The 144,179-nt window shown below is 39.6% G+C and overlaps 1 protein-coding gene across 1 annotated transcript; it reads right to left on the reverse strand.

The window, feature by feature from the left end:
- Positions 1–625: 625 nt before the first annotated feature.
- Maoa (monoamine oxidase A) lies at positions 626–98,865 on the reverse strand. Its single transcript, XM_074063766.1, has 15 exons — positions 98,626–98,865; positions 65,320–65,414; positions 57,788–57,925; positions 32,244–32,348; positions 31,396–31,487; positions 20,692–20,833; positions 18,310–18,459; positions 17,854–18,013; positions 16,932–17,028; positions 11,232–11,285; positions 7,142–7,199; positions 5,924–6,021; positions 4,081–4,192; positions 3,238–3,300; positions 626–3,046 (listed from the first exon to the last, which is right to left on the reverse strand). Exons 1-15 carry the CDS (start codon positions 98,696–98,698, stop codon positions 2,900–2,902), a joined length of 1,584 nt encoding a protein of 527 aa, XP_073919867.1. The 5' UTR covers positions 98,699–98,865; the 3' UTR covers positions 626–2,899.
- Between the last annotated feature and the right edge of the window lie 45,314 nt (positions 98,866–144,179).

The raw sequence follows: 144,179 nt of genomic DNA on the forward strand, positions 1-144,179 counted from the left end.
CCTGAGGTCTCAGTTGCAACTGCATTGCAGATTGGCTCTCGCTCTGCCCAATCCTGCCATCCTCACCCCCTTAAGTGCATTTCCTGAGTGCTGTCTCCAAAAACTTTCTACCCTTACTCTGCATCTCAGAGTCTGTTCTGAGGGAGCCCAATCTAAGACAAGAAGTGAACCAAGATACTAAGGCTGAATATCTTGCTCCTGCCTTATCAACAGGGGAAAATACAAATAGTACTAGAAATAAAATGTGCAAATCACACAATGCTTTCAAGAAGAGAATTCTTAGAAACCATCTAGTGTACCCTACCCTTTCCAAATGGGGATATTGAGGCACAGAACCAAAGTGATTTGCTCAAGGTATCACAAGCTAATTACATGAGAAACCTTGGCTCAGAATTTGTACCTGTGGCCTAGTCCAGCTCACTACAGAATTCCAGCATTTCATCCATTCCCAGGCAACCTTAATAACATGAGAGTTAAACCCAATGTTGAGAATTTGTAGTTTCAATAGTGCTTTTTGAAGCCTATCCTCCATAGACAATGCCTCATTGTGACCTCCTGCCATGAGAAGCCATTGAACCTTCTGAGTAGAACTAGCAGCTGAATGAATAGAGAAGCCAGGTCTGAATCAAGAGTGGTAGTGCACTTTATTAACAAACAAAACCGTACCATATAGGCAAAAATGTTACTTCGATGGCAAATCACACACATATGTATACTCCCACATGTAGAATGGGCAAATTTGGGACATGGAACATTAGGCACCAAGTTCACAAACAAAATGTGGTCACAATCCTCAATATTTTCTTCAGTGGAGTATAAGGCCTTATTAACAGTTAACTGTGACAAACAGATGAACTTTTAAAATCTAATTCTTGACCTTACTGTGGAATGAGGCCAACTCAGCCTTCAGAACTATGAAGGGGAGGCCTTAACAGAGTTAGGTTTTATCAACTTCTTAAACTGACTTTTGTTTCTCTGGTTCAGAGAAAGATCTATGGTGTCTTTGTGGTGGATGAGCTCACATATGGAGGGTGTTCTCAGCTCCAATTTCATATCTAAGCACATCTGGACTGCCATTCACTTTGATATCCAATCTGTAGCTTAATAGGGTTGATGTAAGTAGGATGAATTAATTGGTTTTCTAAAAAGCGAGAGAAGAGGCCTCTGGAGGCCTTCAACATTCACTACTTCAATATGTTAACAGTCTGATTACTGTTTAAACAATGTTGCCAGTTCATAAATTTAAACCCACATTTCCCAAGGTGTGTCAGGACTGAGTTAATCAGTAATTCAACAGAAACAACTGCAAGAGATTAGGAATGAAATTTCTCACAGTAGTTTGATGTAACAACGGGCAACGCCTTATGCACTGGAGTATAATCAAGACATTAAAAATTTTAAGTTAGTTAAAATGCTGTTGAATTGCAAAACAGAGTGGCATAAAAATCTAGCTCTTTGCTTTTAGGATGGGCAAAACTTTGGAAGACTTTAAGTCCTCCCATCAGGCTACAGAGACAAAAATTTGCATTTAGAGCAAGTTAATGTTGCAATAAATTTGGGTTGGCTTATTCCTCTGGCAATATTTTAATTCCTCTTAAATAAAAATATATTTATATTTTTAAAAAAGAAGTGTCTTATGGTTGAAACCTTTGGAAGATTTTAAAAAATCAGAGTTTTTCAAATGGGAAAGATAAGAAGTGGGCACTCCTAAGACAGAAAACTCAACCTTCATATATAAAAATAACTCAATTTTATGTCTGCTACAAAAACTTAATAACTAAAGAAAGTGAGGTTATCATATAGAGCCCTAATTTCCTTTCTGTATTTGATAGTTTCAATTAATAATAATCAGGAACTTCTGATGTGTATTTCAGTACTTATTTGAGAGAAATTGGCATGCTAATATTTAACCATGTTGAAGACATATGTAAGTTAAGAGATCTAACTCTATAGTAAGAAAAAAGAAAAACAAACAATATGCCCCTACTGTAAGGGCCTTCAGACAGCCAGGGACCACCTGATAAAAACAGAAAATGCTGCTTTCCTGAAATTGGCATAGAATGTTTTTACTGACAAGGTTCCATTCATCCCAGAAGAGAAGATGCCTATTGGAGTTGCTCTCACATGGAGCTAGTCAGGCAGGCCTCCTGGGGGACATTCCTGCCACTATTTTACTCTGCTCATCTGGAGAGCTGTATGAAAGACACCGCAAGTCAATTTAATCACTCAGTAAACACTCTCCCTTGTGAGAAATGGAAGAGGATATCATACAGATAAGCTAGTGCTGAGACTATATGTCTACAAAATGCACAGAAATTCCAAGTGCTCAGGAGATTTCTGTGGCAGAAGCCTATAAAATGTCCCCATCCTGGTTTGAGGGTCTGCATGTCCCTGCCCTCACACTGCTTTCATTTATTATTTCCTGAACCACAGTAGGAGCTGGTCACCCCAGGAAGCTGTGAACCTTTGGGCTCTGTAAGAACACTTTACAAGTCCCTAAGGACAGTCACAGGCTGGGCCTTAACCTACTTCACCTCTACAGAGAGAATGTCAAATGCTTTACTTCTGAAGTCAGCAGGTACTCTGCATTAAAAATAAGAAAAACAGGACACAAATTGTTTCTCAAGAACACTTCAACATTTTGAAATTAAGACACAATTACACAGTTCTGCTTTACCAATCAACACAAGCTAATCTACACAGAAAAGATGGAATTTGATCTTACTGAAATTAATTAGGTGATTCTTTGGGTTGTTTTTAACACACTGAGATTAATCTAAGGAGGGCTAAATCAAGTGCACTTAAATGGCCCAATGACACAGCTTGTAATTCGTCCACATTTTCTTTTTGTTGGTGATAGTGCTAAGGACGAGTAAGCAGGAAGACAGAGGGTAAAACTTTAGGATCGTGGGAGCAGCCTGAGTTTGTACAATATAATCCAGAGGGTAGTTATAGAGGTGGAAACACCAATGATTTTCAGCAGGCCAGGCACAGAAGGCAGATTTCTCTCCAAGAAGGTATGAGTGATTTCAATTGGTGGAACATCCTAGATGAATGAACACAGATCATTAGCAGAAGACTCTTGTGCTGACAAGGAGAAACAAAGCGTATGTGTAAAATCATGCATAGCTATCCCCTGAACAGTTGATTTCTATAATGAAATTATAGGCTAAAAGAAAGGAGATGTGAGTTTTATGTGCGATGACTAGTCTATGGAGATGGAGTAGCCAAACTTACCTTAGATTCAGGTTCTTGAATCCATATGTCTTTCTTGGCCACCTTCCCCAGAGCATTCAAGACCTTTTGAAAAGAAAGTAACCGTGGTATATGAAATAAAGTTGTATAATTTTGACAAACTCAAAGTCCTATTAGCCATAGGTAAGCCCCATGAGTGAAGGGCAAAGAAGTGTATATACAAATTCTATTAGTGCCAAGAACTAGACAGATGAATGGATAAAGAAAACATGGTACATATACAATGGAGTATTATTTAGCCTTAAAGAAGAATGACATCCTGTCATATGCAACAACATAGATAAGCTTAGAGGACATTGTGTTAAATGAAATAAGCCAGACCCAGAAAGACAAGTAGTACATGTTTTCGCTCATATGCAGAAGCTGAAAAGTGGATCTCATAGAAATAGAGAGTAGAACACAGGCCACCATGGGCTAAGAAGGTTAGCAGGAGTAGGGATAGTGAGAGAATGAATAATATACACCAAAACACAACTTGATAGAAGGAATAAATTTTAGTGTTTTATAGTATAGCAGGGTGAGTATAGATAACAACAATTTAGTGTATTTCAAAATAGCTAGAAGAGAGGATTTTCAATGTTCCAAAGAAACAATAAATGTTTGGTGTGAAGGAAATGCTAACTATCCTGATTCAATCATTATACATTAAATGCATGTGTCAAAATACACACTGAGTACTGATTATGTGTTGATGAAAACAGACACTAGTGTCCAGACTCATAAACATGGCATAAATCCATTTAAAGAAAGAAAGAAACAGAAAGACCAGATGTCAAAAATGTTCCCATGACTTAGGAGGAAGAGCACCTTGGCTTCCTTCCTTACCTCTCTAGCTGCCCGTTCTCCAGCCTCGACTGCTCCTTCCATGTAGCCACTCCATCGCGTGGCAGTCTCTGTGCCAGCAAAGTAAATCCTGCCCACTGGCTGTCGAATCACCCTTCAAGGGAACAAAAAGGTCACAAATACCTACCTGGGAAGGCACTGAAGGGAAATGAGCCAAACCTTGCTCTCATCTACTCCTGCAGAAGACAGGGAACTCAAATTATATAGAAAATGCCCATGAGATTGAGCCCAAAGTGAAAGGCTACTCTTTGCTTCCCAGGCCTGCACACAAGAATCTGAACTTTCAAACCAGGGAGAACCACACTGTCAGATCATTGAACACTAAAGGTGATGTTGACCTTTTCTAAACCAGCCAGAGTTGGCATATGAGAAATGCATTCAATCCACAGTCACATTTCATGGTGGTGTTTTCTGTTTGTAGTCCATTTTGCTCCCTGCATTGTCTCTCCTGGAGTATATTCTTCTTGGGATTATACACAGCCATGGAGTCCAGTCCCTGTATGTTGGGAGGGACTGTAGTGGCAAGGGAGGGAGATATAGAAGGTACTACTTAATATGAGGATATTAACTATCATTTCTGGCAGAAGGGATACCCAAGGGTTTTTATGGGTGTGTCTCCTGAAATGACAGTCTGTGTATAATTTCTCTGAACATTTCTGGGGGACCAGCTAAGGGCAAGGAAATGAGACTCTTTCTATAAAGAGGTCCTGTCAAAGAGAACCAAGGAAGGCCTGAACTAAATGGAGAACTGTTCCCTCCAGCCTTTTCATTGACTCCTGCCATATCTACAACCACTTCCATGAACTCTCCCAAGCTGCACATCCACCTACCCAAAGGCCTTCTCCTCAACCCAATAGTCCTCCTTTTTCCAATTTAGGAGACTTGCATTTCATCTCTTCCAGATTCTAGTCCCATTTTCCAGACTTCTATGATGACTCCAGAACTAATCCAGTTCACCAATCTTGTTATCACTAACAAAGGTTGTTTACTTCAGTTAAGAAAAATAGACAAAAAGCTCTGGAAAAGAACGGGTTCACAAGTGCTTCTTCTTTCTCAGTGGACAAATGTTACCCTTAACTTTCCAGCTCTCTCCTCTGGGAACCAGATGAAGGTACAATGCCACCTGTGTGACCAGACCATATTACTTACTTATGCTAAAAATGCCTCCCTTCCACCCCACCACCACATTGGTATAGTACACATAGGTGGGGAGGGCTGTGAATGAGTTCTAAATACCTGGTAGGAGACTGACACTTTGGGCTTCCTTGAATGTGGTATCTACTGTAACTGAACAAGTGGCCCTGGATACTATGCCTATGAGGCATAGACATCATGGCTACTAGAGATCAAGGGTTTTCAAAGTCAAGGTAGACCCTCAACTTTTGTGTGGACCTCATCTTCTCACACCTTAGCTGTATACAGTAAGGACTCCTCCCTCTGAAGAGAAGTATCTGATGCTCCTCTGTTGCCCACACAGATACATTGGATAAACACATCCAACGTCCTTCTATGTAGACTGGTACCAAGGAACCTTGGTGGTCATGTGAAACTAAATGTTAAGCTGAGCTCAAGAAGGCCCATTAGAGGACACAACAGTTTCTACATCTCACAAGTACTGCTCACATTTGGAGTCCTCCCCAGTGCTCTGCAATCATTCCACATGTTGATAGCCTTGTTTTTCAAGGAACATCCAGAAAGATACAAACTGACTATCTATCTGGGACTTGGAAACAGGAATGTCAACAATTTCTAGAATTCTCATTGAACGCAGTTGTCTTAAATGTGGTACAGGTCTTATAGTAATTGATGTAGTGATAGGCAGTACCTTCCATATTGAGTCATGATCCCAGGGGGGAAGTAGGCCGTGTAGCAGCCCCCCGAATACTGCTCCTCACACCAGTTCTTCTCTTCATAATGCACTGGCTGCAGTCCAGTGGGGGAGAAAACAAAGATGAAATGCTACCAGTCAACAATGAAGAATCTTATGCATTTCACTTTAAAATTAAAAAAATAAAAATGACCCTGCCTTTTAACTCTCCAAAGGGGAAACATGATGGTACCAAGTATCAAAACACTTTTATATTCCCAACCTCTTGACTAGGTAGTATTCCAATATGGGGGGGGGGCATCTTCATGCAGATTCTGAAGAAGTTTGAAGCTAAAAATTCAGGAAACCCCATCAACAACCAGATTATGGAAAGGTCTGCTTCAATCTCTAGAAATCTCTAAGCAATGTGCTTTACTTCCCCATCTACCCAGGCATTGCTTCTGAGGAGGGAGGAAGCAGGGGACAAGCACAGTGCCTGAGAAAGGCCTTTTCTGAGAATCTTTTTCCTAATCTGGAAATCGTTTCTATGATAGAAAAGTGTATGATGGAAATCCTGCTGAAAAGGAGACAATTAAGATGAAAAGAATTTCTTAGGGGACATAAGAGAACCTTCTCTGATTTCCCTAACACATTCTGAAAGTTTATTACTTGAACAGACATAATCCCTGGAAAGAGCTTCTGGCTACTGTGTGTTCTTCTGACATTCCTAAAGGAGTTGTGAATTGAGATTCCATGTGAGAAAATAAATTAGTATGACTTTGACTTGGGCAAAGAGTGTAGATTCAGTTTGGCTTGTGGACTATGTACTACTGTGCATTCAACAACACATGATCTGGAGTTTTATTTTACAGCAGGCATAGATGACACCAACAGGGGCACAGATGACACCAACAGAAGGGCGGGACCTCTGTTTGAGAACCAATCTTGCCCATCCTTGACATAATACCTGCAGCTCCAAGACTCTGATCACAACTGGTTCCAGTTATCCAGTGAACATTTAAACAACCCAAGGGAGCTGTAGCATCAGAAATTCCATGCACCTGATACCAGTTTTTAATGGCCTTTGGAATTGCTGAGATTAATCATACAAGTTAACAACTTCCCCTTCTATTCTCTTAAGACTATCTGGGAACTAGAAACTGCTTTACTTTACCACTTTGAGCAAGCAGAGCAGAGCTTGCTAGGGATTAAAGCTGTGTGTGGGGGGAATCTTACTTGTAAAGCTTCTTCAGATCCCAGAACTTTGGCATACAGCTCACAGATTTTCCTTTTCCTATTAAAAACAGCCAAAAAATTGTTAAGGAAGTAGTAACTGATGGGTATAGAATAAACACAGTGAGTTATAGGGTGCTTGGTCATGACTTTATAAAAGAAAAATGAAACTCAATGGTCTTCAGTAATCACACAAAACAAACAGTGCAATGAATCTCTGTACCCAGAATAACCTTCTGTGCCTCAGAACAGTCATTTGGTTTGGAGGGTCAACAGAATTTTTTTGAGGCAGGTCTATGGAGCTCAGGCTGGTTTAGAACTCACCCAGGCTGGCCTCAATCTCATCCCTCTGCCTCCTGAGTGCTAGTATTACAGGCATGTACCACCATGCCCTGCAGAATTTTCCTTCTTTCTTTTTTTTTTTTTTGGTATTGAGATTTAAACTCAAGGCCTACATCTTCAGCCACTCCACCAGCCCTTTTTTGTGGTGGATTTTTTCGAGATACAGTCTTTCGAACTATTTGCCTGGGCTGACTTCAAACCACTATCCTCTTGATCTCTGCTTCCTGAGTAGCTAGGATTATAGGCGTGAGCCACCAATTCTTGGCTTTTCTTTACTTTTTTGCCTCTGATTACCTACTATGATGTCTATTAGCGATAACAATGAGAAAAGAATAAATTCAATTTATATTTAGGAATTGATTCTATATTACTTTTTTGGTATGTGGATAATTCTAGAATTATCCCACTTATAAGTTTACAGCACATATGATGGTAAGTATCTTTTAACTATCCTCTTCTTATGTTTTAAATATCTACAAACATATAAAGCTCATACAATCTTTTTGGGAGGGGACAGTACTGGGGTTTGAACTCAGGACCTTATGCTTGATAGGCCGGCCTCCACCACTTGAGCCACAACCCCAGCGCTTTTTTGCTTTAGTTATTTTTTTGAATAGGTTCTAAAGTTTTTGCCTGGGGCCAGTCTTGAACCATGATCATCCTCCTACATCTCGCTTGTAGCTGAGGTTACAGATATGCATCACCACATCAGTTTATTTTTGAGATAGGGTCTTGCTAATTTTTTGCCTTGGATGACCTTGAACCATAATCTTCCTAATCTCTGCCTCCTGAGTAGCTGGGATTTCAGGCATGTGTTACTACACCAGCCTCATTTAATCTTTTAAGTATTCTGGAAGAGGCTTAGAGTTATTTCAGTCTAGAAATCTGTCACCTGAATTAAATGATCTGTGGACCAGGATACACTATATTCCAAAAGGTATCTGAGGGGTGGGCCCAATATGCTATGTGATGCTACCTGTCTATAGCTACCCTTATAATTCATTATATAAATGAATACTACAGAAAATGGCACATATTATGTCTGAAAAATCAGTAGTTATATTTATCTGAACTCTTCTCGAAAGAAGATACAATTTAAATTTACAACTACTCCTAGAGAAAAAAATTTTTTGAAGGCCTAATTTATTAAACTCATCCATTTTAGAAATGAATGGGTTTATTTCATGATTTAAATGAATAGGTTCACTCTTATCTAGTTATATATGTTCTGTATTTATGTTTTCCAGCCTTTATATAATTTTAAGCAAGTGAACGTGGCCTCAAAATATTTATTAAAGGGTAATAAGCAACTGGAAAAATATTTGTTAAAAATGAAGCAAAAGGTTTAATTCAAATTTGTAAAACAAGTATTAAAAGCTGGCAAGACAAATGGCCAAATTGTGTGTGTGGAAGGGGAGGGGTCAAGCTTACTGGTAATAAAAAGACACAGATTTAAAAATATATAATTTATGGGGGACGCGGAGGGGGTAGGTGGCCCAAACAATGTATACACATGTGAGTAAATGTAAAAACAATAAAAAATATACAATTTAATATCGTCAATTATGTTAGAAAATATTATTAAAATACAACCCCAATTTCCCTAAATAATGTGGGACAAAATCTAACCTGATAAGTCTTTGTAAATCCTCACCCTTATATCATTTATTTAACTCTCAGAACTTCTCTTGTATGAGTATAGAGGATTAGGTAAGGAAGAGGAGGTAGAATTATAAATGTTGCTAATTTCTATATCCTTTTCCCATGGAAGGTTTTAAGGGAGAGACACATGCCCTACTGAGATGAAGTCACAAGACATAGGTGGATATTTAAATTCCACGGAGAGTCAGGAAAAGTTTGGTTTCCTTCAAGGAGCTGTTCATATTATACATCAAAAAATCAAAGGAAAGGAAAAATGGGGAAAAGTCTCAGTACTGCAGTCCACCTCTCTGTTTTTTCTCTAATACAAACCTCATTTTAAGAGACAAGGAAGCTCAATGAGTTGCCAAGACTCCTTCAATATCACTCAGCTAATTAACGGCAAGGTAAGGTTCTATTCTTCTGAGTAGGTGCTCAATAAATATGTGTTGAATCAAAATCTATGCTCAGCCTATTTATGGTACCCTCTTTCCTAGGCTATGAAAAGGTGATGGACTCTTATTTACTTCATAAGAGTGTTAGAAGTAATAATTCAGACATTTTGAGTCAATAAGAAAATAAGAATATTGACAATTAGTATTCTAAAAAGCTTCAAAAACCTAACTTATTTTGTGGAAACAAAATAAAATCTCTATTAAAGTATAGTGGAACCTAAAATCCAATCAACCTGCACTGTAGTTAATATTTAAATCATGAATGATAAAATCAGTTACAATAGAAATATAAGGCTGGGCATGGTGGTGTATCTGTAAATCCAGCACTTGGTAGGTGAAGGCAGGTCATGAGTTTGAGGCCAGCCTGGACTACACAGCAAGATCTTGTCTTTAAATAAACAAATAAATAAATGAATAAATAAACAAATAAATAACAAAGGTTTCCCATCTGGATAAGACAGTACAGACCAGGGCTGGAGATAGCTCAGTGGAAGAACACTTGCTTAGTATGTACAAAGCCCAGGGTTCAATTCCCAGCACCCCCCCCACAGGAATATAAATCATTTACTATATTTCATATTATTACATGTGCCAAGGACAAGTTCACACAAGCACATCAAGAAATTATATCTGCCCCTCTCCTTCCTCCTACTAAAACTAATGTTTTCCAACAAATATATAAAGCAAGGATGTTGGACCAATGCATTTTCTTTTGATGCTGGGGATGGAACCAAGGGACTTGTACACACAAAACACATGTTCCATATTCTAAGCTGGAGCAATGCATTTATTGATTAGTTTGGCTCTAAAATTAATAGAATGTATTTTAAATGATGGCCCAAAGAGGTAATCATGCAAATCATCTTGTAGTTGAATTTATACAGTGGTTTCTAAATAAATCATAAATCACCTGAAAAGCTAGATAAAAAATACAAATACTCAGACTCCATCCACCTCAAGCCTACTGAATCATAATCTACAAGCCTAAGAAAATAGGCTTTGAGAGATTTCGATGCAGTCAGTTCTGGGAACCATTGCTCTTGTCAATGATATATTCAGTAAGGGTTTTGCTTTATAAGAACTTTAGAGAAGTTCAGCCAGTGTGTGGAATCAAAACCAAATGTCTAACTCTAGGCTGGTATTTATTTTATTATTAATAAGATGGGAAAGCAGTAAATCCAAAAGAAAAGGTCAAGCTTACTGTGATGTAATGAAAAAAATGTATGCGTTACCTGCTATTGCTGACTTTGTCACAGCTGCTATGGTTTGAATATATGTGTACTCCAAACTTCACATGTTGGAACTTAACCCCCAAGGTGATGGTGTTAAGAGATGGGACCTTTGGGGAAGTAATTAAGTCATGAAGGCTCTACCCAGCTTACACATTCTATGATTTTCTCTATCTATCTTACAGGAAAACACTACCTTTCAACCACTATAACATGAACACAAATATGTAAAATTTGATAATTTTCTATGCCCTTCACCCAAGTGCTGGCTTAAGGGAGCCATAGAAAAATACAGAAAAGTTGATTTTTGGGGATTGGAAATATTTGTGAAGTATTGTGCTTTTCCTGATGCTATTCTACTATTGCGAGTGCAACAAACAGAATATGTAAAGCTAACCTTTTATTGATTTCCAGATATTAATTCTTTACCTTATTTCTTTATGGAGCTTAGCAAGTCGATCAGCTTTCCGAGCAAGTATGAAGCTGGAGAAAGAAGGTACAACTGAATGATTAGTTAGTCATTTCTCTTGAGTTACCAACTACTCAACATTAATGAACTCTCCCAGACCTTCCCCCAAATTCCATACTGTCTTTGGGTTCCCTCTGTATCTTAAACCCTGCTAGGCTGGAACATGTTCTACAGACATTTTACTCCTAAAGTTTCACACAGTACTTGGTACACAGCAGGACATCAAATATTGGATGCATTAATGTTGCACTAAATGATTCTATTGACAATGACTATTGTCTTCTGCCAAATACTTGATAAGAGCTAGATAAATATTAACATGTATCTGTAGTGGATGCATGCCATGGTGGGTCCCTCAGACCCTACTTTAGGACCAGTAATCAGTGTCTTAGCTCACAGCTGAAACCTTCCCTGGAAATTATATTCGGTAGCAGAGAACTGCCTTGGTCAAGGTCCTGCCCCTCCCCAGAAGCAACTGTCACCCAATTGCCAGTTCTAGGGTGGAGCAGGTACCAAGGCCTACTGCCTTGGCTCAATTCAGGACAACTCCAAAGGGCATCCCAGCTTCAAACATTCCTATATGGGATGGCGAAGGCCATGGTTGGAATAACATTGAAGTTCAACTCTCGCTTGGCCTGATCCTGATTCCTCCCTTCCCCCATGGGTAGTAATTTCCAGAGCACTTCCCAATAAACCTTCTGCACCCAAATCTCCATGTCCAAAGTCAGCTTCCAGGAAAACTGACCAAATACAGTCCTCAAATAGAATAATTCATTAAAACTCAGTTACAATCTATCTGCTTCTATTTAGTCAAATAGATTCTACTTAGTATGCCAATATTAGTAATTACTTATATATTTTAAAGAACTAAATTGTGACATGAAATCCTTACTTATATTATTATGAGAAAGCTTTCAAAAATCCAAATGAGGGCTGGGGATGTAGCTCAGTGGTAAAGTGCTTGATTAACTTGCAAAAGGCCCTGGGTTCGATCTCCAGTACATCCCCCACCCCAAATCTAAATGAGCTAAAGGACAATGAAATTATTTCTCCATTTAAAAAAACTTAAAAACTTAAAAAAGTTTTAACCTGGGGATATAGCTCAAGTGGTAGAGTGCCTGCCTAGTAGGCACAAAGCCCTGGGTTTGAATCCCAGTACCAGGCTAGGTGCATGGTTCAAATAGGAGAGCATCTGCCTAACAAGTGCTAGGCCTTGAGTTCAAATCCTAGTACCAGCTATACAGGGAAGCACAAAGAGCATCATAGTGCAGGCCAGCCCAGGCATAAAGCAAGACCCTATCTCAAAAATAATCAATTCAAAAAGGGCTGGTGCAGCACAGCAACTAAGAGATAGCATAGATAAATGGGACCTCATAAAGCTAAAAAGCTTCTGTTCATCAAAAGAAATGGTCTCTAAACTGAAGAGAACACCCACAGAGTGGGAGAAAATATTTGCCAACTACACATCAGACAAAGGACTGATAACCAGAATATACAGGGAACTTAAAAAACTAAATTCTCCCAAAACTAATGAACCAATAATGAAATGGGCAGGTGAACTAAACAGAACTTTCTCAAAAGAAGAAATTCAAATGGCCAGAAAACACATGAAAAAATGCTCACCATCTCTAGCAATAAAGGAAATGCAAATTAAAACCACACTAAGATTCAACCTCACCCCTGTTAGAATAGCCATCATCAGCAACACCACCAACAATAGGTGTTGGCGAGAATGCGGGGAAAAAGGAACCCTCTTACACTGTTGGTGGGAATGTAAACTAGTACAACCACTCTGGAAAAAAATTTGGAGGCTACTTAAAAAGCTAAACATCGATCTACCATTTGATCCAGCAATACCACTCTTGGGGATATACCCCAAGATATACTTGGATATACTCCAGAGGCACTTGCACACCCATGTTTACTGCGGCACTATTCACAATAGCAAAGTTATGGAAACAGCCAAGATGCCCCACTACTGACGAATGGATTAAGAAAATGTGGTATCTATACACAATGGAATTTTATGCAGCCATGAAGAAGAACGAAATGTTATCATTCGCTGGTAAATGGATGGAACTGGAGAACATCATTCTGAGTGAGGTTAGCCTGGCCCAAAAGACCAAAAATCGTATGTTCTCCCTCATATGTGGACATTAGATCAAGGGCAAACACAACAATGGGATTGGACTATGAGCACATGATAAAAGCGAGAGCACACAAGGGAGGGGTGAGGATAGGTAAGACACCTAAAAAATTAGCTAGCATTTGTTGCCCTTAACGCAGAGAAACTAAAGCAGATACCTTAAAAGCAACTGAGGCCAATAGGAAAAGGGGAACAGGAACTAGAGAAAAGGTTAGATCAAAAATAATTAACCTAGAAGGAAATCAATGTGAGTCAATGCCTTGTATAGCTATCCTTATCTCAACCAGCAAAAACCCTTGTTCCTTCCTATTATTGCTTATACTCTCTCCACAACAAAATTAGAGATAAGGGCAAAATAGTTTCTGCTGGGTATTGAGGGGGTGGGGGGGGAGAGGGAGGGGGCGGAGTGGGTGGTAAGGGAGGGGGTGGGGGCAGGGGGGAGAAATGACCCAAGCCTTGTATGCACATATGAATAATAAAAGAAAAAAAAGGGCTGGTGGAATGGCTCAAGAGGCAGAGTACCTGCCTAGCAAGCAGCACACCTTGAGTTCAACATCCAGTACTGCCAATAAAAATAAAAAACCTAAACATACAAAAAAACCCAGTACCACTAAAACGTATTTTTCTCCTTCCCTTCCTTCTCTTCCTTGCCCTCCCTTCTCTCTCTCTCTCTCTCTACTCAGGACCTTATTTGAGTCATTCCTTTTTCTTTTAATTATTTTTCAGATAGGGTCTCACACTTTTTGTCCAGTCTGGCCTTAGACTGTAATCCTCCTACCTAGGCCTCCCACATTATAGATAGGTGTGTGCCACCATGCCTGGCTTGTTCTTTGAGATAGGGTCTTGCTCTTTGCCTGGGCAGGCCTCGAACCGAGAGCCTCCTTGCTAAGTAGTTAGGATTGCAGGCATGAACCACTAGTGCTCAGCTGTATGGCTTTTTTTTTAAAAGTCCTTTCCCAAATGACAGTTAGTGTTGGCTATTTCTGTCAAAGTTCAAGTTGTGGTTGAAATAGTCTCTTTAATCTTAAACTATGGACAAACATCCTTCAACTTTCTTTGGTGGTTATTGTGAAAATCAAACATGCTGGCTTTGTGTTGGGGACATTTTATAGTTCTAAAGTACAAGGTCTTTTCCAATTTCCAAAAGCTGATGGCTATTACAAACACAGTACTGAGAAATTATCACCTCTATCTTTGAAACTTTCATGGCTAAGTGCAAAGAGCAAAGTGGAGCTGATATATCTTAAAGGCTTTCATTATCAAGAACAAAGTTCAGGGTGCAGGCAAATGTCCTGATAAAGCAGGAGTAGCTGATCAACAGGTATGAAGGAGAAAATATAATTTCTCCTCAACTCATAAATTCAAAGTTGGGGCAGACTTACATAACAAAAGAAAAACAAGCAAATTTATTTTCACATGCGGTGCACATCAAAGTGGGAGACACTTTGGTGAAAAGTAACTCAAGGTAGTAGTTTATGAGTCTTGTTTATACTGTATATCTAACAAAGGCTAATAAATTTTAAAGGTTAAAAAAAAGCAGTTTTAGGCTTCCAAAGGTGGGAAACTGAGAAAGAAAATATATGGAAAGAGACACTAGTGGGGTAAAGTTGGCTTGCAGATTCCTATTACTGTCTGTGTCTCTGGGCTATTGAAGGGTTGTTGCCAGAAGAGGAGAATTTTCTTACCTCCTATCTTTAAGTGGGAAGGGAGAGTGGGAGGACAGAGAGACCTTGTGTCCTTGTAAATCTCTGTCCTGCTTTTAGGCAAACAAAGGCAAGACAGAGAGCTTTCGTGCATTAACTGTCCTCAGCTCAATGATTCTTCATATTTTGGAGAGATATATTCTAATCTCCCACAGGTACAAAGTTCCAGTTAGACTGGAGAAATAAGTTTTGTTGATCTTCTGTACAGTATGGTAACTATAGTTAATTAATAATGTATTGTATAGCTCAAAATAGTTAAAAGAGGATTTTAAATGTTCTTACCACAAAAAGGACAACTATTTTAGGTAATGAATATGCTAATGAGTCTGATCTGATCATACCGCAATGTAGATATGCATTGAAACATCACATTGTACCACACAAATATATACAATTATTTTTGTCAATAAAACAAATAAATAGATAAATAAAACAGATTAGAAAATCATTTTCTAGGAACTGCCTATATTACCACATTAATATCTTGAAGGGTCCTACTACACAGATCCCAGTTATAAAGCCAAAGCCACCCCAGAAGAGCAAATGTCACTATAATTCCCAAGGCAAGAAGAACATCAATCTTCTCCCATCTATATAATTGAACTGGTCTTAATTGATACTCTCCTGAAACCTATCCCATGATCTCCTGCTTTTCTCTAGCCTACAGAAGGTGATGTCAAGCTGCCAAAACTACCTGGATCCTTTCTTGCCCAGTGGGGCTAGAGATAAAGAGGATGTGTTGCTTCCATGGTCATTACATTGTAAGTATCTACACTTCTCAGGAAGTGTAGTGCTATTTTTTATGTTTTACAGCCAGTGAAGTGATTACAAAATGTATTGTTAGCAACCCAGTAACAGAGCCTGCTTCCAAAATCCCTTGGGACAGCTTCTTTTGTCTTTGTAATTTTCCTAAAATGACACTATGCACACTATCTCACTCTCCCTTCAGGCCCTGCCTGAAGGCATGCATTTCCCAAAGAGCAAAGGGAAAACCACCAGTCCCTAAAAGCCACGTGACTGCTCTTGAAGCTGTATTCTTTGCAGTGTGGGAGAACAGAGAGCTTTTAGTTTGTACATCAATTAAGGCCAAAGGGTAGGCAACTGGGAAGCTGTGATCCTTCTTAGCATTTCCTTTATGACAGTCCTAGTTCCTTCTCTGGGCCCCTAGTCCCCCAGCAGGAAGTTGCTACAGAAGAAGAAAGCTTTCCCCTTTCCCCCATCCTTGCACACAGCTCTCTTCTTCTGTGTACCATCTGTGTAATTCCAAGGGTAAAGGAAACACTGGTGGTAAAGGATAACTGTGGAGTGGCCAACCAGAGAAAGCAATATGCCATCCCCTCAAGGCCTGACCCAAAATTGAACCGTACCTCCTAATTGGTCAGTCATCTTGTATGTAACGTCTTACATTTGTTATGTATCAGGTGTTTGGAATGGAGAAAAAGATAAAACATAGAAACCCTTCATTTTTTATTGGATAAAACAGTTCTCTTTCCAGAATGATTGTTAGCATTCTACTTCTAGGCAAGATTCACCACCATACTGCTGATTTTTCCACTCCATCTGGAACATGTAAGTTTTATAAGAGAAGAAATATATGGGCACAAATTCAAAATGGTGTCAATTTTAGTAGTTTCCCAGTGTTCTTATGCCACCCCACATAAAATATTACTGTAAATCGTTTAACTAATGAAAACACAACAAGTTTTGTATGGTTATTTATCATTGTTTGAGCTGAATCACAAAATAATATACTTTGTCAGCATCTATAACAACACAATTTGGGAAATGCAGAACACCCAGCTCTAACTTACCCCATGATGGCAGGCACCGATCCATCTGGTTTGGTGTCATCCAGAGTGATTGCGATTGGAGCTTCTTCATCTTCAATGATCATGCAGCCACAATAATCTTAACGAGAAGAAAATCCACAGGGTATTGAGTTCAACCATACACACACACACACACACACACACACACAATGTATATAAACTATTTTAGTAAGAGGAAGGCAAATCTTACACTACTGGTCTTTGCCCCAACCCTAGAAGCAATTTCCTGTTAAATATACACACTATACAAGGATATCTATTCCTCCATGCATGTGGGAAATGACCCATCTCTATTACATTTATATAAAGGGCTCACAATCAGTACAAAGCAAAAATGGTGAGACAGCCCTGGATGCTTGGATACATGGGAAAAGAGAGGGATTTATTGGAAGGAGTCACCTCTATCAAGCCTGGAAATTCCTTGTGAGAAAGGATCCTGTTGAGTATGAACAGGAGATTATCAACAGCAGTCACCATATCTGGAGAGTCTATGAAGTGCCAAACCCTGCCTCATTTAATCCTCCCAACACCCTGACAGTAGGCATTACTGATGTTAGTAGGTAAATGAAGCCTAGGAATACCTGACTTCAAAGCAGCACTCTCCTCACAGGGCTCCTTGGCCTCATTCTGCTGATGAGGAGTGAGTGGTCTGGCAGGGAGCCAGGGCAATGGTGGCCCCACAACTCACTGGGGGTCTTCCTTTCCCTCCCATTGCCATCAAGTGCTCTTGGAGTCATTTTGTATTGCCAGAGGGTATAAAGAAATTGAAAGACAGATTTGCAATTCTTCCTCTACCAATTTGAAAGCATTTCCCCTTTTACAGTCAATGCCTCCTGTTCAATATTCCTAAAAGAATGTGTTTCCTTCACTTAATAAAGTTTAAACACAAATAAGAGCAGCCTACCCTTTTTCTTCCAGAAGGCTTCCCTGTAATACATCATGCACTTAATGATAGCCCCCATTGGAAGACGCTGAATTAACTGGTTTCTCTCTGGTGGAAGCTCTGGTTTGAAGTGGATCTTGGCAGTCAATGTCGGAGGGATGGCATTAATTACGTATTTGCACTAAAACACAAATATGCAAAATATCACCATAAAGATGAGCTACAATCTTTGCAGAGGATATGGAAAATGATCATTGATCGTTTTTGAATCACATGGAGCAGTAACAACATACAAAATGAGGCAACTGTGAGGCAACAAAACAGAATAAGGTAGGTCAACCAAGGCTAGTAATTTGGAAGACTGAAATAGATACATGCCAACATTAATCATACCACTGCTTGGATTATATTTGATTAGAAGCTGGAGGAGATGCAAGATCTATTTACTATAAGCAACTCTTTCCAAAAATTAATTACCTCATACAGTTCATGATTCAGTGTCTCTACAATGATGTTGTCACCTGACTGGTCAATATAGGTGACAGGACGGCTCAGCTTCACTCGATCCCCAAGGAGGTCCATAATCCGCTCACTCACTTGACCAGATCCACCTACAAACTTCCGTTCCTACAGGAGGAGGTAGACAGAAAAGGAAGATTATAAAAGCCTAAGGAAGGAAAGGAACAGTGGAATATTTGGTACACCAGAAAACCACAGCCAGACCTCCACCCTTGGCACACTTAACTGTTGGAAAAATTATTATGATAGAGGTAGAGTCTACCAAGGCACCTCACTTATCACCCTCTGCACAGTTTCTAACAAGGAAAAGCCATTAATTGTTTATAAAATCACAGACCAGAAAGAACTCTCTCCCTATGCCAGTGCTTCTCTGACCAAATGGAAATAGCAAGTCTGTGGACTTTAAATGCCCAAGAGTGTGGGTAGGAAGGGGAGGGAGCCGCACTTGTTCCAAGGGATGTGGTTTCTAACTTCTCATAGCTTCCTGAAGTTCCAGGTTAGGATTGTCTGGGCAGGAAAGAACATAGGTAGTGCCCATGCTATAGACAGCATGATCTAAGAGAATAGCCTCAGGATGCTCTTAGGGCTAGCCATGCCCATCAGTCATTACCAAATGAGGTTCCAGGGATCTGAATCTGCTCTTGAGTAACTTTTTGGAAAACTGTCTGAAGGTTTTGTAACAGAGGCAGAGGAGAAGGCTAAGTACCTGCTTATTCCTTTAGATGTTAAAAATAGCTCGATAGGATCAGAAGTGCTCTGCTCCCTGAGATCTGCTACATACACCATGGAAAGTTCTAGCTTAATCTAAGAAAGTAAGTCATCAACACAATGCATTTGGCAAGAATCAAGGAGAATACTGTTAAACTGTTAGAGAAGATTCTTTGAGTGGTTAGAAATACATGTTGGTAAACTGAGACATAGGTCACCACTGACAATGAGGTACTTCAATCATGAATAGCCATGCAGTAATTTTTGTACTTTTATAACTGGTTGCTGTTTTACTGACAATACCAAAGTTCTTCATAAAATGGCTCCCATAGTGGTTTAGACTTAATTTATTATTTGTCCTTCAAAAAACTGGTACCATTTAATGTATAACTTGACTTAGGTTTTCCAATTGCTTTAAATTTTAGTGTAGTGGAAAGACCACGAACTACTTCTATCTTCTTCACTATCATCCTTCCACCTTTAGTATTTGTTTAATTAAATTATAAAAGGAGAAACTTAAGTTCTTTATAGAGATATTGTGATAATGGCTTGAGATTCATAATTTGAACTTTACTTTTCAAGAGATCATGTAGGGTTTTCCTAGAAGTATTCTGGAACCTCTGAATGAAGGATATAAATAACAGACATGAGTCAAGATACCTCACAAAATAAATTATAGGTTAATAGGAGTAATACATGGTTTCTGCCTATAAGTAAAGACACTTAAAACGCATTTGCCAAAACTAGGGTTCCAACGAGCAGTAACTCTTAGTGTTACAAGAAAAAGTTGACTTCTGGTGATTTCTTAAGGAGAGGAATAGTTAACTTGGTGGAGATAGACAACACTTTATAAAATGCACTCAGAATTCTGGGATTCAGAGAACAGAAGTAAACAGCTACTAATTAAACTTCATCCTACCCAAGCATAATGTTCCTAAAAAAGAAACACTCATATTTTTTAGTTATAGGAGAACTTTGACATAAGTAATATTGGCATCTGAGGAATCAGGGAACTATAATTCTGGCTTTGCCACTGGTTTGTTGTGTGTCCAGCCAATGAATCAAGTGAGTTCACTCATTAGCAATGGAAGTAGTATGGACGCTTGACAAATGCAAGAGGACAGCAAAAATTTAGATCTGAACTATAGAATTTACTATGGAAAGAGTGGTCACAAATCATCAAATCACTTGTGTGAATTAGAAGAATAATCATTTCCATTCTATAATAGTTAACATAAAAGAATAACTGAGAAACAGATGTAGCAAAGCCCTGGTCTTATGTCTAGAAGAGAGATGATTTTAAGTATAATAATTCCACAAGTACTAGAATTTTTTGGAAATTAACTTCTTTTAGTAATTTAACTTCTCCTACATAAATAGCTTAATTTTTCCTACGTCCAAAAGGAAGGAACTTAATTCTCAAGACCTAATTAATTCAAAATGAAACATTCTTTGGCTGTCAACTTCTTTTCAGGAATGAAAAAAAGGAAACAAGATTTTTTCAGGCATGTTTTTTGAGATAATTTTACACTGCTAATTATTCATGATTGGAAATACTAAAGCAATTAAGACATTTCTCTGGGTGAGAGCAAAGTTACAAATAAAGTTTATTTCTGAACAGCTACACTGTACCTGGCCTCCATTGGTGATTGAGAATATCCGAGTAGTGCCACCACACTGCTTCACATACCACAAGAACCATAGTGCAGACACCTCATGGGGCTCAGAGGTCACATTGATGTTCACAAAAAGAGAAGCAAACTCCTTAGCAGTCCTATACAGGGAACAAGAGCAGAAGTTACGTGTTTCCAAAATGCAATGTAACACGATTAGAAAGTACTTCTATTGCTTTTGGAAAACAAAAAGGTCAGGTGCTCACTCCTATATTCCCAGCTACTTTAAAGGTAGAGCACAGGAACAGGCAAAAAGTTAGTGAGGCCAAACTCAAATAATAGGCTGGGACTGGTGGCACATATCTGCAATCCCAGCAAAGTGAGTGGTCATAGGTAGGAGGATCCTGGTCTCTGTAGAGAAAAACATGAGACCCTACATGAAGAATAGCTAAAGCAAAAAAGGGCCGGGAGTAGGCTCAAGTTGGTAGAGTGCCTGCCTAGCAAGCATGAAGCCCTGAGTTCAAACTCCAGTACCATCACAACAAACAGAAAACCTTGTGGGCTCAACTTCCTAAGGAACACATTTGTTAACTCCTGAGGAAAATAAATAGTATGGCGAGATGGTATCTTCCATGAAATGGGGGATTGCAATGAACAGCAGATGGTGTGGAAGGCATCTTCCAGGAACAGTCTAGATGGGTCATGGGGAGTGGCATGATAGAAAATGTCACCAAATTTCTAATTGCCAAGAAATTATGGGTTAGTTTCAAATGGCTTTGTCTAAAGGGTAAATATGCTTGCCAGGGATCACTGAGGACACTTCTTCTCAACTATTTTAATGAAGATCCTCACCACTTCATCTCCTTTGCTTCTACCCAGGTCCAGGGTACTGTACAGTCCTTCATCTAGACCATAAAAGTAGTAGCTCCTACCTAGTCATTCTACATCCCCTGTTGTACCTTTTGCCATCTTATACACAATGAGGACTTTTTAAAAAGTGCAAAACTCCAAAAACCTTTCTACTTAAAACCCTTCAGTGATAAACTGGGCGTGATGGTAAATGCCTGTAATCCCAACACTCTGGAAGTTGAGGCAGGCAGATCGCAAGTTCCAGGCCAATCTAAGCTACACAGCGAGACCCTGTCTCAAAAAAAAAACAAACCAAACAAATAAACAAATCCAAAACCAAACAAAACCTTCAATGGCCTAAAATGGAGAAAGGTTAAATCTTGAATGTAGCCAATATACATTGTACCACAGGGTGCTCAACCAGTACTCCAACCTTCCTTCCCTTACACAGCATGATCTTGCCATCTCTATGATCCAGGCACACTGACCATTCAGTTGCTAAACTTGCCAATCTCCTTCCCATCCTAGGGTGTTCACAAAAGCTGTTCCCCGTTCTCTCTGCCTTTCTAGGCAGATACCATCTCACACATCATTCACAGGTCTCCCTCTCCCACTCTATCCTGTGGGTCATTCATGGAAGATACCATCCCCTAACACAGTCTTCCCCATCTTCCCTCCCTGCTTTCCCTGCAGGTCATTCTTTAAAGATAGTATCCCCTTCACAACATCCCCTATGCCACCCAGTGGATCATTTCTGAAAGGTGATACTCCTCACTACCATCCACCCATGCTGTTTTCCCATGCTCTTTGTGCCATTCCTGGAAGATATCATCCCCCTACTCTATCCATCCTTGTTGACTCTTCTTGCATGTGACTCATCCCTGGAAGATAACATCCTGATCAAATCTACCTTTTCCTGAGTCCCAGAGGCCCCTGTGGCTTATTCCTGGAAGATATTACCACCTCCGTATTATTGAACATCAAGTTCCCCTGACCTCCTTGGGATGTATCTGGAAATACCATCCCACCAATACCATCAACATTTGTAGCCTCCTTCTCCACTGTGGATAGTCCCTGGAAAATGTCATCCCCCAAATCATCCAACTTTTCCTGCTTCTCCCAAGCCCCTTTGGGTAATCTACAACATGCCATTCCCAGCACATCTACCCTTTCCCATCACATCTACCTCCCCCCCCCAAGCCACTATGGTGTGCTCGTGGAAGACACTATCTCTACATCCAACCCCTCCTACCCACTCTCACATCTCTCTTGCCCCTGTGGATCATTCCTGGAATATAACATCCTGCCACACCAGGCATTGCTCTTGTTTCCTCCCTGACCCCATCTCTTTCCTAGAAGACATCATATTTCTCTATGCCAACAAACCTCCCTTCTTCCCCATGAACCTGGCACCTTCCCATCCACCCTCTCTAAACTAGTGGATCGTTCCTGGAAGATAACATTATTTCAACATCATTCATCCATCTTGTCTCTCCCTGTAGCTGTATATATACCTGGACTATACCATTCTGTACCAGCATACACCCTTTCTGAATTTCCCATAACTCTGTGGATAAGTTCCTAGAAAATACAATACACTAAAATCATTGTTCCTTCGCTGCCTTCCTCCAATCCTTTCCAGAAGATATCTACCCCAAACTATCCACACATCCTATCTTCACCTGTGCCTGTGGTTGTTCTCAGAAATTATCACCCACCAGACCCATATCTGTCTCCCCCCACACACCCCTAATGGTGCATTCCTAGAAGACACTGCACCTGCTACAATTCACCCTCCTGTTCTCCCCTGCCTTTGTGGATCATTCCTGGAAGACACCATCCACCCTTCTTCTATTCCACCTAGCCCCAGTGGCTCATTCCTAGTAGATACTATTCCACTTCACAATATCCAATCTATTGTGTTTCACTACAGCCTCTATGAGTAATTTCTGGAAGATACTAACCCCAACAACATCCACCCCTTCCTCCGCCCCCATCCCCAGTGGATCATTCCTGGAATATAGTAATGGCCAAATCATCTGTTCTCCCTACTTGCCACCAGGAGCTTGGCCCTTTCCTAGAAAATAACATTTCCCCATAAAATTCTCCTTCTGGTCTGCCTTATCACCCTGGCCGATTCCTGTAAGACACTACCAACCTCTAAAAGTTCTATGCTTTCCTATCTACCGCATTCACACAGTGGTTCATTCCAGGAAGATACCATTCTACCAACAATATACACCCTTACTGTCTCTCCCTACCCCTGTGGGATGTCATCCCATCTAAAACATCTACCCTTCCTGTCTCCCCTACACTATTCAGTGAATCATTCCCAGAATATATGATACCATCTTCCAACACCATTGAACTTTTCTTGTCTCCCTAGGTTACTATAGGTCCTTTTTAGAAGTTACCATCCCCACCACATCTACTCTTTCCTGCCTTTCTCCAGCCTCCTTGACTCATTCCTGGAAAATACTCCCCCTACCAACAGGTTCCTTTGTGTCCTCCCACACTTTGGATCACTCCTGGATGAAATCATACCTACAACACCAAACCACCCTTCTTATCTTCCCTTGGAACATACCATCATTCCTGGAACATACCATCTACTCTAAGACATCCACACATCTTTTCTCCCCTCCCTGAAACAATGGATTATTCCCAGAATATTTCTTCTCCTCAATGCAATCCATGGCATCCACTACCCCTGTGGACCATTCCTGGAAGATACCATCTTGAGTGCCTAAGCCCATATAAAGAATTCCTTGAATATACTTCTTTCCACCTCACATTTTCCACCATGTTACCCGCTCCTCCCATGGCACATTGGGACTATTCCTGGAAGATGCCATCCATACACACACACACCCACTTCCTGGAAGATAGATCTCTCTACAAGAATGCATGGTTCCTGACCATCCACTTTACAGGATCCTCATTCCTGACCTACACTATAACCCACACATCATCCAACTTTCCCTGACATACTGGCTTTATGATTCATTACTGGAAGATACTATCCCACCAACATCATCCACACTTTTAGTTTCTACCTGTGTCTACTCCTGGAAGATACCATCCCACTCACAACAATTTGTCTTGCCAAAGTTTCTTGGGATCCTTCCTAGAAGTCACAAACCTGCCCTACAATCATTTCTTCCTTTCTTGTCCCCTGACTCTAGTTCATTCAGGAAATATATCATCACCTTTCTTCATCCATATTTCATTATCTCCCCCCATTCTCTATGGATCATTCCTGGAAGATGCCATTCCAGGAGAACCATCCATCCTGTCTCCCCCTGTTCCTGTGGGACATTCCTGGAATATACCATTTTACCCATACAACCAACGCCCTTTCTATCTTCCTCAGGTCCCCTTTGATCATTCCTGGAAGATACCATCTTGCCACACTATCTACTCTTCCTGTTTCTCTCCTGACCCTGACTCTTTCCTGGAAAACACCATCTCCTCAGGCTATCTACCTTCCCTTCTCCCCCATAACCCTGGCTCATTCCAAGATGATACCATCAGTAAACTCTATATAACTTCATACTTCCTGTCTCCCTTTCTGAACCAGTGGATCATTCCTGGAAGATACCATTGTCCCACACCTGTCTTCTCCTGCAACTGGGGGTCATTCCTGCCCAGCATCCACCATTATAAATACAGAAAGGGTGTAACAGGATGGTATCTTCCAGGAATGATCCACAGGGGCGGGGGAGATTAGCGGGTAGATGGTGGAGTGAGGTGTGTTATAGGAATGTACCACAGGGTCTAGGAAAAGACAGGGGGCATGGTGGATGATACCTTCCAGAAACAACCAATGGTGAAGGGGGACACATTATGTTTAGATGGTTTTGAGTGGTTGTTTTCCAGGAAGTATGGATAGAGGCTGAGGAAATATGGATAGAGGCAACAGGAAAACTATAACAATTTTGAGGATATTTTCCAGGCATCTACCTGTGGGGGCACAGTAAAGTCAGGAAAGGTCCCCCACTCTGTGGGTCATTCCTGGAAGATACCATACACTCTATCTCTCACTCTGCCCCAGTGACTCAACATGGAAGATACACACCCCTCCCCACAATCGAATACCTTCACCACATCTATCCTTCCCTCTGTTCCCTTCATCCCCTGTGGCAAACTACTAGAAGATACTATCCCCACAACCCACTACCCACCCTCCTGTCTCTCCTGCCCCTGGAATATATCATTCTGCCACACCATGTACTGCTCCTGTCACCTCCCTGACCTTACCTCTTTCCTAGAAGATACTACATTTTCCCATGCCAACCACCCTCCCTTCTCCCTCATGGCCCTGGCACCTTGCTGAAAGATATAATACCTACTCACAACTACCAACTTTCTTGCCAAACTTTCCCCAAACTAATGGATCATTCCTGGAAGATACCATTGTCTCAACTTCATCCATTCTGTGTCCCCCTGCAGCTGTGGGCCATTCCTAGAATATACCATTTGCCCCAGAAGCCATAATTTCTTATAATTCCTGAATTTCCCATAATTCCATGAATCAATTTGTAGAAAATACAATTTGCTAAAATCATTCTACCTTCATGTCTCCCCCTAGTCTGGGATGGTCCTTCATAGAAGATCTCTTCCGCTCAAAACAATCCACACATCCTATCTCTCCCTGCAGTTATAGTTCCTTCTTGGAAGCTACCATCTTGTCAAAACATCCACCCTTCCTAATTGCCCCTGGACTGGCTCTGACCTGGAATACAGCATACCCCAATACCATTCCTTCTCCCCATCCTTCCCCATCCTACCTGATTTCTGAGACACTGTTATTCCCCCAAATTTCCATGCTTTCTACCTATCTCACCTACCATTAAGTAGATCATTCCCACAACATTCAGTTCTTCCTGTCTCCCCCTTCCCCTGTGGGACATTCTTGGAAGGTACCATCCCACCTTCAATATCTACCCTTTCTGTCACCCTGTACTGTAAAGTGGATCTTTCCTGAAAGATAACACCCCTTCAACAGCATACAAGCATCCTGTTTCATCAAGCTCCTTGGGTCATTCCTGAGGATGCCATAGCTTATGACATCCAACATTTTCTGTCTCTGTCAATGTATCTCTTTCCTGGAATATACTATCCCCAATATATCTACCTTTCCTCTTCTCCTTCTAGATCCTGTGCTCATTCCTGGAAGACAATCCCATACACAAACTCAGGACCCAGTCTCTCCCCTCAAGCCCTTTGGATCGTTCCTGGAAGATATATTCGGAACACCATCCACCCTAATTACATACCCTTGTTGCTTTGGGTCATTCCTGGCACATGCCATCTACTCCAAAACACCCCCACCTCTTGCTTTCCTTCCCTGAAATGATGGATCATTCCTGGAATGTACCATCTCCTCTATACAAGTTACCTATCCTGTCTACCCCTACTCTTGTAGATCATTCTTGGAAGATACCATCCTGATCACCTGCTGGAGTCCTCAAAGCCCCTGATGACCATTCTGTGAAGATACTACTCCCCTTCCTCCCACCCCACATTTTTCACCATGCTATCTCCCCTTGGCCCCTTTGAGCTATTCCTTGAAGATGCCATCCTTCAATCTCATCTGCTCTTTTGCATCCTCTCCCCTTTCCTGAAGATACTATCTCCCCACATTATCCATGCCAACTAATGGAGAATACTATTCATTCACACTATATTTTCTGTCTACCCCTGGCTCTGTGACTCATTCCTGACCTATGCTATAACTTACAAATCATCTAACTTTCCTAAAGGCTCTATGGGTCATTCCTGTAGAATACTATTCTTCTTTTCCAATATACATATTTCCTGTCAACACTCCAGTCCCTTTGAGTCATTCCTGGAAGATACCATCTTGTCACACTTCCTGGAATATACCATCTTGCCACACTACTTACTCTTCAGTTTTCCTCTTGACCCTGACTCTTCTGGAAGATCATCAGATCTCCAACTTTCATGCTTCCTGCCCCTGCTTATTATAATGGATCATTCCTGGAAGATACCATTCTTCCAACACCAATCCTATTTTTCCCTGTTCCTGTGGGTAATTTCCTGGATATCTATTCCAACTGGATCCCTTATATTCATGCTTCATTCCTGGAGTTACCACACATAATTCTTGTCTCTCTCCTGCTCCTTTGAGTCATTCCTAAAACATACCATCCCACACTGTCTATTCTCTCTGACCCAACGGTCATTCCTAGAAGATATCACCTCCCAACACAATTTACTCACCCTGCCCCTGTGGGTCAACTCTTGAAGATAGCATCCTATTCACTTCTACATTTTTTCCTGAATCTTGAAGTCTCTTTGCCTCATTTCTGGGAGATAACACACCCCTCCCCATTATCCAACATCAAGTTTCCCCTTGCTCACTTTAGGCTATACCTGAAAGATACCATCCCACCAATATCATTCACTCTTGATATCTTCCCCTTTCCCTGTAGTTAATTCCAGGAATGTACCATCCTTCTAAATGACCCAACTTTCCCTGCTTTTCCCAGGACCCTTTGGGTCATTCCTGGAATATACCATCTTTATGACATCTATCTTCCCTCTCTCTCCCTTAGCACCTGTGAACCATTATAGGTAGAAGCCTTACCTATAAACCACTCCCTCCTACCCACCCCCATCATTCCTGGAACACACTATCTTACCATAACCACACTGTTCCTTTCTCTTCCCTGACCCTGGCTCTTTCCTAGAAGATAATCACATTTTTCCATGCCAACCATCCTCCCTTCTCCTCTGTGACCCTGGCACCTTGCTGAAAGATATATCTCCTTCACAGCTTCCATCCTTTCTCTTCCTCCTCCTCTACCCAGTGAGTCATTCTTGGAATATACCATCCTGCCCTAGCATTTACCCTTCCTTTTTCATACACCCATAGGCAAATTTCTGGAAAATACATTTTCCTCCCTTCTCTGTCTCCCCCCAGTCCCTACTGGATATTCCTGGAAGATATCATGCACCCCATACCATACACCCTCCCTGTCTGCTACCTAGACCCAGTGGGCCATTCCTGAAACATACCATCACCACACTCCTATCTGTCCCTCACCAGCCTCTGTGGTGCATTCCTGGAAGATACCACACCTAACAGGATCCACCCTTTAGTCTCCCCCACCACTTCGGTGGGTCATCCCCAGGAGATACCAGTCTGCTGTACCCTTTTCTGTTATCTGACTCTGTGAGTTATTACTGGAAGATACCATCCATCCTTCCTCTCTCCCACCTTGTTACAGTGGCTCATTCCTGGAAGATACTATCCCACCATACAATATCCACCCTATCATGTCTCACCTCATCCCTGTGGGTAATTCCTAAAAGATACCATCCCCCTTTCCCACCACCATCCACTCATTTCTTTCTCTCCACAGTGCCCATTCCCAGTGGGTCACTCCAAGAAGATATCTTGCCATATCATCTACTCTTCATGGCTCTTTCATGGAAAATACCATATCCTCAGGCCATCTAGCTTCCTTTCTCCCCCATAACCCCAGCTCATTCCATTGCCATCATCCTCCTCCACAACTTTCCTTTGTCTTTTTTGCCACTCTTCCACTCAGTTTATCATTTCCAAAAGATAACATTGTCCTAATACCACCAATCCATCCTTCTTGTCTCACCTGTTTCTGTGGTTCATTCTTGGAAAATACAATTCCCTGCTCCCCAACATCCAAGCTCTCTCTCTTCTCCCAAGCCCATAAGCACATGCCTGGAAGAAACTATTATCACTGCCACAATCCATCCTCCATCTCACTCTGCCTCTGTGGGTAATTCCTGGAAGATACTACCCTACAACACCATCCATTCACTCTTCCTGGATAGAATCTCTGACCCTACCTCCAAAATGCCAACCCCTCAAACAATACCCACCCTTCCTGTCTTCCAGACCCCATCCAGTGGATGATTTCCAAAAGATATTCTCACCCCAACATGATCCTTCCATCTGTCTCCATCTGTTTCTATGGGCCATTCCTGGAAGATACCACCCCCCCCACCTCAGCCTCCTCTATCTCCCCAACCCCAGCAACTTGAGTTATTCCTGGAATATACATCCCTACCTTATCTACCCTTCTCTGTCTTCCCCAAGCTCCCTGGTTCATTCCTGGAAGAGAGCTTCTTGCCATACATCCACCAATCCTGTTCTCCCTGCCCTTGTGGGTCATTCCTGAAAGTTGCCATCCACCCTACACCACTCACCTTTTCTGTCTCCCACCCTAACTCTGTGGGTCATTCCTAGAAGATATCATACCACCCCCCAACATACATCATCCACCCTTTCCAGTCTCCTCCAAGCTCTGCTGCTCATTAATGGAAGACACTATTTTCCATACCCTCCACTATTTTCCCCTTCCCAGCCTTGTGGCTCGTTCCCAAAAGATACCACCCCCCATCCATAACATTCATCATTCCCTGTCACCCTGAAGCCTCTTTGGGTCATTCCTAAACATGATCTATCCTCCAGTTTCTCTCCTGCCCTTGGATTATTCCTGGATAAAAACATCTCTCCAAGCCATACATCCTTCCTGTCTCCCTTTTGCCTCTGTGGCTCATTCTTAGTTGATGTACTAACTCCTTAGTGTAAAGACTGCTACATCAAGGAATTCTTTCTTTTACCCTCAGACCAGATATGGTTCCCCTTGTTGAAGGAATTCTCTTAGTATTATGTAATTATGTACTCAATGTCTATCTTGCCTGCAAGAACAATATAAACTCTATGATGATAGGAGTTAAATCCTAACAAGTTTACTACTGTTGTTCCTCAGTCAGTCCTGCACAGTGCCTTTACACAGTAGGCACAAAATAAATGCATTCTAATAAGTACAAAAATGCTATATGTGCTAATTAATTAAAAATACATGCAGAGTCACATGGCATATAACAACATTTTAGAGCAGAGCACTGGTGGCTTATGCCTGTAATCCTAGCTACTCAGGAGGCAGAGATCAGGAGGATCATTGTTTGAAGATAGGTTTGGGCAATAGTTTTGAGATCTTATCTCAAAAAAAAAAACCAATCACAAAAAAAGGGCAGGTGGAGTGGCTCAACTGGTTAAGACCACCTGCCTAGCAAGCATAAGGCCCTGAGTTAAAACTTCAGTGCCACCAAAAAAAATCTGGGGGGACAGGGGTCCATGATGGATGCATATATAGTTATGGTTCCACAAAATTATATGGCCTAGTGTGGTAGTAGCCATGTTAGTTTAAATACTCTCTAGGTTATTAATACAACCATGAAATCACCTAACAACACATTTCTCAAAAGGTTTTCCTGCATTAAGTCAGTAAGTTATGACTACACTAGTGAACCATAAGTTACTAAACTAATAACACAGATCCTAACTAGCCAAGTCTTTTTATTTTGGTGGTACTGGGTTTGAATTCAGGACCTCACACTTGCTAGGCAAGCACTCTACCACTTGAGCCACTCCACCAGCACACAGATCCTAACTGAAACCATTATATAGTTTATAGTTTTCATTTATATAGACTAGTTTCCCTCCATTTTCCTATTATTCTATATCTATATGGAATTACTTTTTAAATATATTTGCAAACTGCTTTTACAGGCAACCTCTATATAATATAAAAACATAATTACTGGGTTTATTGCAAATCATATGACCCTTTCAGTAAAAAATGCTCTACTTCATGCATCTACTTTATTCGATTCATTTTTTGTTCAAACATGCTCTGAAGTGTTAAAAGTGTCCTCAAAGTTCCTACTGACTGAATAATTGTTAGATTTCGTCTTAACTTTTTTCCTATAAGTTACTAAGAAAAACATTGCAGTTTAAGACAGAATATAAAGGATCAGAAGGGAAGATAAAATGTAGATTTTAAATAGTCAGGTATACTTTGTCCAGCAGATTTTATCAATGAGATCTTTCATGGTCATCTTGTCCCATTCTTCAGCATGAGGGGCCTGCCACGGTGCATCAGCTGGAATCTGTAAGGAAAGGAGGTCCCACACCTCAGGTATAAAGGTAACTGCTACTACCACCCCACCCCTCAGAGAGTCCTAAATGAAACCTTTAAAACTGGTTTCTTGGTCTCTATTAGAATGTGTAATTGAGTTGGAGTTCTATGTAGATGTGAGGGAACTCTTTGGATTCCATGCCTTAATATTATTGCCAAGATAATAATAAAAATGACCATAATTACATATAAAATCATGTATATAAATGTATCTGTAATTATGAGTAAAATGATGATGATTATCATTATTAATATTATTATTATTGAAAGCTAATACTCAGTTTAGGTCCCCAATTTAAGTTTGAGAGAGTGATTTTACAGAGCCTGAGAGTAAATAAACAAACTTTGGGGCTGAAAATCCTCCCCTCGTTTACTATTTGAAGTAGCATTACTGATGGATAACTGGAAATAGAGATACTTGGTAAAAATATGTCATATAAATGCTCAATGGCACAGAATTGAAGGCACACAAAAATTAGAATCAGCAAAAGTGGGTCTGAAACTGCGTTCCACTGCTGCGTGGTCTTGGGTAAATAACAAAATCTCTTGGTACTCATTTTTCCATTTGTCAAGTAGAAATCATACCAGCTTTGCAGAGTTGTTGGGTGTATTGGAAATGATACACATCAATGTCCAAAGCAATGTTCTCTGTACCTTGAAAGGATGTCAAAAAGTTGCCACTATTGTTTCAGTAATAGATTATGTGCAAACTGAACACACATTTTACCTCCTTTCCCATGTTATCCATTGTTCGCCACAGGTTGTTGTAATCCAGATATGCGATGGGGTTCCACACAGGTGGAAATGCTCCCCGAAATGGATAAGTTTTCCCCTGGAACATAAAAGCAAAGAGAACCAAGTGTAAAGGATAATCCCTTGAGTTAGGATGACATTCTAAAAACATAAGAAAGAATCAAACAACCTAAGTCATTTTTAAAGCAACATGATCCTCTTCTATGTCAGAAGCATTCCCTTTGATGGAAAGTAAATATATTTTACCCAAACAGGGCCATTTAAGATTAGCAAAATTTCCCCAGTGCTGTGTAAGCTGTTTTTAATTTATAGAAAATCATAGTTTTTTATTCATTTCTAGTTATTTGAACAAATAAGTAAGTAAAGGTAACTCATCCTAGTATCTAATGCTGAGGCCACAATATTCTTAACCCCCAAGTGAGTTCTTATCTAATCTCTTTGGAAGGAAGATCCTACTCAGATGAGAGCAGAATGAGGACATGGAGGGCTGTCTTCATACCACATATAGGACCTGAATGGCAAAGGAGAATATCTCAGACCATGTTTTAAGGTTTACACAGGCTAAATAAAGATTGGCTAGACTACAGACTATGTCTGATGCCAAAAATCAAAATATTAGCACTATGGAACAATGGGCATTTGTCCAGCATCCATTCTCCTTTCTTGGCAGTACTCTGCTTTCCTTTTTGGGAAATTTCCTCTCCTCCTCTGTGTATATCTAGGTAGGGATACCATCTACCATTATAGAAGGTGATGGGTAGAATCCTCCCTCTCTACCACCACCTTCTGATGGATCCCAGCTGTAAGCCTGTGATCTGACCTTGGCCAATCACATACTCTCAGAGGACTCTGACCCTGGGGGCCATCACCCGAGTATAGAAGAAAGTAGAATGTGGGTTCTTTTTCCCTGGAACAGCATGTCGAGCAGATGCTTCCTGGTACAAACACCATGACTATCATTCCTGCCCCTAACTTGCCAGAGCTCTCCTGCTCTCTGCAGATTATCAAGTTAGTCCTCTTGTTGATTCTGTGAGCCTTCTCATTTCTTTCAGTTAATTTCCTGTTAGCCCAAGTTGGTTTCTATGGCTTGGTGCCATGACCTCTAACATGAAGACAGCTTGTTATTAGTGACCATTTATTTCATTATGTGAAGCACACTATGCTAAGCAAAAGCAAGGGTAAGTAGAGGGTGAACCCTTAGGAAAAGAGACCAGTACTAGGTAGTTTCTAAGATCTCATTTGCAAATTTAATTCCTTTTATAGTCACTCCTCTGTATCCTCAGATTTGGCATCAGCAGATCCAACCAACTGAAGATGGGAAGTATTTAAAAAAATGATCTCTACTGAACATGTACATACTTTTGTTTTGTCATTATTCCCTAAACAAAACAGTATAACAATTATTTACATAGCATTTACATTGCACTAGGTATTATAAACTGTCTGGAGATGACTTAAAGCGTATGGGAGGATATGCATAGGTTATATGCAAATACGACACCATTTTATATGAAAGACTTGACCATCCTTGGATCTTAGTTTCCACAGGCGTTCCTAGAACCAATCCCCTACTACAGATACCGAGGGACAATTATATTTTAAAAATAAATGTCTTCTCAACATTCATAAAGTCAAAATCTTTTCTGCAAGTACAATTTTGCATGAGAATTTGATTTTAATTAAATAAATATTTGTAGAAAACCTACTGCATGTACTGTACAACATCAAAAGTTGTATTAACAATTTGTCAAAAAGTTTCAAGGAAAACTCCTGACCATCAAGGCACAGGCACAAGACATAAAAGTAAGTGCATGTACCCCGCCCTCTACTCTGCAACTAAGAATATATAGCATCCATTAAGTGACAAAGAAGTAAATTTCCTTTCCACATAGCAAATTCAAATAACCCTGGTAGATTATGTGATCTGATTTCTTATCTGATAATGCTATACTGCAATGCTGTAATACACTTTTTGAGACTCCAAATCCTTTATCACCATCACCACCATCATCACTAATGCTTATTGAGCTCCTTCTCCAGGGCTGGCACTGGCCAAAGATCTTCATATGCGTTATCTCATGTAGTGCTCCCTCCACCCTTGTGGAGCCAAGCACTATTAATATTTCCATTTTATAAATGAGGAAACTAAAGCCCAGTGACAGTAGCTAGTAAACAGTAGAGAAGAAATTTCCTGCTCCCAAAGCCTTTGCTTATAAAATGTGCTTTCCTGCCTCTAAATGGGTGATTGAATGTGAAGATAGGTTTGTTCTAGAGACATTTTTAAACTTCACCACTAAAAGAAAGAAAACTCTGAAATGTGGAACTTATAAATCTTCCACATACATCTTTTTTTTGTTTCTAAAGAGTAAAAAATAGAGAGTAAAACTCCCTGGGGTATAAAATGACTGCCAAGGAAACATGGCCATCTTTGGAAAATGCTACGTGTTCTGAGAGAAACGAGCAGACATTTTACACAGAACACAAAAATAACTAGAGAGAGGAGACAGGCTGGGGTTAAGTAGTAGCTTGGAAAGCCTTCCGAACAGCTGGCTCTTGTTATACATCTTCCGCAAATTGAAATCTAGAAAAATCTATATTTTCTCTGTAAAATGCATTTATAGTCAAGGAATAGTTTCATACAAAATGAATCTCTGGTTTGAAAAAATATTTTATTTAAAATTTAAATTTTCTCAATCATCTGGGGAGATTAAGCAAAATATTATAAACATAATTCAACAAAATGTGTTCCATACTCCTAATGAAGTTCTTTACAGAATGATGCCAACTTGAGTGTGCTTACACAAGGTTCTAAGGATGCTGTGATCTAAGCCTTCATAAACATACAAAGGAGCCAGGAGAAGTGAAGGGTTCAGGGAGAGAGGAGAATCTGGCTTCACAGTCTCCTCAGGAATGGAAGCCATGAAATATTCTAAAAGAAGATAATAAATGCCCTCTATAATATAAACTTTTATTCTATTGACAAAGGCACCAAGTTGAAAGGATTTCATTAAATACTTTCATTTTATCAGTTTCTGGCTTCTCTGTCCTCATTTTACAGAAAACCTAAACTTGCTAAAGAAATGCACATATGTGGGGAACTGGCAACTACAAGACATTCCTCCTTTCTCACAAGTGCTTGGAAGGGCTATTTCCTCCACAGCCCACTTCTAGATTAGACAATTACAGATTACTTTTGTGTGCATGAATCCCTAAAGTAACACAGTAGGAGGGCCTGGAGAGGTCTTGTGACTAAGGGCAAAGACCTTCTCAGTCTCCTAAATGTTTCTCACCAAGGTGCCAGCAGTTTCTCTCTCAGTCCTAAACCACTTCTCAGCAAGAAATGCCTTCATGACCAAAGAGTGAGGCAGGGGGTGTGCTTCCAAATGACTACTGCTCTTTAAAAATAAAGGGAAATAAAAAATCTAGAGTAGCAATCAAGTTCATTTTGTGTCTATGCTCTGAAATTTCACTACTTTTCCAAAATGGCCTTTAATTTCTAAAGGACTAACAGCAGAAATTATTGATGTTGGGTAGAACACATTGTCCCTGGAGCTGTACCCCAAATACTTAAGTTCCTTTGAGTAACCACATCTTTAATCTACCAATGTTCATAATAGCAGGAGGCTATTGACAAAAAGATGACAATTTATAGCTCCCATATCAGATCTTCATTGTTGGTTCTATAAGCTAAGCCAAGTCTATAGTAAGTAAGTAGCACTTACTGATTGTCACGTTGAAGTGTTTCATCTCTCTATTTTTTGAATTTTAGTTAAGCAAAAGGAAGTAAGTGCTATTATAGTATCATAAGTTGCTGGGGAAGCTGCCAAATATTTTTTTAATCACCTTAAAAATAAACATATACCTTCTGGATTGGTTTAGGAACATGCCTTCCCAACCCATATGAATTCTTTGGGACTTGTGTAGTCCGTTTTGTGACAAAGTCTGTAAGAAAAAAAAATTTTACATGGAACCAGGGCCTGTACATGTTAGGCAACTGTTCTACCACTCAGCTATATCCACAGTGAGAGAAATCTTTTGATGGTTTCTTTTCTATAGTTCATAATACTGCTTTAAATAAAGAAATAATCTAAAAAAAGACCCATTAAATAGGATGACAGTATTATGCTGTTAAAAGTTTACAAAATCATTTTCTAATCCTTTCTGAATGCAAGTAGCCAAGTTCTCTTCAAACATAAATGACTTCCACTCTATCTAGAAAAAGCCTTCATACTCTACATGGAAACATTGGAAACATTTATCTTTTTCAATTGTCATTCTTTTTATATTCTTCTTCCTTTTTTATTTTCTTCTTGGTGTTGAAAATAAAAAACAAGGCCTTGTGTGTGTTAAGTTCATGCTCTATACCCCCAGCCCTACATTCTTTTTTAAACAGTCATACTCAAATGAAGTTTGTTTCTTTCATACCCTTTTATTTACAAAATGTATTCGTCCCCGCCCCCCCCAAGGAAAACTTCACAGGGGCCCTTTCTCTAAAGTCACTAATGAGATCCTTATAGCCATATTTGAAGGGAAGTACCCATCCTGTTAGCACTTGGCAGCATGTGATCCACCCTATCAGATGTACTGCTTTTCCCAAATCTCCACCTAGTTCTCCAAGACCCTCCCCTCTCAGATCCACTGAATCTCCTAGGGTCCCATCCTCAGTCTTTTGCTTTTCCTCTGCCCACCCATTTCCTATTTCCCTAGGGAACTCATCCACCATCTGGTTTTGTTATTATTATATTTGCACAGTGTTATGGTTTGCATTTTTATGTATCTTCTCCCTCTGTTTATGAGTACAAAATTGTTATCTACAATCTCTCACACAACTTCAAGGTCTTGGCAGTACTTTCCTACATGTTTACACACAAACTGATATTTCATCATATTCTTAGCCCCTGTCTCAAGGCTTGCACAGCGACTGGCTAACATAGTAGGTGCCTGAGTTATACAGTCCTATCTCCAGAAAAAGAATTATACTCAAGTATAAATGATACCCTAGCATCAAGAGTGAAGGGTTTTAAATGAATAATAATACCATCTTTCAAACAGGATTTTAGTTACACACAGAAATTTAAAACAAAGCAATTAAGATAGAAACAACACAGGTTCTTCTGGAGGCACTTGGGTAATTAAAGATCACTAGCAGAGCAGGTTTGAAAATATTTTTCCTCTTTCACAAATTCCATTAATTCAGGAGAAAAACACAGTTAGAAAAAAAGATGAAAATGTTAACATTCTGAATAGCTGTTTAACAGCCTATTAACATATCATTCAAATACACTATAACTCATCCATTTAAAGTTACAATTCAATGGTTGTTGGTATATTTGCAGAGTGTGCAACCACTGTCACATTTAATTTTAGAACATTTTCATAACCCCAAAAAGAAACTTACTTATTAGTAGTCACTCTCCCATTCTTTCACACCCCATTTTAAATAATTGCCAGACTATTTTACAAACTGGTCAAACTATTCTACTTTCCCTCCAACAATCTATGTTCCAATCTCTCCCTATCCTACAAAACACTTGTTGTCTGTCTTTTTGATTATAGCCATCTTGGAGGATGTGAAGTGGCATCTCCTTGTGAGGTTTGGGGATTTTTTGTGAGGCAGGGTCTCACTATGTAGCTTGAGCTGGCCTTGAACTCTTGATCTTCCTGCCTCCACCTCTGAGTGCTAGGATTACAGGTATGCCCAGCCTCATAGTGGTTTTTAACTGAAAACATTTTTTGAGTGAGGGTCTCACTATGTTAACCAGGCTGACCTCAAACTCTTCGACTCAAGAGATTCTCCTTTCCAGGGGTAGAGTACCAGTGGGAAGGGAGTGGGTATAAGGAATGGGTGAATGAGGGTGAATATGGTAGATGTATTTTATATTCATATATGAAAATAGAAGAATGAAACCTATTAAAATTATTCTAAGAAGGGGATACAAAGAGAATGATAGAAGGGGTGGGTAAATTTAAGCTACACTGTAAGCACATATGTAACTATCACAATGTATCCCACTGCACAACTATTATATGCTAATAAAGAGATTGTTCTGCCTCAATTTTCTGAGGAGTTGGGACAGTAGGTATGAGCAACTGCACCTGGCTTCGCATTGTGGTTTTTGACTTGTATTTCCCTACTGACTAATGGATGCTTATAGTGTTTTCATGTGCTTATTGATCATTTGTATATCTTCTTTGGAGAAGTGTCTATTCAAGTTCTTTGCCCTTTTTATTTGGGTTGTTTGTCTTTTTACTATTGAGTTGTAAGAGTTCTTTATATATTCTGTAAACAAGATGATTTGCAAATATTTTCTTCTGTTCAGTGGGTTGGCTTTTCAGTTTCTTGAGGGTATCCAAATAACATTTTTTTTCGGTACTGGGGATAGAATCCAGGACCTCACACATGCTTGGCAAATGCTCTACCACTGAGTGATATCCCCAGCTCCATCTGTTGAAAGAACTATTTTTCCTCACTGAATTGTCTTGCTACCCTTATCAAAAATCAGTTGACCAAAGCCAGGAGCTATGGTTCACACCTATAATCCCATTACTTGGGAAGCAGAAGGATCTCAAGTTCCAGGCTAGCCTGGACTACACATGGAGTTCAAGCCAGCCTGAGTTCCACAGCAAGACACTGTCTCAAAAAAATAAAAAATCAATTGACCATAAATGTAAGGGTTTATTTCTAGATTCCTTATTCTGTTCTATGATTCTGTATGTCTGACTTTATGCCAATCCCACATTGTTTTGATTATTGTAGCTATATAGTAAGTTTTGAAATCAGGAAGTGTGAGTGTTTCAAATTTGTTCATGACCAGTACAGATCCAAACCTTAGACTGTAGCAGATGTTGTTCATGCCCCACTCCACATCCTGCCTCTGAGTTCACCTGGAGCTGTGGTAGAACATTCTTAGGCTTCTGTTAGCTGTTCAGTTTAAGCAACTAAAACTTAGCCTTTCTTCTTCTCTGCCTGAGGAATTTCTTCTGTGCACCTAGGAGTTTGTTCAGTCCAAGGGCAAGAGAACATGGATATGGTAAGTATTTGACATTCACAAGGGAATGAGGAACCATCCAGCTAATTAGGAACATGGATAAAATACTCTTTCCCTGTCTTGGTGGGGCAATTCTGTGGCACATCTTACACAGTTTCTTTAAGAGGATTAAAGAAACTCTTTAATTTAATTTAATTTAATTTAATGTAACTCTTCTTTACACAGAGTCTTTAAGAGGATTGTGCTCTAGTTGCCCATAAATATAACAACTCCTTAGTATACCTTTTTATTCCCTTTTCTGGAGGTAGTTTGTTTAGGAACCGACTCCAGGTCTACTTTAGGGGTACAACCAATGTTCTCAGGCCTGTTTTGGGGGTGAAACAAACTAAGATACCAACCTATCTCTCTTTACCAGCTAGGCAGCAAATATGCTGCTTGAAGTTTTGCCTTTGGGAGGATATCTTTTCACTGCTGACTTTAGGGGTCACCCCTGATCAGGGCTGAAATGCAGTGGCCATCTACTTACAGTTGGGAACTAAGGGAGTTGCAAATCCTTTTGCAGACTAGGACTGTGCTTCTATCCTCTTTATACGTATATATGTGGGTGGATGGAAAGGAACCCAAGCAGGATTAGTAAATACCTTGGGAACCTGAACTAAGCCTTGCTCACAGAGTTTGCTTGTGCCTCCTGAACTTGCTCATGCCTGGGCTCATGGAGCCCACTTCCATTTTATACTGGAATGCTGTACACAGCTAACTTCATAATTCAGTGAAGCAGATATATATGTACAATTTGAATCTTTGATCCATTCACATGGATGTATGATCACTTGGTTTCCTGTGGTCAGTCTTTGGCAAGATCTGGCTATAAGCAAGGTACTGCTTTCCAAGTGAAGAACAGAAAAGGGCATGTGCAGATTCACTCCAAAATCCTGAGACTTTTGATCAAATTCTTCTAGCAGACGTTACCAAAACCTACAAACACGATCTCTGTTTGCTACAATAATTCTAACATAACTAAATGACAAAGAAACTCACACTGCAGCCTCGACCAACTGTACAGCCCTTTCTTATTCAAAGTCCACACAAGCTCATATTGGAGTTCGATGTGTCTAGTACTTGAGTGAAACAGCTGAGATATTAGAGGACAGACAGGCTATTTCAAGAATGTTTTCTTTAGGGACCTAGAGTTTTAGGAAAGGTAGCCTCTATTATTAACAAATTTGATCTAGAAATATCAGTATTGCTAAAAAGACTGAAGAGACTTTGGTCCAGGTAGAGTAGTGGTTCTCAACCAAGGGGGATTTTGTTCCCCAGGGTATATTCACCAATGTCTGTAGGCATTTTTGGCTGTCACACCTGGGCAGAGGATAGTGCTATAATCCTACAATGCACAGGATAGCACACTATAATGGAGAATTATCTGGTCCCAAGTTAATATTGCTAAGGTTGAGAAACCCTGCTAGAGAGTAACAAACAAATGTGAGTGAAATATCAAAAACTTTTATGGGTTCCAATCCTTTCCATTTGCAGTATTGCTGGCTTTCCAAAAGAAACTGCCTCAGAATCACTTAGGGTGTTTGTTTAAATGCAGACTATAGGGATCCTGCCATTAGATCTACTAAATCAGGGAATTTTTTAAAAACAAATCCCAGGTCATTCTGATATTCATTAAAACTTGATCATTATTACATTACAGTGTTTGCATAAAATTCCTCCTATTCAGCTATGTGTATTGTCAAATTCTTTGAATGATGAAAAGTCAAAATGACAAAAATACATGCCTATAATCCAAGCACTTGGGAGGATGAGGTAGGAGAATGACTTCAAGTTTGAGGCCAGTCTGGGCTATACAGCATGATCCTATTTCAAAAAACAAAAACAAACATGACTCAGTGTCCATGTCAGGAAGATCAGACTTGCAAGGCCACTGGGCTGGATCCTCCACTGAAAGCCTATCAGGATGTGCTTCTAGGCCTGGAGATGATAGGTGTGAGTAAATACCAACCCGAGAGAGACACGGTCCCAAAGATCCCACCTAGGTCAGAAACTGCTTCTGCGTCCTCTGCCTCATGAGAACACCTCACCAGTCTTGACATTATATTAAATTGACTTATATACGTGTCTACAGTTCCTGACTAGTCTCAATATACCCAAGAAGAAAGACTATATCTCACATGCATTTGTATCTCTTTTATTGCCTTATGAATAGCAGAATTCCAAAAAAAGTATGCTAAATGAAGGAATAAAGGGGAGAATGAAATTCTTGCTTTTATGGCCCAACTTGTATTACATCTAGCTCCAGCAGATCTAAAAAATGGTTCACCCACTTTCTACACAAATGACTCCCTCTTTCCCCATCTCAGAACTTGTAATGAATGCCAACTTAGCACTGACTTTTAATATCAGTTCCATATACAAACCTTTTCCAAAAACCATCAAATTTGATGGTCAGTATTATAATCAAATTGACCTAGAACTCACTATATGTGAGATGCTGCAGGAAACAGAAAAAGATGGAAGACTCAGTCCCTTAGGGGATGTAAATCTCTAAAACAATTTACTACATTAGCATTTCTTACTGTTACAGACACTATATGAAAATTAGTTCCATGGTCATAAATCTGGGAATCTCGGTTTATAGTTAAACAGCCTTTTTATTGCCAGACCTCACAGGACTCCTAATTTGCTAATGGGCACCTTTACTTTAAAAAACAGGGCTAGAATATGGAGTACTTCCAAAATTTATCTCACCACCAAACCTTCCCTCCTGCAAAGCATTTTTGAGATTAATGTTGTTTAGGAAACACTCAGGAAATATTTCCTCAGGTATTTTTCTTCATATTCTGGCTGGCACTGGCTGGAGCCTGAGATAACATGAGAAAACATGGGATGAAAGTAGAGCTGTGATAAGCAGAATATTTATTTTCTACCTGCTATCTGCAGGAAGACATTCTCATTTGTATCCCTCTGGACAAGAGGATACATCATCCCATAACACTGAGTCAAAAAAAGCAGCAATGAAATGAAATTGCTTGTATATCTAGCTAAAACTGTAAGGGCACCATAGACTCTGTGCTCAGTCTGTGCCCGGGGTTCTTCCCATTTTGTCACTGGACAGCACAATGAGAAAGTATGTCATAGAAGAGCGAAAGGACCAAGAGTAAAGCAGGGCTTCATAGCTGGGCTATTAACTGAGTGCATCCACATTGTGTATCCCAGTAGAGGGGCAGATGTAGCCCTGTTCCTCTACTGGTGGAAGCCACTTCAGTGACAGTTCCAGGATCATGATGGTGGAGACAGGAAGAAAGCATGGAGTAGGAGGGAGAGTGAGGCCAGGAGCCACTAAACTCTCAATACAATCTTCCCAGCATCTGAACACTTGAAAAAATCTTCAGATTGGGAACAGTCATATGTATTTAGGACTATTCCATTGGTAGATACCCAAATAATTATGTGAATTAGCAACTGCACCCACTTCTGTGCCCCAGGATCTACTTTTATCACCTGCTGTTCAGCAAATGTAAGCCAGAATGATTTCCTCCAGTTGTCTCTGAAGCTTGATGTTTTTTTTTCAAAAACACTTATTTGCTGGATATAGCTGTGGAAACTAGGCCACTGGGTACTTTGGCAAATACACAAAATTAAATTTCAGCTTGCGGTTCACTGTGTATCATTTGAGTCCGACAAATTACAGGACAGCTATGAGAATGAAAGGAAATGGATGAGTTTGGCAATCATTTCCTTTGTTTGAAAAAGGTGACATGAGAAAAGTCTTCTAAAATGAAAAGAACTCAGTTTCACAGCCTTCTGAATCAAGCTGTTCATTACACTGAGTGGTAATTAACACTCAATTTTTGATTCTGTTGAGAATTTTCTCCTGATTGCATGAAACCCCAACACAAAGCAAAAAAAAATAAAATGAAGTACTAAGAAAAAAGAACTGAACTGGTCAAATATCATTATGTGTCTTTCCAGTTTCAAGTTCTGTGTTTGAAAAGGACAGTGATTGATGAGGCTTTCATATCTGTATTTCTATCTCGTTTCTGTAGGGCCTTGAACCAGTCATTCTTAAAACTTTCATCTCTTAAAGTTGGGATGGTGGTCACTTACTAAAACTCTGAGGCCTCTGAGTTTTCGAAAGGCATTTTTTTCTTTGAATTTGACCCAGAAATGAAAAACTTTGAGTCTATACCTGAGACAGAGTGCTACATTGCAACACCAATCCTGTCAGGTGGCAGGATGGGGCACTAATAGAAGATTTTCTGACTGGGTCTGAACTTCTCTTCTTCAGAAAATGCCCAGAATGGACCAGGTATAGGATTCACAGGACATTGGAGGTTTTTTTAAGTTTAAACTGCTAGAAGGCAACTCTGCAAAAATTTTATCAATGACAGAGCCTTGTGATTGGGGTAGCAGGTATGTCCTCTGAGGCAGGAATAGGAAATGTAAAGTAGGAAATAGGGAGGAAGCAGATAGCAAGGAAGAGGGAAATGTTAATCTCCAATGGGTAACTACATCCAATCTGAGATCAGAACCTCCAGGATTTAGGTTATTATAGAGACTAGAGTGATTTCTCTTGAGGAGGCTGTTTATAGAATGCTTCAGTCCATTCACAAGGTTCTTTTGGCCATTTACTCAAATGCTGAGACCTCATTTGAGAAGGGATCACAAAATTCCACAGCCTAAGTATGAGAGAAATCCTTTGTGTCTAACCTAAACCCCTTTCTGTGCTTCCAGGGAAGACCACTCCAAAGCAGGAGAGTGACTCTAGGACTACTTCTCAATGAAAGGTTAGAAATAATTCCTGTATGGGCTGGGGCCATGCTCAAGATAGAGTGCTGGTTTAGTATTTGAAAAGCCCTGGGTTCAATCCCCATTACCACATACATGCAAAAAAAAAAATCCTGTAGTGAACTAGTCCCTATTAGAAATTAATGGAAGAAACATTTTTAAAAAAAGAATTCTGTGGGGCTGGGGCTGCAACTCAGTGGTAGCACAAGGCCCTGGGTTTGATATCTAGCACCACAAAAAGGAAGTTCTGTGGAGAGATGGCAGTGATGATTGTACAACAATGTGAATGAACTTAATGCTACAGAATGGTGAAGATGGTAAATTTTATGTCATGTGTATTTTACTATAGTTTTTTGAAAAAGAAAAAATGAATGGAAGAAAAAATCAAATAATTAGCCTCCCTTTGATATCTTTTCGGTCGTCTTCAGATACATCCTTGAAAATATAGGAAAAGAAAGGAACTTCTGAGAGGAAATGGCTAATGGTGAACAACTGTTCACTACCTAAGCAGTGTAGTGCTGTATGTATGCACGTACACATGCACTGTGGATATCACCCAGGATCTCATGCATGCAAGGCAAGTGTGTTACCACTGAGCCACATACCCAGTCCTAGTGTAAGGATTTAAAGGTAATTCTGTCATTAAGGACCTCTGGTAACTCACAAGCAGAAGATCAATCAAGTCTTTTCAAAGTGGGGAGGGGGAGAATGGAAGTTACTAAAACTATCTTTAAAAGCTACTTCCATATATCTTTACATTGGATATTTGATAGATCAAACTGAAAACACATACATGATTTCTGTTTTTAAAAAACTTACTTTAAAAGACATACTTAAAATTGGGAAATTCAAATGAGATTAGCATATGTAAGCATATTGTAGATGAAATGCAATATTAGTAGCATGGAGTCAGGAAGGATAAATTTAGGAATTTAAAAGGAGATAAAGACAAGACAAACAACATTCTTGTAAGAGTTTAACATCTTGGATTTCTTGAGTTTTCTTCTGAGAGGGGTTAAGAATGAAACTATAACTTTCTTTCGAGACAAAAGAAATGCCTTCTATGAGTTAGCATAGAAAAGGTACTAAAAGAAGCTTATAATTAAATGCCCCTTATTCAAAAGAAGTACTTTTAAAGTAGGGAACAAAGACACAGTTATATCTTATAAGCATTAAGGCAAACTAAAAAAAAATACATCTTCTGCCTTCTACATAACCTACTGTCTAAAACCAAGTTCATCTCTTAGCAACAACAAAATTTACTTAGGGGCTGGCAAAGTGGCTCAGTGGTAGAGCTTCTGCCTTGTAAGCATGAGGCCCTGAGTTCAAAGCACAATGCTGCCAAAAAAAAAAAAACAAAAAAACAAAAAATAAAACCAAAACAAACAAAATGTACTTAGTATTCCAGAACAGACACATTCTGAAAAGCTTTTGATTCTGTCATTTGCATAGAAACCTGGAGTAAATGACTGTGGACAGAATAAAAGTCAACAATAGGAAAATTTGCTTGCTGAGCTGTTACTATCAGGAAAGCTTCCATTATTTTAAATAAAACCTTTTTATACAACTGTCTTTAAAATAAATGTGCTACATAATTACAGTCTCCAGTTTTATTTAGAGAGGATGTGAAAGCAGGGAGAAAGTGAGAATGCACGACTATGCTAACTTTTCCTTCAAAGCAATTCCTACAAATGATTTGCTCCATCTCTCACTGGGTCCTCCCTCTCCACATCCTTCACTTTACCTGCATTATGATCTGAAGGAGCTCAAAAAGAGCAAAGAGAGGAATCAAGCATTTCCTCCTTCCTCTCTAAGACTTGGCACTGAAAAATTTAATAAAAGGTCACCATAGCTTAACAAAACTCGCTCATAAAACAAACTTAACAGAGGATTCCAAGATGGCGGCTAGAGGGAGGAAGCAGAAAGCGAGCCTCCTATAGTGAAATCTTGGAGAGACGCTGGAGACACACTTTGCAGGCATAATCACTGAGAAGAGGCATAACTTTGACCCCTCCACACCTCCAACCAGCGCAGAGAATCTCCACTTCGCGTTAAATGGAGAAACGAGGGCCCCGAGGGCTGCCAGTGGCCCGCGCCCAGATGGCTTGGGAAGATGCGGACCAGGTGAGCTTTGCGGTACCGCGGTAGCCCCACAGACAAGCCTGGGACAGAGCAGCATAGCCCCCTGGACAGATTGACCTCCACCCGGGAAAAAAGAGAAACTGAGTAATAAGCAATAAGAACAAATAAGACATGCTGGAAAGAGGGTGGGGCACCTTGAGCGCTAAAGAGTGGGGGAAGGGAATCCTTCCTGGGACTGTAAATAAACAAGCCGGGTGGGTGGGAGAGACTCTGGCGGGAGCGGGGCGCGCACCCAGCAACCAGGAGCGGGAGTGGCGGAGGGAGGAAAACTCCACAGGAGAGGAGGGAAGACCCACTTCCCATGTGAACTGTAAACAAACATGGCGGCTGGCAGGCGCAGCAGCACCGACCAGTAAGCAGGAGCAGGAAAGCTTGTGAAAGTGGAGGTGGGAGGAGAACTGCACAGGAGAGGGGGGAAGACCCACCTTCCACATGAACTGTAAATAAACACGCAGGCCTGACATCGCGGGTGCAGTGTCACCTTTCCCAGTGCTTGGAAAGGGTAAAGCCTGTAGCAGAGGCTCCCGCACAGGAGAAGTCTGAGCAAACAAAGCCTGTGGGACCAGGTGAGTGCTAAGTTCACCCCAGAGATCTGCATAAATAACGCTGCCAGCTACAGCAGGCTGAGAGCAGCAGGCAGGCAAGCCACAGTTGCAGATACCACTCTCAGAACTGTCTCCAGACTCTTTTTTTTCTCCCTACCTTTGATGAGAGAACAACCGAATTACACCTGCAAACCGAAAAACTTACGGAAACTGTATCGCATTTGAACTTGGGACACTTGGTGGGGCTTTTTGTGTGTGTGTGTGTGTGTGTGTGTGTGTGTAGTTTCGTTCTACTTTACGCATCCCCTTTGATGAGACAACTACAGAACATCTGAGGCACCATCTCTAGGACTGGAGACTGAGACAGACACCCAAATTATTAAGACTGAAACTGCATTGCATATAAACTTGGAAGTTTTTTGGTTTTTTTTTTTAATTTTCTATTTTCCATTTTATTTTAATTCATTTTTATATATAGATATTTCTTGCATTTACTTATTTTTTATTTTTTTTATCTTTGATTTTCAATCCTCTCTCTGTCTCTCTAATGTCTGTTCAGCTTATTGTTGATTAGTACACTAACGCTCCCTGTTTATACCTTTGAAACTTTCTTATCTGAAACCTTGTTCTGCTTTCTCGCTCTTGTCTGTGTATTTGTTTTCCCCTTTTCTTTAACTTCTTGCTTTCCATCTCAGCTCACCCTTCCATTCTAAATATTACCATTGTTATTATTACAAGCTAGAAAATACTTAATTGCACACAGTACAGGGACAGTAACAACACCAACGACAATGACGGGAAGACAGAAAAAACAGGGAAACCAGTTTCCCCACAGCAAAAAATTAGTACAGGAACCAGAGGGGAATGAAGAGAACAGATACTCAGATCCAGACTCCAACAAAATGAAGATAAACTATGCCAAAGGACCCAATGAAGCCCACAAGAATAATTTAAAAGAAGACATACTACAAGTACTCAATGAGAATTTTATAGAGATGATACTGGATAGGGTCAACCAAAATGTACAGGAGACACTCAAGAAATTCCAAGACAACAAAAATAGAGAATTTGAAAAAGCAAAAGAAGAAATAAAGGAAACCATAGAAGCACTGTATAAACACCAAAGTGAAAGAGAACACAATGAATAAACGGATAAATGAACTCAGGACAAAAATAGACAACATTAAAAAGGAAAACTGCCAGGATATGGAAAACCTCAGAAAAAAGAACGAAACAGAACTGCAAAACAAAACGGAAGGCCAATCCAGCAGAATAGAACAAACAGAAGACAGAATCTCAGAACTTGAAGATGAAATGGTAATTAAAGGAAAAACCGAAGAACTATTAATTAAACAACTCAAGACCTGTGAAAAGAAAATGCAAGAACTCACCGACTCCATCAAAAGACCAAACTTGAGAATCATGGGCATCAAAGAAGGAGAAGAGGTGCAAGCGAAGGGAATGCGTAATCTATTCAACAAAATAATAATGGAAAATTTCCCAAATCTAGAGAAAGATATTCCCATACAGATGCAAGAGGCCTCCAGGACACCAAACAGACCAGATCAAAATAGAACTACTCCACGACGTATCATCATTACAACAACAAGTTCAAAAACTAAGGAAAGAATATTGAAGGCTGTAAGAGAGAAAAAACAAGTAACATACAAAGGTAAACCCATCAAAATCACAGCAGACTTCTCAACAGAAACATTAAAAGCAAGAAGAGAGTGGGGTGAGTTCTTCCGGGCATTGAATGAAAATAACTTCAACCCCAGGATACTCTACCCAGCAAAGCTATCTTTCAAAATAGATGGAGCAATAAAAGTCTTCCATGATAAGCAGAAACTAAAACAATATGTGACCACAAAGCCACCATTACAAAAGATTCTGCAAGGGATTCTGCACACAGAAAGTGACACCCAACTTAACCATGAAAAGGCAGGCAGCATCAAACCACAGGAAAAGAAAAAGCAAGACAGTAGAGAGTAACATCAAGTTAGGTACACATAATCAAACCTTCAAACAATGAAGACAACTTAATGACAGGAATCACCACACACCTATCAGTACTAACGCTTAATGTTAACGGACTTAATTCACCCATCGAAAGACACCGTTTGACAAAATGGATTAAAAAAGAAGATCCAACAATTTGTTGCTTACAGGAGACTCATCTCACTGACAGAAATAAGCATAGGCTTAGGATGAAAGGCTGGAAGAAGATTTACCAAGCCAATGGCCCCCGAAAACAGGCAGGAGTAGCAATACTTATCTCTGACAAAGTAGACTTCAAACCTACATTGATCAAATGAGATAAAGAAGGACATTCCATACTAACAAAAGGGGAAATAGACAAAAAGGAAATAATAATCATCAATCTGTATGCACCCAATGTCAACGCACCCAATTTCATCAAACATACCCTGAAAGACCTAAAAGCATCTATAAACACCAACACAGTGGTTGTGGGAGACTTTAACACCCCATTATCATCAATAGATAGGTCATCCAAACAAAAAAATCAATAAAGAAATCCAAGATCTAAAATATGCAATAGATCAAATGGACCTATTTGATGTCTACAGAACATTTCATCCAACCTCTACACAATATACATTCTTCTCAGCAGCCCATGGAACCTTCTCCAAAATAGATCATATCCTAGGGCACAAAGCAAGTCTCAGCAAATATAAGAAAATAGAAATTATACCTTGCATACTATCTGATCACAATGCAGTAAAAGCAGAACTCAACAACAAAAGTAAAGACAAAAAACATGCAAACAGCTGGAAAAATAACTCATTATTAATGAACAATGGATCATTGATGAAATAAAAGAGGAAATTAAAAAGTTCCTGGAAGTCAATGAAAATGAAAACACACCTACCAGAACATATGGGACACAGCTAAGGCAGTCCTGAGAGGAAAGTTTATAGCCATGAGTGCATATATTAAAAAGATTGAAAGATCCCAAATCAATGACCTAATGATACATCTCAAACTCCTAGAAAAACAAGAACAAGCAAATCCCAAAACAAATAGAAGGAGAGAAATAATAAAAATAAGAGCTGAAATCAACGAAATAGAAACCAAAAACACCATACAAAGAATTAATGAAACAAAAAGTTGGTTCTTTGAAAAAATAAACAAGATCGATAGACCCCTGGCAAACCTGACTAAAATGAGGAGAGAAAAAACCCAAATTAGTAGAATTAGGAATGCAAAAGGGGAGATAACAACAAACACCACGGAAGTCCAGGAAATCATCAGAGACTACTTTGAGAACCTATATTCAAATAAATTTGAAAATCTAAAAGAAATGGACAGAATTCTAGATACATATGATCATCCAAAACTGAACCAAGAGGAAATTAATCACCTGAATAGACCTATAACACAAAATGAAATTGAAGCAGCAATCAAGAGTCTCCCCAAAAAGAAAAGTCCAGGACCTGATGGATTCTCTGCTGAATTCTATCAGACCTTTAAAGAAGAACTGATACCAACCCTCCTTAAACTGTTCCACGAACTAGAAAGCGAAGAAACACTGCCAAACACATTTTATGAAGCCAGTATTACACTTATCCAAAAACCAGGCAAAGACACCTCCAAAAAGGAGAACTATAGGCCAATCTCCTTAATGAACATTGATGCAAAAATCCTCAACAAAATAATGGCAAACCGAATTCAGCAACACATCAAAAAGATTATTCACCACGACCAAGTAGGCTTCATCCCAGGGATGCAGGGGTGGTTCAACATACGAAAATCAATAAACATAATAAACCACATTAACAGAAGCAAAGACAAAAACCACTTGATCATCTCAATAGATGCAGAAAAAGCCTTTGATAAGATCCAACACCATTTCATGATAAAAGCTCTAGGAAAACTAGGAATAGAAGGAAAGTTCCTCAACATTATAAAAGCTATATATGATAAACCTACAGCCAGCATTATACTTAACGGAGAAAAACTGAAACCATTCCCTCTAAAATCAGGAACCAGACAAGGATGCCCACTATCTCCACTCCTATTCAACATAGTACTGGAATTCCTAGCCAGAACAATTAGGCAAGAAGAAGGAATAAAAGGAATACAAATAGGTAAAGAAACTGTCAAAATATCCCTATTTGCAGACGACATGATCCTATACTTTAAAGACCCAAAAAACTCTACTCAGAAGCTTCTAGACATCATCAATAGCTATAGCAAGGTAGCAGGATATAAAATCAACATAGAAAAATCATTAGCATTTCTATACACTAACAATGAGCAAACGGAAAAAGAATGTATGAAAACAATTCCATTTACAATAGCCTCAAACAAAGTCAAATACCTAGGTGTAAACCTAACAAAAGATGTGAAAGACCTCTATAAGGAAAACTATACAATTCTGAAGAAAGAGATTGAGGAAGACTATAGAAAGTGGAGAGATCTCCCATGCTCTTGGATTGGTAGAATCAACATAGTAAAAATGTCGATACTCCCCAAAGTAATCTACATGTTTAATGCAATTCCCATCAAAATTCCAATGACATTCATTAAAGAGATTGAAAAATCTACTGTTAAATTTATATGGAAACACAAGAGGTCACAAATAGGCAAGGCAATACTCAGTCAAAAGAACAATGCAGGAGGTATCACAATACCTGACTTCAAACTATATTACAAAGCAATAACAATAAAAACAGCATGGTACTGGCACAAAAACAGACATGAAGACCAGTGGAACAGAATAGAGGACCCAGATATGAAGTCACACAACTATAACCAACTTGTCTTTGACAAAGGAGCTAAAAATATACGATGGAGAAATAGCAGCCTCTTCAACAAAAACTGCTGGGAAAACTGGTTAGCAGTCTGCAAAAAACTGAAACTAGATCCATGTATATCACCCTATACCAAGATTAACTCAAAATGGATCAAGGATCTTAATATCAGACCACAAACTCTAAAGTTGATACAGGAAAGAGTAGGAAATACTCTGGAGTTAGTAGGTATAGGTAAGAACTTTCTCAATGAAACCCCAGCAGCACAGCAACTAAGAGATAGCATAGATAAATGGGACCTCATAAAGCTAAAAAGCTTCTGTTCATCAAAAGAAATGGTCTCTAAACTGAAGAGAACACCCACAGAGTGGGAGAAAATATTTGCCAACTATACATCAGACAAAGGATTGATAACCAGAATATATAGGGAACTTAAAAAACTAAATTCTCCCAAAACTAATGAACCAATAAAGAAATGGGCAAGTGAACTAAACAGAACTTTCTCAAAAGAAGAAATTGAAATGGCCAAAAAACACATGAAAAAATGCTCACCATCTCTAGCAATAAAGGAAATGCAAATTAAAACCACACTAAGATTCAACCTCACCCCTGTTAGAATAGCCATCATCAGCAACACCACCAACAATAGGTGTTGGCGAGGATGCGGGGAAAAAGGAACCCTCTTACACTGTTGGTGGGAATGTAAACTAGTACAACCACTCTGGAAAAAAATTTGGAGGCTACTTAAAAAGCTCATCAATCTACCATTTGATCCAGCAATACCACGCTTGGGGATATACCCAAAAGACTGTGACACAGGTTACTCCAGAGGCACCTGCACACCCATGTTTATTGCGGCACTATTCACAATAGCCAAGTTATGGAAACAGCCAAGATGCCCCACCACTGACGAATGGATTAAGAAAATGTGGTATCTATACACAATGGAATTTTATGCAGCCATGAAGAAGAACGAAATGTTATCATTCGCTGGTAAATGGATGGAATTGGAGAACATCATTCTGAGTGAGGTTAGCCTGGCCCAAAAGACCAAAAATCGTATGTTCTCCCTCATATGTGGACATTAGATCAAGGGCAAACACAACAAGGGGATTGGACTATGAGCACATGATAAAAGTGAGAGCACACAAGGGAGGGGTGAGGACAGGTAAGACACCTAAAAAACTAGCTAGCATTTGTTGCCCTTAACGCAGAGAAACTAAAGCAGATACCTTAAAAGCAACTGAGGCCAATAGGAAAAGGGGAACAGGTACTAGAGAAAAGGTTAGATCAAAAAGAATTAACCTAGAAGGTAACATCCACGCACAGGAAATCAATGTGAGTCAATGCCCTGTATAGCTATCCTTATCTCAACCAGCAAAAACCCTTGTCCCTTCCTGTTATTGCTTATACTCTCTCTACAACAAAATTAGAAATAAGGGCAAAATAGTTTCTGCTGGGTATTGGGCGGGGGGGGGAGGGGGGAGAGGAAGGGGGCGGAGTGGGTGGTAAGGGAGGGGGTGGGGGCAGGGGGGAGAAATGAACCAAGCCTTGTATGCACATATGAATAATAAAAGAAAAACGAAAAAAAAACAAACTTAATAAAGGAGCATCTTACCTACTACTACAAATAATGAATCAATCTAATAGACATTCAGGCTTAGCTGCTTCTCTTACCATGCAAAGGAAAAGAATTGACAGAAAGTGTTTTAAGCATATTTAGTTGATGCCATATAAAATCCACCTTTTAGTTTAAAGATTAATTTGTACCAATTTAACAGATATCCAACATATCCCAAATAGAAGCCATATCAAATTCACAACATTCATAAAACTTGTTCATTATAGTCATTTCAGTATTCATTTATAGAAAAGAATACATCCTAGTAGATTATGGAAGCTGTCACAGGCAATGAAGATTGTCACAAAGGCAATTTGTATTATTAACCTAATATACTAACATGTTGGAAAAAATCCTTATTTCCTTCTAGAAGTGGAGGGAGTAATAAGAGTTGGGACACATTTAAATAAGTGGAGTTGTTTTTTCACTATTCCATTTATTAACAATCTTATTTGGAATACTGAACTAAATATCTTTCTGCTTTTCCTTAGTATGACCTCTTCTACTTATAGTTTCCTGATCATCATAAGAGAAACCACTATAACAAGTATTATAGTAGCTAGTCACATTGCTCTTTTAGGCTTCCAGGTCAAAGGACTGAGTAGAATGGTCATTAGCACTGCATGTGGAGACACAGAGAAGGACATGGGGTGATCCTTATAAGAGAGACATCAAAGAGAACCAGGATAATCACAAACTGTGAAGCAGTCTCCTGGAGTCCACAGTCCCTGAAACTGGACTCTGGCATAGCAAGATTTAACATGGAACAGTAGAAAGACCTTGATTAGTGGCCCTTATTCACTTTGCAGATTACTTGGCCTTTTCTATGATATAGCCCCTTAACCCTTAGGGTTCTGATAAGGGTTAATATAATAGAAGTAAAGATCTTGGCACAGGGCCTAGAGAGAACATACTAGAAGCTCAGTAGAGAAGAATCAACCTTATCATTACTATGGGATTGGTGCTGACCTTGAGGGATCAATGGCTGTGGCAGAGATTTAAATGTGCTATTTGTTGTCCAAAGAAAAGGGAAGCATGGGTCTAAGCACCAAATCTTCCACCAGCTGTGTGTTTAATAATTATGGTCTAATCCCACTATTGTGTTTATGTACATGGCCATGTGATGGCAATGAGTGAGGGGTTAATAATTACATTTTTTTGGCTTGGTTTTTTGATACAGGGTCTGTCTATGTAGCCCAGGCTGGGCTTGAACTCTTGATTCTCCTGCCTTAACCTCCCAAGTTCTGTGATTACAGGTGTGTCCAACTTAATAACAATTTTTGGTTAGGTAGGTGCCCTTCTACTTGAGCCACACCTTCAGTCCTTTTTGCTTTCATTATTTCTCAGATATGGTCTCACGGTTTTGTTTGGGCCAGCCTGGACCAAGATGCTCCTATTTACACATAGCTGGATGACAGGCATGCATTACCACACCCAGCTTTTTATTGGTTAAGATGAGGTCTCAAAAACTTTTTGCCCAGGCTGGCCTCAAACTTTGATCTTCCTAATCTGCACAAGCCACTGCACTCAGTAATAATTACCTCCTCCTCCTTCTTCTTTTCTTCTTCTTTCTTCTTCTTCTCCTTCTTTTTCTTCTTCTTCCTCCTCTTCCTCTCCTCCTCCTCCTCCTCCTCCTCTTCCTCCTCCTCCTCCTTCTCTTCCTCCTCCTCCTTCTGGTAGGACTGGGGTTTAAACTCAGGGCTTTGTATTTGTAAAGCAGGCATTCTACCACTTGAGCCATGCCTCCAGTCCATTTTGCTCTGGTTATTTTGGAGATGGGGGTCTTGAGAACTATTTACCTGGGCTGGCCTTGAACCATGATCCCCTTAATCTCAGCCTCCGAAGTAGTTAGGAATATAGGTGTGAGCTACTGGCACCCCTTAATACTTACATTCTAAAAGCAGCCACAGCCTGCTAAGTCCAATGTCACAAGATGCCTTCTTCTTCTTCTTCTTTTTTTTTTTTTTGCAGTACTGGGGCTTGAACTCAGGGCCTTCACCTTGGGCCACTCCACCATCCCTATTTTTGTGAAGGGTCTTTTCGAGATAGGGAACTATTTGCCTGTGCTGGCTTCAAACCGTGATTCTACTCATCTCTGCCTTCAGAATAGCTAGGATTACAGATGTGAGCCACCGGTGCCCAGCTACAAGATGCTTCCTTCCAGTAGGTTATATATGTGATAGCTTAGTGACATTTGTGCTTTTGCAAAAGAGAAATACAATAGGAGTTGAGTAGCTCCCATCTCCAGAAAGGTGAAGCTGTGCTCATTCTTAAAACAGCACTATCAAGGATGGTGTGTACCTACTCAGCAGCAGCAATGAAGAAGGTGACCCTACATGCTACTCTTAACATTTCTTTTCTTAACTTAGGCACTCGATGTAGCACACAGCATTCCTTTAAGACTTCCTGTGAGTTTACCCTCTTAAAATAGGGCCCTCTTAAAGTATGAAATGATCACACTGGAATTTTTAGAAAATGGGGCTCCTTGTAAAGTCCAGAAAATTTCATGGACATCTGAAAGCACAATATGTAACTGAAGATACTTAACTCAAAAGGTTCTGTTATGAAGGTTGGCCACAGCTACGATCCATTGATAACTTGCAGGCAAAATCAAGACTCACAAATAGCCCTTTCTCATTTTAATCCCTCCTTGCCTCCACCTTCTCTCTTAGTGAGGAACTCACCAAAGCTGGAACTGCATGTCCCTTTCAAAATCTCATATTAGCAAGTAGTGTTTTAGAGTGGGCATAGCTGGGAGACTAGCAGGTTCTTAGTTTGAGGACACATCTACAAGTGTATTATATTTCCCCAGTTTTTAGAATGTACATAAAGGAAAATGGAACTGGAAGAGTAAGAAAGTAAAAGAAGAATGGTCTTTCAGCTGCATCCATTCATCATATGAGCCAGGCAGATGATGGATTTGTTCAAACAAATGTTGAAGGTACGGTGTACTTCGATTCAGCACCCTCAGTGTCATTTCCTACACCATATATTGGGATAATGGAACACATGCACTCAGGAGTTCGCAGATTGCTACTAGTTTTATAGCTTTGTGAAGTCACTTTACCTCTTTGAACCTTAGTTTTGTCATCTACAAAATGGGGATAATGATGCCAGCTTAGTGGGGCAGATGTAAAAATTTAATGAGCTCATGAATAAAAAGCACTTAGTTGTTTATTATTAGTCTCTAGGCAAAATAAAAATCTCTCAGTGTACTCATCACATTAATTTGCTTCCCAGTTAAGAGTAGAGTGAATTTCCATGACTATTTAATTAATAGTTGAGTGCAAAGGACTGGCTTTCCCTCTTCACATTAAATATGAAAACACAAAAGAGTTCAATAAACGTTAACTGCTACTATTCTTACTGTTGTTATTTTTTACTAGCCTAGGGAAATACTGTGCTGTAAAGAAAGGGAAAATGGAGAAGCAAAGTTTTTTATTTTGGGTTACTGAAGCCAACATTTCTAAATACTTTGTATAATTTTTTTGTGTGTGGTGATGGGTATTGAACCAAGGGCCTCATGCATGTAGGCAAGGGCTCTGCCACTGGGATTGAGAAATTGAGGGCATCCTCAACTGCTGTTTCATATAATTTTTCATTCCTCCCTTAACTTCTGAACCCACAATTTTTCTAAAGGCTACTGATTTGTTTTTTTACATGTTACTACTGGACTCTTCCAAGTCTCCCGAACCACATGGCTATCAGAGTTTGCCAAAATTCCTGATCTCCTCACTGGACATCAAGTGTATATTTATCACAAATGTCCTTAACTCCCAGGATACTCCCAAAGTCCTGTAGCTTCTAGACCCACAAAGACTATCTGCAGCAGAGTCAGGAGGAGATGTGTTTAAAAATGAAGTGGTTACTGGCACGAGAATTCTGCCATTAGAATGAGTAAATGTCCCAGTAGTTCCAGGAAGTAGTTTGCAATGTCAGATCAGAAACTTGACTTCTCAAGGCACCTTTCCAGACTTCAACCACTCCCTGTTTGGCTTCAGTGAGAAAGAATAACAATGGTGACAGCTATTTTTTCTTAGGTGGATACGAGAAGCTGAGTTTAAACAATCTTTTGTTTAAACAGTAGGAAAATGAACAACTGAACTAGAATTCCAGAGTCAAAGCCAGGTACAAAGGAAATGATCAAAGTGTTCAAAGACATGTCAGGAAGAATGAGGAGAAACAACCAGCTCATAGGCTAAAGAAGTGGCCTCAGACTGGAGGTATGGCTCAAGTGATAAAGCACCTGCTTTGTAAGCATGAAGCCTTGAGTTCAAACCCCAGTTCCGTGAAAAAAAGGAAAAAAAAAGTACCAAGAAGTGGCCTCAAACTATTGTGTTCCTTGTGGAGGGGCTTTAGCGTCCTGCAAATGCATTAGGAAAAAGAGTGGGGGTACAGCCTAGGAGGTCATATGGACATGGGGGAGAGGGCCAAGCAGAGGCATGATATGCCACAATGATTCTAGGAGTTCTTAGAAATCTTTTTATTTAATAAGGAAAGGGAAGGGAAGGAAAAGAAAAAGCAGACGATCACATTAAACCAAAGAGCCTATTTTTATGATTGCCTTAGGAAAAACAAAACTAAAAACAAACCAAATGTTTCACAGGGAAAATGCTCCTTCATTGGTCAGTTGGATAAAAAGTCAGGCTTACCTTGACATATTGAACTAGGCGCTCATTGACATTCACTTTATAAGTCTCTAGGCCTAACTCCTTAGACAAGCGTAAGATTCTGTTTTGAGTTGGTCCCACATACGCTCCACCAACATCAACCCAATTAACATGCTCGTTCTGCAAAAAGAAAAAAAAGTGGTCAGAAAATGTTAGTTAAAACTTGGAATCTAAAAGTCTTTATTTCTTATTAAAAATAATTTCATTTATTTTGCAAAATCAACTGTGTCCTTAGAAAGTGCTTATAAAGTGCAACTGAAGAACTGGGGCACAATGCTGTCTGGCATTTCATTGAATACCTCCTTTTGTAGATCTATTGGTGAAGTTGAGTCAGCAAAACACACATAAAGAATAAAGAACACTATAGTACATTCTTCTAGTCTAGATCCTGTGTAAAACACTTAAGTTATTACGTGTGTTTTTTCTGGAGTTATTGCTGGAGGAGCCACTCAGAGATTCATTAGTCCTGACTCCATGATTTCTACCAGATGAAATTTTAAATCAGCCCACATTCAAGGGCTTGTGATTATATTTTAGAACATTTCCAGAAAAGAATGCATCACAGGAAAAGAATATTAAAAAGTATAAAAAGATTCATATACCTACTAAATTATTTACAAATATGCAAACACTCATAAGCTCAAATTGTTTTCTTTCCCCCTCTTAAATGCAGTTTTCCACTTTTTATAGCTTTTTATTAATTTTTGCAGCACTGGGGCTTGAACTCAGGGCCTTATACTTGCTAAGGCAGGTGCTCCACCACTTTAGCCACTCTGTCAATCCTTTTTTTGTGATGGGTTTTTTTGAGTTAGTGTCTCAGGAACCATTTGCTGGCCTCAAACTGTGATTCTCCTGATCTTTGCCTCCCAAGTAGCTAGGATTACTGCTGTGAGCCACCAGTGCCTAGCTTTTTTATTAACATATTTTCCAATGATTTAATTAATAAATTGAATATTATTGAGCTACAACTCCCCCATATCTTTTTATGGGTCTCTTTCTATTTTGTTGTTTGGACCAGTTCTTGTGTGTGCATGTTGCCTTTCCTTCTTGCTTGCCTATTTTTTTAATTGTTACGATACTCACTGTACTTGAAAACATAAATAAATAATTTGGATGCTAGGAGATACCTTTTTAAGAAAGGATTTATGTTTACTTCTTCACGGTGCTTGGAATCCTAACAGTATCAGTTAACTTAAGTATCTGAGATGATTTGAAGCTGGGCTGAAATGCACATAGGGCCTTGTCCTCTCGCAGTTCACTGTTAATCCTAAGATGTAGTCCAACTCAAAGTAAGGAACTGACCAAATACCACCCCCTCCACACACACACACACACACACACACACACACACACACACACACACACACACACACACTACTATGGGCTCTGGACTTTATCGTCTTTCATTCTAGCTTTGCAAGACTATCAAAAGTACTGCTCAGCCTCCTAGCACCTTCTTCAATGATCAGTAATTCTCTCTACCATCCTGGGAAGGATAATTCAATCGTTTCCAGATGTTGGTTCAGTGATTCTTCACTACCTTGTTAGGTCTCTGGTTCTCTTATAATTTGAAGGTGTGTATGTGTGTGTGTGTGTGTATGCATTCTCACACACATGCACACATACAGTGCAATTTGTCTAGTCTCTGTGTTTTGGTACAATTTACCCAATCTGTTATTTTCCAGAAAAATGCATACTATGACAGAAGGAAAAACCAGTACAAACACTTTACAAAAGAAGTGTACCTGATATGTTCACTAGCAAGGGAGCCAATGTAGCTACAGCAATGTAAGCAAGAAAAAGAGAACTGGAGATGAGGTTAGGCTATTGGGGATCAGGTCAGGTGAAGTCTTAGAGGACATGGTACGGACATTGGCTTTTACCTTTGAGTGAGAAGGGGAGCCTTAGGAAGGCCTTGAGGAGTGCTAAGATCTAACTTAGACTTGAACAGCTCACTCTCACTGATGCTACACTAAGAACTGATTATAGGGCCAGGCACCAGTGGCTCATACCTATAATCCTGGCTACTCAGGAGGCAGAGATCAGGAGGATGGCAGCTTGAAGCCAATCCAGGCAAATAGTTTGCAAGACCCTACCTCAAAAACACCCATCACAAAAAAGGACTGGTGGACTGGCTCAAGGTGTAGGTCCTGAGTTCAAGCCCTATTACCGAAAAAAAAAAAAAAGAACTGATTATAGGGAGCAAGGGTGAAAATAGAATCAGTGAGAAAGCTATTGGAGTAACCTGGACTAGAGATGATGAGATGATGGTAGCTCTCACAAGGAAGTAGCCATGGAAATGTTAGGAAGAACTGAATTATAAATATGTTTTGAAGACAAAGCCAAAAGAATTTCCTTTGACAAAATGAATATGAGTCTGGTAATACTGAGCATGACCCAAAGTGTGTGCAAAGTGGCTGTCTTCTGACCAGCAGAAGCCTGCTAGAGGTGGAGTCTTCTTTCTTTTTAATTTATTTTTTTTGTAGTGCTAGAGATAGAATCCAGTGCTTCTTGCATATTAGGCAAGTGATCAATCACTGAGCTACACAAGCTTTGGATTAATGCTCTTGAGGAAGAAGATAAGAAATTCAATTTGGGATGGTTAAGTTTAAGATGCCTGTTCAACATCCAGGAGATACACAAATTTCTAACTTCTCTATCAGACCAGTACTGTGTATTTTTTTCAACATTGTAATTATTTCAATGGGAAGAGCTATTCAGGGTTTCCATTCTGCCACAGTAGTAGAAATGAAGGGCTTCTTTGACTTTAGTCTGTTGATCATAATATTCATGCTCTCTTTACTAACCATACAAATGGTCCTAGAGTCTCCAACATTCATTTTAAGATTGAAGAACAAAACTGGAACCAGTTTACCAATAAATTTCTAGCTTTAACAAAGATAGCAAGAGGACTTTGGGAAGTTTTCCTATGACCACTGGCACTCTCTTTAAAGTGAATAATCTGGATATCCACATGCAGAAAACTGAAACTAGATCCATGTCTTTCACCCTATACAAGTATTAACTCAAAGTGGATTAAGGACTTAATATAAGAACTGAAACTTTGAAGTTAATGAAGAAAAGAGCAGGGAATACATTGGAACTAACAGGCATAGGCAATGACTTCCTAAACAGAACTTAAATGGCTTAGCAACTAAGAGAAAAGATTGACATGAAGCTAAGAATCTTCTGCACAAAAGAAGAAATGTTCACCAGAATAAAAACGCAGTCCACGGAATGGGAGAAAATCTTTGCCAGCTATACCTATAATAACCAGAATATACAGGGAACACAAAAAACTAAACTCCTAAAAAATTGATGAGCCAATGAAGAAATGGGCAAACTGAACAGAGCTTTATCAAAGGAAGAAGTCCAAATGGCCAAAAAACACATGAAGAAATGCTCAGTATTCTTGGCCATAAAAGAAATGCAAATCAAAATCACATTAATATTCTACCTCATTCCTGTTAGAATGGCTGCCATGAAGAACACAAACAACAACAAATGTTGGCAAAGATATGGGGAAAAAGGAACCCTCCTACACTGTTGGTAGGAATGTAAATTAGTACAACCACTATGAAAAACAGTATGGAGGCTCAACAAAAAGCTAAAAATAGAACTGCCATATGATCCAGCAATACCACTCCTAAGGATATACCCAAAGGAATGTAAGTCAGGTTACAATAAAGAAACCAGTACACCCATGTTTGTTGCAGCATTATTCAAAATAGCTAAGGTATTGAAACAGCCAAGATTCCCCACAACTGATGAATGAATTAAGAAAATATGGTATTTATATATAATGGAACTTCATTCAGCCATAAAGAAGAATGAAATTTTGTCATTTGCAGGTAAATGGATGGAACTGGAGAACATCATCTTAAGTGATGTTAGCCAGGTTCAAAAAGATAAAGGCCACATGTTTTCTCTCATATGTGGAATATAGACCCAATACAAATACAAGCAATATTATGAAAAACAGGTCACACTAAGGGGAGATCACTAATGGGAGAGGGAGAGTAAAAGAAGGAAGTTAAGAATGTAAATATGGTTGATGTACTGTCTATACGACAATGAATATAGAATTTTTAAACCAGTCGAAATTACCCTAAAAATGGGGACTAAGCTGGAAAGAGAAAAATAGAGGGGATGAACCAATTCGGGTTATAATACATATATACATGGAAAAGTAACAATGAAACTCCCTATATAGATATCTCATACAAACAAAAATGTCTTTTTTCAAAAACAGAGAACAGGAAGGTACAACATGTCCTGCCTGGGGATTGGAACCAGTGGAAGGGGGGAGGATATAAGAAAAGTGTGCAGGAAAAAAAGAAAAGTGTGTAGAAGGGTGAATATGGTGGAAATATTATGTATTCGTGTATGAAAATGGAAAAATGAGACCTGTTGAGACTATTCCAGAAATGGAGAAAGGGAAGATAAAGGAGAATGATGGAGGGGATAAATTCAACTATGCTATATTGTGAGAACTTTGGTAAATGTCACAATGTACTCCTAGTACAACAATAATAAAAAATAAATTAAAAAAGGGAATAATCTTAAGTGAAGTAGTTAAAAGGCTGAGACATTTTATAGAACATTTCTTTACAAAGCAGAAACATTCTAAATGATATGCTTTGGGTTCAGCAGGAAGTCACTAGAAGTGTAGTACTATATTCTACCCTGTTGTACTCAGTCTTTATGGCCTTTATTTAGATCTCATTACTCAGTCTTTGAAGAGGCCATGGACATGGAACTATATTAGGAAACAAATACAGCAACCTTGTGGCAACCCTGTAGGCACTTCAACTTTATTAGTTAGATTCTGAATAATTATAGATGGAAAATTCATCTGAACAGCTATTGGGTAACAATACCAAATTTGACATTTTGGAACTTTAAGGTCCAGAGCAGTTTTTATGGCATATCATTCCAAAATTATCCTAACTGACTATGCTATTTGAAGCAAATCTCAATATTTGATTCATCTTCCTATTAAATGCCACTTTTGTCTCTTTTTCTTAAAGTCTTCTTTTTCTCCTTCCAGTCATTTGAAATATAAATGCTAAGTGCTCATTTCTAAGCATTTCTGAGGTTCCTTTATCATATACCTAAGAAGTGTATAACACTGAAAACACACTAATAGTTCTTATCTGGTTCTGACATATATAAATGATGCAACATGGCCAAGCAGCCTAGGCCAATAGCATGGGTTGGGACAAGCATGTTAGAATTCTCATTTCCTTTACACAACTTGTTCTTAACTGAAAATCTGCAACATGACTAATGCTCCTATTTAATAAGCAAGATATTTCAGAGATAAGAAAAGTAGGGCTAAGGAACAACTTAATAACTATCTCTGAAATGAAGGAAAATTCTTCAGAAAAATCACATCTACAAAGGGTATACAGGCAGAATATGCAACCCTTCTTTTGAACTAACACACATTGCCTCCAATTAGCATTTAAAGATGAGCCAGGCATAGTGGTATACATCTGTAATCCCAGCACTCAGGCGGCTAAGGCAGGAAGATCACAGGTTCCAGGCCAGCCTGAGCTATATAGCCAGACCCTGTCTCAAAAAGTAAAAAAGTGAAGATGAAAGGGAACTTCGTGAAGGCATTTGGACTGTATCATATTGCCCAGATGAGAAAACTGGGATGTGAAGTGCTAGAAGGACTTATCCAAGACAGATGTTAGGCCCATACAAAGGCCAGAATCCCAGCCTCCTCACTCCCAGACCAATTATCAGACTACATCCAAGGGAGCACTCAGAAACTCTCCAAGTAAACTTAATTTAGAACAGCATTAAACTAAAACTAGCCAGCACTTCTGCAATCTCCCTTGAGGAGCTTGTCAAAATGCAGGCGCAGATTCAGCAGGGCTGGGATAGGGTCTAAGAGTCTGCATTTCTCTCAAGTTCCACACATCACACTGAGTTACAAGACTATAGAACACATTCGTAGAGCTGAGCAAAGTAGAAATAGCCTATGTAATGCATCGTCATATATCTAGCAAGGTAGGATGCAAATGATAGAAAGAGTGCATGGCATGGTGTGACTGAAAGAGCTTAAGATATTCATGTGACTCTGCCCAAGGAAAGTAAAGCAAATGTCCGCTGGAGTCTTCTGATAAAGGAAAAGCTTTGGAGCAGCCAAGGATGCTGCTGCTCCTTCACTCTCCTTCCTTATGTTTTATTTGTTTGTTTTTGAGATAGGGTCTCACCACATAGCCCCACATGGCCTTGAACTCGAGATCCTTCTGCCTCTGCCTCCCAAGAGCTGGGATTATGAAACACCACACCTGGCAATTCTCCATTCTTGAAGGAGGACTTGATGCTTAGTGTCATAGCATCCATCTTGTTATCAGAATCCAATAAGCCAACATGCAAAGAATGGCAGAGCAGAGGGACAGCAAGAGCCTGAAACCTTGATGACAAAGCTGAACCCTTGCACCAGCCTGGAGTGCCTACCACCCTACTAATTCTATGAAAAAACTAAATGTTTGCATTGCCTATGCCACTGTTACTGCCTAGGCCATTGTGTTATTAGTCTAACTGAAACATCTTCTAGTTAGATAGATGCTTCTTTTTGCAGTCACCTCAAGCCTGTTTTTTTTCCTTACTTCTAGTCCTCAGCCTTTACCACACTCTAACAAGGCCTCTTTTCTGTCTTATCCCATGTCATCTGACTCTGTTGAACATCCTGTCCTCCTTCTTCCACTGACTGGCATAACACTGTTCTTGTCTGGTCCTCCTCCTTTGCCTTTATGGTTTCTCTCTTGCTCCTTTTACATGACCCCTTCCTTTTATCTGCATGCTCCTCAAAGTTCCATCTTTGGCCCTATTTCCTTTCTGCTCTATATCTTCCCCATGTGTACTTTCATCAGCTGTTACTAATTCAGCCACCTGCAAACACAATAGGAGTAAACAATTGTTAGCATGCATTTTTTTCAGAATGGTAACATAGGCCCAAGTATAAAAAGACAATGATGGAGCAAGAACTGAACTTCCTTCTCATAACTAGCCAGACCTGACCCAAGTGGGCTATATTTGCTCCTGCTTACTATGCCACCATACTTCTTTGAGCTGCATAATGTTGGATAAACAAGGAACCTAAAGCAAGTGTGTATGGGTGTAGGTGGGTATGTGCATACATGCATATATGAGTTTATTGGGAGTGTGCAGTCACTTCAAGTCCAGCTAAACCATAACCAGATGCTACACATTTGATTTAGACCTCTAGTATAGAAATTATGACACTGTATTGAAGTTGTTTGTTCACATTTGTTTGTCTTTATTAGAATGTGAATGACTGAAAGTCAGAGGCTGTCATTCTTCAGTGAGTGCTTGTTGAAAAGAATAATCACTTACTTGATGAAGTAGTTTAGGGCCATGGAGGATAAGTGGTTTAACTGCATGAACTCTTGAGATCTCCTCCAGTGCCATGATTTCAAATATCCCCACTTGAAGTTTTGAGTGAGATATTGTATGTAAGTATTAAAATTACTTACCCTCACTGTATATGTTCTTCCTCCAACTCTATCCCGGGCTTCCAAAACCAAAACATTAATGTCATATTCAGTCAAGAGCTTGGCAGCAGCCAATCCTATGGGGAAAACAAAAGAGATGATATATTAACATCTAGATGTTAGACATATAAGATTTAACCAGGTCTACCCACAAAATGAGTACAGACTATTGCATATGATTCATTGATTTTGCTGTTTTTCTAAGAAATTCCAACCATACTGATTAATTAAGCCACCAAAATTATTGTCTAACATAAGGGATCCTAAAATGACTAGTTTAGTCAGCTTATATTTCAGGTTGGTTGACAGAAAAAAAGTAGTAATTATCAAAATGTGTATCTTGGTTTTGTTGGCAATAATCAAATCATGTTTAGAGAATTTTGTGAGCCCCTCTCCCAGAAATCCTGATTATATAAACAAGGCTAGGGATACTGCTCATTAGTAGAATGCTTGCCTAGCATGCTCATGGCCCTAGGTTCAATCCCCAATACTGCAAAAAATTAATAATACATAAAAATGAAAAAATTGAATGCTGATTATATAAACAGAAGAGTACGTTTTCCTGCAAATTTTCCCTGCCTTCACCAGTCTTCAGTATATCTATGCTTTCTTCAACTTAAAAATCCTGTATCATCACCTCCTGTGATTCATATCTGAATTACAAAGCCTAGATTTTGTTACCCTTACTAGATTCTAAGTTACCAAAAGATAGGAACCATGTTTCATACTTCGGTCATTGGCTCAAACAAAGCTGAGAGTAAGTATTCATCTGTAAATAAGAGCTTTTATAAAATATAGGATATTTTAATCCCAACATAGGAATACCAGAAATATTGAGAACATGTTGTAGATTAACATTATTTCAAAGGTGCATGTTATCAATATGGTGACATTGATCTGATCACCTAGCTGTGGAAGGGCTTGTCAGTTTTCTCCACTGTAAAGTTACTCTTCCATTCCCCTTTCCATACCATACTCTTTGAAAGGAAGGCTATGTATAGCCTACATTTAAGCAGTGGGAAGATATGTTCTACCTTTTGAGAGTGGAGTATACACCTGAATTGTTCAGAATTCTTCTGCACTGCAGATTTGCCCCTTTTCCTTATTTATTTATTCAACTATTATATCAGAATGGGATCACAGACATTTATTTTATACTTAGGTTATAATCTAATACTATGTTATTTCATTTCATTGCTCAAAGTGTTCCAGCTATGAAACTCTTGGGAGCTCTTTCAGTTGGCTCCTGTGCCCCTTAACAAGCCCCCATCATTATGTATGTGTGTTTGTGTGTGTGTTTGCATAAGTGTGTATTTGAGTACTTCCTTAATTTCTAGTACTACAAGATGCTCTGGGCTTATGTTGTTTTCCCCTGCCCCAGCCTTAGAATCATTCAGTTCTCCAGTGAGCCCTGGCCCCTTTTATTGGGGAACAATATTAAATAACAAGATGTGGTACTATGTGTGCTCACTGTTATTGGTGTGTCGCTGCTTCTAGGACCTCTCAACTCCCACAGTAAGGAAATATATGTGTGCATGCTTATTTTTAAACCCCTACAGTTATTTCTATACTTCAAATGCTATCTTAGCACCTACTTATCTTTATTTTCCTTCATTACAATAACATGGAAACAAGACTACAGAGATAAGCACACTACAAGGAAGAAATGCTAATTAGAATATTAGAGCAAAAGAGAAATAAGGTTGGTACTAGGAATAAGATTAGTAAAATGATACAAATAATACCTAGATACCTATACAAGTGGTTGAGGAGAGGAACTATTTGGGGTAATTTAAAAACCCAGTAACTTGATAGTTCATTTTGAATGGTATACACCCTAAAGACAAAAAGAATTGCAAACATATTTTCAATAATCATTTAGTTGGTGCTATATGAGTGCTACTATCCTGAGGTTATATATATAATGTGGGATAAAGCAAGCTGGTGCCTTTGAGAAGTGGGATTTTGGCATGGGGATAAAGAAATGCAGATGTAAGAATGAGATTCAGTAAAAGTCTTATAATCCTAATCATGAATTATAATCATTGTTTTACTGAAGGGGAAGATTTAAGTTATTTAAGAAAATTCACTAGAGTCACCCCTCTGTATCCATGAGTTCTGCATTACTCATATTCAATCAATTGCAGATTGAAAATATTTTTCAAAAGCTGAGCCTGTACTGAACATGTACAGACTTCTTTGTCATTATTCCCTTAACAGTATAGTATAGTAACTATTTACACAGCATTTATATTAAATAAGGTATTATAAGTCATCTAGAGATGATTTGAAGTATATGGGAGGGATGCATAGGTTCTATGCAAAGACTACAACATTTTATATAAGGAACATGAGCATCTGCAGATTTTGATATCCAGAAGAGTCCTGGAACCAATCCTTTTCAGATACTGAAGCATGACTGTATTTGCAAAGCATATTTCTTCTAAGATGCTCAATAAATGAATGCTGATATTTCTGTTTTCATGACACTGATAAGAAACTTTCATGATTAATTGAAAAGTTAGAATATATGATAATTTTTGAATTCTCAATATGTCATAAATAAAGCACAGGCAAACACTTGCAGTCCGGAAAAGCTTTTCTAAAATAACAATGATGGCTGTTGATTTGAATGGTTAAAATTAAAGATGATACCTACTTTAACTCTTGTAACTCTTGGATTATACTACTTTACTCTTTTTTGTACCTATTTTGTGTATCATTATGCATTCTAACTTCCTCTTGTCACTACAAAACCCAATGATCAGTTGCAGAAGAAAAATTGCGTCCCAATTGTCAACTCCACATAATAGTTTAGGGGCTTTTGCATAATCGTTTGAAATATTTATTTAGCATTTTTATAAATGGGATAAAATTATTAGAAAAGGTTCTTAAGTATGAAGGCAAGTCACTAAATAAAATGTGACTACTAGAAAAACAGATTTTACAGCCAGGTGCCATGGTACACATCTCTAATGCCAGCACTCTAGAGACTGAGGCCAGGAGGATCGAGAGTTCAAGACCAACCTGGACTACATAATGAGATCCTGTCTCAAAAAACTAAAAAAAAACAATTAATTTCATAGTCACTTTTTAAATCTTTCACATTATATATAGAGAAAAATCTCAGCCTAAACCTTTTATTTCATTGTGCATTATAGCTTTTCTTTTATATCATTTTCTACCACTTCTTGAGTATGTGGAATCTAGAGTGAGAAGCCTATTGCCCCCCACAAATAAGGAAAAAGATTGGTACATATATGCTAGTAAATTATTAACAACCAGGGGATAGAGAGCACCAGTTTGGCAACATTTGGATTCCCATGGCATATATACACTGTGATTTCATGCTAAATGTGATTGCCTGTTACTTTTAGGGTGGGTTTTTTTCCACCGGGTTGTAGAAGCTGAGGGGCCACCTTGGAAAGGGATCTACTGGGCCAAACTCTTATATAGTGTCCTAGTATCAAAAGTCTGTGATACTTCCATCTGTGTTTGGGTCTTTTTGTTTGTTTTGGTTTTAGTTTTCTGGAGGTTTTTGTTGTTTTTGTGGTAGGAGGGTAGTACGGGGGATTGAACAAGCTTCCTGCTTTCTAGGAAGGTGCTCTACCATTTGAGCCACTCTACCGGCCCAATCCACCTGTGTTTTTGAGGGAAGAGACCTAAGTGAGCACTGGAAAAATCTACCATCCCCTATACTTAGAGTGTTTCCTCTCCTAAACCACAGTAAAAGGATCTGTTTAGGAGGAAAAGAGCCCAGAATCCCCTAAGTGTCCTATGGTTTTCTATGACAGTAGTGATAATAGAGCCTAGAGAAGCTACATTCTGTTTGTTAAGGTTTTGCAGTATAAAAAAAGGAGATCCAATCACTTTCAAAATGCAAAATTCTGAAAACAGGAAAATAGTGGATTGTGGGAGTGGCTAATCTTTAAGTCATATTGCAATATTTTAAGTAGGGATGATGAATTAAAACATACAATTCCTCTCCTGATGTCTCACTCTTCAATCATTTGGGTTTTATAGAAACTAAAGTAAAACAGGTTGATGGATTTATTAGAGAGGTTTTTAAAAAATCATGTCTGCTAAAAGCATACCTTATTTGAGATTTCAGGCGATACCAGATACCAGTCCTGGTTATTAGATGAGGAGAGCCTGGGTAAGAGGTTGTATGCAGCTAGCAGTGATGTTGTCAAGGCAACCTCAAACCATGTTCCAGCTTCTTAAAGCCACTGCTCATGGAAACTGTGTTCCCAAAGATTCTGCAGGGCTTCCAACTGGCTACTGTTCCCAAAGAAATGGTATAGGAAGTGATTTTATGCACACAGCACATCTGTAAAAGGAGTTAATGGTCTGCCTTGGTGACTAATATTAGGATTAAATAAGATAATGCATGTAATATGCTATTCAGCCACCCAGCCAAATGACTGGTGTGTAGTAAATGCCCCATTAGTATGAGATGTCATCATCACCATTATTCTTAAGGTCACTGATGACCTTTTGCCTAATGTTCATAATTTTGCTTTCATCTTTAAACTTCTTTATGCTATACTAGCATAAAAGCATTTACTTGTAACTTCCAGTTATATCTTTTTGTTTTGTTTTGGTTTCTTTTGAGACAGAGTCTTGCTGTATAACCCAGGCTGGCCTCAAACACAATTCTCCTGCCTCAGCCTCCCAAGGACTGGGATTATAGACATGCACCACCACATCTGGCTCAAGCTCTATCTTCAGCAATACTTCCCTGGTCCTGATTTATCTAACTCAGCATTTCCCAAAGGGTATTTTGTGGATAAGTAATTATTGGGATATACACAGGATTTCTTAGGGTTGTTCAGTAAGATAAACACATGATAAAGCTAATTGTGTACTATACTATTATAATGGCATATAAATGGTGCTAATGGAGGCACTTAAACCAGCATACTTGAAGTGATTTAGAAAGTCTTGCAGAACTTTTGGAGTGACAAGCTTGACGTCATGTTTAATGGTAAAAGTATAGTAGCATTAAAGTCAGAAATAAGGTGGTAATGCCCACCAATACCAATTTTAGTTGACATTAAATAGCAAGTACTAGCTAATTACTTATTTTTATACCTTCACAAGTATCATAAACCTAGCTAAATTTATTCCTTCATCCATTCAACTGATAGATGATATTGTGCTCCTACCAGGTCCCAAACACCATCCTAGGTGTGATACAGAGGTTAATATAAGCACTCATGAAGCTTACATTCTATTTGGGAGCAGGCAAACATATAAAGAAATCAATATTAAGTATTATGGAACATTAAGGATTATTAAGTGGTACAAAGATAAATGAAGCAGAGTATAGGGAGAGGGAGAGGAATGGAGGTGGAGAGTACTCTTTTAGATAGAGTCATCATGAAAGCATCTCATAGGTGGCATTAAAGCAGATACTTTAAGAAGACAGGAAGTGAGCCATGCAAGTATCTGTGGAAGATGGGAACAAAGCCGATTTGCTAAAGGAAAAACAATGAGGCTAGTGCAGCTAATGGATAATGAGTAAGGAGAAGATGAAACTAGACTAAGGACTCTAAAAGAAGACACTATGGAGTATCACATTGTAAACTGCAGCAAAGACTTTGGGTTTTGGTCTAAGCACAGTGGGGTGTCACTGAGGGGTTACAAATTGGGAGGGAGTCATCTTAACTTCTTAAAATATCATCCTGATTTTTGTGAGGAAAATAGACTGTAAAGGAGAAAAGAGGAAGAAGGCAGGGTGACTAATTAAGAGGCAAGTCCTTGGGTAAGACATTATGGTGGCTTAGACAAGGGCAAAAGACCACAGTGGCTTGGATCAAGGTGGCTGTGGTTTCAGTGGAGGGGGAAGTAGTCAGATTCAGAACATACTTTGAGGCTGAGCCAATGGGACTTGCCATTTTTTTTTTTTGGTGGTATTGAAGTTTAAACTCAGGGCCTCACACTTGCTAGGCAGGCACTCTACTACCTGGGTCATGACACCAGCCCAGGACTTGCCATTTTAATAGCTGTGGTATATGACAAAAAGAAAAGAGTCAAGAATGGCTCCGATTTTTGACCTGAGCAACTGGGTACCACTTACTAAGTTGGAAATAGCCATAGGAAAAATGAGTTCTGGGGAAACAGTTAAGTGTTCTGTTTTAGAGCTAAACATATACTATGAGCCCTTTTTTCTTTTGATAGAGAGTCTCACTATGTAGTCCAGGCTGGCCCCAAACTTGCTATATAGCCTGTGCTGGCCTGGATCTTGTGATCTTCCTGCCTCTGCCTCAGGAGTGCCGGGATTATACACACCCATCTTGGTATGAACTTCTTGAAAGCAGAAATATATTATACCTCTTTGCTTCCCTAGAAAAGACCCAACGACATTGCAGGTGCCCAAATGCTTGTTGCAACAAATAGAAAAATCACATACAAAGAAAATAAAGCCTTGGTCATGTTGCTGACAGCAATAGGGAAGTTTCTAATGCTACTTAGTCTTTTTGTTTGTTTGTTTACAGTCAGTGCTGGAGATCCAACCCAGGGACTTGAACAGTCTAGGCAAGTGTTCTACCACCAAGCAGCATCTCCAGCACTTGGTTTGTCTTCATTTCAAGCAACTAAGAAAGTTTGACAAGGATAGGGTGCCAGGTCATTTTAACCTTTATGTCTAAGTGAATCAGCAGATTCTAAGTACTAGCAGTACATTTTCTGATTTTTAAATAAGTATTGTGCTTCCTGGCATAAGAAAACAGAATGTTAAAGCACACACAAACTTGTTTCTGATACATACAATCATTCCTATTGGTCTATCTACCTATTTGTCTGTCTATACCTATATCCATTTGTATTTTGTGCTTCTTTTCAGAGAAATAAGTCTTTGCTTTTGAAAAGGCCAAATCTTATAATCCCTTCAACTTCCACAAGCTAAAAAGATGCAGCCATTTCAAACAATAAATAGAAGAAAACTAACAAATTAACTTCAATTTGCCCTGAATTCAACAACTGGTTGTCTAGACGTCTAAATTTATTTGATTATTGCTCAGAATTCATTTTCACTTTAGATAAACAGATCTCACCTAACTTAGGGAATGCAATTACCTCTTAATTCATTATTTGCCTAATTCTTTCATTGAAATTTAAAACACACCATGGGCATTCCACACAGCCATCTTCAAATTCTGCACACTAGAATAGGCTATAATTGAAAACCATAGTTCCTAAAATGTTTTATGGAATAATAGTCCTCAAGCAAGATGCTCCAGGAAAAATATCAATGTCCATGGAAGTTGGGACACCTAATACTGTTTTTCCTCTGGGAGAAACTCCCAGAGAACACTGGCATATTAAAGACCCTAAGAGAGAGAATTCCAAGATGGCGGCTAGAGGTAGGAAGCAGAAAGCGAGCCTCCTATAGTGAAATCTTGGAGAGACGCTGGAGACACACTTTGCAGGCATAATCACCGAGAAAAGGCATAACTTTGACTCCTCCACACCTCCAGCCGGTGCAGAGAATCTCCACTTCACATTAAACGGAGAACCGAGGAGGGCCCCCGGGGCCGCCAGTGGCTGGCGCCCATACGGCTTGGGAAGACGCAGACCAGGTGAGCTTCGCGGTACCGCGGTAGCCCCACAGAGAAGCCTGGGCCAGAGCAGCATAGCCCCCTGGACAGACTGACCTCCACCCGGGAAAAAAAGAGAAACTGAGTACTAAGCAATAAGAACAGTTAAGACACGCTGGAAAGAGGGTGGGGCGCCCTGAGCGCTGAAGATTGGGGGAAGGGACTCCTTCCCTGGACTGTAAATAAACGAGCCCGGCGGGCCGGAGAGGCTCTGGTGGGAGCGGGGCGCGCCCAGCAACCAGGAGCGGGGACGCTTGTGAGAGGAGGGAAGACCCACTCCCCACGTGAACTGTAAACAAACACGCAGGCCTGACAACACCGGGCAGTGGCACCTTTCCCAGTGCTTGGAAAGGGGAAAGCCTGTGGCAGAGGCCCCGCACAGGAGAACTCTGAGCAAACAAAGCCTGTGGGACCAGGTGAGTGCTAGCTCACCCCAGAGATCTGCATAAATAACGCCGCCAGCTACAGGCTGAGAGCAGCAGGCAGGCAAACCACAGTTGCAGATACCACTCTCAGAACTGCCTCCAGACGCTTTTTTTTCTTTTTCTCCCTACCTTTGATGAGAGAACAACCGAATTACACCTGCAAGCCGAAAAACTTACTGAAACTGTATTGCATTTGAACTGGGGACACTTGGTGGGGCTTTTTTTTTTTCTTCTGTGTGTGTGTGAGTGTAGTTTTGTTCTACTTTATGCATCCCCTTTGATGAGACAACTACAGAACAACATCTAAGGCACCAACTCCAGGACTGGAGATTGAGACGGACATCCAAATTATTAAGACTGAAATTGCATTGCATATAAACTTGGAAGTATTTTGGTTTTTTGTTTTTTTTTTTTTAATTTTCTATTTTCCATTTTATTTTAATTCATTTTTATAAATAGATATTACTTTCATATACTTATTTTTTATTTTTTTATCTTTGATTTTCAATCCTCTCTCTGTCACTCTATTGTCTGTTCAGCTTACTGTCGATTAGTACACTAACACTCCCTGTTTATACCTTTGAAACTCTCTTGTCTGATACCTTGTTCTGCTTTCTCCCTCTTGTCTGTATATTTGTTTTCCCCTTTTCTTTAACTTCTTGCTTTCCATCTCAGCTCACTCTTCCATTCTCAATATTACCATTGTTATTATTACAAGCTAGAAAATACTTAATTACACACAGTACAGGGACAGTAACAACACCAAGGACAATGACAGGAAGACAGAAAAAACAAGGAAACCAGTTTCCCCACAGCAAAAAATTAGTACAGGAACCAGAGGGGAATGAAGAGAACAGAAACTCAGAGCCAGACTCCAACAAAATGAAGATAAACTATGCCAAAGGACCCAATGAAGCCTACAAGAATAATTTAAAAGAAGACATACTACAAGTACTCAATGAGAATTTTATAGAGATGATACTGGATAGGGTCAACCAAAATGTACAGGAGACACTCAAGAAATTCCAAGACAATAAAAATAGAGAATTTGAAAAAGCAAAAGAAGAAATAAAGGAAACCATAGAAGCACTGTATAAACACCAAAGTGAAAGAGAGAACACAATGAATAAATGGATAAATGAACTCAGGACAAAAATAGACAACAATAAAGAAGAAAACAGCCAGGATATGGAAAACCTCAGAAAAAAGAACGAAACAGAACTGCAAAACAAAACGGAAGGCCAATCCAGCAGAATAGAACAAACAGAAGACAGAATCTCAGAACTTGAAGATGAAATGGTAATTAAAGGAAAAACTGAAGAACTTTAATTAAACAACTCAAGACCTGTGAAAAGAAAATGCAAGAACTCACTGACTCCATCAAAAGACCAAACTTGAGAATCATGGGCATCGAAGAAGGAGAAGAGGTGCAAGCGAAGGGAATGCGTAATATATTCAACAAAATAATAACGGAAAATTTCACAAATCTAGAGAAAGATATTCCCATACAAATGCAAGAGGCCTCCAGGACACCAAACAGACCAGATCAAAATAGAACTACTCCACGACATATCATCATTAAAACAACAAGTTCAGAAACTAAGGAAAGAATATTGAAGGCTGCAAGAGAGAAAAAACAAGGAACATACAAAGGTAAACCCATCAAAATCACAGCAGACTTCTCAACAGAAACATTAAAAGCAAGAAGAGCGTGGGGTGAGATCTTCCAGGCACTGAATGAAAATAACTTCAACCCCAGGATACTCTACCCAGCAAAGCTATCATTCAAAATAGATGGAGCAATAAAAGTCTTCCATGATAAGCAGAAACTAAAACAATATGTGACCACAAAGCCACCATTACAAAAGATTCTGCAAGGGATCCTGCACACAGAAAGTGACACCCAACTTAACCATGAAAAGGCAGGCAGCACCAAACCACAGGATAAGAAAAAGCAAGACAGTAGAGAGTAACATCAAGTTAGGTACACACAATCAAACCTTCAAACAACTAAGATAACTAAATGGCAGGAATCACCACATACCTATCAGTACTAACACTTAATGTTAATGGACTTAATTCACCCATCAAAAGACACCGTTTGACAAAATGGATTAAAAAAGAAGATCCAACAATTTGTTGCTTACAGGAGACTCATCTCACCGACAGAAATAAGCATATGCTTAGGATAAAAGGCTGGAAGAAGATTTACCAAGCCAATGGCCCCCGAAAACAAGCAGGAGTAGCAATACTTATCTCTGACAAAGTAGACTTCAAACCTACATTGATCAAACGAGATAAAGAAGGACATTCCATACTAATAAAAGGGGAAATAGACCAAAAGGAAATAATAATCATCAATCTGTATGCACCCAATGTCAACGCACCCAATTTCATCAAACATACCCTGAAAGACCTAAAAGCATATATAAACGCCAACACAGTGGTTGTGGGAGACTTTAACACTCCATTATCATCAATAGATAGGTCATCCAAACAAAAACTCAATAAAGAAATCCAAGATCTAAAATATGCAATAGATCAAGTGGACCTAGAAGATGTCTACAGAACATTTCATCCAACCTCTACACAATATACATTCTTCTCAGCAGCCCATGGAACCTTCTCCAAAATAGATCATATCCTAGGGCACAAAGCAAGCCTCAGCAAATATAAGAAAATAGAAATAATACCATGCATACTATCTGACCACAATGCAGTAAAAGTAGAACTCAACAACAAAAGTAAAGACAAAAAACATGCAAACAGCTGGAAACTAAATAACTCATTACTTAATGAAGAATGGATCATCGATGCAATAAAAGAGGAAATTAAAAAGTTCCTAGAAGTCAATGAAAATGAAAACACAACCTACCGGAACCTATGGGACACAGCTAAGGCAGTCTTGAGAGGAAAGTTTATAGCCATGAGTGCATATATTAAAAAGATTGAAAGATCCCAAATCAATGACCTAATGATACATCTCAAACTCCTAGAAAAACAAGAACAAGCAAATCCCAAAACAAATAGAAGGAGAGAAATAATAAAAATAAGAGCTGAAATCAACGAAATAGAAACCAAAAACACCATACAAAGAATTAATGTAACAAAAAGTTGGTTCTTTGAAAAAATAAACAAGATCGATAGACGCCTGGCAAACCTGACTAAAATGAGGAGAGAAAAAACCCAAATTAGTAGAATCAGGAATGCAAAAGGGGAGATAACAACAAACACCATGGAAGTCCAGGAAATCATCAGAGACTACTTTGAGAACCTATATTCAAATAAATTTGAAAATCTAAAAGAAATGGACAGATTTCTAGATACATATGATCATCCAAAACTGAACCAAGAGGACATTAATCACCTGAATAGACCTATAACACAAAATGAAGTTGAAGCAGCAATCAAGAGTCTCCCCAAAAAGAAAAGTCCAGGACCTGATGGATTCTCTGCTGAATTCTATCAGACCTTTAAAGAAGAACTGATACCAACCCTCCTTAAACTGTTCCATGAAATAGAAAGGGAAGGAAAACTGCCAAACACATTTTATGAAGCCACTATTACACTTATCCCAAAACCAGGCAAAGACACCTCCAAAAAGGAGAACTATAGGCCAATCTCCTTAATGAACATTGATGCAAAAATCCTCAACAAAATAATGGCAAATCGAATTCAGCAACACATCAAAAAGATTATTCACCACGACCAGGTAGGCTTCATCCCAGGGATGCAGGGGTGGTTCAACATACAAAAATCACTAAACGTAATAAACCACATTAACAGAAGCAAAGACAAAAACCACTTGATCATCTCAATAGATGCAGAAAAAGCCTTTGATAAGATCCAACATCATTTCATGATAAAAGCTCTAAGAAAACTAGGAATAGAAGGAAAGTTCCTCAACATTATAAAAGCTATATATGACAAACCTACAGCCAGCATTATACTTAACGGAGAAAAACTGAAACCATTCCCTCTAAAATCAGGAACCAGACAAGGATGCCCACTATCTCCACTCCTATTCAACATAGTACTGGAATTCCTAGCCAGAGCAATTAGGCAAGAAGAAGGAATAAAAGGAATACAAATAGGTAAAGAAACTGTCAAAATATCCCTATTTGCAGATGACATGATCCTATACCTTAAAGACCCAAAAAACTCTACTCAGAAGCTTCTAGACATCATCAATAGCTATAGCAAGGTAGCAGGATATAAAATCAACATAGAAAAATCATTAGCATTTCTATACACTAACAATGAGCAAACGGAAAAAGAATGTATGAAAACAATTCCATTTACAATAGCCTCAAAAAAAATCAAATACCTAGGTGTAAACCTAACAAAAGATGTGAAAGACCTCTACAAGGAAAACTATACACTTCTGAAGAAAGAGATTGAGGAAGACTATAGAAAGTGGAGAGATCTCCCATGCTCTTGGATTGGTAGAATCAACATAGTAAAAATGTCGATACTCCCCAAAGTAATCTACATGTTTAATGCAATTCCCATCAAAATTCCAATGACATTCATTAAAGAGATTGAAAAATCTACTGTGAAATTTATATGGAAACACAAGAGGCCACGAATAGCCAAGGCAATACTCAGTCAAAAGAACAATGCAGGAGGTATCACAATACCTGACTTCAAACTATATTACAAAGCAATAACAATAAAAACAGCATGGTACTGGCACAAAAACAGACATGAAGACCAGTGGAACAGAATAGAGGATCCAGATATGAAGCCACACAACTATGAGCAACTTATCTTTGACAAAGGAGCTAAAAATATACGATGGAGAAATAGCAGCCTCTTCAACAAAAACTGCTGGGAAAACTGGTTAGCAGTCTGCAAGAAACTGAAACTAGATCCATGTATATCACCCTATACCAAGATTAACTCAAAATGGATCAAGGATCTTAATATCAGACCCCAAACTCTTAAGTTGATACAAGAAAGAGTAGGAAATACTCTGGAGTTAGTAGGTATAGGTAAGAACTTTCTCAATGAAACCCAGCAGCACAGCAACTAAGAGATAGCATAGATAAATGGGACCTCATAAAACTAAAAAGCTTCTGTACATCAAAAGAAATGGTCTCTAAACTGAAGAGAACACCCACAGAGTGGGAGAAAATATTTGCCAATTATACATCAGACAAAGGACTGATAACCAGAATATACAGGGAACTTAAAAAACTAAATTCTCCCAAAACTAATGAACCAATAAAGAAATGGGCATGTGAACTAAACAGAACTTTCTCAAAAGAAGAAATTCAAATGGCCAGAAAACACATGAAAAAATGCTCACCATCTCTAGCAATAAAGGAAATGCAAATTAAAACCACACTAAGATTCCACCTCACCCCTGTTAGAATAGCCATCATCAGCAACACCACCAACAACAGGTGTTGGCGAGGATGCGGGGAAAAAGGAACCCTCTTACACTGTTGGTGGGAATGTAGACTAGTACAACCACTCTGGAAAAAAATTTGGAGGCTACTTAAAAAACTGGACATCGATCTACCATTTGATCCAGCAATACCACTCTTGGGGATATACCCAAAAGACTGTTACTCCAGAGGCACCTGCACATCCATGTTTATTGCGGCACTATTCACAATAGCCAAGTTATGGAAACAGCCAAGATGCCCCAGCACTGACGAATGGATTAAGAAAATGTGGTATCTATACACAATGGAATTTTATGCAGCCATGAAGAAGAACGAAATGTTATCATTCGCTGGTAAATGGATGGAATTGGAGAACATCATTCTGAGTGAGGTTAGCCTGGCTCAAAAGACCAAAAATCGTATGTTCTCCCTCATATGTGGACATTAGATCAAGGGCAAACACAACAAGGGGATTGGACTATGAGCACATGATAAAAGGGAGAGCACAGAAGGGAGGGGTGAGGATAGGTAAGACACCTAAAAAACTAGCTAGCATTTGTTGCCCTTAATGCAGAGAAACTAAAGCAGATACCTTAAAGCAACTGAGGCCAATAGGAAAAGGGGAACAGGTACTAGAGAAAAGGTTAGATCAAAAAGAATTAACCTAGAAGGTAACACCCACGCACAGGAAATCAATGTGAGTCAATGCCCTGTATAGCTATCCTTATCTCAACCAGCAAAACCCCTTGTTCCTTCCTATTATTGCTTATACTCTCTCTACAACAAAATTAGAGATAAGGGCAAAATAGTTTCTGCGGGGTATTGAGGGGGGGAGCGGGAGGGGGTGGAGTGGGTGGTAAGGGAGGGGGTGGGGGCAGGGGGGAGAAATGAACCAAGCCTTGTATGCACATATGAATAATAAAAGAAAAATGAAAAAAAAAAAAGAATCTATTAGGAAAAAAAAAATAAAAAATAAACCTTTTAACAAATTCGCAAAAATAAAATAAAATAAAATAAAGACCCTAAGAAATACTGTGGCAAAAAAAGACCTGTTAAGACCATTTCCCTACCCTCTGTCATTCATTTAAAAAAAAATACTGTACCTCAAATCATATTTTGGGAACAAAAGTTTTACCTCTTATAAAATTATTGAGATAGTTTTACAATAATAAGCTCTTACAGGTAGGGTCCTCAGTGAACAATGCATACAGCACAAGCTGAGAGTGTGGGAGCAAAGCTTTGATGTAGGCATAGTTTATGCTCTGCCACCTCATGTAGTTCTCTTTATTCCCAAAAACGACATTTTCCTTCAACTTTAACATTCATTACCACCTAAGAATGTGTATACAGTAATTGTATAATATCTCTTTAAAGTTAATTCTTTACTATTCAACAGAACAGTAAAGGCCAACAGACTTCTTACACAACTGCACATTTGGACTCTCGAACTGAGCACTCCAAAGACAATAAAAAGTATAGTCAAACATCAGCTTACACTAACATTTTCAAAACAACATTCTCAAAGCAGAAAAACAGGTAGCAAAACCCACAAATTTTACTCTAGGTACATAGTGAGCACTCAATCAACAAATATTGAATAAATGAATGAAGGCACACACAAGCCTCAGCTCACAGCTAACTCACTTAATTTGGAAATGGTTACTTTAAAGGTCATTTTGGAATTTATCTAAAATCCAGACACTTCTATCAAGTATTACTTTCTCCATGAAATATTTTCTTTGTCATTTCCTCCAAGTAAAATTAACTGCTCTCTGTGCCCCCAATGAACCTCTGAACTAACCTCAAGTACATGTTGAGTGACCCTTATCCAAAAATGCTTGAAACCAGAAGTATTCTAGATTTTGGATTCTTTACATTTGCATATCTATCTATCCTATCTACCTAATGAGATATCTTAGGGATGGAACCCAAGTCTAAAATTGAAATTCATTTATGTTTCATGTACACCTTATATATACCAGATACACATAATCTTAAGGTACAATACTTTTTGTGCATCTGCTTTTTGACTAGAATCCGTCACATGAGGTCAGGTGCAGTGTGGAATTTTCTATTTGTGGCATGTCAGCATGATTTTTTTCCAGATTTTAAAGAAGATTTTTTGGGGGGTGGGGGGAGGTGGCACAAACAATATGTACTCATGTAAGTAATGTAAAAATAATAAAATAAAAGGAGAAAAGGAAAAAAAGATTTTTGCTGAATTTTAAGTCTTTAGATTAGGGATGCTCAATCTGCAACAATACTTGAGAGGCTCACAGATGTAACCCCTGACACATAAAGGGGTCCAGTGTCTCACACAAGTTACTAGATAGACAAATGGGCTGATAGCTAAACTAGAGAACACCCTTTGATCAAAAATTCCCACTTCCAGCTGAGGGTATAACTCAAGTGGTAGAGCTTCTGCCTAGCAAGCATTAGGCCAAGTTCAAACCCCAGTACTACAAAATAAATTACTTAACTAATTAAAATAAAGATGGCAATCTTTTCACCTAAACATGAGTGACAGGAATGTAAAATAGATAATGCTAAGGGAAGGGCACTAGTAGGAGGGGGAGGGTAAAAGAAGAGAGTAAAGCTGGGTGAATATGGTTGATGTACTTTCTATACAAGTATGAACATGGAACACTGAAACCTGCTGAAGTCTCACCTTAAGAAGGGGAATGGGGTAGGGAGGAGAATAATGGAGGAGATGAACCAATTTGGTATATAAAATATTTATGTATACATGGAAATGTCACAATGAACTCCCCTGTATAATTATCACATACCAACAAAAACCATTTTTTAATGAATGACAAGAAGGTAAAACAAGTCCTGTCTGGGGGGTGGGCACAGTAGGGGGGCACAAGGAAAGGGTAAAGGAGAGTGAATACAGTGTATATATTTTGTATTCATGTATGAAAATAGAACAATGAAATCTGTTGAAATTGTTCTATGAAGGGGGAGGGGGAGGGAGAAAGATGGAAAGGGTAAATCTAATTAAGATATATTATAAGCACATATGAAAATGTCACAATGTATCCCCTGTACAACTATAATATGCTAATAAAATAGATTTTTAAAATCTTCCCTCTTCCATGTAGACCTGAATTTTATCCAATGCCTTCAATGGTCAATGATCTTTATAAGCTATTACAAATGCATATTGAGTCATAATATTTAATATTGATGGCTTCACTTCAATATGTAAAATATTTAAATACCAATCTTAGAAAACTACTAAAAGTAATCACATCAACCACCATAGTCTTCCTTCCATTGTCTTCACCAATGTTTTCTCCCAAAATTCTTTCCCAACATGTCAGGTTCACTTCTTTCTTTATCATAAGCTTAAGATAGAAAATGTAGGTTCCTTTTTTTTTTTTAGGCTAAATGTTTTGACTGTTTTCATCATGAGCTATTTACAAATTCACTACTAGTAACTACCTACTGATGCAATGAATCTTTTTAATTCTTATTTTTTATCACTATGTGATGTCTCAGTATCAACTCAAATTATACTACAGGGACAGTGACACTGAAGAAGTTTCCAGAACATAGGACACTGGCCTGGTACAGGGGAGAAAAAAATCTATGTGCAAACAGCACACATTTTTTTTTTAGTGAACTGGTCAAATAGCTTTCATCAGATTTTGAAAGGGATATTTAGTTCAAAAGGTTAAGAACCACTGATCAAAACTATTAAATTTCTATACACTATACTAAACTCACTGTTTTAAAAAATATATTTGTTACATGAAAGTCATATCTAGTAGAGTGCCCCGTATTTTTAAATTTAAATGATCACAAAGCAGTAACAGTCCATATAATATAGCCTCAAATATAAATTACTGTCAAATCACAGTTATTAGGTTTTAGAGATCAAGCCCCAAAGTAAGCAATAATAAAGTTTATTGCAGATCTATGAATAAGCCTATAGAGCAAGTCCAGTGAGGTAGGTAATAGAAAAGCACTGCCCTGGAAGTCAATATTTTAGGAGTCCAAGGTCAAATTATGTCACTAAAACTTTTGTGACATTTGGTAATTCACTTACCTCTTTGAGCTTCCATTTTGGACCCTTTCAACTCTTATGGGCAGCCATTCTGTGATCATTGGACATGGTTAATATGTAACTAACTCTTAGAGCTTATCATCTCATTTTTAAGTCATTATTGGATACTCTTACTTATTCAATCAATTAACTATTGTTAATAAGTGAAGTTTTGCTTACTTTGGCCTAGCAACTAGAAAAAGTCTTTTAAATAAAGACTCAGAGAACCCATGAGGAAGGTGTGAATGAGCACCTGTGAAGAGACTCAGATGCTGATTTAAGTTACAGGAGGATGTCAGTATGAAAGATGATGCAAACTATTTCCAGAATACAGTATGGAAGAAAAAAAAAGTGTTGATGAGGGCTCTCAAAAAGAAAGCTGAAGATACAGACCTTCATGGAGCTAATTACCAAAAATGATGCCAGAAGATATATTACACATAGCTTAATGAAACCTTTCAGATGTCAAAACCACAGTTCAAAGATTTAAAATTTTCCTAATACACAATTTTAGATGACAACATACCAGATAATAAGTCACCTGAAGGAAAATGCAAATTATTGGTAAACTGGTGGCCCACGTGAGGATTAATACACATGGGGATTAATATGAGGAGTCCCCGTACCCCATACAGAAACTCAGAGAACTCCTTCCTTTTCATATCAGGACCTTTGACAGTACTGCACTGGGGTTTGTGGACAACTGCAGGTCTCTGGCCAGGGTGATTCCCTGGAGAGATCCAAACATCTCTTCCTTCTGGGTGTCTGGAACCCATCGCCCTTAGGGATGAAGGAACTGAGACTCTTTGGTGTAATAACTTAATTCCCCTGAAATTTGTGAGTCTCTAGCCAGTGAAATTCTCTGGTGAAACAAGAAAAAAATGGGAAAAAAGGTCTATCTGCCAGCAGTACACAGAGGTGAAGAGTTTGTCCTCTCCATTTTCAAGTCCCCAATTCCAACACAGGGCACAATTGGCAATGAAAGCTGTAGGGGACCATACCTCTTTTCTCACACTTTCACTTTCAAATCCTCTCATCCACTACTCAGACAACATCATTTCTGCCCTAAGAAGGATTATTACCTCCCTGCAGAAGCAGTTTCAGTGCTGGTGGTGAGTTCCCCTTGTCCCTCCTCTTCTCTGGTCAGGGCTGCACACCCTGACTTCACATTCAGGAGTCCTCTCAATCCTGAGAGTGGCACTCCAGGGGTCATCTCATCTTTGAGAGTTGCATTGTGCCTTTGGGGTCCCTCTGACTTGGTGGGATGCCCCAATAGAGCAGGCACCCCAATTTGTTCCTCCTTGGACATAAGGCCTCTTCTCCCCCAGTGGGATACATCTCCCAGTAGGAGTCTTAAGCACTGGCAAACCCTCTTCCAACATGGGTCAAGCCACTTCCACCTCCTCAGACTTACCCCTGGGCTACATGCTCATCCCTGAGCTAAATTTGATCCTCAAACACTTAAAAAGAAGCACTTACTTTTTCTTTATAATGTGGCATGGCTCTCTTATAACATGATCTCCAGCTCTCCCTCTGTTCTACCCCACCACCCTATACAGTACACTGGTCTTTCTTTTCCATCCTGCATTGTCTGTATGGTTTCTCCCATTCACCTTACAGGACTAGTTTGTCACTAGTCAAAAAGTGGCTTACGATCTGTTTTTATGGAGACCCTCTCCATGTTTAAAACTCCAAGAATGGATCCTGTCCTGACTCTGATATGTTTCCTGAGGAGCTACATTCCTCTCCTTGTTTTCTTCCTTCTGGAAACCTTCCAGGCAGACTTAGCTGTTTCTCCCTCTGCCCAAGGGAGAAACACTCCTCACACTTTTTATTCCTTTTTGTGCTGCTAAAGTCTGGGCAGATTCACAAGTCTTCCATTTGTCTTATCTTGTTCCCCAGGCTATCAGAGATTAGAACAAGCCTCTCTAGTTTGAAAGAGCCCCTTAAATTGGTTCCAACACTTTGGCCTCTGGGGACCCAAACCACAGAAAAAAGAAAATTTCCCAATTGCTGTCCATTCTTTGTTTGTATGTTGTATATAACGTGGCTTTATATTCTATCTGAAAGCCCTTTGGAAAAACCTTGTGGTCACTGACTCAGTGGGAATAAGTAGAAAATATTGCCACAATGTCAAGGGCCACTCTGCCTCCTCCAGCAGCCCAACTCCATAGTGGCCATCTCCACCAAGATGGTACTTGGAGGGCAGGCACAAAATCCACACCTAGGGAAAACTGTAATTAATCTATGGCTAAAAGGTTTAACAGTACTCTAAAGTAATGTAATTGTTTACGTGAGTTATTTTTCTGCTGTCTTTTCTAAAAAATCATGTTATCTTAGTCAGGTCTAACTAAATTGCAGGTATTCAATAATTAACTCTTAGACTCTGGACTACAGGGGAAAAAAAAGTTAGTCCTCTTAAAACTCACACAGCTGTTTTGACTGCCTAATTGGCACTTAAAGTTTGATCAGTTAAAACCACGGATCTTAATCTGTTTCATTCTGTCATAAATGTAATTTGGATTTAACTATTTTAACAAATAAATGTGTTCTCACAAATTACTATTTTATTAAAAAACAGGTTGAGATTACTTTTACTCCCGGTCTTCATTAAAATATGACGCTTCTAAAAGTATTTTATTAAAAATAATAATTTTGTCTTAGTTAAAAAATTTGTAAAAATTATTTCAAAATGAAAATTAAAATATCAGCAAATAGGTCATCAATTGTTAAACTGTTTTTCAATACTTTAACCATGGCTTTTTGAAGTCTTTGGTCAATATAGTTTTGATCCTTCTGGAACATTTATAATCAAGCCCATGAAAAAGACTTCAAGTACTTATCTTTGAAATGAGTTACATTTTAAATACTTGCTTCAGTTAGGTTTTAGTTTGTATTTTCCATGTAAAACTTTGTAACTGTTGTCTGTTGCCATTCTGCAGAGATATAGCCTCTAACAATAACAATTTGAGCAATATTCTTTTTGAAATATTAGATGTCACCTATAAAACAGACAAAATTAAACCTAATGGATTCCAAGTAAGCCCAGCCTACAAGTAAGCAACCTCTTTGGTTGCTTAAATTTAGCCAAAAAGGGTCTTACTGACACTGACTCCCACTTGACCTGTCTTGTCACTTTCCCTCCAATGTGGGTTCAGATTAGACCAATCAGAAGACATCTTATCCCAGAAATGAGGAAAGACCTACTGGGACAGTTTATCCCAGCAATGAGGGGCCATTCAGAAACAAACAGTTCAGAGAACTGAGACAAGAGGGAAAGTTCTCAAATTTCAACTGGTCACTTGTGCCAGACCTTCCAAAGCAACTAAAAGCTGAGAGGTTGTAAAGAAATGGTTCAGGGCTGGCAGAGTGGCTCAAGTGGTAGAATGCCTGCCCAGAAATGGTTCATAAGCATGGTTACCTAACTAAGCCCATGCCTGTCTACCTTCCAAATGAACAAAAACTAGCCTTTTTATTACCCACTATTTCTGTAACTTCAGGAAAAATCCAGATGTTCTTCCCTATGTATGGATATTCACAACCTCTTAAAAACAGGAGGGCTATCCAACTCATGCCTCTACCTAATAGGCTTCAAAATTACATCAGACACAGGGTCAGGAGGGAGGAATTATTTCTTCCTCCCTAATCTATGGAACCCTGTCACTAGAGGTGGTTGATGCTCTAGACACCATAGCTCTCACTGCTACTCATGGGGAAACCTGTGCTATGCTTGGGGAAGACTGTTGCTTTTGAGTTAATAGGACAAGTTCAAATGAACATTCATATACTAACCCACCAAGCCTCTCAACCTAGAAAATGAGTCATCCAAGGATGAGAAAATACCTAGTCATGGTTATCCTGGTTTCTTCCCTTCTTGCATCTCTAGTATCTATTTTACTCCTTTTCACCACTGGGACTTGCTTTATTAATGTTCTAACCAGATTTGTTTCTTTCTGCCTTTAAGTCATAAAGTTATAAATAATGTTACAATGTGGGTTCCATCCCCTACGGTCTGACCCTTCAGTGCCTCTTAGCTCCCTGGACCAGGCTTTTGTACAATTTTATTCTGGCATTCAATTAGACACCACTGTGTCCCCATGGACTGCTCCATAACCCTCTGCCAGAACAACAAATACATAGTCAGGGACATCTCTATGACTCTACCCAGCTTGAAGTAGTTCCAAGAAGATGAGACCTTCACCCCACTAAAACCAGGACTGGTTTTGTTGTTCTGTCAGGGGAGAATGTGGAAGAAAGCCCCCCCACTTACAGAGACATGACAGGAACAATATACCAAGAGCCAAGTGGAATGAGGAAGGAGGAGCTGAGCTCAAGAGATGCTCCTGCAGGTGAAATTCAAACCATGATCCAAGGAAGAGTCAACCACCCAGTAAGTTCACAAAAAAGGAGATAGCCAGTCAAAACTAACCTAACCTAAAGTATAAAGCCTACTCTCAACCCTGTCTTGGTGCCCTATTCTCCTTTTCCTAGCTGCCTGCCATTCTCTCCCCCTTTAATGGTGTCCTGATAAATCTTTGCTTTCTCCTTCAAAAAAATATTTATCACACTAATGGCAGAGAATAGTCCCCAAAATCAACTTGTCTCAAATGCTCACATTTAAAAAATTCATTTTGTGAAGTTCTAATCAGTCAAACTTAAAATGAAAAAAAAAACCCTATTATTATGAAATCTTTCCACTTCATACATGCAAGTATATTTGTTAGATAAATACTTATTGGGTATCTGCACTTTCTAAATCACAAGGCTGAGCACTCTTGCAAACCTCTGAATGTGATATAAAACTACAATACAACCTCACACCTTCTGGGTATGCCTAAATACAAATACTACAAGAATTTTCATATGTTAAAATACTTCTAAGCCATAACTGTACAAATTATATGACCCAATATTAAACAATAATGAACTTCCACATTTCTTTTTCTTATTATTGGTCTCTGTGATCTATGGAATTATACTTTACTTAGATCAACTGTTAAAACATTTTTAACATTTAGCAAAGGATTATGTATAAATTCAAACCAATAAGTTTTGACTAAATGATCAAATTGCCCATTAAATGTCAGATCCATCCAAAAGCTCATTTAACCATGAAAATTTAAAAAAAATCAGATCCCCAATAAATGTAATTCTTGTATTCTTTATTCAGTATAAAAAGTTCATACAGTAGAGCAAAAGTATCCTAATATATATATATATATATAAAGGTACCCTAATATATATACCGGTACTGGGGTTTGAACTAATATATATATAGCAGTACTGGGATTTGATCTCAAGACCTACACCTTGAGCAATTCCACCAGCCCTCCAGCCCTTTTTTGTGAGGGTTTTTTTTCAAGATAGGGTCTTGTGAACTGCTGGCCCAGGCTGGCTTCAAGCCTCCTGAGTAGCTAGGACTACAGGCATGAGCCACCAGCACCTGGCTCCTACCTTAATGAAAAAATATGAAACTGGGGCAAATAAGTATCCTAAGAGGCACACAATTAATTCTCAGCCTCACCAAACCTCAGAGTATCCAAATAAGTAATGCATCAAAAATAATTGTCATTTTTAAATGGAAGTTTTTCTGAGTCACTGCAAAACCACACAGTATGTGCTGCCAAGTTCTAGGTTAAAAATGCCTAAATGGACCTCACAGAAATGATTCCCATGGGTGATATATTTCAGCAAAAAGGGAAATTGTGGTATTTTATGAATTCAATTGTTGGAACTCAGAACATTAAGTCATTCTTCTTATAAAATGGCTTTTCTGTCTACGATTCTGAGAAAAACTCAATCCCTACCAGGTTCTGGGAAGCTAGCACTCTAAATTCTTTTAGTAGAGCTCCTGAACAAAAATAAGGGGGTGTTCTATTGCTTAGACACTACTTAGACAGTAAGAGCTCTTACTAAATGACACTTGGAATTTAACTGCAGGAAAAAAAAAACAGAAAACTTTCTATTCACCCAGGAACATCCAGCACTGTGACAAAGGTGTATTCATTGTGCTCACCATTCATAGTTCACACAGGCACAAAAATCACAGGCAGACCTGGCACACTGACCTTAGTAGCCTCCAGGATCACATTCTTAGAAGCACATAAGGCAGCTATTTTCCTTCCCTGGCACTTTTGCCATGGGCTTAAATTAAGTACTGCTTGAGTCTGGTTTATACTTTCATAACTCCATATTGATGCTCCTCTCATCTCTATTGTTCTAGTATATCTTTTTTCCATGCTTTTATCCCTATATGTTACAATACTTCCTCTTTCTACACCCCAGTACTTTGTTCATATTCATAACATTAATATCTTACTGTACTCGTGTCATTTATTTGCCCACTGGATTACTTATTCCAAGAGGGTAGGGATACCTTCCTGGCAGAGAAGCTACTTACTCATCTTTATATCCCTCTATCCCTGTGATCTAGCCACTGCCTAGCATATGGTAGAGGCCTTAAATGCCTGTACAAGACCAGGAGACAGAGTTACTTCTACTCATAATAAGTTGCTTACAGGGGCAGAGAAGTCCACTTCCCTAGATGTGTTCAGAGTTTCAGTTAGATAATCACTAAGAAGATGTTTATCAGGGAGATTAAAATCTTAGGTAATTGTACTAGATTGCCTTTTAAAAACCCCTCCGACCTAAAGACTCTAAAATTACAAACAGATCCATAAAGTATATATACATTGTTCCAAGAGGGTGGTGTGAGAATCAACTAAAGTTAGGTCTTTTCTGTCAAAGGAGTTAATGTAAAACTATCATTGTGTAGATGCCAGCTAATCTCCCCAAACTGCTGCCTACATGTTCTGTGAAACGTTGCTTCACCTTGCAAGGTTCTTGTGGTCAAACAAAGAGCTGTTTATCACCAGGTGTCCTAATCTCAAACTGCTCGATTAAAGATGAGTATTTTCCAAAAGAATTATCTTGTTCTCCCTGCTTCAAGGTCCCCCTTATCCCACATGCCCCCTTTTCTAAGTAACCAATTGCAAAGATTGTGAACCCAAACCCATCCATCAGGGTGAGGGACAGAGAGATAAAAACTGAGCTGACTCCACACTCAGGGTGTTCTGCCTATCAGACTATGGTCTGTGACCGCACCCTTCTGCAGAAGTAAAACTTTTCTTTTTGCCTTGCTGAATGACTCCCATGTTTCTTCGGCATTTCTAACAGTTTGGCAACCACAAAGGGATGAACTTTGTTGCATGGGGATCATGGGGACCCCTTTCTCAGAGGAGATGCGTCCCACTGCCTAGTTGCTGTGGCCTCAGAGTGGGGAGATCAGTCATCCCCAGGCCAACAAAGAACCCAAGGTTGAAAGTCACTCAGCAATGCAGGGAAGGGGCCCTTATAGAAAACACCACGTGGTCAAGCAATCCTCTGCATAGGCCAAGGTAAGAAATGCCACTGGGTGACAAAGTATTCCTTGCTGACTGGGTTCAAAACATGTGGGGTAGTGTGTGAGACACCTCCGGGAATTAGGGAGGTTGAGCACCTACCAGGTTCTCTCACCAGCCAGATACACCAAGATGGGGAACAATACAAGTAAAAAGAAAGCACTTCGGGTAAAATGCAAGAAACCTCCAGTACTGGCAGGGGTGGGGGGGTGTTGAGCTTTTCCCAGGAAAATAGCTACAACCAAGGTTAAGGGATGGATAACAAAAATTCAGTTTCAAAGAGGGAGACTCACAAGAGAAGAGATGCATCATCCACCATTCTACTGGATAGCCCTCTGGGTATGGTTTAAAAATGTTTTTCTGAGAGTGCACTCTCATTGTGTGTGTGTGTGTGTGTTTGTTTATAGCACTGGGCAAAATTTAATTTGCTCCTAGAATTCCAGCTCATCTTATGCACACTTAAATTGACATTTTTTTCTGGCATGCTTGATTTATAAAATTTTTGTGCATGTGTAAGCATCTTCAAAATGGTTCTTAAACTGCTGTTGTAAGGTTAATGTGATATTCAAGGTAACAATAAAACCAGGGTGTTTGTTTTAAAGATCTCTGTTATAAACTGCTTAAGCTTTTTACATATGAATATGTAAACATCTTGAGGATGGCTCTTATTATAGAGTCAATGTAAAAAAATTGTTACTCTGTTCTATTGCTACTTTTAAGAAAACCAGTTTTCAAACTTAATTCAATTGGGTCTCACTAGGATGCAGGCATTCAGAGGTTAACACTCTGGCTCAGACCAGAGGAGAAAAAAAGGAAAAAGAAAAGGGGGGGCTATAGTTCAGCAGGAATCTTGAAATTTGGGTAGTTAAAAAATGACCTTAGCCTGTTTCACTCTGTTGTAAATAAAATCTGGGACTTAATTCTGTCTTAGAATACATGGGTCTATTAACAAACAGGCTTTCTATAAATTGTTTTTATTCAAAAAATAGTTTTAAGGTTGCTTTCTTTCTGTTTTTTCATATAAATATAAGGCTCTAAGTTAAAAGGTTTTATGAGTTATTTTCATCAAGTAACAAAAAATACATAAAAGATATTAAGGATATAGTTTTTAAAAATAAAAGATTAAAAAACACTTTTAAATTTAAAATAAGGATTATGTGAAGGTTTGTCCTCAAAAATTGTCTCAAAATAGAAAAAAAAAGGGATAAAGATAAGCTCCTCCAAGGGATACAGAATAAGTTGTCACAAAGGTACAAAGTAAGTTGTCATAAAAAGATGGAGCATATAAATGCTTATGTAAGTGACTGAGTTGACTAAAATCCAGTTACATTAAAGGTTTTGTAAAGTCAAATTTTAATGTACTGATGTTAAGCTAAAACTTTAATTCTCAAAACTCATAACAACAAAGCTGTCTTAAAAATATTGTATTGTTCTTGATAACATTTACAAAAAAACTGTCTTAAAAAAAGGTTTTTGTTTTATCACGATGACTGTCAGGAATTTTTGGTGCTGCGGGTTAATCCAAAAATTTATCAAGACAACAAGAGTTTATTAAAACACAGGAGAGAGGTAAGAGGCAGCTGAGCACAGGGAGTGCTACTGCACTGATATGAGGGTTGAGACAGATTTACATATGTAAAGCAAAATAAAAAGAAAAAACCAAAAACAAAGCCAAAGTGCATCCTCTAGATAGGATAAAGAAAAAAAACTCAAAAAGGAGCACTACACTGGAGGTCAAGACCTTCAGTTTTTATTGGACTCAACAGAGTAGAGATGTTAGTCCTACTCCTTCCACATGTCAGGCAGAGGGAATTTTTGGCCTGGGATGGCCAGACTGGGCCTGTTATTTTTTTTGGGGGGGTGCTCTATTGACTACAGGTTGGTGGGATCCTGCTATATGTCAAGAGCCATCTGTTAAAATGTCAACAATTTGGGATATGATCCCTTATCAACATCTGAGCCGTGACTTTTGGCCATCAGGTTTCCTAACTCCACACTCAGTACCCATAAATATTTACCTGAATTCTCTGGTGATTTTTGTCAGGGTTTTGACTACTGAGGTAATTGAGTCATAACTAAATAAAAGCTCATTTAAGAGTTGGTTTATGTAAAATTTTCTAGATGACCTCATAATTATGGTTAAACAACTGTTGTCTGGGTGATTCTAATGCAGTCACCCTACATGTGTCTATGACTGTGCTATTTGGGGTCACTTAAACTGTTCTTCCCCCTCCCTCCACTGATGAGAAAATCTAAGGTTTTACTTTAAGAGCAACAACTAAACTAATATGCATATATAACCTCTATAGAGCTGTGATGCTGTTGCTGATAAATTTGGATAAACGTGGTAACAAAAAGTTAATGGTACTGATACACTGTTTTGTTAGTTGCTAAATTGTCCATCAAAATTTTAACCATGGCTCTTTTAAGTTTTTGTCATTACGGTTCTGATCCTTCTGGGGCATTTACAATCAAGACCATGGAAAAATGACTCTAATAAGTACTTATGTGTCAACCAGGTTAGCTTTTCGGATGTCTGCTTTTGTTGGATTTTGTTTTGTATTGTCCTTGTCTAGAAGCCCACTGCCTAAGAGCCACTCCTTCTAAGCTTTTTTGTTGCTTAAATTTGGCCAAAAGAGTCTAGTTGGCACTGACTCCCACCAAAACCAAATAAACAAACAAAAAATCCAGGAAAGAGCAAATCCTCACGAGGGAAGAAAATGACCAATCGAGAAAGTTCTTCAGTCTACAGCCATACCACAGTGAACGTGCCCAGTCTCATTTGATCTCAGAAGCTAAGCAGGTTCAGTCCTGGTTAGTACCTGGATGGGAGAAAGATCTTCAGAGGAGACTGCTCAGAGACAAACAGTTTGGAGACAAGGCGGGAATTCTGTCAAAGTTCAAATGGAATCATTTGTGCCAGACCTCTCAAAAATAACCAAAGCTGAAAGGATTGAGGAAATGGTTCTCATGCATGTGTGGCTATCTGGCATTAAAGCCCTTCTAGGCACAAACTCGTATTTTTTTTAAACAGTCTTCTACTTAAATAGAGACTATTTTTACTGGCTCTAGACATGTTCTTTGATACTTAAAGGTGGTGTTTTAACTTTTTTTAAGCAATGTGTTTTTCTTAGATTTATATACTGATAATGTATTGTTGCCATGGTAATTCTATTCAGTACAAAAAAAACCCCACAGGTCCAAACATTTAAAAAATGTACTATTGGCCAACACTTCCTGTTACAAGTATAAGAAAAAAATTAAGTCTTAACTACTGTCTCTAACCTGGTTCCTTCCTTTACTTGGCCCCTGGCCTCTTAATCTGCTTGTCAAGTTTGTTTCTTCAAGGTTGTAGACAATCAAGCTCCAGATGGTAACGGAGACAAAGCCACACATGCCAGAGACCTCCTCCTGATACCATGAACTCCTTGACAGACCCCCTTTGACATCTCAGAAGAGACACTGACTGTCCGGGGACCCCTCAAATCAATGCCCCCTAACCCTGACAGAAGTCAGGGTTACCTCTGGAGAGGGGAGAATATAAAGAGACAAATATTTTTAAAAATAACAACAATGTCCTTGGGGATGTAAATGTAAAGGGACAAATGACAAAAGTAACTTTGTTTTAGAGAAAGAAGATAAAAAAGACATACTTAAAAACAAAACATTTAAAAAGACATGAAAAACCAGCTTTGCATGCACATGCTAAAGCACAACAAACTCTCCCAAAATAAACAAAAAGGGGTCTCACCAAAATAATGAACAGTAGTCATAAAATATAGGTAACAAGCCTCAAGGACAGACTGGACTAATGAGGCCCTCTTAAAATGTTCACTCTGATAAGAATAGGGGTAACTAGATGGTCAGCCTTAACCAAAAGTCAATTAATACTAGCTAAGTTTGAAGAAAAGAGCTATAAATAAAAGAAAAGAGGGGAACTGTGAGAATCAACTAAAGTTAGGTCTTCTCTGTCAAAGGAGTTAATATAAAACTATCACTGTGTAGAGGCCAGCTAACCTCCCTGAATTGCTGCATACATGCTTTATGAAACACCACTTGACCTTACAAGGTTCTTGTGGTCAAACAAAGAGCTATTTATCACAGATGTCCTAATCACAAACTGCTCGCTTAAAGATGAATATTGCCCAAAAGAATTATCTTGTTCTTCCTGCTTCAAGGTTTCCCCTACCCCACATGCCTCCTTTTCTAAGTAACCAATTGCAAAGATTGTGACCCCAAGCCCATCCATCAGGGTGAGGGACAGAGAGATAAAAACTGAGCTGACTCCACTCTCAGGGTGTTCTGCCTATCAGACTATGGTCTGTGACTGCACCCTTCTGCAGAAGTAAAACTTTTCTTTTTGCCTTGCTGAGCAATTCCCACATGTTTCTTTGATCAATGTTTGGGAACAGCATTTCTAACTGGGATTTTTTTTTCTCTTTTCTTTATCTCTCTCTCTAAAGGGAGGCATTTCAAAAGTTCTCAAGGGCAGATATTAAAGTCTTCCCTCACTGCATTTCTGTCATTTGTTCTGTAAGTGGCAGTTCATGACTGAAAACTAGCATCTAAAGTCAGCAACTGGACCACTGTCCTTAAAATCAAAGTAAGAAATAAGAGGCAAAACTAAGTATAAATTGTTAAGTGCAGATTATAAGGTCTACAAGAATCAATAGAGGCCAGAGTTATTAAGGAAAGGATCTTCATCAAGTTATTGCAGGACAGATGAATATAAGTGGTCAGAGAGAAGCACTTCCATGTCAAGATAAAAATGAAGGCAAGAAGGCACAAAATAAACATAGTGTAGTATTGGGACAAAAGGCACTGTGACTAAAGCTTGAGTCTGTGTTGGAGAAAAGTGGGTAATGTTATTTGTCCAACAAAATAGGACCAGATAATTGGGAGCATGAAGGGGGGATTGAGAGGCTGGCAATAGGAGCAGACGAGAGAGTGATGAAAGAAGTGTTTAAGGTAAATCAAGTCTGGGAGAATACAGCATGCAGGATGGATGCAAAGGGAGAGACATTATTGTAAAGGGTAGCCACTGGGAAGGTGTCATAATCAGGTGGGCTTCAGAGGTCAAAAGTCTCTCCTAAGGATGGGGGCAGGGGAGTAGTAACTAGAGAGGCAGAAGAGGAACTAACCCAAGAGAGGAGCTAAAGGATCTGCTAAAAAAGGTATAGGAGGGCTGGGTGTATAGCACAGAGGTAGAGCGAATGCTTAGCATATGTGAGACCCTGTGATCCATTCCTAGCACATCAAAAAAAAATTAAATGACAAGGTATGTAGAAGATGAAAGGAAAGGATGTGTGGAAAATATGGAAAGGTGGGCTGGTAGAGTAGCTCAAGTGAAGTGTAAGACCCTGAGTTAAAACCCCGGTACCGCAAAAAAAAAAAAAATGATGGAAAGGAGTGTAGTGCCAAAAAACAGTCAAGAACTGAAGAGAAGCTGGATTGGAGGGCAAGGTAGCTTCATATACATTGAATGTGCAGTATTTAACTGTGAAATAACCAGGAACAGATAAACTATGGGGCAGGCATTCAGAGAAATAAAAAGATTCAAATTAGATTTCAGAGCTTTCCAAAGATAAGGAAACAATGAAGTTCTAGAATGAGAGAAGGAGAGAGTGTACAAGAGCTCAAAAGTGATGAACAGCACAACCTTGAGGTCATTTCAAAACTAGAAGTTCATAAGAATATGAATTCAACAAAAGGAATGAAAATGAAACAATTAGTGTCCATCAGGGCGGGTGGAGTGGCTTAAGTGGTAGAGTGCCTGCCTAGCAAGTGCAAGGCTCCGAGTTCAAGCCCCGGTACCACAAAAACAAAATTAAAAAAATCAGGATCCATCAGTGTCACAGAAAACATAATTTCAAAAGCCATGTGTGATAGATAATGGATGATGATAGATAATGTATTAAAGAAACTGTTACACTAACAAATGTTCAGGTTGTTTCCCCCCTCAACTACTAACATAGTATATAAAATTATTTTATTGATAGGTGGACAGAGAAAAGAGTTTCAAGGCTGTAAGACATTCTTTATCGTGTGGATTCTTTTTTTTTTTTTTTGCAGTACTAGGGCTTGAAGTCAGGTCCTCACACTTGCCAGGCAGATGCTCTACCACTTGAACCACTTCACTAGTCATTTTTTGTGTTGGTTTTTTTTCAAGTCATGGTGTCTCAAACTATTTGCCCTAGCCAGCTTCAAACCTTGATCCTTCTGATCTCTGTCTCCTCAGTAGCTAGTATTGCAGGAATGAATCACCTGCACCTGCTGTGTCATATGTTTTTAATGATAAAAAGGAAATGTATCAAAGTACTACTCTTCTTTGTGCAAAAATAGTTATAATTCTATAAATGTGGATTTTTTTTTTTGAGACAGGATGTCACTATGTAGTCCAGGCTACCTTGAATTCTCTATCTTCCTGCTTTAGCTTCCCATATATTGGGATTACAGACGTGTGACACCATGCCCACATTGGTGGGCAATTTTAAGTAATGCCATTTAGGATATGTACTCTTCTGGGAACTATATTATAAGAATAACACTGCAGATATTAAGTATTGGTCATATATTACAAATATGTGGGTAGCATATCAAAGTATGCAGGTCCTGACAAGAACTCTATTCCCCCTGAATAAAAATGAACAAATTAATAACGACAATGAACATATCCAGGTTTTGTGTGCTCTTAGATCATTCGGATGCCCTCTTTAAGAAATAAGAAAGTGAAATTGTGAATAAAGAATAAAGTTTGTCAACTATGTACTAAATCTACCTCTGTTAATGATCAAGTATTAGGAGTCAAGTGTGCAAAAGGAGAAACAGCAGGTAATCAAGCAGAGGAAAAATGAGACAAAATTCTCTTTAAAGAATACTGGAGACAAAGAAAAAGAATAAAATCCCAGAAAAACCCCTTAATTGTGGTATGAAAATAAGAGAGGAGACAGAACAAATCAATTCACACTACACATTATCATATTTATTTTCCAGTTATCAATGATCATATTGCTTCTAGGAAGGCTGCCTAGAAGGACCGGGTTTTTGGAAACATCAGACTTCATTGCAGATACTCATCAATTGTTTGTTGAATGAATAAATAAACATATGAATGAATTAACCAAAATAAGAGAAATACTCCTTTTCTTACTCTCCAGGGGGATCTGCTTTCCTCTGAATGCATGTTTTTGCTGGCATTGGCTGGAAATGTCAAAACAACAGTCATACCAATCTCTTCTCTGGCGATTAGGACTGTTTACCCTAAACAGGATAAGTCAAAAGCTACCTGAATCCAAAATTAATGTATAAGCATGTGCAGAGTCTCCTCACGAGGATCATACACAAAAGTTGATACTGTGAGGCCACCCTATTCCCTCCCTCCCACCTCCTTTCTCCTTTCTAAATCAGATCCTGCAAGTATATCTATGAAATTATTAACACCTGGGGGGAAGGGGACAGGCCAAACGTGGGATTCTAGCTAGAACTGAAACACAATTCCTAAATTTCAAATATTTTGCCAATTATGATAACATAAGTGGCAGTTTAATATATCAGTCATGATGAGGCTTTCTGGAAGATACTGAAAAGGCTCTAATGAGCCACAAACCCAAGCCAGGGCCAGAGGACAAGAGGCAAGCAGTGGAAGCTGCAGGGCATTCCCTGGTCTGCCCTTGGCTCCTGCTTCATAAAAGGATTCCCTTTGGACAATAAATGTCTTGTACATTCCTGCAAGTTCTGAAAAAACAAGATCAGGTTGAAACTAAGATCTCACCCCTTTCTACTTTTTTTTCTTTATCTTTTCCTGAGGGATCCTGCTGCCTCCTTGTTCTTCATCGACTCAATTTTCTAAGGAAAAGTACTTTGGAGAAGGAGAGGACTCAACTACTCAGACTACTATCTCAATACCACAGTCATCCATATGTTGATGTTCTGTTCAGGGGAAAGGATGCGAAATCAGTGAGGCAAAGCAGCCTCAGGAATTAGAAGTAAGGGTCTTAAATGGGAGAAAATTGTTCAGCCCCTCCCAGCTAGGTGATAAGATCTCAGGAGAGTTACTGAAACTCCTCAGTTGCTTGATTTTGCAAAACAGGAACGAATTTGGAACCTATCTCACAGGATTGTTGAAGACTGAAGAAATCCACACAAAGTGCTGAATGTAACTGCACAACAAGAACTCATTACATATTAATATTTGGTAGTAGTAGGAGTAGTAGTAAAAATTATTTCACCTCCCTCCCCCAGGTCATACTACCAGCAAAAATGACCCAACCCCCACTCCCATCTGGCAGGATATGGGGTCCCAGCCACTGTTACACTCTCACATGCACCGAGACCTCCAAACACTACAAGGATACTGCAAAAGTCCCTCCACCCGGGGCCAGCTAGGATCCCTCAAATCACCGCTATGGTCCCACTGACCTGAGATGCCGCCTCCTATCACGACTACGTCGAACATTTGGCCTGCGATATTCACCTTCTCCCGGTTCGCCATGCTTTGGTTGAGATGCTCCCGAGGCGTGAACAGAAGAGTGGGAACCGACAAGGACCTAGCGGTCCCTTCTATAGACTCTCTCTGGGAGTCCAGGGGCGGAGCCGATCTTTCTTCTGATACCCGGGGGTAGCCGGGCACTGAGGGCGGAGTGGACCCGGGTGCTGACACTCGGGGAGCGCCTGGGGGCGGTGCTAATTCTTCTAGAGATAGCCAGGGAAAGCCTGGCACTGAGAACGGGGCGGTCCCTTCCCCTGACACTCGAGGGGTGTCAGTGGGTGGAAGAGTACTTTGCATCGAACTCCGGGTGTTGCCGAACAGCGAGGGTGGGGCGGAATCCTGTCCTGATGCTAGGGAGTTAAGGGGCGCCGGAGGTATCCCAACCGACAGTTGGGAAAGGTAATAGGGTGCAGAAGATACTGGTACTGGTATCAAAGGGTAGCCGGGCAGAAGGCCCGGCGGACTCGTCTACTGATAATCGGGGGCTGTTAGTGGGTGGAGGAGGTGGGTGTAGTGACAGCAGCGAAGCGTTCTCAGCTGCAGGAAGTCCTGGTACCAATATCCAGGAATAGCCGGATATTAAGGCCGGGTTGGGATCTTGTATCGGTCCCTGGGGAGTGCCGGCCACTGAGGTGCGGGCGGACCCTAGTACCAACTCTTGGGGGATGCTAAGTACAGAAGCCACAGCGGGCCCCTCTACCGACGCCCGAGGAGAGTCCAAGGGCGGATGAGGTTCTACAGGCACGGAGTTCTGCTCGCTCAGGCCTGGTGGGGGTGGGGGGGTTGAATCCCCAGAGGCCAGAATCGGCGCCAGCCATCAGACCAGAACTAGAATTGATGTGGGAAGGCACACCAGAGCTCCAGGAATCAGTGAATTCCCGTCTGGACATGTTTGACCCAGAGTTGGAAAATGGTTGGCAGAGGGTCTGCCATTGAGATTGGGTGCTCCACTGGGACGGGTTGGATGAGACAGTGACAGCGCTGGGAACCTGGTTCGGGACCTGGGCAGCGGAACCCTGGGCTTCGGAAGCCGGTGCCATCTCACGCCCCCCTTCGCTACCGCCACCGCCGCTACCACTACCACCGACGCCGCCAGAGGCGTCCGACGGCCTTGAGCTCATGATTCTTTAAAATCGCGAGGCGCTGGGAGAGGCTTTCTGTTACCCCTTACCCTCCCCTACGGACGCTCGCTTTTCGGGCCCTGCTGTTACCGGTCAGCTACTGTGCGACCCGGCCCGCCCAAGTGCCCAGCCCACTCGAAGGCGGGGAGATGAGGCATTGGTACAGCTCCGCCTTCTCGCCGGCCTTGAGGCGCTCGCGCGCAGAGCCCTCAGTCTGGTAGCGGCTGGGCGATACCACTGCAGGGGGGAGCGCGGTGGCCAGGCGAAGGTGAGGGAGTGAGTGTGGACGTGCACGTGTAGATTATTAACATGGTGCTTGCAATAAAACGCTTTAACTTAAACAAATATGTGATTCTTTGGGTTCAGGAAAGCAGGTATTTGAAGGAAACGAATTTGGAGGTCAAGGTTGAGGGATCTCCTTACCTCTACTTGGTCTGGCCCTTCGTGACGTCACGTAGGACCCGGTTATGTATGCGCAGCCGCGAACCTTCCCTGGAGAGGAGGGAGCGCGCGGGGAGTAGGGGAGGGAGGACGCAGTGGGGGAAAGGAGGGGGAAGGGGGCAGGTGGGGAGGAAGGGAGGAGGAGGAGGAGGAAGTGGGGCGGAGGGGAGCAGAAAATGTATTTTGGGAGTTAATGGCGTTCTAAGAGTTTGTTCAAACTAGGCGCTTAGCCGAAATTGAAATAAGTAGGCAAGAAAAATAACTTTCACACATTCAGTGGCGCTGCAATTTAAAAGAACAAAGGATGGCTAAGGAGCAGGGAAAAAGGAAAGAAAACGTCTTTCCTATCCTACCGAAAGTGGTAGTGAGTGCCTTTGCTTTACTATGCAGCCAGCCTTCTGACTGGCTAGCTTTAACCCTTCCTTAAATTTCTACTCTTCCTTACCCTCATAAAACTGGACTTATCACTGGCGCCCTCAAAAACAGATGAAATTATGACAGGAATTCAGAATAATTGATAAGAATGCCAGGAAGCTAACTAGCCATTCCCACCAATAAATCTTTCTCCTGCCTGCCCATTCCCATTCTGTATCAAACATCTTGTTGTAAGAAACAGATATTCTTTATCCTGTTTTAGTAGCTTTTACTTCCTTAGAAAAGGACTTGAGACTCTAGGCTAAATTGGAATCATTTTTATCTTGTGAGACTTTGAATCATTAAGGAAATAATAGACGTAAGAATTCAGCTCTTTCTAATATTCTGCCCACCTTTCCCTTTTTTCCCGTTGCTTTCACTTGTCCCTTCAAATTCTTGATTTCACACTATGTGTTAGACACAGGGCAAGGTACTGGAGGTATGCAGGCAACGGAGCCAGAAACCATCATCACAGAACACACAGTCTAATCGAGGAGATAGAAAACCACAGCTTGATTAATTTTATGTTGGAATGATCCATAGTGATAAGAAAGTGTTAGGGTGTGTTAAAAGGAAAAAGTCCTTAGGCCAATTATGTCAAATAGTTTATCTGAGCAAAAAAAACAAAAAACAAATTATTTGGGCCCCCCCCAAAAAAACCTAAAGTGCTGAGACCAATAGGATCTTAGAGTATTTATTGAAGAGCAGAAGTGAGACATAGAAACTTAATTGGCTACAGCCTATTCAAGCAGCCAATTGGTTATAGATTGACTAGTTAATTGGTTGCAGCTTAATTAATTGGCTTTGGGGCCTCCTGCAGTCAACCAAAGTCCAGTTCAATAACTAAACTCTATAATGGTTTGATCTGCTGGGCCCCATACAGGTGTAGAAATGTTCCAGAATAGGGAGCAATGTGGGCAAAGACCCTGTGGAAGAAAGAAGCATGGCTCTTTGGGGTAAAAGCCAGTCAGTGGCGCTATGGCACAGGAGGCAAGGTTGTTGAGGCAGATAGGTCAAGGTAAGAACCTTGGTCTTGTGTTGGGGGTGTAGCTCAGTGGTAGAGTGTTTGTCCAGCATGCACAAAGCCCTGGGTTCCATCCTCAGCACCATGAACACACACCAATGAACAAAACCAAAATTCTTGGTCTTTATCCTAAGAGCATCGGAAGTCACTGCAAGGTTTTTGGGAGGACCATGGGTCTAGATTGCATTTTGACAAGGTCTAGCATTTTGACAAGCCTGAGTGAGCAAGAGTAGATGCAACGATACTGAAGTTAGGAATTCTTCAAAGAGAGGTGAAGGCATCATAGACTAAGGAGCATTTTGGAAAGGGATGACTGACACAAGTGCCTCTTAGTTCAGGGAAGCAGCCAGGTCAAAAAGCTGGCAGGGAAGGAACCAGGAGAAGAAATGCACAACCTGCCCATTCCCCTCCATCCAATCTCCTGCTGGCCCCTCACCATTGGCCTAACCCAGCAGTGGAGCTGAAGAGCCATAGATATACTAGACACATTTACACATAAAGTTGGCCAGAACTGGGAAAATGAGTGTGTTTGGGGACATGTTGAGTTTCAAGTGCTTTTGAGACAACCAAATGAAGGTTACAGAATAGGTGACTGGACAGAAAGACTGAGATTCAAAGCAGGAGTTTAGCTGGAGATAAAAATGCAGAAGCCTACTTAAAAAGCTAAACATTGATCTACCATTTGATCCAGCAATACCACTCTTGGGGATATACCCAAAAGACTGTGACACAGGTTACTCCAGAGGCACTTGCACACCCATGTTTATTGCAGCACTATTCACAATAGCCAAGTTATGGAAACAGCCAAGATGCCCCACTACTAACAAATGGATTAAGAAAATGTGGTATTTATACACAATGGAATTTTATGCAGCCATGAAGAAGAACGAAATGTTATCATTCGCTGGTAAATGGATGGAATTGGAGAACATCATTCTGAGTGAGGTTAGCCTGGCCCAAAAGACCAAAAATCGTATGTTCTCCCTCATATGTGGACATTAGATCAGGGGCAAACACAACAATGGGATTGGACTTTGATCACATGATAAAGCGAGAGCACACAAGGGAGGTATGAGGATAGGTAAGACACCTAAAAAACTAGCTAGCATTTGTTGCCCTCAACGCAGAGAAACTAAAGCAGATACTTTAAAGCAACAGAGGCCAGTAGGAGAAGGGGACCAGGAACTAGAGAAAAGTTTAGATCAAGAAGAATTAACCTAGAAGGTAACACACATGCACAGGAAATCAATGTGAGTCAACTCCCTATATAGCTATCCTTATCTCAACCAGCAAAAACCCTTGTTCCTTCCTATTATTGCTTATATTCTCTCTTCAACAAAATTAGAGATAAGGGCAAAATAGTTTCTGCCGGGTAGCAAGGGGGTGGGGGGGAGAGGGAGAGGGCGAGGGGGGGTAAGGGAAGGGGTGGAGGAAGGGGGGAGAAATGACCCAATCATTGTATGCACATATGAATTAAAAAAATGCAGAAGCCTTATAGTAAATAATAGAAAAATGAGCAGAAATACAGATATCTTTCTCTTTACTTTGTTATATATTGTATATTTCTTCTAATACAATAGGAAGTTATCTTTTGATAAGTAAATAAAAAGGTAATTGCAAAATGTCCCACAATTATGATTTCCTCCCTTGTGTAACCTTGAGTGAATAAGGTCTCTGTGGCTTTCCCCTCAACTGCAGAATCTCACAAGTTGTTGAATTGGTCAGAGTTCTAGAGGAAGTAGCAAACTCAAGTAATTTGAAGAGAGCATCATCAAAGAAGTATTTTCTTGTGGTACTGGGGTTTGAACTCAGGGCCTACAACTTGAGCCACTCCCCAAGTCCTTTTTTTGTGATGGTTTTTTTCAAGATAGGGTCTTGAGAACTATTTGCCAGGGCTGGCTTCAAACCACAATCCTCCTGACCTCTGCCTCCTGAGTCACTAGGATTACAGGCATGAGCTGCAAACAGAACCTTTTTATTTTATTTTATTTTATTTTATTTTTGCCAGTGCTGGGGATTGAACTCCAAGCCTCACACTTGCTAGACAGGCGCTCTACCATTTGAGCCATTCTGCCGCACCCCTCAAAGAAGTATTTTCAAAGGTGTACAAGTTGGGGAGAAGCTCCAGTGAATTGAATCATGCAATATACCTAGGATGGGGCAAATAGAGAGGATGGTTATCAGAACCTAGTGACAGAGCTCTTTGGAAAGGGCTGGCTGACACAAGCTATGTTTTTTTTGTTTGGGGGAGGCAGTCAGTCAGATCACAGAGAGCCGGCAGTGAGGGAGCCAGGAAGAGAAATGTCCAACCTCCCCAGATCCCCCTCCCTCCAGTCATTCCTAGTCCTCTCCATAGACCCAACCCAACCAGAAGCTAGATGGCAAGGTTGCCTGTTGATACAGTCTATACAGATCAGCCATCAGGGGAAAGAACAGAGGGGCAAAGGGAAGACACCACCTAGTGTGGCTGAAGTGAGGGTTAAATGAGCAAATGAATATAAAAGTGTTGTATTTACCAGGTAACAATTACTCAATACACATTGTAATTTTTTAAATGATATATATTCATGTCATATAATGTAATTTGTTCAACCATTCATATCTACTATCATTAAGCATTTAGTACTTTTATTTTTGGTTTTTTGGGACAGGAGCTCACTATGTAGACCTGGCTAGACTCGAATACTCAATCCTTCTGCCTCAACCTCCAGAGTGCTGGAATTATAGGTGTGAACCATCACACCCTGCTCTATGAAGTTTAATATAATACATAGCATAGGGATGAACATTTTGTGCATAAGATATTGTATCTATTTCTTAGAATTTCCTTTATTGAGTCCTAATGGTTAATAAAGTAAGAGCATTTTTAAAGCTCTTTGATTGAAATTACTTACCCAAAAAGGTTGTACAAATTGATATTGCATCAGTAATGCCTAAGAAAGGCTGCCTTTTTCTCCACACCCACTCCAACATTAAGCAAGTTAATTGTTAACTTGAAAGGTGAAAACTCAGCATGACATTGCAGTTTAATGTTTCTTTGATTACTGATGAGCACTTTTTCATATTTATTAGCCATTTCAATTTATCTCATCTGAGAATTATCAGTTCACACCTATGTCATTTCATTTTAGGTTTTTGCTTTCAGTTTTTAACTTTAATTTTTTTGGCAGATCTCAGATTTTAATTCAGGGCCTTGTGCTTGTTAGGCAGATGCTCTACCACCAGAGCAATACCACCAGACCTATTTCATTTAAATTCTGACTTTAGTTCACTCACTTTTCATTTATGTCATGTATGTCTCAGTACATCTTGTGATTTCCTGATTTTTGTTTTGTAGAAACCTAGTTTAATGCATTTTCTTGGCCCAACGTCACCTATTTTAGAAATGCGATCCTGTCTGCAGACATAGATGGCACAGGCATAGATTGCTGGATCAAGTGTGAAATGGTACAACTCCTGTGGTAAGGAATTTAGTACTATGGAACAAAATCACTTATGCATTTATCCGTTGGTCCAACAATCCTCCTTCTAGAATTTACTCACAAACAAGGAAAAACACAAGGTTACTGAGAAGGATTTTTTTGATACCGTAGCTCACTGTGTGGTTCAGTCTGGCCTTGAACTCTTGATCCTCCTACCTCAACCTCCTGAGGTCTGGGATTAGAGGTATGCACAGCCACCAAGCAGAATGTTTTATGTATTTTTTTATTTGAAAGATAGGGTCTCACTGTGTTATACTGGCTGTCCTTGAACATCTGGACTCAAGTCTTCCTAGTAGCTGGGACTACAGGCACACTCCAGCACACTCAACTTCTGGATTTTTTAATGTCCATTCATAGGAGACTATTTGCTTGAGGTCTGATATGTCTAAACAATAAAACTCTATGCAGCCATTTAAAAAATGAAAGTCTCTATGAATTAATGAGATATTTTCAAATGATAAAAATCAAGCTGGGTGCCAGTAGCTCACACATCTCACACATGTAATCCTAGCTACTCTGGAGGCTGAGATCAGGAGGATCAAGATTCAAGGCCAGCTTAGGTAAATAGTTCACAAGACCCCCATCTCCAAAATAACCAGAGGAAAATGGGCTAGAAGTGTGATTGAAGCAGAGCACCTGCTTTGCAAGCAGGTGCTTGCAAACCCCAATCCCACCAAGAAAACCTATGAAGCTGTGAATGGTGGTGCCTGCCTGTAATTCCAGCACTCAAGAGGCTGAGGCAAGAGGATTGTGAGTTTGAAGCCAGCTTGGGCTACATAGTTGGACCCTGTCTCAAAAAAAAGAATTATGATGGTAATTAATAAAACATGAATAAAAATCCATTAGCCTATTGTGTTATGCTGAAATAAATAAGTTAACAAAATATACAGAGGAAGTGAATAAAAATGGAAAGCTCTATAGAAAAACATAAATTAATAAATATAAAGAATTTAAAAGCCACTACTTTGAACTGTTGTAATCAGTGCAAACTCATGTCTGAGTAGACATTGAGCACTTTTAATGAAAGCTTATTGGGAAACAGTTTATTTGCAAGGTCTCAAAGTATCACTTTAGATTATTTTGTGAACTATTATTTCATTAGCTATTTTACAGATAGGAGATCTGGCGGTTGCCACCTGAATGAAATGATCAAAGTTGAGATCGAGTCATCACCAATCTAATATGTCCTTTAATGTGATGCAGCACTCTTACCAAAACATATTTAACTTGAACCAATCATGAAACAACAGACAAATCTTGAGATTGGACATTTTAAATAACTGGCCTAGATCTTTTTTGAAGTCAATGTTGTGAAAAACCAAAAAGGCAGGAGGACTGTTCATGATTAAAGTACTAGGGCTGGGAGTATAGCTCAGTGGTAGAGAATGTGAGGGCTTCAAAAATAAAAAATAAGAGAATAAAGACCATGTGAAACATGATTGGCTTCTGGGCTGGAAAATTTAAAAAGCTGTAAATACTGTGACAATTGAGGAAATTTAAATATGAACTATACATTAGATGGTATTATTGATTAGTGTTAAGTTACCTAGGTATGACAATGGTACTATAACTGTGGGGGAAAGTGTTCTTATTTATTTCCTATGAAATGAAGGTTGAAGCCGAGTGCCAGTGGCTCATGTCTGTAATCCAGCTACTCAGGTAGCAGACAACAGGAGGATAAGGGTTTGAAGCCAGCTCCAGGCAAGTAGTTCGGGAGACCCTATATCAAAAATATCCAACACTAAAAAGGACTGGAGGAGTGTCTCAAGCAGTAAGGGCACCTGCCTAGCAAGCATAAGGCCCTGAGTTCAAACTCCAGCACTACCAAAAAATCCTAAATAAAAATCAGTGAACCTATGTGAAGGGTCAATTGGTGTTGAACAAAATATTCTCTTAACTGTTCAACAGGTTTGAAATTTCTTCAGCATTAAGTGTTGGGAGAAAATAGTTTAGAGGAACAGGCATTTTGAGCCAAATTCTTTACTAAGATAAGTTGTTAATTGTGAAAGAACTTGATCTTCATATGGGCAAAAAAGAAACAGTGCCTCTCTTTCTGAAAGGAACTTGAGGACATCCTCTAGGAAAAAAAATGAGGCTGAAGCCAGGCATGTAGTTCACATCTATAATGCCAGCACTTGGAAGGCTGAGATAGCCCAGGCCGGCCTGGGTTACATAGAGAGACCCTCTGTCAAAACACAAAAAGGGAGAGAGAGGGGGGCTGAAAACAAAGAAGACTATCTCAGAAAAGTAACTTACTGAAATCTAATGAAATATCAGAATGATTGCCAGTCAGCAATCTACAAAGCAAATAGGCCAAATTAGCATTCAGTGGGCTACAAGAACATAGTGCTCCCCAAAGGAGAAGTACAATAAGAAAACTGGAAGACGATAGGAGTGGAGTATGGCAAAGAAAATGATGGGAGGCATGTACAGTAGCACCCGTCTGTAATCCTAGCACTCCGGAGACTGAGGCAGGACAGCTTGAGCCCAGGACTTTGAGACTAGCTTGGATAACATAGAAAGACCCTGTCTCAAAAAAAAATAAAGAAATGAAAATGATGGGGTTCAGGACACAATACCCCAAAATATGGCATCTTGGCACATATACAAGATATATACAAATATATATAAAAATACAAACACAATCATATATACATAGAGAACATGTTTGCAATTGTGAGACTTTTAGGGGGACTAGGAGGAGAAGGGAGAGGAAAAGAGAATGACAGAATATTGAAACACATTGCATCTGGGTATGAAGATGGCCTAACAAAACACAGTTAAAATACGGGGGAGGAGGAAAAGGAAAAGAGAATAATAAGGGGGTTAGTCTGATTAAAGTAAAATGCATTCATGTGTGAAACACCACAGTGAAACTCCTTCAAACAATGAAAATACACTAATGAGGTATGTTGAATGACTGTATATTGAATATTTAATAATGAAGGACAGGAAGGTATAATAGAATCCTGTTCAGGGGTGGGTACTAGTGGGAAGGGGAAGAAGGGTGAATATGATGGATTTACTTTTATATACTTTTATGAACAATGATACCTGATAAAATTGTTTTAAGAGGGAAGGGAATGTGGGAAAATGATGGAGGCATCATTTCCAAGGCATATTGTAAGCACATGTAGAAATATCTCAATGAAATCCCCTTGTATAACTAGCACATGCTAATAAAAATGTAAAAAAAAATGACCTCCTAACAGTGCATGGTAGGGTACACAGGAGGATTAGAGTCCAAGGCCAGCCTGGGTTATAGCAAGACTACATTGAAAGAAAGAAGGAAAGAAACAGAAATGCCAATTTTCTCGGAGTGAAGACTGTAATTTCCCTTCATCCCTTGCAGCTAAATACGAGTAAGTTGTGACTAACAGATATGATTGGAAGTGTCATGTGAATTGCTTAGGAAGTTTTCTTAAAGGGAAAGATTGTCCCCTCTTTCCTTCCTTCTCCCTGCTACTTAGATAGTAGACATGAAGGTTGGAACTTGTGTTGCTATCTGAGTCCATGAGATGGAAAGAGGCTGGTAATTAGTGTTTGGGCATTTATAGATTTTTTTATATAGTTTAAGCCACTATTATTTGGGGTTCTCAGTTACAAGCAGATGAACTTAATCCAACTGATCATTCTTTGGGGTTTCTTTTCTTTTGTGAGACAGGTCTTGATATGTAACCCTGACTGGTCTCAAACTCACAATCCTCTGGCCTCAGCCTTCCAAGTGCTGGGATTACAGGTGTGTGCCACCATGCTCACCTAACATAGTTCTTTAAATGAGTGAGGAACAGTAAATGTGTGTCTACTGTTGCCCTGATCACAAAGAATACTTCTACTTGTTCCTGTTTAGTTCCACTTTGCCAAGGATTGAGGTTCTCATTTCATGTCTTCCATCTCCACCTTTTGGTCAAGGCTAGGGATAGAAGTAGATGAACAAGTCTTACAAATGTCTGCTATATGTATTTTTTTCCAGTTCTGGAGATGGAACCCAGGGCCTCACATATGTTAGATGAGGGCTTGACCACTGAGCCATACCCCAGCCCAGGTCCAGTATCAATGAAAGGTGAATTGGCTGTAGGTTATGAGTCGGCAGAGGTAGGGGAAGGGAAATCAGTGCTCAAAGACAGCCCCTCCTTTGAATCCCTTTTATTCAGCTGCCTGGTTGTTGTGACGTGAAGTTCATTGCTCTCCCTCCCCCCCGCCCCCTTTTTTTTTGGCAGCACTAAGGTTTGAATTCAGGGCCTCACACTTTCTAAGCAGGCACTCTTACCCCTTTTTTGTGATTTTTTTTCCAGATAAGGTCTCTTTGCCTGGGGCTGGCTTCAAACCACAATCCTCCTGATCTCTGCCTCCTGAGTCGCTAGGATTATAGGCGTGAGCCATGGGGCCCAGCATTCCCATTCTTCAGTCCTTCCATTTGAGTCTCCACTTTGCTCTCTCTTTCCACTTTGTGCTCTGTCTCATCAAATCTCTAGGAGAGGAAAAGCTGGCACACACACATTTGAGAATTTTCATTTGATACATAAGTTAGAAGTTTGTTTGAATGTTTATGTGCCCTTATTTGATCTTCAGCGTAGACTGGAAGTGTGAAATCAGTTCCTAGAGTGTCATTGACAATGAAGAGAGGGCAGGGGAAAAGAGAAAACAATCAGAATAACACTTTGAAATATGACCCATCGTGGGAAGGAATCCTACTGGTTACTATGGTGATGACCGGTGATGATATCATTGAGATTTGATGTATGTGGACCAAATTCAATTCTCAGAAGCATCTCCCAGGTATAAGAAGCATCAATGTATGTGGGTGAGCTTCTTAACAAATGACAGATGAAGCACTGGATGTGTAGTGGTAAGGAAGGTGGGGGATACATCATCCCAGCTGCTCAGTGGTTCAGGATAAAGTTTCTAGCCTCAGAGCACAAGAGCTACTGCCCCTTTAAAGAAGTTCCTATGTGCAGGGACAGAGGATCAGGGAAAGCTAGAGCTTTCCAAGCACATCAACATCAGTTATTTCCCAGACTTCTGGCCAGTAATGATATTAAGTCAAGCCCTTTGGATAATTTTTTAAATGCTCGCTCTGGCTGTCTGCATCAATAGCCCCTCTGGGGGCCATGTCTGACATTTATAAATGTGTTTACTCTTTTCTTCACCTAAATGGACAAGAGTCAGAGAATCCTCTGAATCATGTGGCTCTAGGCAATTTGAAGCCCAGGCTCTTCTTTAAATCATCCCTTTAACTTTCAATATTTCAAGACACAATTTGAACAAGAATTTTTTTTGAAAGCCAGGCAGTGCCCTCCTTTGAGAGGATAAGCAATTAAGTTCAAATCAGCTTCACGTAAGAGATTGCAGCTCCAGGCATTCCCACTGACTGGGACAAGGAAAGCAAAGTAAAATGGTAAGGTAAACAATTATCTACACAATTTGATCAATGTAGGCAAACAAGACCTTCCTTAAAAGCATCCTCTTAAGAGGGACTGGAATTATAAACCAGATAACTGCCTTCAATTTCTTCCACCTATTTTTGTGTAAACACTGTTGGAAAGGGCTGAGGACATGCACTGGTTAGTCTTCATTTCTCTTCCTCCACACTGAATTCCTGCCCTTCCTTGACTTCTATGAATTCATCACCTGGAAGCCCTTTCCCTTTAAGCTTCTGGTTGGGTTGGGCCATGGGAATCACAGCTGGCCAAGCGACTGAAGGGCAGGAGAGAAAGGTCAGGGTGTTTATTCCATCTCTATCAACATCCCTCCCTATCCCCAGCCCCAAGCCCCCACTAAACTGAGGTCATGGCCATTGATGGCCTTCTTCCAAGTATAGCTTCTGCCATCTTCCACAGCAACAACTCTCAACTGGGATGCATTAATACCATTCTTGGTCATAATGGGACAGGGCAAGTTGTGGCTAGTCCCTGAGATCTTCACCATCTCTTATTGGTCCCCTTAACCCAGCCCATGCCCTTGTAAATATTCCCTTCTTGAAAAGCATTCAGAAATCCAGGTGAGTTTGTCATGTGTTTTTTATAGTTGACCCTGCTTGATAGTCAACTATGTCAATATGACCTATGGCAACTGATAAGCAAGACTTTGAAAATATGTCCACTTTGTATGTCATGCTTTTGAATGAGTTCCTTAAAAATGTTTCAAAAATAAACTGGCTGTGGTGCTACATTTCTGTAATCTCAGCCCTTGGGAGACTGAGGTAGAATGATCTTGAGTTCCAGGCCAGCCTGGGCTACATAGTGAGACCCCGTCTGAAAAATAAATCTCAAAATTATTGTTGAAATCACAATAGATATGCATGTCCAATATACTATTCTAAATTTGCTGAGCTGGAAAAGAGAAAGTACAAGATCCTTTTATTGAGGGTGAAAGTTCTTTAGAACAGTTAATATAGATAAATAGGAGCATGAGCGAGCCTCATTTTCAATTTCATGTTTGGTTGGACTAAAAAAGTTGAAGCTAACAGTGTAGAGCACCCATGTTTTCAGAAACCTCTCCAGTTTTACATCTGTGATATATTAAGATAAATTTTAAGAAAGATTTTCCCTAGAAGGAACTAAAAGCTGAAACTATAATTATGGCGATGAAAAAGAATGCCCTAGGGACATCAGGGACAGGACAAGCAGAGAGATCTGTGGATAAAAGGCCATGAACAATTGTGGTACAGGTGGCAGAGTTGCCAGGACCTGCACACACTCCTGATCACTTATCTATGAAGAGAAGGGAGGTGATCTGGAAAGACTTGACTATTATCTCTGAGCAAAGCACAAAAGACTAAAATGTGGCTCAAGTGGTAGAGCATTTGTCTTGCAAACACAAGGCCCTGAGTTCAATCCCTAGTACTACCCACCCCAAAAGAATCAACTATATTATGATACTACAAAAATTCAATACTGATAACTGTTTCAGTGTAATTGGTTTCCTTTGCAATCTTAGATCTTTTATTCATTTAGAACCATTATTGTCCAGACTGTAGAAGGGCCTATGGCATACAAATCTTTAAGATCATTTGCCTTAAATAACCAGCCTTGATTCAGAAATTGTTGAAAAATTTTTTCTATTGATTTTCAGAGTCCAATGATCACTTTAGTAACAATCTGTTGAATAATCAGAATAGTTGTTTGGCTTCTGTTGAGTCCAGGAAGGAATAACTTCATGGAAATTACTCCTAAAAACGCTTCCCTAGGGACAGATGAATCCATTCTCCATTACTTTTTCTCTCGTCACTTTGGAAATCTTGTTTGCCTGCAATTGAGACACAGAGGAGTACACTGCCAAGTTTAATAGGCCAAAGTCATTGTTTGCTTACAAATACCTTCCAACTTAGCAAAAACAGCAAAAACAGCACTTTCAACATTTTGATCTAAGTTTTTTGGTGTCCAGTTATCTTTGGGTTTCAAGGAATTACACTGCAAGCAAGTTTCTAGTTGTTCCTGCAGAACCACTTCCATCTTGAAGTTTTATTAACAATTTGGATTATGTATTCATCTCTTATTTGTATTGTCCAGTGTAGGAGACCAGAATGTCATCCAGAAATATGCCGTTTTGGCATAAGGATTATTTTGAGCTGTTTATTTTGAGAAAAGAAAGTCACAGAAGAAACTCTGAAAATAGAATAGCAGGTACACTTTTAAAAGGGAAATTCCATCCATATAGGATATTTCCATTTGTAAAGGTGGCTCTCACAATCAGAAAGAGAAGGACTAAATCACTAGATTCTTGCCATTGAGGAAGGCACCAAATTAATCTATATAGCAAATCTTATCCTTGTTTACCATGTTTTTTATTGGCATCCCTTCATAAGTGGCCTTCCCCTCCACCCATCTTTCTTTGTTTCCAAACTTCAAAGAGATTTGAATTCACTTTGAGATTTACTCATTTCCCCTGGGTAGCTCCCATGTATAACAGGAAGTATGCATGTAATTAAACATTTGCTTGTTTTTCCTCTTGCTAATCTTTTGTTACAGGGATCTGTCCCAACTAAGAACTAGAAAGGGCTGGCAGAATGTCTCAAGTGGTAGAATGCCTGCCTAGCAAGTATGAGGCCTTGAGTTCAAACCCCAGTCCCATTAAAAAAAAAAGAAAGAAAGAAAAAGAAAAATAATAGGGTCGAAAGAAAAATTATTTTTCCATCCCTGTATCAGCTTCTCAACTGGATTGCACACGTCTCATAGTAGGAACTATATTTATATAGCGTCCTACATGCTTACCAACATCACTGCAATTATTTCTGAATGAAGGTCCATATAAGACAGTAGCAATTATACTTGACTTACATATATGTATTACTATTGAAATACTAACACCGCAATTTAAAAAAATTTTTATTTGGAAAAATTTAAGGAAGATGTGTATTCCAGTAAATTGTTCTGTACCAATATCAGTTTCCTGGTTTCTGCTTTTCACCTGCCCCACCCTTCACTTTAGCATACATTCTGTGCACCAGAAATAGCAGCATGACACTTCATAATGTCACCTTTACTTTTCTTTTTTGGCAGTACTAGGGTTTGAACTTGTGGCCTTACACTTGTTATGCAGGTACTCTACCACTTGAGCTATGCCTCCAGCACTCATGTCACCCTTTTGTTTGTCCTGTTTCTTGGATTCATTCTTCCTATATATAAACTTTTACCTTGGAGTAGAGGTGAGACTTAAGCAGTTAGAACACCTGCTTTGCAAATGTGAAGCCCTGAGTTCAAACCCCAGTCCCACCAAAATATATTTTTTTAACCTGGATGATCCCTATTCATTCTTCTAGACTAAGTTAATCACTATCTCCTTATGAAGGTGTATCCATCAGTAAATGTCATGGGGTCCCAGTTAATCCAAGGGTCTGCTTTCCTATACGATTCAGTTTTCTTTCCTTCTGCTCCCAAATAATACTTTAGGTCTTTCTTCCCTGCTCTCATTTCTTCTTGCATTCTTTGCTTTCTTCTCATCTTCTCTCCTGTTTCACACTTGTGTTACTTCCAGCACTTGTCACTGCCCATGTCAGGACTTTTAGATGGGAACCTAGCATACTGTTTACATGATGGTCATTAAAAACAACACCCAAAGCCCATTTTCATCAAATCATCTCAAGCTCATTTGCCAAGAGTGTTCCGAGAAGATTTAGGGTGAATCAGCAGTTCCAGAGCAACCTCCGAGGTAAGATACCTTCAATAGGATTACTCCCTTGCTTCAAGGAGGCAGATCCAATAATCCTAATTCATTTAGGATATCTGCTTCCTGGTACATTGAATCAGGGCTGGTAGACCCCCAGGCTTCTAATCTTTGCTTTCTTTTGCTCTGCCTCTATCTCCTCCCCTCCCCCCCCCTTGGCTGTCCCTAAGTGAAATGTAAAATCTTTCAATTGGGTTTAAATATTAATGGATGCTTGGGGAAATTGGCCATGGGTAGAGTTTTATTGAAAGGAGAGACTTTGCAGGATGATGTGTATCTTTGAATGCATTCCCAACCACCTGTTCTGGTCTATGTATAATTTTTCAGGTGAGTGCCCTCTGAATTCTAGGAGCCTTTTAATTTTTGTTGAGACAAGGTCTCACTATGTAGCCCAGGCTGGCCTCAAACTCATGATCTTCCTGCCTCAGTCTCCTAAATGCTGGGATTACAAGTGTATATACCATAATCAGTTATTTTTTTTATAACTCTCTCACTGAGATAGAAGAACTTTTGGTTATATTTGGACCAGGATTTTTTACTCAGTAGTCTACCTTATTCTCCCTATAAATCTCATTGTTATGTTGCAATTTTAATGGAGAAACTCTATCTGTCCTAAGAGCATTACTAAATAGCAATGACCTAGTCACACAGTGACTGTTTCTTCCACAAGATTCTGCCACCTCTATTACTAGTCCTTATGTACCTTTCCAAGCAATTTTTTAAAAACAGGATATGTGTGGTGGTACATGCCTATAATACCAGCTAAATGGGAGACAGGGGTAGGAGGATAGCGGTCTGAAGCCAGCCCCATGCAAAAACTTGAGACCCTATCTGAAAAAGAACTAAATTTTAAAAAAGTTCTGGGGGTGTGGCACAAGTGGTAGAGTGCTTGCAGAGAGAGCAAACAGCCTTGTGTTTAAACCTCAATTCTGCCAAAACAACAATAACAACATCCCAGGATGTGTAAATTTCATAGGCCTTTTCAGAAGAAACTCAGTTATCACTTTTTTTTTTGCAGTGCTAGGGATGGAACCCAGGGCCTCATACATGCTAGGCAATCTCTCTACACTGAGCTACACCATAATCTTTTTTTTATTGTTTTATTATTCATAAATAATAAAAATAAACAATTTTGTCTGTATCAATGATTAATTCATTTCTATTGCTGATATTGGATATTTGCTATTGGACAATCTTGAATATCACATAATTTGTTTATCCATTCACTTCCCAATGGACATATGGGTAATAGTTTCCAGTTTGGGTTATTACAAGTAGAGTTACTGCAAACATCTGTGTACTAGTCTTTGTATGGATTTAGGCTTTCATCTTGATTGGATAAATATCTGTAAGTGGAATGACTAATTCTTCCAGTAGGTATTTGTGTCAGGAAGGAAATACAATTTCTCCTTAGCTTGCATAAATTCATCCAGATTAACAAGAGAAAAATAAGCAAGTTTATTAACATGTGCTGTGTATGTCTTCTGGGAAAAAATTCAATGCAAAGTAACTCAAGGCAGTGGGTTATGCAGCCTCTTCAAAGGACAAGAAATTTGTGGAGAGATGACCGGACAAAAGAAAGAAGTTTTAGACTTCCAAAGGGAAGGTAAATACATGGGCATTTACTAAAGCAGTGCAGGTTTGTAGATTGCTCCAGCACTATCTGTGAGCTGATTAAGAGTTGGCTCCAGTAAAGGAGAACTCATGTTCTGTCATTAGAAAAGAGAGAGGCTAGAGATCACTCTTCTTCCCTTTGCCCATTCAATTACCTGTAGTTAAAAAATAATTTTTAAGATGGGTGTAGCAGTATAGAACTATAATCACAGCTACTAAGGAGTGGGAGCTAGGAGAATCAAGGTTCAAGGCCAGCCTGAGCAAAAGTTAGTGAGATCTTATCTCAAACAAAACAAACTGAAATGACAGTGCACACTGTAATCCCAACTGCATAAGGTGGGGGGCAGAGACAGAGGGATCTAGGTTTGCCTGGGCAAATTTAGCAGGAGATCTTATCTCAAAATACAAAATAGAAAGCAAGATTGGGTGTGTGGTTCAAGTAGTAGAGCACTTGCCTAGCAAGTGCCAGTCTCTGAGTCCAAACTCCAGTAACACAAAAAATTTTTATGTTAGATACGTATTTTAGAGTGATACTCTGGTTCCCTTCAATATTTTACTCTTTAAGAAATTGCCATGCTGTTCTCCAAAATGATAGCACTATTTTACTTTCCCACCAGCAATCTGAGAATTCTAATTCCTCTACATTCTTGCCATATTCTATTGAATATTAAAATGGGGGGTTGGGGGGAGATCTGATGGGGGCGATGTAAATAATGTACAATATAAGTCTAATCGGAATTGTCACTATGAATCCCCTCCTATATAATGAATATATCCTAATAAAATAAAATAAAAGAGTGGCACTTTGGCAAAATGGATTTGCTATCATTGTACCTAAAGAGATGAGCCTTTTTTGAGAGTGAGGGTAAAGGAGCACAAGTAAATTGTCTGTGTTTGGGGCAAATAGTAATATTGTTCTAACAAATGTTACCTACTCCTAAAATCCAGGGTCCATTGCCCTACTATTTAAAAAGCAGATCCCACTGAGAAGAACTAAAGCAATAAAATTCAAGTATTAAAAAATAAGGAAGCCCTTAATGTCATATTTCTATAGCTAAGATATTTTTAACAAATTAGGAAAAAATTTTGCAGTTATATGGTAAGGGGACAACTGATATTTTCCTCACCATATTTTTTGGTTTGACATGTAAAAAAAATCCCCCAAATTGAAGGTGTTTGAGAATTAACACATTTCTTGGTAAAGTATAAGTGATTTTTTTTTTATATATAGCTCCAGTAAGGGAATAAATATCAAACTCATCCAGGGCAATGAGGCTAAGGAAGTCCACAAACCAAGATACTTGGTGAGCATTTCTTTCCTCAAGAATTGTAGAGGGGGCTGGCAGAGTGGCTCAAGTGGTAGAGCGCCTGCCTGGCAAGTGTGAGGCCCTGAGTTCAAACCCCAATGCTGTCAAAAAAATACTTATAGAGGGCTGGGGGTGTGGCTTAGAAGCAGAGTGCTTGCTTAGCATGATTGAGGCCTTTGGTGCAAGCTCAAGGACTGCAAAAGAAAGTTCTGGAAATGCTGAGAAATGCAATAGGAACATTTGTATTTTGAGAACTTCACTGAGGGATTTACTTCAGAACATTTGTATACACTATAAAGCCACTAACTTCACTTCCGGGTGCTCACTGCTCAAACAACATGGATCCAACCAGTTAATGATGAAGTGCAGTTCCAAGTGCAGAGCTAACCTTACAGGATCTCCTGCCAGAAGGTCTTGAACTTGACTGTTGATGACTTTATGGACCAAGTGACCTTGAGGCAAAATCCCTTTGGTAGTTCAGTAAGTAAAGTCTTTTTACTGCACTTTCCAGAGCAGATAGTTAGGGCAATGGTTATAGCCCTGAAATTCTTAGAAACCACTGCACAGTAAGACAATGTTATAACCTGCTAGCATATTTTATTCCAGTCCAAATTTCAAGGGACCATTCTTTCCAATTCCTAGACAAACTGATGTGACCATATCATATCCAATGTAAGGATTATCTTAAAACTAAGTAAATCTGATATAAGCAATATCTTTTCAGTGTCTTAAGTTATTGGGGGAAAATATTTTAAATGCAGGATATAATTATAAGTGGCATCAGGTGGACAGAAAAGAAATGCAAAATGCAAGTATCTTTCATTTAACATTAAATTATGAGCATCCTCAAAATTTTATAAACTCAATCACTTTTTATGATTGCATAATACTTCATCAAATGCATATTACTTTTTAAAAAACAAGTCTCATACTTGTGTTTTTATGGTTTTGCAACTTGAATTAATGATGTGTATTTGGAATTATTTCTTTAGGATAGAATCTAAGAAATGGAATTGCTTTAACAAAGAATATTATTCTCTTCGTTTTAATATAAAATGTTAAAATGCTTCCTCAAAAGACTGCCAATTTTTATCTCTCTGTGTTTCATAGAAACCCCACCAGGGTTAGGCATTTTATAATTTTTAATGTGCCCTAATTTTATAGAGAAAACATTTTGTTTTAATTGCATTTTTATTACTGGAGATTGTTCTTGTTATTTGCTGCTTTTGAGTTGTCTATTCACTCATTAAACATTTATCATTCGAAGTATTCATGTTTTTATTTATTGGTGTATATGAGCTTCTTAGATATTAAAAATATCAACCCTTGGCCTATCCATGCAAAATTTATCACAAATGAAAACTCAGCACTTCTGTCTGGGTCTCTAGTTTTAAAATAACTGTGGGCTGAAAGATTCCTAAAACTAAAACCAAGGTTAATCCAAACCTAGTTTTTAAAAAATCAGTTTCATATTGACTTCTTTTCAAAGTTTCCCATTTTATTTTATTTTACAAGGGATCTTACTGTGTTGTCAGGCTGGCCTGGGATTCATTAATGCCCTGAGTGCTGGTATTGAGGGAAGAATCTCTAGGACCGGCTCAGTTTACCACTTTTTAAAACAATAGGTATTTCCTGCTGCATTTGTATCTTAGTTATTTGTACTCATGGCTTTTCTGTTTCCTAAACTTATAACACCTTTTATGTTTTATAACAGATTGTTCAAAGTCAGGTTCCCTGCTCCTCAGAAGGTTGTATCTGAGTCAGAGCTTGGTGTATAGGACATGTATTAAGGACCATTCTTGTGATAAATGTCAGACAGTGAACCTGTGAAGTGCAAAAGTGCAAGAAGCAGGCCTGATAGAGGTGAGCAGTGCAAAGAGCCCCACTGATCTCCCAGGGAGCTCAGATGCTGGAGTAGCTCTTCACAGTGGCCCCACCTTGAGATACAGGGGCCAAGCTTTCAACTTCAGCTTTGATGGGTCATCAGATGAGGCCTACCCCTAGACTGGGAGCAAGTCAGTTTGCTCTGTTTGGCTAATGGAAACTTCTGGCTAGAGACTCAGGTGAGAGTTATCATCCACCAACACTCTGGTCAGCTGGGGTAGTGAATGTTTCAGTCCTAAAGGTCAACTCTGTGGTGATGGACCACAGCATCTGCTACAGGGTTGAAAGCTGACAAAACTTGCAATTATTTGGAGGAGTGACTCCTGTTGTGCCATGTAGTATCTGGTCTGTAGGCCTGGGTGGTGAGTGTGGCTTTGTTTACCTAATTTGCTCTTATCTGTTGTCTCAGTTTTAGGTCTTGCCTTGAGTTTTATCTTAGAGTTTTGGATTAAGTTCAGGTTCTTCCTTGGATGTAGAATTACCTTCTGTAAGGCTCGTGGGGCTCCGTGGCTATATGGGCTTTTTCTTTTTTTTTTTTAGGATTTTTTTTATTGTTTTATTATTCATATGTGCATACAAGGCTTGGGTCATTTCTCCCCCCTGCCCCCACCCCCTCCCTTACCACCCACTCCACTCCCCCTCGCTCCCCTCAATACCCGGCATATGGGCTTTTTCTGATGTACACACTCTGACTGCACTGGCCAAGAAAAGGCCTGTGCCAAGCCATCTAGATGTGACAGGACTCTGGGGAACCTGGCTCTCTCAGAACTACCATAGACCAGAATGGGCCTCACTTCTTCCTCTTTCTTTAGTGATCCATATTCTCACCGAGTTTGGATCTGATAGTCCATAATTTGATCATCGGTCAATCTGTTCTTGCATTGGCTTATATTCTAGGTATTCTAAAATCCTTTAGGATTTTATTCTTTTAAGAATATAGAATAGTCATGTTTCAGGGCCATTTGTTTATTTTATTTATTTATTTATTTAGAAACAATATCTCTAAATTTAGCCCAGGCTGGCCTTAAACTCCGGATCCTTCTGCCTCGGCCTCCTGAGTGCTGGGACTACAGGTGTGCCTGACTTGTATGTATTTATTACTGTCTACAACCAGAGAACTGTTGCACAGAGGGCCCTAAAAATAAAAGTTGGCTCTGCTCAGAGCCCAGCTATATCCATGGTAAGGCTCAGTGAATATTTGTTAAAGCATCAGTTTCATTGCTCCAAACAATAACAAGAATCTCTCAAGTAGGTGAGGAGGACTCATGGGAAATAGTGAGGGGGAGTGTTGAGGATAGGCACTACTCAGATCATCTTCTCCCTGAGACAGCTCAACCTCATTGGCTCTGTTAATGCATACTTTCCTGCTCCTGGAGTCAGAGTAACTGGACTCCAGGCCCTGGAGAAACCACTTTCTCTATGTGTAGCTGTGAAGAAATCAGATAACCTTCTTGAGATTCTTTCTCAGTAAAATGGGGCCAATAATGTTGGTCTGGTTCTTGTGGTTCTTCTAATCTTCTAACAGTACTAATGTGTCAATACCTTATTTCATGAGCATTATTGAAACATAAGGTATTCCACTTTCGTCAATTTTTCAGATAACAGACACATCTATGTAACATAAATTTAACTGTTTTTAGTGAAAATCTTTTCAAAACTATGTTATACAACTTAAGTTTTGAATATAGTCACACTAAACCTGATCTTTTCGAGTTAGGTCAGCATTATAAATATCAGTTATCGTATTTTGATGCAATGTGGTCCATATAAACTGTTTTCCCCATCTTTAATTTTAAAGAATATTATACATACAGAAAAGTGCACATAAGTATATAGATGTCAACTCAATACACCTAAATAATCGTCCACCAAATAAAATTGCCAGCCCCTAGAAACTAGATTCCCATTCCCTTCCAGTCATTACTTGAGCCCACACCCAGAAACCATCATCTTGATTTCTGACAACATAGATTAGTTTTGTCTTAAGTGCCACTATAATTTTAATGTAACCAGGAAAATTATCTCTTCTTACTCAATTTTTTTGGTGATTCTGGGGTTTGAACTGAGAGCCTCGCACTTGCTAAACAGGTACTCTAACACTTGAACCATGCCCCCAGCCCATTACTCAATCACTCTTAAGAGAATTAATCCATTTGTTTAAGCTACATTTTTGAATACCTACTATATGTCTGATACTATTCTAAGAAGTGATGACAAGATAGACATTACCCCTGCCCTCACGGAATTTATATTGTAGAAGAGAAGATAAAAAAAATTACATGGTTTGGGGCTGACGGAGTGGCTCAAGTGGTAAGAGCACCTGCCTAGCAAGTGTGGGGCCCTGAGTTCAAACCCCAGTACCGCCAAAAAAAATGATATGATTTGGATTTGAAATGTCCCTCCCCAAAAACTCATGTATTCAAGGCTTGGTCCTCAGTGCATCAGTATTCAGAGACAGGGCCGTTGGAGGTGATTGGATCATGAGGGCTCTGACATCATGAATGGATTAACCTGAATATTTATAGATTCATAATGTTCTAGGCTATTGGGAGGCAGCAGAAACTTTAGGAGTAGGGCCTAGTTGGAGGGAGTAGGTCACTGGAGGCATGTCCTTGAAGGGTGCTCTTCGACCCTAACTCCTCCCTTTCTCTATCTCTCTCTGTAAGGGGAGCAATGACAGAGGTGACTCCATTTTGGATGAGAGAGGCAGTTTAAAAGCAGACATCTAAAGAGATGTGGGAAACAACCAGCTTCTCAGAGAAATAACAAGCCCATCACCAAAGTAACAAAATGCAGCTGCACAATGTGGGTAGTGAGGGCCAAGGCTAGGATAAGTTGGGCAGACTTTCAAGGCCAGGACAAGCTGATCAGCCCCTCCTGAAATGTCCAGTTCAATAAGGAGAGGGACAGACAGGTGGTCTGATTTAATGAGATGTTGACTCAGCTCCAACCAATCACAAATGTGGAATAGCTGGACCTAAGCTAGTTAATGCCCTATCTCATCTCCTGGATTTCAGACTTTTTTTGACTTAGCTCTTTTATCAAGTCCCACCCATCAGGGTGCTTTACTGTCCTTTCAATAAAGTTTGTGCTTGCTTTAATTCTCACACGAACTTGGGAAACAACAATCTAGTATCATCTCTCTGTCTCCCCCTCAACACACACAGCACCAGTGGCTCACATCTGTAATCTTAGCTACTCAGGAGGCAGAGATCAGGAGGATCACAGTTCAAAGCCATCCTGGGCACATGATTTGTGAGATCCTGTCTTGAAAATACCCATCACCAAAAAAAAGTCTGGTGGAGTGGCTCAAAGTGTAGGCCCTGAGTTCAAACCCCAGTACTGCAAAAAAAAAAAAAAAGAGAGAGAGAGACACAGCTTGTCATAGTCTACAAACTGAGATGGAGCCCATATGGAGGGAAGGGTTTTGAGCAAGGACATGAAAGAAACCAGGACACATCATGCCAAAGCATACCTCTTTGACATAAAAATCACTCTTTAGCTGAAGGCAATTAAGAAGCAGCAGTTGGGGACTGATCTGATCTACGTTACAGCTGCTATGTGGAGTATGGGTGGAAAAGGAAAAGGGCAGATATGGGGAGAATAGTTGGGAGGTTACTGAATTGGTCCAGCTAAAAGCATTAGTGCCTTGAGAGGCTAGTGGTAGAGTACATGCCTAGCATACAATGAAGCCTGGGTTCTACCCCAGCACTGAAGAAAAAAAAGAGCTCAAGATCCACCTGCCTCAGCCTCAGGAGTACTGGGATTACAAATGTGTGCCATGACACCCTGGCTTCTGGCTCTTTTCATTCCCTTTTCCCTATCTCTAGCAATCTCTTCTACTTTTCTTTGGTGGGGGGCAGTACTGAGGTATGAACCCACAATCTCATGCTTGCTAGGCAGGCACTCTACCACTTGAGCTCCACCCCCAGCCCTCCTGCTTTTATTTTTAACCCATTCTTTTCTAAATTTCCCTTCCCATCAAAATGTACATATGATTCTGAGATGGCTCATGCCGCCCTAGTTACTCAGGAGACAGAGATTGGGAGGATCACAGTTCAAGGCCAACCTGGGCAAACAGTAAAGGAGACCCCATCTCAACCAATAAAACGAGGGTGTGGTGGTATATGCCTATCATCCCAGCTATGCAGGAAGCATAAATAGGAGGATGGTGGTTCGGGCTAGTCTGGGCATAAATGTGAGACCCTATTCAAAAAAATAAAGCAAAAAAGGGCTGGTAGAGTGGCTCAAATGGTAGAGCACCTGCCTAGCAAGCATATGGCCCTGAGTTCAAACCTCAATACTGAAAAAAAACCCCAAAAGTAAATGTACCCAAACTTCTCTCATTAAGAGGGAGCAAAGAAGAAATAAAGAAAAAGCCTTTTCTGGTCCCATCCTACCTTCCCTGTAGCTTATTGAATATGTTCTCATTTTCTTGTGCTCTGGCTCTGTAGTTCTCTCAACCCCCTTTCACAGCCAAACTTCCTAGGTTGTTTATAGGGGACTTTTTCTCCTGATTCAGCTTCCACTCCTTAGCAATCTGCGTCTGTCTCTACTCTTCTGCTTCAACTGGGTTTGTCAGGTTTATCAATGAGCTGCTGGTTGCTAATCTAATTAACATTTCTCAGTTGTCATGTTATTGGCTTTGGCCAGCACCCAGCATTACCTCTCTCCTTGAAGCTCTCCTTTCTCTTCACTTCTGACATGCCACACTCTTGGATTTTTTTTGTCTGTTTTTGATTTCTTTTTTTCCCTACCTGTTTCTGGATGTTTTTGTCTGTTAGGATTCTGCTCTTGGGTCTTTTCTTCTCGCTCTATGCCCTCTGACTGGGTGAACTCATATATCCCTCTGGCCTCCTTTACCAATGCTGGGGCTCATAAAATGATACCCTGAAGATCAGCACTTGACATGTTGTGGGGCCTTAGAAACTGCCTCAGATTCAAGATCCAGGTAATCTTGTCCTGTTTTTCCTCTCTGAAGCACAGGAAGAAGCTCTCTCTGAAATTCTTTTATCTGTGTAAGGACCAGATCCACAAAAGGGAACGAACACAATTGCCTTCCATTCATACCTTGAAGTCTCATTCTCCATCTTAAAAGGAGACTGAGGAGTATAACTACATCTGGACAGACTTTGTTACAAGATGATATCAGTCCCTTGGGCTTATTCAAATGCCAAAGCAATCTGTTTAAAAGCTAATTTCTGTCTCTGGGTCCATTCATTCCCCTAATAACTTAAGACCCCTCAAGACCTCCCTCCCCTCTATGAAGAAAGATGTGTAAGCTTCAACTACCTAACCCTCGTACCTTATGACTCCTGTCTGGTGACTGTTTCTCCTGTGCATGTTGTTGAATTTATGCCTTTCTTATTATTGTTATTTTGCAGTACTGGGGATTGAACTCAGGGCCTTGTGATTGCTGGACAAGCATTGTACCACTTTAGCCATGCCCCACATCCTTTTGGTTTTAGTTTGTTTTTCAGATAAGGTCTTGCACTAACTTTTCCCAGGCTGTCTCAGACCAAGATCCTTCTACCTCCACCTCCTGAATAGATAGAATTACAGGTGTGCACCACCACACCCTGTCCTCTTTTCTCCTATTTAACCTATCAACATTTCCAGGGAATTTTCAGAGACAGTAGAAATTTCCTTTTCCCCTTACAACATCAACAGGCTGAAGAGTCTCAAGTCATACATCTGAATGCCACCACAATTTCATCATTTGTACATAGGCACCTTAAGCTCATTTAACAAGTCTATATTAAAATTCATCTTTCTTATGTAGGAGAGCAGAATATGCCTCTTCAAAATATGAAGGATTGTTGAGCTAAAGATAATTAAGAAGCAGATGCAAGAGAGCTCTCTGCCCTCCCTATACTTGCCTAAAAGCAGGACATAAATTTACAAAGACAGAGGTATCCTGCTTCCTTCCCTACCAGGGAGCTCAAAGGTTTACCGCTGAAGACTTTTTTTTTGAACAGAATCAAGATGGTACTTTTTCATGTTCACAATTATGAAACTAATCGTATAGAGAAAAGCACATGAAAATTGAAAATATGGATATGGGTAACTTGTCTCCCTCTCTTTCTTCCCTCTTCTTTCCCTTTTTTCTGTTTTCTTTCCCTTGGTTTTGTTTTTTTTAATTGCTTTGCCAGATGGGGGTACATTGTGGCATTTACAAAAGTTTGTACAATGTATCAAATATATCATAGTTGAATTCACCCCCTCCACCACTCTCCTTTATCCTGCCCCCTGCATTCTTGGAATAGCTTCAACAAGTATCATTTTTGCATTTACATACATGTGTACACATTTTTGTATCTTATTCACCCTCCTACCCCCTTTCCCTGCAACCTCCTCCCTCCCTTTGGTGCCAACTCCCTATAACTGACTCATACTCATTCAGGTGTATCCCTAGGAGTGGTATTTCTGGATCATATGGCAGATCTATTTTTAGTTTTTTGAGGAGCCTTCATACTATTTTCTGTAGTGGTTGTACTAGCTTGCATTCCCACCAGCAATGTGTGAGGGTTCCTTTTTCCCAGCATCCAACATTTGTTGTTGGTAAGTATTTTTGATGATAGCTATTCTAACAGGAGTGAGGTGGAGTCTTAATGTGGTTTTGATTTGCATTTCCTTTATGGCCAAGGATAGTGAGCATTTTTTTCATGTGTTTTTTTAGCCAATTGGACTTCTTCCTTTGAGAAGGCTCTGTTCAGTTCATTTGCCCATTTCATCCTGGGGTCATTGATTATTTGGGAGTTTAGTTTTTTGAGCTTCCTGTATATTCTAGTTATCAGTCCCTTGTCTGATGTATAGCTGGCAAAGATTTTTCTCCCAGTCTGTGGGCAGCCTTGAAGACAATTTTGGAGACTGTGCTAGAGGAACCTAGAAAAACAAGTGTCAATTACTAACTTTTACCTGACAATTATTTGCCTTCCTTCAAGTTGCTGCCCCTAAAGACTCAAAATCCCTTTCCTTTGCTTTATTACTCCTCTAAATAATTAGTTTTTGTTTTGTGTTTTTGAGACAGGGTCTCAGTATGTAGTCCAGGCTGGCCTTGAACTCAAGATCCTCTTGCCTCTACCTCCAAGTGCCAGGATTATACATGTGTGCCACCACACCCAACTAAAAAACACTGTTTGGGGTTGAAGATGCTGTATAAGCTAGAAGTAAAAGCCACTCTTTGAGAACTCCTATTTATTTGTGAAATATAATGTTAACAAACTTGTTTCTTGTGTTAATCTGTTAGTTGGATATATTCCAACTAAGAACCTATGAGTGTTGAAGAAAATATTTTTTCACACGATTGCTTCCCACGTAGTATCTTTTGTGTAGTGCTGGTGATGGAACCCAAGACTTCACCTTTGCCAAGCATAGGCTCTGTCACTGAGCTTCAGCCCCAGCCCTCTTCTGTTGTCTTAATGAATGGCACTACCTGGTTAAAATACTACTTCCTACAGCAAGTCTTACCTAACTGCTTTCCCTAGTTTAGGTCTCCTTAGTTTAGGATAAGCCCATGCCTTCGAGTTTCTTTCTTTTTCATTTTTGGTGCTGGGGATATACCTTTGCATTTCTTGTATGAAATCATATGCTCCCTTGATTCCTCTCTAATAATGGTACCAATATTTTGTTATAATCATTTGTTCAGTTATCTATATTCCCCATATAATGTAAGATGCGTGAGGGCAAGAGCTTTCTATTTTGCTTGCTGTTATAATCCCAATGACTAGATAGGGAGCCAACATATAGTAGGTGTTTGCTTAATGGGGCCCTCTAGTATGAATAAACTATATAGGAATTATGGTATGAGATTTGTTTGTGCAGTGGTGGGCAGAGGACCCTAGGTCTTGTGCATACTAGGTGAGTATTCTACCACAAACCCATCACCGCCTCCCCCAGCCATGCATGAACTTTCTTTTAAGTAATTGAAGAGAAGGTGGGGGAGAGCATTGGCCTCTCCTGTGTACTCTTAGACATTTCTTCAGAATGCTTCCTCTTATACCTACTGAGGAAAGAAAAAGAGCTCCAGACTGGAAGCCAAGTGACCAATTTCTGTTCTTAAATCATCACTTCCTACCTAGGGAGTTAAACATTAAATAGATTACTTGAATATCACAGAAAACACTATGCGGTCTCTTTTTAATAAGAAATTCTGCTAATTGCTCTGGTTGGTTCTTCTATTTTCCAAACTTAGTATCATAGTCAAAAGTAAATTTGATAGTCTTCCCATGCTTGGACACTTTAAAATTATTGACATCAATTTTAGTATATCTTCATATAATTTATTACACACTTTTTTTTGGTGAGAGGTCTTGGTATATAACCCAGGCTGGCCTTGAACTTATGCTCCTCCTGTCTTGGCCTCCTGAGTGCTGGGATAACAGGCATGTACTTCCACACCTAGTGATCACACACACTTTTATTTACTGTTTTTTCTGTCTCTACAGGGCATACAATTGAAGCAAGAAGATAAATACTAAAAAATCAATACCAAGTAAACATTGCATAATATTGGTGGAATGATGACCTCAAATGTGATCATGGAGAAACTTTCTAGTTGAAAACTCCTAGTTCCGTTGGATCTCAATAATGTAGATTTCATTTCATCTTCATTTTTCTTATCTTTGATATTTTAAAATCCTTAAACACATATAAAAGTTTCATCACAATATAAAATTTCTATGTAGAAAGTATGACAGCAGTTGTATATGATGTATTTTTTACATAGAAATTCTCAAACCATTATTTAAATACCACAGTAGTCATTGCTTTCATGGACTTTATTTCCTAAATATAAGATAATTATTAATTACATGGTGGGTTCACATACAACACATATGTATCCAAAAAAGTAAGAACAATATATATATTTGGGATCATAAATATGTCACAACCTGGCATATTGACATATTTCCCAAAAGCATGTAGCAAGAGAATAATCTCAGAATCAAGGCTAACAGAAGAAAAGAAGAAGAAAAAAAGAAAATCAGAAAAAAAAATTAAGAAAAAGAAAAGGAAAAACAGAAAAATAAAACCCAACAAAAAGAAAAGAATCAAGGCTAATTCTGAAACCAGAGGCCCTTGGCCTTTCAGAGTTGTTTGTACCTTATAGTAATGGAATCTTACATACAGTTACATATGACACACCCTTAATAATTACACACTTCATCCAGGTCTTGGTATATCAGAGGGTAAGTTGTTCATTTCTGAAAAGTTCCCAGGAAAACCTAATCACAGACAAACACATATTTCTTTTTCTTTAGATTTCAAGATTCTCCACCTTGCCAAATTCTGGACCCATGAACACCTGTTTTTTTCTTCTGAGAATGTCCTGTTGATCACTGCCAAGTTTACTACTTGGTACTTTCAGGCAGACAGAGAGAGTAGGACAGAGTTTATACCATTTTTGATAGTCCCAAACTATAACTTTCTGCACTTAACCTGCATATATTCCATTGGGACACACATCTGTAGTAAAAAGGGATTACACTTCACTTAGAACTTCTGATTTAGATTAATAATCATCCACCATCATTGTATTAGTTTTCTAATATCTAATATTAGAGTAATGGAAAGATTTACCCTAATATTCTGCAATTTAAAACAGCAAGACACTGGTGGGCATGGTAGTGCTCACTTTAATCCCAGTAGAGGCAGAAGGGTCATGAGTGGGAGGTCAACCTGAGGTGTAGAAGGAGATGCTGTCTCAAAAAACCAAGGACTGGGGATGTAGCTCAGTGGTGGAGCACTTGCCTAGCATGGGCAAGGTCCTGGGTTCAATCCTTAGCATTGCAAAAGAAATATTCATCACCTTCCTGTGGGTCAGGAATTGGAGTGCAGTTTAGCTGGGGGCCTCTGGCTCAGGTTTTCACATGACGCTATAATGAAGGTGTCACCTCAAGGCTCTGCTGGAGGAGAGCCATTTCCAAGTTCACTGGTAGTTATTCCCGAGTCTCAGTTCCTTGTGGAACAGCCTCAGTTCCTTGCTGTCTATTGGCTGGAGGCCATTCTGTTTCCTGTCATACAGGCCTCTCCATAACAGCACATAACACGGCAGCTGGTTTCATCAGAGCAAGCAAGCATAAACAGCCAGAGAGATAGTCAGTGTGGTGGAAGACAAACCTTTCTGCTCTAATTTTTGAGATTCCTTCACCTATATTTTCTCAACCTTCTATTTTATTTATGTATTTAACTTTTGTGGTGCTGGGGATTGCACCGAGGGCCTTGCATGCTTGGCGAGTGCTCTACCACTGAGCTATACCCACAGCTCCTTTCTATTTATTCTTAAATTTTTTGCTATCATGTTTTTGAATCCTGTGAAAAGAAAAAAACTTTTGACAAATTAAGTTTAGCAGAATTTATCTGAGCAAAGAAACAATGCATATAGTCAGTAGTACCCTGAACCAGCTAAAGTTCAGAGAGCTCACCTGGCAATGTGGGCAGGCAGTGTTTAGAGAAAAAGGAAGAGACATACAGAAATAACCAGATTCACTACAGTTTGGTGTTTGACGTATTTAGACATCTCTGAGCAGTTTGCAGCCTGTGATTGGCTGAAAGCTCAGCTGCTATGATTGGATGAGACTCAGTTACTTGTCATAAGAATATACTGTCAAGTTGAGTTATAATTTATTTACATATTAGATCACATTTTGCTATATACAGAGGTGGCTTTAGGCTAAATTTAACAGTTCTAATAACTTTTTTAAAGGACTATATTTAATGTGGTATTTGAGGGCACTTTTTGTTTGTTTTTTTGTAGATGAGATCTCACTATGTTGCCCAGACTGGCCTCCAACTCCCGGGCTCAAGTGATCCTCCTGCAGGTTTGTGCCACTGTGCCTGGATTTGGGTTGTTTTCTGAATATTATAGTGTCCTAGGCTTGTTTCGTAGGAGCAATATTTTCTTAACTCTCTGAGAATGTTATAATTAAAGTATTTCCGTCTATTATGATTCAATTAAAGAGGCAGAATCAAAAGGAGATATGAATTTGTGTGTACATATCTTTGTATCTCATACTACAATGTGAAGTCAACAGGGCAGGCTGGATGGGCACCGGTGGCTCATGTCTGTAATCCTAGTTATGTAGGAGACAGATCAGGAGGAACAAGGTTTAAAGCCAGGCAAATAGTTTATGAGACCCTATTTCAAAAATACTCAACACAAAAAAGGGCTAGCAGAGTGGCTCAAGTGGCAGTGCTGCTAGGAAGCGTGAGGCCCTGAGTTCATAACTCTATTACCACAAACAACATACAACAACAAAACAGGGCAGGTTGATGGAAGGGACAGTAACTTGTCAAGTAGAAAAGAGAAAATGCAGGCTAGAAGTCCACAAGGACAGACTGAAATCCATGTCAGTTTTTGTTGCCTCTGATCTTAGCGGTGTGGGGTTTCTGTCTCATCATGGAGTTAAACACACACACCTGCCTCAGCAATTGGGCAAGCTGGAGAACTCGAGGGGAAATAGAGTGGCAGGTCCAGCTACTACCTGTGAAGCTGAAGTTCTCCAATGAACCCGCATCTGTATTAAAGCTCCTGCAGACTATTTGACTCCTGGCTGAGAAGAAAGAACATCATGATTGTGGAGGAATGGAATGTTGCATGTCCAGAACCAAAATTATCTCAGGATCTCTTAGGCCATTTAGAAAAATAGCCATGTACCTTTAGCCTTTAAATCTGAACTGACATGCTCATGACAATTAGACAAACCTCTTGGAATGTATTAAGCTAGCAGATCACTAGCTTCTACCAGCCCTAAAGTTAAGAAAGCTATAAGATAACCTCTGAAACCTATGGAAAAAATTCCCCACTCTGCTATAGCCTGCCTACCTAACCCTCCGCATGTATTTGTTGAATGTATTAATTTATGACTTTGTTCTTTGGCTATAAAAGTTCTTGTAGTCTATTTCACTCCAGAACACATCATCCGGGGTAACTTGAGTCTGTTCCTGGGCTATGGCCACTCATATTTAGCTCAGAATAAGCAACTTCTTATTTGCTTTAGTGCAGAGTTATTTTATGTTCTCATATCTCACACTAGTGAGTGAGTCAGCAGATCAGTGACATGTGTAAACTATAAAATGGCTGCCTCTTCCCTTCTGTGCTTCACCCCTCCCAAGAATCTCTCTTGTGGCTGCCCCTAAATAGAAACCAGATAGAAAGTTCTGGGAAATGTAGTTCAGCTTAACCAAGTTAACCCATCATAAAACTACTACCAAACTATTTTTACAGATTGCTAATACCATAACACTTAAAAATGTATTTCATAGAGATTGTTTTCATCCAAGTTATTGAATCCCAATAGATAGGAGGTACAATTCCTGCCTTCCAGAAATTTATAGTTCCATGAGGAAGCAGACAAATGGAGAGCAAGAGCATGGTTACAATCATCTATTCTTTACTCTCCATACCACCTTTGGCAGGAATGAAAAGGCAGACCAGATCCCTGTATCTTTCTAGAAAGATCTTTACCCCCTCAATCACAACTTTACCACCACTATCTGCTTTGAGAAAATCAAGAATAATCTCACCATGACCTTTATCTTGGTTCACAACAGTCCACATAAGAAGCCCATGATTTCTATCCTACTCCCTCAGACCTTAGTTTTCAGAGTTCTCTGAGCAGTGACAAGCCCCATGTCAAGTCCCATCCTTCTTCCTTGCTCTGTTGTTCTCTACAGCATTTATAACCTCCTGACACATTATTTTCCTGAATTATTTGTCTTTATCCATCACAGTGTAAGTTGTAAGTGGGTAGGGTAATTTTCTGCTATGATCACAGTTACATCTCTAGAGGAAACTGTCCCACACTTAATATGCATTCAATACATGCTTGTAGAGTGAAAGTAAACCATGTACTCATCTCAAGGAGGGAAACTACAGTACCTGTCTGCTAATGAATTATGGATTTATTGGAATTAAAAAAGAGATGGAATGGCAACCTGTTAATGAATCAGATTTTTATTGTATTAAGAAAGAGATGGATAGTGAATAATATTGAAATACATTGCATCCATGTATGAAGACAGCACAATGAAATGCACTGAAAGCTGTTGAATAATAGGGGAGTGGGGTGATAGAGTAAATAATAGAGGGGCTTAATCTGATTAAAGTATGATATACACATGTGTGAAATACCAAGGCAAAACCACCTTGAACAATCAATATATACACTTAAAAAAAAACAAAGGAAAGGGAGGTAAAACAGTTTCTCTATGGGGGGAGGAGGACTAGAGGGAAGGAAAGGGTAAACAGAGGGTAAAGAAAGGCAATACGGTCAATGTACTTTGTATACATGTATGAAAATAGAACAGTAAAACCTGTTGATTGTCCTAAGAAGGGTCTGGGAAGGGGTGAATCTGAATAAGATACAGTGTAAGCACATATGTAAATGTCACAATGAAACCCCCTGTACAACTAATATGTGCTAATAAAATTAATAAAAAGAGATGGAGCCAGACATGGTGGCTCATGCTTGTAATCCTAGCACTTAGGAGGCTCGGGCAAGTGGACAATGAATTTGAGGCCAGCCTGGGGTTAATAGTGAGACCCTGTCTCAAAAAAGAGAGACACTGAGATGGAATGAATAAAAAACATCCAGATGCCATATTTATCCATGGATTTAGATGGCACAAATGTACAGGAAACACTATTTATTCATATATTTTTTGAAAGAAATAATCCACAGAAACAACCTCAAGGAGCTACTTTATTTTACTTTCCCAGGGAAAATATGAAAGAATGTTTATTTTGCTTCTTGGTGTTCTGATAGAGCACCAGTCTATTGATTTTGGTTGTGAAGACTATCCATAAAATATTTGAACCTGAACATATCAACACAGTTTTTCAGTTGTACGCATCATTTTTATAGCCCAACAGTCTCAAGGTTTGTGAATAAGAAAAGCCAATAATCTCTGGGTACCAATTTGTCTGAAAAGTGTAATTTAATGTCCTCTTCCCTGGGCGGAACAAGTTCTGCCTGGAAGCTGGGGTTGGGGGGAGGTGGCACAAACAATATATACACATGTAAGTAAATGTAAAAAATGATAAAATAAAAGGAGAAAAAAATATCTTCTCCCCCAAGGCAGTTGGTCTGTGTTACCAGTATGCAGTTGCAAATCTAGAATTATTTAACCCAGATGAAACTAAGTGAAACTGATGGGGTTCTAGATGGGGTTATGGATGTGCTCCCATGAAGAACACTTACCTAGTGTGCGCAAGGCCCTGGGTTCTGTTCCCAGCACCAGCCACACACAAAAAGCAACTGAGAAGGGGTTTTAAGGTTCACCATGCTTTTCTAGAAAACCAGACAGATAGCTGTTCCTTATTGTGTCAGAAACAATGCTATGTGCTCACCAAACCCTATTTAATTTTCTATTATTGGGATACATAGGAAGGTTACAGTCCCGAACGCCCTTGCACTGAAGTGTGCCCATTTGACTGGATTCTGGATAATGAGTTGTGGGCAAAAGTGGGAGGATATCATATGTTCTGAATGGGATAGCTGCAAGATGGAGGAACTTCCGTGGCTTGGGTGGTTGTGCAGCAGCTTCCTACTGACTATGCTGATCATCTAATGTGAGAAATAATCTTTTGTTGTGGTAAATCATCGAGATTAAGAGTTTGTTACTACTTCCTTAATAGTCTACCCACCAGAAGAATATATGACTGAACTGAAAAATACAGAACTCGGGGTTTGGTGTGGTGGCTTGTACCTGTAATCCCGGCTACTCAGGAGGCAGAGGTAGGAGGAGCATGGTCTAAGGCCAGCCTGGGCAAAAATGTGAGATTCTACCTAAAAAATAACTAAAGCATAAAAGGGCTGGGGGTGTGGGTCAAGTGGTAGAGCATCTGCCTAGCAAGCATGAGGCCCTGAGTTCAAATTCCAGTAATGCAAAAACAAATTGTTCAGAACACAGGCTAGAATTAACTTCTGGTTCCTAGTGAGAAAGGATTCAAAATGTCACACATGCACACAATTGCAATGAGCCCACAAATGTTTTTAGCCCAGGAAGACAAACATAAGGCATGAGAACTCACTCACCTAGGTCATTCTGACTTTAGTAGTGCAGATCTCTGCAGACTCTCTAATGCCATAAAAATAATAAATTGTCTTGGGAAAAGCCTTTACTCTATTACAATTCTTATCTGGAATGTATAACATAGGTGAAGGCCCACCAATCACATCCTGTGTGGTTCTTGTCAACTAATGTAATTGTAACAACCTGTTTGCTGTAACTTTCTTTGTTTTTAAATTTTTGTTTTTTGATGTGGAATCTCGCTTTGTTGCCAGGCTGACCTGGAACTCCTGGGCTCAAGCAATCATTAGCCTCAGCCTCCTGACTAGCCAGAAATACAGAATTGCGCCCCCATGCCCAGTTTTGTTTTATCTCTAAAAGCCTGTACCCTGGCTCACACCTGTAATCCCAGCTACTTAGGAGATAGAGATCAGGAGGATCACAGTTCAAGGCCAGCCCTGGCAAAAAGTTAGCAAGATCCCATCTCAACCAACAAGCCAGGCATGGTGGTGTGTTCCTGTCATCCACGCTGTATGGTCCAAGCTGACCCTAGGCAAAACAATGCAAGACCCTACCTGAAAAATAACTAAAGCACAAAGGGCTGTGGTATGGCTTAGTAGTAGAGCACCTGCCTACCAAGGGTGAATTCAAACCCCAGTGCCACCCAAAACACAAACAACAACAACAAAATACCCAGACTCCTAGGATACCATTGGGGAAGCACTAATTCTAGGTGGCTAGAATTCATTTACCCCTTGTGATCATCCTCATACTGGCTCTAATAAACTTTCTGTTCTTGAACTTGGTGTGACTCAACTTGCCTTTTAGGTTGACATTAGACAAATGTTTCAGATAAAGCTACTTTACTCCACAATGTGGGAAGTTTGTAAGTAAATCAAGATTTTGCTGGGGTCCTTTGCCTCTTTCTTCAGAGGCATCATTTGATAATTTATAAATATAACCAATGCTTGGCGCTGGTGGCTCATGCCTATAATACTAGCTACTTGGGAGGCTAAGATTAGGAGGATGGTAGTTCAAGACCAGCCTGGGCAAATAGTTTGCAAGACCCCATCTCCAAAATAACCAGAGCAAAAAATGGACTGGCAGTGTGGCTCAAGTTGTAGAGCATCTGCTTTGCAAGTGAGAAGCCCTGAGTTCAAACCCCAGCCCCCCCAAAAAATAACCAAAGTTGTGGTCTTTTCTGCATGTGTTCTTTCCAGAATAATTTTCTTACTGCCTCTGGCTTAACTGTGGGAACTGTTCCAGGACTAGAAATCACTACTGTGTTCTTTCTTAGAGATGTGGCCCACTCAGTCAGCACGTGTACCTTCTTGGGAGTTGGGGCAAAGAATGGAGGGTAGTAAACTACAGTCCCTTTTCCTCTGGCTACCTTGTCTCTGCACCATGTTCCTAAAGGACAGCTCTTTTAGGATAGATGGGCAGTGAGGGGAGATACAAAAAAAAAAAATTCTGGCTACATTTGACTTCCCTTTCCATGGAAAGGCCCAAAGACATAGGTCTTCCCTTGGAGAGGGTCACCCTCCCCCAGCTTCCCTTAGGTGCTTTTTTGAGACAGGGTCTGGCTATGTAACCCACACTGGCCTCAGACTTGCAATCCCCTGCCTCAGCTTCCTGAGTGCTGGGATCATAGGAGTGTACCATCATCTCTGCTTACCTTTACCTCCTATTTATTTATTCATTCATTCATTTGATTTTTTGAGTCAGGGTCTTGCTACATATCCCAGGCTGACCTCCAATTCATTCTGTATCCCAGACTGTCCTCAAACAAGTAATCTTCCTGCATCTGCCTCCCAAATGCTGGGATTGTAGGCCAGGCGTTTGTCACCATGCCTGGTACTTAATTGGCTTTTTTACTCATAGGTTTGGCCTTTACTTCCCAAGAATTCTTTCAGATCTCTCCTGAATATTCTTTCCTTTTTGTCAGGAGCACCACACTCCATCCCACAAAGAAAGATGTATCTGTCTCTGTGTGAGACAGAGATGTATGACCTGGATGTCCCTTAAAGGAAGGGAGCTACCCAGTTATAAGGAACTCATAGATCCTCATAGCAGGCAGCCTCCAGCAGTCAGTCTTCAGTGTTTGCCTCATCTGCAGAAAGTAATCTTGTTGGAGGTCAGGGCCTTCTGGGGCAGCCCACATCCAATGACTAAAGTGGGGCAGGGATTTAAAGGCCCTGCCATTTTGGTCCCATAGGGGACAACTCTAATGGACAACCCTTTCTTCAGAGATCCCCACTGGATTGAACTAGTTTGTATAGGGCCTGCTCCATAGTTTACCTTTTTCCTCTGGTCCCCCTTTCTTCCCAACATGTTGATTTCCTGCACTCCAGACTCTCACAGCATCTGCTTCCAGAGAACTCAAGCTTCAAGAGGCTCTTTGATTTCTGCAGTCATTACCAGGTCTCCTGAATCTTCTGGGTAGTCTCTGGTGGTTGTCACTGGTTGTTCAGAGGGCATTGGTGGAGATAGGAGGTGTGTGTGTAGAGATCTACTATTGTCCAAGTAAGCTACCAGCCATGTAGTTCCTTTTCATAGTGATCTAATCACCTCTTCCAAATGCGATCATCCATTTCTGAATATTTCCCTAATTAGAGAAGGGCTAGCTTGGCTTTTAGAGACAGTGTGAAATGTGCTTTTATTGTATTTTTTAAGAACAATACAACTTCTATAATTCAATTCTGCTATAGAAAAGAAAATCAAATGGAAGAGACAAAACTCATTGAAGCATTTAGTATAAATAGTAAGGTAGAAGCTTATAATATGCAGGCAAAATTTATAGGATCTGTTAAGCATAGATAATGAGTAATCATATAACTTGTGGGACAGGCAGAATATGAGGTTTTAAATGCTAATGGTAAATTAGTAACCTATAAGATATGTTAAAGAATACAATAAATAGAGTATGTCATAGAATATGGTGTTATTACAGATAGAAAGTGATGGAAATACCAGGACTAAGTCATGATTATGCTAACTCTTAGCTGACAGTTGTTTAGCCCTTAAATTGGTTACACATTGGTGATATCCAGTAGAGTCTAATTCTGGATTCACACATGTTCTTTCCAAGAAAAATGAATTACAGCAGGACGATCGACAAGCTACATCTGTCCAGGTGTGTTTGTCCCTGGATCTCCCAACCATTTGTGGAATGAGAGCCCGCAATACCTATAGTTTTATAATTACACCATTGATATAGCATAATGCGGCAGAAATGAGTAGGGTAAGGGCAGGGGAGAGAAAGAGAGAGAGAGAGAGAAAGAGAGAGAGAGAGACAGACAGACATTTTAAGAGTGAGGTGTTTGGTCTTTCACACTGCTAACACACTATCCAAAATGTTTTAAGAGACACCATCTCTTTCTTGTTTCTTATTCTGGTTTCTTTGTGTGTGTGTGTGTGTGACTAGGATTGATTTAACAAACTGTGTGATTTAAGGATGCTAATTTAGTCTGTGAACCTTTCTATTTCATAATCTCTGGGATAGCTCACCTGATAATGATTTGAATGACCACCATTGCATATAAAATTTGTTTCCCACATGATCCAGTAGGTTACCATTGTTTTGGTTTTACTAAGGAACTCATCACTCTTGACTCACAATCATAAGAGAACACCACTCGTATTTGACAGGAACTTTCTCTATCCCATAGGAAAGCACAGTAATTTTTCATTTCAGTGGTTATTATGGTTAAAAGAAGTTCATGAATTCTTTGTTCTCATTCTTACTTTCAAGAGGCAGGGCTTAGTTTCCTTTTTGAATGTGGGAAGAACTTAGAGACTCACTTCTCATGAATAGTATATAGCAAAAGTGATAGCATATAACTTACAAGACTAAGTCATACTGACATTGTGGCTTTCTCCTTGCTTCTCTTTATCTAACATCATTTTGTCTGGGTAGAAAATCACTATCACATGAGAACTCTCAAACAGCCCTATGGCATGACCCATCTGGTGAGGAACTGAGGCCTCCAGCCCCAGTCAAACCTTCAAGTCACTATATCCCTGGCCACCATCTTGATTATAACCTCATGGCAGACTCCAAATCAGGAATAACCACTGAAGTCATTCTCAAATATTTGATCCACATACACTATTAAATATTTGTTTTGGGTCCCTAAGTTTTGGGGTAAGTTGTTATTCAGTCATAGGTAACTAATTCAATGACTCACCTTGGTAGGTAGACAAAGATGAGGAGTTCTTCCACATGAATATTCATGGGGAAAGGGGTCTTTCATTTTCTTGCAAAAGTCTGAATTTATTTTACACCTCACAGACAGCAAGGAAACCAGCAATTTGTAGAGAATAAAGAATCAACATTTCTAGGTTTCATGGAAAGAACACAGGAAATTTTGCACTTAAAATTGTTTAATTTTCATAAGGTTGTGCTACCTTTACAATATTAAAAAGCTTGGAATACTTTGCTTTGCCCTTTCTGTGTGTGAATGATAAATGATATCAAAAGGAGTCAATACCTTATCAGAGGCGAAAACCTCATATGGATTTAATGCCTTATCATGGATACTTAAATTTACATTTAGCCTAAAATTGTATTTAATATGCCCGAATCCAAACCTACCTCTTCTTTCTCATGGAAAAAAATATGTACTTAATTTAATATTAGTCTTAAGCCAAGGTTTGGGAAACCTCAACAATTCAATACTTAAAGCAGAGCTGTGAGTCACAATGCTGCAGCAGTGATTAAACAACACAATTGAGTAAATGCATTTCTTGTTACCATGGCCTGTCTATATGCTCATGCTGAGGTCATCTTTATTCCTAGTGCCCTTGAAAAAAGGTCATACATGGTAGGAAGAAATATTTCAGCTTTCAGCAATTCTTTCATAGACCTATCTTTCCACCAAAAATTAGCTCAAAATTATTGAGGGATGACTGTGTGACTTGATTTTTTTTTTCACCAATGCACCCACACATAAAACACAGACAGACCTGGTTTAAATTCTGGTTTTCTTACTAGCAGCATGACTCAGCACAGTCGTGGCCTGGACCTTTAGTGCTCTTGTCTCTAAGAGGAGCACACTGACTCCAGTGGTCTTACATAAGGACTCAGTGAAATGTATGCTAAGGATCTGCCACATGGCAGACACTCTTTTCTTTCCAACCTTTATTTATTATGCATGCCTCCCACCTATATACCTCCACAACATTCCAGCCTCTCCATAAATATTTACTAAATTCATTATTTTAGGCAGTTTTGACAACATTTTGGAATTCTATAAGCTGTTTGAAATACCTGTTATAGACTATCCAAATCACTTTCTCTCTGTGTGTGTATAATTATGCTAACTGATATATCCTTACCAACACTAAACAAATCTGTTCAGAGAACCATGGGTGTAAGGATGATTGTTTCCTTTAGAAACTGCTATTTGCCTTTCCTCTTCCCTAGTCATCCAACTTATCTTTTAGAAACACATTTTGTCACAGTACTCTTGAGTTCTTTATCATTGTTATCTGAATACCATTTCTCTGTTAACCAGAAATGGTGGTTTCAAGGAATGTGTAGGTTAATCTGATTTATATCTACCTTTAAACAAATTGCTGTGTCTGTGCATCTCAAGTTTTTCTCTTTAAAGTAGTGGGTCTCAAACTTGACATCAGAACCCTGTAAGGCTTTTATAAAAGCAGAATGCCTGGGCCCTATGTCCTTCCAATTGGATTCAGTAGGACTGGGGTAAGGACCAGGCATTTACCTTAACCAAATTGGGATGGGGGTGGGGAGACTACAAGAGAGTAATCCACATCAAAGTTCTGAAACCAAAAGCTATAAATCTTTATTTTTAAGAATTGAGATTATGATCTTTCAAAACCAGAAAATCCAGTTCTACAAAACTTTATAGTGGCAATCCTATTAATTCTATTATGCAAGTCATAATTGGGAGTTATTTTATTCTCCTTCCTTTCTCTCACCCCATACATCTATGGGAGAGTCTAGTACTTTCTCTAAGATCCTGATTCTTCCTACCTTTACCATTCTCCACTGGCACTTTCCTCATCCAGGTATGGACCACTGCAATAGCCTCAAACTGGCTTTCCTGTTCCACTCTTGATCTGCTGTACTGCATCCTTCCAGATAACAGTCTAAGAGTTTATATCACCCCTTAGCTTAAAGCTTTTCCATGGTTTTTTCTATTCTGGGAATGACACCCAGCCTCCTTCCATGACCTATAAGGCTTAGTATCACTTGAACCCTACTCATCCCTTGTACCCAATCTTGGACCACTTTCCCCTGGTTCAGTGAGCTACAACCCCACTAGTTTTCATGTCATCATCCCAGTAAAACCTTCCCGGACAACTCATTCCAAAGTAGAGTTCCCTACCCTTCCACTGTTTCTCAATCTCAATGCCTTGTTTTTCTTCTGAATCTGTCATGGTTTGAATCTGAAATGTCTCCTGAGGGTTCATATATTAAAGGCTTGGTTGCCAGTGGATGGGCTTTTGGGAAGTGATTGGACCCTGAAGGCTCTAACCTAATCAATGGATTAGTCCTGTGATTAAATTATATCATGGCATTATTTTTCCCTTATTCTGAACTGGAAGATTGAAACAGTTGTATATAGGGATGGACAAATGTCATGCCCACTGTTTTGGCCAATGGTTCTGGACTGGGTCTGGTGGAAAATTGAAATAAGTACAAAAGTGCAGCCTTGAGCCTGCAGTCTTGGGAATGCAGCCTTGAGCCATTAGGCCCCAGCTGGAGGCCAAGTACACTTATGTAACAACATGTTGTTGTGAGCCCAAGTTGCTTTGTAACTGGCCTTGGGCCACTTTTGTTCTCCTCCTATAAGAGTCAGGGACAGCTGGTTCTGTCTCTCCCTCCTTCCTTCCCACACTCTCCTGTAGTGTTGCTTGTAATAAAGCTGCCTATATGCAATTACCCCTAGCTCCATGTGCCTTCTTTCAATTTTCTACCGGACCCACTCCAGAACTATTAGCCAAGACAGTGGGCATGACATTTGCCCATCCCTATATACAACTTTTCAATCTTCCAGTTCAGGATAAGGGAAAAATCCAATACTTTTAGGCTAGCTTCTTGTCAAAGGTTTCTCTTGGAAAATGGCACTCTCCAACAAACTGCTCAGGCTCATCCATCAACTGATAAGGATTTTCCGTAATCAAATGAGTTATCTTTGGAAAGACAGCTTCACTCATGACATATAGCACTTTTTTTTTAGGTGGCAGCTTCAGTTTTTAATAAAATGAAAACATTCTTTTGTCTCTTTTCTTGGATGTTTGTTCTCAAAGCCAGCAGAGCCCGGAGTTGCAGAAATAATCAATCAGTCCGGATCTCAGCAGGAAGCTGAAGTCAGCTCATTTGATTCAAGTGAAGAAACTTTTCTGAGGGACTGCCGGTGCTGTTCATCTTCTGGTCCAAACAGAAGTGGTACCCAAGTGGGACAGTCTATGGGGATACAGCAGGACAGAGAAGTGGGTAAATGGGGCTGATCTCATGGCTTGGTATATCAGATTATGTCCGGTTATTCTTGGGAACTTCAGATCTCATAGTTCCTTGGTGTCCTGGGATTGTGCAATCCATCTCTACTAAAGATCAGATGCAAGTTGGTTCTGGGAAGGGCACCACCAGTCCGACATTAGAGGAAACCCCCAATGAAGCTGCTCCTCCCCCCCCCCCGACATTTAGCACTTATGAAAAGCAACCTGATCTGATTTTAGACCCCATGATCTTGGCCACACATCATTTCTGCCCTTTGCCCATGACAGTTAAAAAGCTAAAGTTTTCTTCTGGCAATCCCTTTGGTTTTCTATATGTTTGACCTTATTGCTCATTTCAGGTCTGAAAACTAGAAAAGTACTTTTTCTTGAAGTCTTTTTAAAAGACTAAGTCAGCTGGGTGTGGTAGCCCACACCTGTAAATCCCACCACTCAGGAGGCTGGGGCAGGAGGATTGTCAGTTTGAGGCCAGCCTGGGTTACATATTGAGGCCTTACCTCAAAAAACAAAAAGCTGGGGTGGAGGAGGGGAGGGAAGTGTGAATAAGGGAGACCAATGGAGAGGGTGGATCTAATTAGGATATATTGTAAGCATATATGTAAATGTCACAATATATCCACCTTACAACTATTATATGCAAATAAAAATAAATAAAACTCCCCAAACAAAGGCAAAAAACACTAAATGACTAATTCAGACTTGACTTTTTACCCATAAATGAGGACTTGTGACTCTTATATGCCCCTATGTTGTTCTAAATATCTAAGCAACTAGCTGTGTAGAAAAATGTGAGTCTAGGACTGGGACCATGGCTCAAGTGGCAGAGAACTTGCAAGCACAAGGCCTTGAGATCAACTCCCAATACCACAAAAAAAGGCAAGGAAAAAAATGAGTCTGAAAGTTATTAAACAATATCCTTAAAGGTATTAGAGGTTGATTTGATTTGGCCTACAAGGACCTTGACTTTGCCTGCAACTTGCTGTGTTGCTTATACGTGTCTCTTTTCTTGTCAGTTTCCCAGCCCATAAAAGAGTAGATTTTCATTCTGTGTGTGTAAATCCTGTTGGATCCAGAAATTTTGCTCCTGGAGCTGTCAGGTTTTTCTTTGCATAGGTTCATCCGGCTGCACTGCTACTCCTTGCCATGTGAGGGCGCTGTGGGCTGTAACTCCATTTAAATCTCACTGGGAGTTCCCACAAGGCTGCGCTTTCAGGTACTTAACAGCTTGTGCCTTCTTCGGACAGAGCTCAGTTTAGCGGTGGCCAAGTTGTAATAGGACTTGGAACCTCAGACCTGTTGGGGGGAGACGAGGAAAAGAAGGGAGGAATAGACGACAACTATCGTGTGGGATAACAGGAAGCATGTAGGAAAGCTTTTTTATGTAGAGAGCTGAGAGAGACTGGTAAACCAGAGGCGCTCCACAGGAGGACTCCATGGTGGCTCCACAGATGCCCTTGGAAGATGGGGGAAACCTAGACTAGACAGCGGCAGTGCCTCATGCTGGTCAAACTCAGATACTAGAAATCTTAAAGGTAGGTAGTACGTCAAAAAGTTAAGTTGTCTACCCTGTGCGGTGGCACACATGTCTAGTCTCAGCTACTTTGGGGGCTGAGGTGGGAGGATGGCTCAAGTATGGCAGTCCGAGGCCAACCTGGACAAAATTGCAAGATTTCGTCACAAAAAACAACCTGAAACAACCCAACAACAAAAATAAATTTAAAAGTTAAAAAAAAAAGAGGTTGCCAAATCAGAACAATCTATTCTCTTTTTTCTTTCTTTTTAATTTTTTTCTGTGGTTGGATGCTGGAGACTGAGCACCTTCTACTAACAGAGTTACCCTCTCAGCACTGTGGCTAATCCATTCTGTTCACAAGGTTAACTAATCCAAAAAGAAAGGGAATCCTGAGCAGCGGAACCTGACTAATGGCAGCTTGGGGAACTCTAGGTCCTGTGTATGATAGTGGGGAGGAGTCCCATTGCCCAGGTACCATCCATTTGGTGAGCAGTAATGGCAGATGTCGAAGAAGCTGTAGCTGGTAGGGAAGTGCTCTGGGGGTGGACAACTGCTTGCTAAAGTAAAGTAGGTTTCAACACTGATGTCACTTGTGTGAAATAAAACAGCATGGATACTCTTCAAACTCCACTGAGGTACTCTAGATTCTTGGGAGTAGAAATGGATGCAGACTTGCAGACCCCTGAGCTTATCCTCAAAATGTGGTTTGGGTTGGAAATAAAGTGGTTTGGTCCGTGGAGTTGTAAACTGTATTCAAAAGGTGGTGGCTGGAGTAAATGTGGTATCTGTGTTGAGTCTGAAAATGCCAGCTTTTAAAAGGGTATTCTCCAGGGTGGTGTTACAACAACCATAGGAAAACTCATACAAAACCCAGGGATGTTCAAAGCTTGGAAGAATGCAAGATACTAAAATTCCCACACCTTGCTCTAAATCAAATTCAAGTGTTACAGGAGATTCTCAAAGGTGATCTATTAGGTCAAGAGTAATAACCAGACAACTTTGCATTCTGTGTGTGG

Source organism: Castor canadensis, chromosome X (assembly GCF_047511655.1).
Source record: "Castor canadensis chromosome X, mCasCan1.hap1v2, whole genome shotgun sequence".
NCBI classification, from domain to species: Eukaryota; Metazoa; Chordata; class Mammalia; order Rodentia; family Castoridae; genus Castor; species Castor canadensis.

Excerpts from the sequence above, each read along its gene's own strand:
- Maoa (XM_074063766.1), bottom strand. The coding sequence starts at position 98,698 with ATGGCGAACCGGGAGAAGGTGAATATCGCAGGCCAAATGTTCGACGTA. Across the intron at positions 4,193-5,923 it reads ATCATGACTCAATATGGAAG|GGTGATTCGACAGCCAGTGG; the intron begins GTACTGCCTATC and ends GTTCCCTTGAAG. Across the intron at positions 3,047-3,237 it reads TTCAAGAACCTGAATCTAAG|GATGTTCCACCAATTGAAAT; the intron begins GTAAGTTTGGCT and ends TCATTCATCTAG.